The sequence below is a fragment of the Xiphophorus couchianus genome, chromosome 7 (genome assembly GCF_001444195.1).
Source record: "Xiphophorus couchianus chromosome 7, X_couchianus-1.0, whole genome shotgun sequence".
In the NCBI taxonomy this organism is placed as follows: Eukaryota; Metazoa; Chordata; class Actinopteri; order Cyprinodontiformes; family Poeciliidae; genus Xiphophorus; species Xiphophorus couchianus.
Window position 1 is genome coordinate 13,382,206 of NC_040234.1, and position 127,372 is coordinate 13,509,577.

The window sequence follows — 127,372 nt, forward strand, 5'->3', positions numbered from 1 at the left end:
ACCAGGGAGAGAGAAACTTTTCAGATTCCGCCCTAAGAGGGAATAAAAAGTACATTAAATGTTAAAATGGACACTATTTCTCAAACTAGATCAAAACTTTTTTTTAAATTTATTTAAATATTTTTGCGCATTAAAAAGAAGCGTTTTGCTTTATACAGAAATTCAGTGAAGTATCTGATGCAATTACATACTTTTTTACGGTTGTTGATATGCATAAGTATATCGATAAAGAAATAATTTGCAAAAATCCTACATCTAAATGTAAAACTATTCAATAAATTAGAGTGTAACAGTTATTCATTTCTTTTTTTGAATTTATTCATCTTGTACGTTTTTCCCCACTAAAATTAAACATTTGTAACACTTATGTTGTTTTTGAAAAACAAAACAAAAAAAGAAAAAAAAAACAAGACAAAACTTTTGCTTGTTTATTTTGTTGGACTATCGATAAAACTGATGCTAAATGCAATTGAGAATTCAAATTAAATATTTTAGAATATTGCAAACATGGGCAATGAAGTCCTCAGATGTACCAATAAAACAAGTGTTAAATAGGTATTGACTCTCCTTTTACTGATGAACTTTAATCTGGTTATCAGTAGGTCAGACACGGAAAGGAATCCTTTTTTTCCCCACAACGTGTAGATTTTTTCATTCAGAAATGTATCAAATCTAGCATTTCCTATTATTTTTGGATTGATAAATACACCAGTAATGAATTTCGAGTTTAATAAAGATCGCATTGCGGCAAACGCTTAAATGGAAGGATCATCTTGGAAAACCTTCGTTATAAATTGTCATTCAAAACTGTTACATTAATGAACAAAACTATTACATTTTTACCTCTTTCATTTGGTCAAAATAGGAATTTCTTGTCAAACTGGAAACTGGTATCAGTCAGGAAAATCAGTGCATCAGTCCTTTCTAGTGATAAAGACTGAGCATGTTTACTTCTTGTAAAATGTCACACAACTGTTTTTACTTTGTGTCTTATGTTTACGTTGGTATTATTTTATCTTTGATTTTTTTTTTTTTTTTGTAGATATTTTTTCCATGTATGTGCAAGTTTAAAATAAAGCCTAAACGGAGAAAGACACTATGAGCGTGTACGTGGCATTATAGTGACTTTTACGTCAACACATTTCCTCTGCCTTCTAGTGATAGCAGAGTGGATACCAAGGTAACCGCTGTAATCTGTGTGGGCGGGGTTATACCCGTAACTTCGCCCTCCTGAGAAACACTTGTAGTAACCAGCCCCGAACAAAATGTGCAAGGCGAGCAACAGGTCCGACCAGGAGGGATAAACAAGCAGTGGCTCTCACCTGTGGCGCGCCAAGGAAAAAAAATCCTGAAGTCCTGCGTGGGTCAGCCGCGGCGAGGCGAAGGTGTCAGGACCCCAACAGGCTGGACATCTGGAAATTCAGGTGAGAAACGTGATTGACCCCGACTGTGTTTGATTAAAGATCGACCTTTAACCAGGTGAGGGAAATCAGGGTTCACCTCGACATGAACGTCACACGCACACCCCCGCACATCCCTACACACACACACACACACACACACACACGTTTGTATCGTTATTAAAGTCGAGGTGTTGTGCAAATTTGAAGCAACAGTGTGCTTCTGAATCAGCACTTTCACCCAAAACTGAAGCGTCTATGTCTAAACATAGCAGCGCTTGTTTGGGTTGGTTATTCTCTGCTTTAACGAATTTTAACATGACAGCGAAATGTATAAAGTGGGGCTGCAAGACGCGGGTCCAGCCTTGGCGGCTGTGTGTTTTCATTGGTGCGGAGAAATGTAAAAAAATAATAAAATAACAGGAGGTGGGAAAGAGAAGAGACCTTTATCTTATGCCGCATCGGCAGACCTTTGAAACGACGCAGTACATTGTCGTGTCAGTGTTTTCATAAAAGCCCGGCTCCTGTACTTCTGCAAACTGTAAAGCAGTTTCACGTGGTGAGACTCACACTGTGAGAACATTGCGTTGGTGAATAAAAGGTTCAGAATAAGACAATCATCTTAAGTGCTGCAGTTCGAGTTATTACTCATCCTTGTTTCTATTTAAAGCCAGTCGCAGGTAGTTTTGCTCGTCAGGTCTTGTATCGGCTGTTAATTTTAATTGGCAACAGTGACTGTTCCAGTTCAAAACAACGAGACAAAAACGTAACAGAAATATGACAAATGAAAGGCAAAATAGGTGATTGCAAGGCAACATCTTCTGCACCAATTAACTTTACAAATATCTTATTTCAGGAAATGAAATCCTAACTCAATAAAATTAGAGAGTACTTAAAAAAACAACAACATCTCTTTCTCTAAATTGAGCTATTTGGCTACACATTACTTTTATCCTGGGTATCTTTAATAACTGCGCAATAATATTTCTTAAATGTTGTACATTTTCACTTACTCTAAAGACTCTTATTTTGGTTTGTATGGATGTTCTTGTTCCAACGTAATTTTTCCCCCAATTTGCTGCTGGTACATCTAAATTTCCACACCATGGGGAAAACTGGACTTCTTATTTGTTTTTCTTGGGTGAAAATCTCCCATAAACAGTTGGACTACAGTTTTGTTATCAGAAACTCTTAGAGTAAATAAAATGTAACTATTTCTTAGTTTACAAAAAGCCTCCAGGCATAACCCACATATTGTTCAAATCTGCACAGATGGATAAAACTTGCATCGCCTGGAAGTGGAGAGGACTTTACTTTCTCTTTGAGCTTTATGTAAATAATAATAATTTGCTCATCTTTAAATGAAAAGCAGTCTTCCACAGTCACTTTCTTTTATCATTAATTACAGATAGGATGTTTTGTAAAGCAATACTCACCTACATTCATCACATATTTTGAACTGGTTCAATTTGAAACCCTAGTTTTGAAGTGTTATTCCAAACCTAAACGGAGCATGACAGTCTGGAGCTATCCAACCTGTGTGGTTACTGAAAGAACGGTCTTCCACTGGTTTTCTAAACAATTTATCTGATATTCGTTTAGACTGCATTCCGACAATGTTTGGTTGCTTTAACGGGAGAAACTAGAGGTAGATTCATGAGACCTGACTAGACTGCAAAGACCCAGCTACTGTGTTGCATTCTTCTTTGATTGCACTTTTTCATGGTAGAGTATTTTAGATCATGCACAGCTGATCCTTCCAGAACCCACGCTTCCTTCGATCTATTTATTTTGTCTCTCTAACTTAATTTACTTAATATATTTTTGTTAATTTTTGTCCTATCTTGCTTCGTCAATGTGTTTCTTTGTGATTTGGGTCAAATGAGGAACCAAACACAGACGTTAGAAGTTAGTTTTTTTTCTTACTCATCGTGGTCTTTGTGTTTTATGTCAACATATAAAATGTAAATTAAAAAAATAAAAGAGATTTTTCTTTTCAGCTGAGAATGAGCAGGGAGGCTGCTGATATCCATTTTGTCTGTGAAGCTCTCGACAAGCCGCATGAGGAGAACGAGGAGGAGAAGGAGGTGACAGAAGATGAGGAGCCCAAAGCCTGCGGCGTGTGCGGCGATCTGGCGAAGGGTTACCACTTCAACGCTCTTACATGTGAAGGCTGTAAAGGCTTCTTTAGGTAAATTGTAGTTGGAATAATATCTGTGGAAATGATTCTAATTACACATTTTCTTCCTCATAGTTCAGGTTCTGGTAATTAAATGCTGCACTTAGACACTTTTGACATTGCAACATGATTAAAATGGTAACTGGATTCACAGTGAAGCAGCTGCTACTGTTGCCTTGCAGCAAGAAGGTTTTGGGTTCTAATCCTGATCAGTGTGCTTCCATATTGAATTAACATGTTTCCTCATCCACGGGTTATTTTGAGGTGTTCCAGCTTCATCCCTCCATCCAAACACATGCATCTGAGGGTTAGGTGCCTTCAAATGTGTGTGTGATTGTCAGTGAACCTCTTGACCTATTCATGGTGTCCCCCTTCTTTTGAGAAAACAGTCTTGCCCTAATAAAGACTTAAAAAGTTTCCATCTGTACAACTCCTACCATTCTTGAATTGTGATGCGAATGCTGCACAGAATCATCCACAAACGGCCCCTGGGTTGCATTTATGGCCCCTTCTGGTTGAAGCTCAAAAGAGCCAGAGTTCAAAAATCAGATAACATCAGCTGTGGAGTCAGGTCTCTTAGGGCATTGTTCAGAAACAGGTGGGCCATACACATGACTGCTGACCCCTCTTAATGCATCCTAGCTACAACTCATGCATTTTTTTATAGGCTGCTGTGATTGTTTTTCCTTTGGTAGACGGGCCTTTCAAGTTCATCCAGGGACAGTTGTTTTTCTTTAAGATTTTCCTCGATTGATGCTGCTGTTGTGCTACAGAAAGACGCTACTCCGTAGCAGGAATTTGTTGCTTTTGTTTCGCCTTTGTGGAATGAACTACTTTAAGGTACATCAGTGTGTTTCTCCATGTGTAGCTGCAGGAACTTCAAAAGATAGGGAGACTGCAAGCTGTTGCTGCTGCCACCTTTCAAAGTGCCCTTTAGAAGTTTTATTTGTTAGTAGGAATTATAGATTTTCAAAGCACTCATCAAAACTCAGGCACTTTAAAAGTCTATTTTAGTGGGTAAAATAAAATGAAGCATGTTTTTTATTATTGTTTTATCTCCGTAGATGTATGGCAACCACCTGGCTCAGGGAGGCCTCACAGTGGGGCATGTTGTTATCGTAATACCATCTTTTACTTTTCTTTATATGACTTTTGAGATTACAAAAATTAGAGTAAAGTTATTTTACGGCCCAGACATGTAACTATGACGGAACAGTCCATCCATCCATCCATCCATTTTCTGTTCACCCTTGTCCCTAATGGGGTCGGGAGGGTTGCTGGTGCCCATCTCCAGCTACGTTCCGGGCGAGAGGCGGGGTACACCCCGGACAGGTCGCCAGTCTGTCGCAGGGCAACACAGAGACATACAGGACAAACAACCATGCACACACACACTCACACCTAGGGAGAATTTAGAGAAACCAATTGACCTTACAGTCATGTTTTTGGACTGTGGGAGGAAGCCGGAGTACCCGGAGAGAACCCACGCATGCACAGGGAGAACATGCAAACTCCATGCAGAAAGACCCCGGCCGGGAACCGAACCCAGGACCTTCTTGCTGCAAGGCAACAGTGCTACCAACTGCGCCACTGTGCAGCCCCGGAACAGTCCAGTTTTGTGGAAATAATTGAGACTTATTTTCTCACTCAGAGCTAAAGATTATTGTTTATGGTGCTCATTATGTTGGAAGGCTGTTTCTAATTTGTGATTTTTTAAAAATCAATTTAGACGTGCCATAAACAGGTCAATGCAGCTCCGATGTCCGTTCCTGAATAAATGCATCATCACCAAAAACAACCGCCGCTCGTGTCAGGCCTGCCGTTTCAGAAAATGCCAGGCCATCGGGATGCGGAAAGACAGTGAGTAACATCTGGTTATAATATTTCTATTGGTTGGTTAACACTTTCTTTTAAACATTTTCTTTGTTTTTAAGTAAGAATACACTCATGGTAAAAAGATGTCAAACTCTCTTTCACATCTTGGCCTTTAGATATCAAGAGATTATCTTTAACATGACTTTGTCCTCATAAGGATGTAAAATTATTTAAATCTAGCATTAAGCATACAAAACCACAGCAGATTCTTATAGTTGTTTAATAAATCAAAAACTAAAATAGCAATGTTGTGAGGAAAATATAAGTACACAAGTTGTTCTCTCTCACATCAGTTTAGAGGAACTTTGTGCCACCCTCCTTCACCACATCATGCCCAACTGCTACTTTCAATCTGGTTGAAGTCTGGACTTTGACTAGGCCAGTGCAGCACCTTTGTTTCGTTTTCAGCCATTTCTTTTGAGATTTGCAGCTGTTTGTTCTCTTGATGAACCAGTTCAGGTCCAGCTGTAACTTGAACAGGACTGATGCCGTTACAGTTGACTCAAAAACATTGTGGTGTGAAGAAGAGAATATTGGCTGCAAAATGAGTCCAAATGATCATGTCTTCACCCTAGGATTGATCATTTCTTTGAGGTCTTTGTGCTTAATTTGACACTGTGCCTGATGGCAAAATAAAAATCTACCTTGACTCATATGATCTCTGTCTTTCCAAACAAAACAAACTATTCTAGCCTTTTTCTATCCCATTATTGCCTTCAACTGTTTTGGATTTTTTTTTTTTTCGTAATTTCTGTGGACCCAACATTGATCATCTTTCTCACTATTGAATAACGGACGTCCGATTGTCTGGAAGTGACTCTATACCCTTTCTAGGTTCGTAGACTATATTAATTGCATTTTATGGTCATTGCTGATGGTTTTCCTTCTTGATGTGCGGCTAACACACATCTTCAGACCTGAAGAAAAACTCCTGCTTTTACACCAGTAGTCATGTTCATTAGCAGTCTAAGTGCTTTAATTAGTCCAGCACACTCTGATTTATAGAAACAAATTAACGAAAATAAAAGGGCTAAGTAGTAAATTTTTTTTTTTTCTTTGAAGATCATGTTTTCATCTGTCTTGACTTGCGTTTGACGTTTTACTGGGATTTGTAAACCAAAGCACAAGTTGAACATTTCTGATATTGTTTCTTCACTTCGTGTGCGGATGTGCAGTGGTCATGTCGGAGGAAGCGGTCTTGGAGCGAAGAATCAGAATAAAGAAGAAAAAGATGTGCAACACGACCGCAGAGCTTTCGACCCAACAGGAACGGGTGGTTGAGGAGCTGCTCTGTGGCCTCCGCAGCACGTTTGACTCAACGTTTTCACGCTTCACCGGCTTTAGGGTGTGTGACTTGGCACAAGCGCGTAATATTGGTCATTGTTCTTGCTACTGTTTGAATTATCATTATTTTTTTACCAGCCCATGGACAGAGATGTGTTGACGGAGAACCAGCAGTCCAGACCCCAGACCAGCAGCCTGATGAAGAGCTGGTGTACAACTGAAGTACATGGAGATGATCCTTCAAAGTCCCCTTACCCTTGCTCCTTTTCCTCCGCCTCCTCCCCGTCTCTCTCTTCCTCTTCCACCCGCTCTTTCCTCCCCGGTTCCACTGAAAAAGGTGAGGACAACGTTGGAGACAAGAACAGCAGCGTTTACACTAACCTCCCGCATCTGGCTGACCTCACGACCTACATGATCCAGGACATCATCCGCTTTTCCAAAAGCCTCCAGGACTTCCGGTAAACAGGTCCATGTTCAGATAAAAATAAACGAGTTTACCAGAACGGTTTTCCAACACCTTGAACCAGAAATTATCAAGAAACTTTGATGTATTGAAAAATAGTTTGAAAATATCTTATTTGATATCTGCAGCACACGACAAATAACCTCTGTGTATTTCCCTGCCAAGTATGAGATTTCTTCTGTTTCGCCGCCTTTCCATGTAGTTCTGTGATGCTCTACACGTATTTCAGTAGTTGTAGATTTTAGTACCGCAAGTTATCCTTAAAACCTAAAAGGAGTTGCTAGCTTTTCAGCTTCTGGTCATAAGAAAGCCTCAGTGGCGTTTCCTCTTGTTCAAACATATAAAGCCAGATTTTAGCCAAAAGTAAACAGAAATGATCTCCTTATTGTTGAAGATGAACGTTTACCTTTTTATAATCTGAAGCACATGTGACCTCATAGATTAGGGCTCTGCCTGAGGGCTCAGAGGTCATGATCATCCTTCTGTGGTTTCAGTTTCTGTTTACACACAGGCATTTCATACGACTGCTTAAAGTTTCTCCTCAACATTCTTCTCTATAGATTGAATAGAGAGCATCTGCGAACATTGGTTGCAAGATTCTCACCTGATTCTGAATAGCATTCACGTCCAGACTTTTATTAGGACATTCTAACACATGAATCCAACCATTAAATTGTGCATCCGACTGGGTATATGGGATTGTTCTTCTGCTGGGTCCACCTTCAGGCCTTTGTGGCGTCTGACAAGAAATTCTTGGATTTAGCTCCATTTTTCTCCACCGTCAACTTTGACTTATTTGCTTGACTCAGCTGCAGCAATGTTTCCACCCCCCCATGCTGCCACCACGGTGTTTCCACCACAAAGCTTCATGTGAAAGATGGTATATTGAGGTCGATGTGCTAGTTTTCTGCCACATTCATGGGCTTATCTTCATACTACAAATTTTGCATTTAGGCCAAGAACATGCATTTTTCCTATGTTCTTATCAGAGAACCTTCTTGCATACATTTGCGGTGTCCTTCAAGGTTTTGCGGCAAACTCTAAATGAGACTTATTGTTCTTCCTACCACTGAACAGTCGTGTCTTGGTAGGTTTGCTCTGATTTTCAGATGATTTACTGAACAGAGAAAGTGGAAATGGTTGGAACTTTCTTTTTAAAAAAAAGATTAACATTTGAAAAGATTTAAAGTCTTCTTCATAAAATTCCAATAAATTATAGTAAGATGTCTGTTTGCAATGGAAGAAAATCTAGAAAAAGAAAACAAATCCAAGCGTGCAGAATATGTGTGCAAGACAAAACTTTAATTTTGACCCAAGGTTTCTGTTCCCGCCATGTTGCATAAAACATTTGTGAGAACCGAGGTTTGTGTTCATATCTCCTGCAGGTCACTAAGCATCGAGGACCAGATATCTCTACTGAAGGGAGCCACGTTTGAAATAATGCAGATTCGCTTCAACATGGTGTTCAACACTACGACGAGCAACTGGGAATGTGGCTGTATTACATACTGCATACACGACGCAATGCGAGGTGGGATCAAATAGTGCTTTAATTTGCTATATGACATGTTGTTCCTTCCAATCACCTCGGTTGCGAATATTTCCTGAATTTCCTCCTCTTATTTTGCAGTATGCGACATCTGCTGGTCAACGGCTAGTCAGGTTGGCTTCTAGATGATGTTATCTACCTGCTCCAGCAAACATGACTAAAATGAGTAATAATTTAAGCAAAAATAGCAAAGAATACGAACAGTTTGATGCTAACTGAAAAAAGTAGCTCGCAAAAAAAAAGAAAAAACGTTTTAGGAAACCACACTAAGTAATCAAACCAGTTCAAGACGTGTCAAAAGCTTCTGATTTTACAGAGGTGGCAGGTATGACACTACATTTTTACTTAATTACTCTTTGTGTCAAGTGAATGAGTCAACCAGAATATATTTTTTGTTTTGATCAGATAAGAGTACAGCTGGGGGAAATCTGTGTGGTGTTTGTGCTATTTTTTTCTTGCCTTTCAGCACTTTGCCATTGCATACAAAACCTGCAAAATGCTTGTGTGCTCATTAGTATCCTGCACGGTCTGTGTGACAACACAGACATGTGTGCACAAGCTCTGTCTGCTACGTTGTCTCTTGGTTGTGGAATATCTCGACTCCTGGAGAGGGAAGCTTCAGCAGAATGCAGTCAAACTGGACCCGCCGCTTTTGTGTTTGTGCCAAGTGGAGCTCATATTCACATCTTTTTGCACGCAAACGGTCTTGCAGTAGATGGTTGTTTGATATTCTCTGCTTTCTGGAGTCAAGAAAGATTGGGTGAGGGGAGGGATCTTTTTCCAGTTTGGACCCTGATTAAATAAGCAGGTTTAGACAACAATTGGATGATTGAACAGCTCAAAATGGCCTGAGCAGCTACAGTATTCTGCGGGTTTTTGAAGGAACAAGAACATCTGAATTTTAAGATTCTTAGAAAAAGATTAATTAATTGAGGCCAGTGGTCTCAAACTCCAGTCATTGAAGGCTGGAGTCTTGCAACTTTTAAATGTGTCCCTTGTTCTACACACTTGAATTAAATGGTGAAACTGCTTCACTAACATGCAGTTAAGCACGACAGAGCTCTGCTAATGAACTAATAATGGAGCCAGGTGTGGAGACGCACAGAGAATCCTAAATGTTGCAGGACACTGGCCACTGGGGATTTGTTGATTTGTACTGATATATGAGTTACTGTCTCTTGTATTGCTTTACAAAACTGAAAATCTAAAGGAAATTTAAAAAAAACAGTGTTGCAGAAATATACATTAATTGAAGCAAACCCAGGATTTTAAGGCAACTTAGAGGTGCTGATATGTGAATTGACCAAGTGGTAAACTTGGAGCATTGGTCACTGCTGCATATTAAAGACAAATGATTAAAAAAAACACACATTTCTTTTTTTTTTTCCATTAGACTTTACCTTTACTGCTTGTGAAGGCTGAGGTTATGTCTAATCACTGTGACATTTTTTGGATGAACTTTAAGTAACCATCAAGAAAATATCTCTTTAATGTGCCCATCACTCTGTTTGAATAACAGGAAATGATAAAACCGACACCACAAAGTACTTCTTTCAGTTGAATAAAAGCACAATGAAACTCGCTAATTTGTCTGCCTTTGGTAACTTCTACTGAATAAATTCAGATATTTCAGAAACATTAGAATTGAAAGATAAATCATTTTAAAATCCCTTCTAATGGACCTCAGAGATGATCTGATTTTTTTTCTCGATTTTGTCGTACTAAAACCAGATATCTTTGGCTGGATGCAACATTTCAAATGTGATGGCATCCTGCATGTTAATTCTTTTCTTGGTTCAACTCACCTGAGTCAAACGGCAGTCTCTGCAAAACATTTTGGCGTTTGGGAGGTATTTTGATTTTAAACCAGCTTTGCAACACAGTCTAAAAAAACAGAAGAAAATTATATCTTAAAAAAAAAACTTTCCTACAGAGCTTTACAGTAAAAAAAATTTAAAATGCTTTTGTTACTTTCTAGGGAATGTTTAGGGTTCTTATAATAGATAATATCGCTCTGAATAAAAAAAACATAAAGATTTTTTAAAACCGCATCATTTTATACATCTTGCCAAGGCATGGCAATGATTATTTTGTTTTTGCGTGATTATATTTCCATGTTTTCATGCAGTTCATGGTGAATCTGTGCCAGCTCGTGCATCTCGTTGTCGTTCAATGCCCTGTTTTTTTTTTTTCTCACGTCTCCCAGGGGGTTTCCAGCCGCTCCTGCTTGAGCCCCTCTTCAAATTTCACCACAATCTGCGCAAACTGGACCTGCAGGAGGAGGAGTACGCCCTCATCCAGGCCATATCACTGTTTTCTCCAGGTAGCGGCAGAACTTCCGCTCCAATCAATCATTAATGAGCCCTGTAAATATTTAAACCTTACAAACATCTATGTGCGCTTGCAGGCACATAGATGAACGTGAAACATATTTTTAGATTTTTCCATTAAAATTCAATCCACCAGATCGTCCTGGAGTGCAGCATCACGCCGCCATCGATAGAGTTCAAGAAAACTTGGCAGAAACTCTGAAAGCCTGGATCGACTGCAAGAAAAAAGGCCCAAAAAAACAGTGAGTGAAATCCCACGGTCAGCCCCTTCCGCTGTGGAACCTCTTCACATATTTGCGAACCTTTCGTCTGCAAACTTTTCCAGCCTGCTGTATCCCAAAATGATAGCCTGCCTCACGGAGATGAGGACGATGACGGAGGAGTACAGCAAGCAGATTCTGCAGATCCAAGACGTGCAGCCTGACACCATCTCTCCGCTCATCATGGAGGTGGTCAGTAAAAACCCCTGCAACAACATCTGAGGCCCAAAACTGGCCACTTCCAGCATTCAGCTGTTATTTAGCTGTTGGGGGTGGGGCGGGAACTGAACGTGCCCTTTAATTCGCTGCTATGTAAGGCACACAGGAAACTTGATGAAGCCATCTGCTTTTTGCACAATTTCAAAGCTTTTGCTGGGCAGAAGCGAGCTTTACAGACTCACTGATTTGTTGGTTTCAGGTGCTTTTGTTGTGGCATTTTGAGACAATATGAGTATTGATGTTTACGATGATTTTCACTGCACTCAGAACGGAGACTGCTCAGGAAGCCAAGGGAAACCTTCTTCTGAAAACATTTAAACCGTCTAGCTTGTTACCTCAGGTTGTGTTCAGTTTTGTGTTTGTTGTGCTATGTAAAACAGAAGTTTAACACTTATTGTAAATAGAACTGAATAGTAAAGGTGCTTTTTGAAATCTTTTATTATGTAGCCTGATTAAGATGCGTTAATTTATATTAAGGCTCAGAAACCCCTCAAAAATCAGGCTGTCTGGTAATATAAAATCAATCTGAAGGATTTCTTTCAGATGGAAAAAATAACACAATAAGATTGCTGTGCTTTTTTTTCCAGGACATTGATTTGTTTAAGCCACTATAAGACAATAAAGATGTCATTTAAAGGTTAATGAATAAATCAAAGAGAAGTAATAATCAGGACATAAATGAAACATCACACTGAGATTTGTTGACTAATTAAATTGGGGAAAGAAAGCAGAAAGCAAAAATGCCACACTGCTTCTACTCTACTGATGAAAAAGACAGACTTTAGGTAATGAGCTTTCAAAATATGATCTAAACTGATTAAAGAGTTAAAATTATCATGGGTTTATCTGGTTTTGAGTTCTAATGTCATGGTACTTTGATCTGCGTTGGATTCAAAATCAAAATGCTCTTAAAGGAAGTGGCGGCTCAACAATTCCTATGCAGAAGAAAAAATGGACACTTGTTCATCTATACACAATAGACAAACATAAACTAGATTAAGATGTAACCTCAAACATCTAATATAACCAAATCTCACAGATTGATCAGGCTTTATGTGTTCCAGGGTTCAGACGGTCTGAACACAGCACAGCTCAGGAACACACTTCTGGGTATGGAGCGATCAGGAGGTGCTGGTCAGCCAATCACAGGCAGAATCTGGGTTACAAAGACAACATATTTTCCTTTTAAAACAGAAAACAAAACATCCAGGGACAGAGTAAGTCTCAGCAACATCAACAAACTGTCATTTCAGACATTGTCTCATGAATTAGGCTTTGTGCACTTAACAAAAAATCTGCAGCAATAAATACATTAAGCTTGATAAATCACAAAATCTTTGTCTTTTACATTCACCAAGCGCCACTTTTTAATTAAAGCAGTTGTTTCCCTAAAATATGAAAACTCTTCTTTTAATTTACTCCATTATCCCGCATGAATTAACACTTATTTCAGTAAAGCACCCATGCAGAAAACAAAATCTAACTGCATGTTCTAAATGGGGGAAAATGTAGCGCCATCTGTTGGACAAATGTAAAAATACCTGGGGATGAAGAACCACAGCTGAATCCTACGAACCCCTTCTAAAAGCTTTCTTTCATACATCTTATGTCTCCTACTAAAAAATATGCTAATTTAGTCAAGTTCCACACAAGTCTGCAAGTTTTAATTGAATAGACAGGAGTCTGCTGTAAGAATATTGATTTATGCTGAGAAATATGAAATTAAGTATTAACATTAAAAATGCGATTTTCAATATTACAATTTTCATGTGCAAATTGTTTTAATGCAGCTTTATTTATTTAATCCTCCTGCAGTCTTATCTTAAGGGTCCCGTCAGACAATCAGTTCCCAAAGCCATGAAAAAGGAGAACCTTGTAAAAGCGCACATGGGGTCCTTGTGACCCCGCACAAAGTAAAAAAAAAACAACTCATGGGATCCAATTGACCCCATCTCCTTTTGCTGTAACCAGCGGGTAGGTTAAGGTATTAAAGTACGAAGAGAAAAATAATTTTGAAATTCAGGGATATTCAACACAACCAAAAAAATTTTATTAAAAGCAAAAAGGCACAAAATGTCTTTGGGATTTCTTCAGAGTTGAGGGACATTTATACAAAACCACTTGGTTTCTCCATGTATTGATTGATTTTTTTATGCGTCTTGGTATAAAGCTATGGAATTTGTTCATGCCTTCTCCTGGCTGATGCCTTTGCAAACCTATTTCAAATTCACTTAAACTTACTTTCTAGTTAATTAGACGTATGATATCTGAGGACAATGAAAAAACAATGACCAAGTCCTTTAACTCCATCAAAAGGTTCTTGAGTTAAGCAACATATTTTTGTGTTTCAGTTGAACTGTTCATGATATATCAGACATTAAAGGTTCCAGTTTCAAGCTTTCCGATCAGGTCGACTGTAGGTGGCAGCAAACCTTCTTGAATTAGGAATATAACATCTTTAGACTCTGAGATTACATTTATTTTTGCACTTAAATTATTGTCCTCTTCTGTTTCACATCAGTAGATATTTTTTCACATGAATGCAGCAACGGTTGTAGCCATACTTTCTGGAAGGGTTCTCCCGTAGCTGCCTTAAATGATCCTTATCGTAAAATAATTCAGATTATCCAGTTCATTTTACTGGTTGTGCCAGAAACACACAGCTAACACTAAAAGGAAAACCAGGCAGACAAATTCCTTGATCATTTCCAGGCTACCCTACTCTTTATTTGTTGCAAATTACAGTACCAGGGAACTATTCCTCGGAGCACGCAGAGGGAATATTTACAGAGGCGCAACATTTAGCATACCTTCACAGAAACAAAAGGAAAAATCAAAACAAAAAAACAATTCAGTCACAAACAGAGGCATTCAAGTAGTAGTACTGTTATACAGGATGTATTTGTTGTATTTTTTTCTTTTACTCTGTTTCTGTTTCTTTTACCCCAGTTAGCATATGACCAGTATATATGCTAGTATGACTTATTATACTAGTAGATATACTTTGTTTTCTGTTTTTGGTAACCATTTTGTTTTTATTGAACTGGGTGTCGAGGGTTGGGGTACAGTGGTCAAACCTTCTGTTGGAGGGAAGCAACACGTTCATGAATGCAAAATTACAGCAAGCAGGAGACGTGGGAGATAGGCTACATGACTCGACCCCCCCCCCCTTTAGGTGCTACTGAGTCCTACCCCAACCCTCCCTGTCTACGTTTCAAGATATGCAGCCCAGAGACAACAGAAATATCCAGACAGAGGGGAGGAGAAAAAGAACAGAGAGTTATTGCCTCTGAGGATGGCTCATCACAACTACGTCAACGTTCGGCTTTGGTAACAGAACCAACACTGTGAGCAATACTGAATCTCTACTGTAGTCTACATTTACAGTACGAGAGGCCTCCTGCTGCCTCATCAGTCCACGTGCGTGCCCGTGATAAAACATCTATCAAAATAAACATCAGTTCCCAAAGTCTATATTGTATCTTCAGCTGAGGGATGAGGTTGGGGGGGAACCTTACAATTAATGTCTGTATAATCCACAAAGTGTGCGATGAAGGACGGGGGCGAGGAGGAGGAGAAGGTGGAGGCTCGTGCGGCGGGACGTTTGACAGCACCGAGGGGGGGAATCACGACATTGAGGGACGGGGGTGATGGAGGAGACAAGGCGAAGGTGTATGAAAGCAAAGGCACTCCAAACTATAGTTACACTATACATGACTAGTTCTTGTTACAATAATACAGCTGTCATCTACTGTACTGTACAGGTAAGATTGAACATATGGCTGGATAAAGCTGATCATCGTCATCTAACAATATCCATAAACAATATCAGTTCAGCCCTGATTCTTTTTTTTTCTTCTTTTCTTTCCCAACTCTTTGTTTTCACTCATAAACAGTACATGGGTCAGCGTATATACATACCTTAAACACAACATGGGAAAAAAAAAAAAGTAATAATCGTAACATAAAAAACAAGATACAAGACGTACAAGTCAGAATTTTGGTAAGGAGCATTTATACTGTATATACAAATTGTTTTTTTGTTGTTTTTTTTCCTTTTCTATTTTTAATGTAGTGAGTGTTCTTGGTAAATAAACACATCTGGACAGTACCGAGCAGCTCTCTATGCACTGTGCTGCGGGGACGAACGGTGGTTAACACTTTAAGGAGCGCGCTCGCTGAAAAACGAAACAAAAAAAAAAAACACAAAAAACTGTGATCATCTGGAAGAGAGAGGCGGGATGCTGACAGGAGAACTGGTTTGTCGAGATGCTGCACCGTTGCAGCGTTACGGAGTCCAAGGCAAAAAGGAATAAAGCAGGTGCTCTAAATCCACCTACAGCCTTTAATACACGCAACACAGGAGAGGAGCGAAGCTGCTGCTGGACTCCAACGCTTCCAGCAAGAACAGGAGCAACAAACAAAACATCAACTTATCCAGATCCGTCTTTAGGCAGCTGCAAATATTGCCGCTACGCTGCCAGATATGAGCTCACCATAAATGATTTCTGAACCATTGTAGTTATTATACATTTATCTATATATACTTTTTATACAGAAAGAAAAGTATTATATAAACTGTGTGTATGCTCGTTTGTACTGTATGTATATATTATACAAGCACACAGGAAGCAGATACACATCACATCCGTCGTCGCACACCCCCCGCCTCACCAAATCGCTGCCCAGGAGTAGAAAAAAAAGAAAATTAAAATAAAAACGATGAGTAAAACAGGCTGCTAGAATTAAAAACCCCAGGCGAAAGAAATAAACCACCCGATCTGCAGAGCTTCTTCCAGCGGTCGTCATCATGCATCAACGTGTGCGAGAGGATGTGAGTGTGTCTGAGTGTGTGTAATACACGTGCATGAACCTCATGCCTTGTCTGCGGAGGTGAAAGGTCGTGGTGCCCCTCTCCGGTTGGTCCTTCTGTACTTGGGTCATGCACTACAGGAGGAACCAGAGGAGGAGGGGGTGGATGCAGAGATGTGGTATGATAACGAGGAAGGGGCAGTCAGGAGGCGATGAGGGGCAACAAAGGACTTTTTTTTCTTTTTTTTTTTTTTACAGATTGTCCTCTTATAAATGTTAGGAGGCTACCATCGAGTATACATGTTTAGTATACTTGTAGTCGGCAACGCATCTGCCCCTACGATTCCCTGTCAAAGGGAGCATAGGTGGGTGGAGGACAGTTCAGACAGCTGGGGGTCAGAGGTGGAGGTCAGGGTGGCTGGGTTCGTGTGGTCATGTCGCCGCTGAGCCCCGGGCCGCTGCAGCATCGCCACGCCGCCGCCAGGAGCAGAGCTGATCGCAGCTCACCCCCTGGCCGGGGGGGGCGCAATGGAGAGGGGGCTGTGGGCCGGGGGCTGAGGCCGGGGCGGGGCGCGAGTGGGGTCTGCAGGCTCAAGAGGTGGAGGTGGAGTTGGAGGCTGAGGCGGAGGCGGTGGTGGTGTTGGGACCTCGCTCCGTGCTGCTGCCATCTGTGGGCAGGGAGGAGGTTAGTGAATGTTAGGTGAGAGAAACTGATTAAAAGAAAGAAAAAAAAACTGTAGAAATTTGAGTTCGTTTTTTTCTATGCAAAAATGTTTCTTGGAAATAAAACGTATTGTTTTGAAACACCTGTCAGAGCTGAACATCTAATTCTGCTGCCGACTACTGCTTGGTGTCTCCTTATACTGATCACACACTATTGTGGGACGGCGTCCCATTCTTTATCCGTTATTTTTTGCAACTTGGTCAGAGTGGTTATGTTGAACTACACAAGTAGATCCTGTCCCACAGCATGATACTTCCTCCACCACAAGCTTTTGGGAGGTGGCAGAGAGGATTTGGCAAATGCCAAGTGGGGCACAAACCACATACTCAACTCTGCTAATCACCTACAAATTCATTTTCCTCACTAATGTGGGAAAATGAATAAATTGAAATAAACCAGCTTTCCAACAGCAAGAGATTTATTACCAAGAAGCATTATTACAACTACAAAGTAGCTGACAAACATTAACCTAATACTCTAATTGACCTTTTAATCACACGTTTTCTACCTATAATGAATCTATCAAAGTTTAACCTCTGCTCATCATGGCCTCGTTTAACCATAGTGTAATAATGTTAAAAAAATAAACAAGGTAGAAACTGACCAGTATGATTATAGTACATGAAAATTATAACTAATAATCAATTGTCAACCACAGTCTACACAAATCTACATAACTTAAAGGTGCATTTTAATAAATCATTGAAATTTTTATTTCAGTAGTTCAATAGAGAAAGGGAAGTGAGTGCTTCCAAGTTGATAATGGTGAAGAAAGTCTGCTGAAAGAAGTGCGGCTCTGACCTGTGGTGGCAGACGCGTTGGTTGGTGTCGAGGCGACAGCCTGGTTGCGGGCGTGGGCAGGGATGAGTATGGAGGCCAGAGAGGGATTACTAGATAGCTCTGAAAGATAATGAACAGACGTTATCAGGTCATGCTGCTGCACAGCTTCACTAAACCCTGCAGAGACACTCAGATCTGTCAAAAAATGAACATTTCCATGAGCTGTGCATGGAAACGCAGGATTAACTGGAGGAAAAGCTGAACGCGAAAGAATCAGGAAATAGGAAAACTTCCACAGAGGGAGGTGAGGTGTGCTCAATCCGAAGCAGATAAAGTAAAAACAGACAAACATGAGAATGGAATAAAACTATTTCAAAGGGTCGATTTTATTTCCTTATGTGACCAGCTTGTGTGTCTGGAGCGTACCCTGGGTGGTGAAGTTGAAGAGCGAGGGCTTCTCTCTGCCGTTGGGCAGCTTGATGTTGGGGTCACGCAGCTCATCAAAGAAGGAGTGAGCGCAGGCCTCCAGAGGGGTGAGGCGCGCAGTGGGCGTGTACTCCAGCAGGCGAGAGCAGAGGGCGATGGCCTCCGGAGGGGTCCGAGGCCGGAAGACCTGAACAGCGGTCAGAGACAGCATCAACGTGTTAAGATTGGTCGTTATCGCCATGCAGGTAGACGTCTGGACAGCTAAGGTACAACCAGGGGAATAATTGAAGTGTTTCTGTGATCTGGCACTTTGAGAGCAGTGAATTAAATGCAGCTGCAGAGAACGACCCCAACATGGTTCCCACACATCTATGGAGAAATTTATATTATTCTAATCAGTTTCTTACATCCAATTTAAAAATAAGTAAAATATAAATTCATGGTGAACTGTAGTGACGGATATTTCTACAGTACTACCACTTGTATGGGGAACCTGGAAACATCAAAAACTGGAATTAAGAAAGGAAAGAAGGAAGGAATGAAAGACAAGGAAAGAAAGGAAGAGAAGAAGGAAAGCAAGGATAGCAGGAGCTAAAGACAGAAGGACATAAGGAAAGGAAGGGCAGACAGAAAAAAATATATATTTCCGTTCTCTTATTTTCTTTTTCCTTTATTATCCAGGCTTGGGAAAATACTAAAAACATTCTATGTTTTTCCAGACTGCGTAGGATCCCTGCAGAACAGAAAGGCCAGTGGCTGCCTGTTGATTGGAGGCTAAATTTATAAAGTAAAAGCTTTGTGTGAGGAATGGAAATAATGTCAACCCACTCCTTACAGCCTCATACTTACTGTCTGTGTCTGACTGTACAAGATAAAAGTAAAGAGTCGCTCCTTAACCACAACCTGCAGAAATACTGATAGAAGCCAGCTGTGTAAAAGGGTTGCTGATACAACTTTGCCCACACAACTATTTTCTTCCCCAACCTGATGGTAATGGTTGTTAATAATAATAATAATAACAACAACAAGTTTCAGTTTTAGCTTAATGAGTGTTTTCTTGTTCTGCCGTTCAAATGTTTTTTCATAAAAATTATTGTGAAAATCATATTTTTCAGTTAACATGAAATACTACACAGTGCATACAGTCCTGAATGATCCCGTATTTCTTTACATTTTGGGACCAGGGTTTTTAATCAGATTTGCTTAGCATCTTTAAAAGTCGTCTATCTAAATATTAGACACAATTTCAGTTCATTGTTTTCCAAATACTTGTATCTGACCATTTTCAGAAACAATTGTTTTCAAGTTTAATAAGCTTCCTGACTTTGACCTTTCGGTTTCTCACAGATTTAATGCACAAGTTTCTTTTTAAGATCCCAAACTGATCCAGGCTCAACATTTCACATTTTCTCCATTAAAATAAAATTATCCCTCTGGGTCAAAGCCAAGGTATTATTAGCTACACCCTTGAGAAACATTTATGTCTTTATGTCGCTGTCTTATGTATTAATGGTCTTAATCTCTGGATAGCATGTTCTTCAATGAAACATGCTAAAATAATAAATAAAAAGAAAAAAGTCATCACTTATAATTTAACAAATAAAGTTCACCGTCTTACCTTTCGATTTACATTTACTTAGCTCATGTCAGCTTAACATTTCCTGTTTTGTAGTAAACATTTCTTTCGGGAATATGATGTTATAACCATAAACCTCTATCTAAATGTCTTCATTCAAAATAGTTCTTAAATTCAACATAGTTATTGATCTTTATTGTACATGTTTTATCATTTTGTCTTACGTAATGATGACCTTATGTGAATTAAAATTGGAACCAGCAAATAATTTAAAAATTTGTTATGTATACTAAATGTTAGCCTTCAAAATCTGTGGTTTTTACCAAAGAGCCTTATAATTTACATGGTATGCTACATTTATGCTATGTTTTTTTTTCTTCACACATTTATTATACATATGTGGCAATAGAGTAAAACTTGGGATTTGTACATTTTATATATAAGCAATGTGTAAATCACTCTGCTTCATTCTTTGTTCTTTCAATTCAGATTAATCTTTTGGGAAATGGAATGGGGAAAATAACCTAGAAACTAAAATATTTTCTGATACTTTCTTTTTTCTTGTCGGTATTTCTCCAGGACCAAATACAAAACTTTTCCAAATTTTCAAATTTAAGGCCAAGCAGGAAGCAGTATTCAGTCTGAACAGTATCTGAAAGCCATTAAACAATCTGCAAGAACAAGATCTGATGGAGGAACCGAAAGATCCATTATCATTTCGCTGAACATCGACTATGTAAGAGGTTTTCAGTAGAGAACACATTATTGGTCATAAATACTATTTTACATTTGTCAAATTGTTCTACTTGATCTTCGCCATAGATTGGACAAAAAGGTGTCATGCGTCTTGAAAAATAAAAACCATTTCCATGAAAATGGTCAGGAACTGTTCTGAAACGAGAGAAAAATCAGCAAAGCTCAGAAAAACTTAAAAAGACGTTTAGAAAGTCTGAAGAAAGATTTGTAACATTTAAAAGACAGTTTATCTCACTTGATCTAATATACCAAGGCATTAGAGATGACTCAAGTCCTTTTGCATATTACACTCAGCTTATACAAATACTGTACTTATGTTACCAAACACAGGCAAAGGTGAGCAAGAAAACAACAGAGCAGGCTTAATATAAAAACACAACATTCACCGACCACTTCATTAGGTACACCTGTTTAATTGCTTTTTAACACAAACAGCAATTTAGTCAGTCACATGGTAGAATCTCAGAACATTCAGACGTTCAAAGGGATTTAGGTGACTTTGAATGTGCCATGGTTGTTGGTGTGAATATCTGATCTGCTGGGACTTTCATGCGGAAACTTTTATGGTTTGTAGAGAAGGGTTCTATTTTTTTTTTTTTTTTTTTTTAAATCGGAAAACTAATTGAAATATTACCCAAATAATCACTTGTTACAAGCAGATGGGCTACAGCAGCAGAGGACAAACTCCTGCTGCCCCTCTTGCCAGCTAAAGAAAACTGAGGTTACGTTGCACAAAAGCAAACCAAGACTGGACGATCACATGTTGGAAAAACTTAGCCTGTTTCCTGACTCACACATTCAACTGCAGAAATTGGAGTGAGCTACAGGAAAGTATGTATAAATCCTGGTATGTATCAGGGGGTCAGACTGCTGGTGGAGTGATGGTGTGATTGATATTTCCTCGAGTACTTTAGTACTAAACAAGCACAATTTACACACCTATACCAGGTTAATGCTCCATGATATAAACCTCGTACCATCTCAAACTGGCTTCTTGATTTTGACAATGAGTTCACTGTACTCCAATAGTCTTTAGAGTCACCCATTACATCGTCGTTGTAACGGGAGATTTGCATAATGAAGAAATCTGCACCGAAGGGAAAAGGATGAATCCAGAACTAGCCAGGTGCACCTAATAAAGTGGCCGGTAGATTAACATGTCACACAGTCTGATGCATGATGATGTTCAACATGCAATGACAAAAAAAGAAACACAAAAGCAGTAAACCAAAACCTACATTTAAAAAAAATGAGTTTTGTGAATGCGAACAGATAAAAAAGGAGCTCTTAAATCAGCATGCGGCTCCGGTGGATGGATGTTAGATGATGGGATGGCAGAACAAAAGCGGTGGGATGTGGCAGCAGAAAAACGTAGAAGTAAAAGTGCTGCTGTACCTGCTGACTCACCTTAGTCCAAGGGTGGGCCTTGATCTGGGGGAATTTGAACTCAGTGTAGTTGGGGTTCATTTCGCGGATCTGTTCTCGGGTTGGAGTACCGAGAACCTGGAAAGAAACAGCAAAGAGTTGTTAACCTCAACAGCATTTAGTCCTGAAATCCAAGTCCCACTTGCTCAAACACAGTGAGCTCAGCACGGCCGGCTGATTCTCACCTTAATGATTTCCACAAGCTGATCCACCCCACTGTCTCCAGGGAAGATTGGCTGTCCTAACAGCAGCTCTGCCAGGACGCAGCCAGCTGACCACACATCTGCAGGAGTTAGAGAGAGAGAGGAGGGGTCAATAATAAGAAAAACACACACACAGCCAGATCCCTAAGACTGGCTGGATCAGCTGGGGTGGGCGTACCTATGCTGGAGGTGTAGTCAGTGGCACCAAAGATGAGCTCTGGGGCCCGGTAGTAGCGAGAGCAGATGTAGGACACGTTGGGCTCTCCACGGACCAGCTGCTTCGCGCTGCACACACAATAAAAGCACATCATGGTCAGAATCACCACCCACTTCTGCCAAAAGAGAGGAACGTGAAACCAATGTGATCAGAGTATATTTATAGGCACAGGGGCTAAACTGGGATTTGATGTGTGAAGAGGGGCTGAGAGATTTTTGCAAAGGGAGCAGAGCCCTCAGCAGACATGACGAAATAAGTGAAACAAGCCGACACATCCGTTCCCTAAAGACAGAAAGATAATCCTGCTGTAGGTTCTTAATGCCCAGATCTTTATAGAAAAACTACAGCTTTTAACAAAAAAAAAAACTCTTAGATGTTTCAAGAGCTAAACTCAAAATGAGATTAATAAGTCAATTTTCTGGTCATTTGTGAGGTTTTCTGAGCCATTCAGACTTTCTGGTGTCCAAGTGGACACAAGCTTAAAGGCAAACTGATTGCCAGGGTTTTATGCTAAAGAGGAGAATTATGACAATTATGACAACCAGATAGTTTGTGGTTGCTTTCTAAACCAGTAAAGCAACCACAGACCATCACACCATCACCACGCTGTATGCAGAGTTTTCTTCTGAAATGCTGTTAGTTTTACACCAGATGTAAAAAGGTCCACTTCTGCTCTGCAACTGTATTTCTAAAACATATTGCTTAAAAGAAGAGTTTTTTTGATGAGTTTGGGTCAGCAAGGGTTTCACCACAGATTACATTTTTGCTCTCTCTCTTTGTTTCTAGTTAAATCATGAACACTGATTTTAATAGATAAGTTAGGCCTGCAGTGGCCTCCTCCTGGACAAATCACAAATTTGCTCTTGAAGTAATTTTGGTGAGAAGGTTCCCCACTGTTTCATACAGTATTTTCTCCATATGTTAATAAAGGCTCTTACTGCAGATTTGATGGCATCCCAAAGCTTCAGAAACAACATTTTAACACATTTCAGGCTGATGGATGTTGGTCTCTTTTATCTGTTCTTAATTCGTTTAGTCAAGGACATGAAGGTTTATGTTTTTGATATGTTTAAACATGCTTCATGTTGTCAAATGGGTTTTCTGTAAGTTATTTCTTTAAGTGACTTCATAATTGATGATTAATTGCATTTAATTCATGGGTCAACAAGGCGACCAATTACTTATTCAAGCTGGGAATCCTTTTTTATCATTTGAAAACTGCACTTTATGTGTTCTCTGGTTAACTGATGACCCGAAACATTTAATTGTGACAAAACAGTAGAAACAGGAGCTATTTAGAGATCTCTTCATAGATTTAGTAAACATTTAAATTCTGAACTAAAACAATAAGTTAATTTCTTTTATAATTAATATGTGAAACACAACCCGTTTTAGATATTGCTTGGAGAAATTGAGATGTTTGTATTATGGAAATTGTAAAGGAAACAACTAGTTTCCATACTCTACTTTGTTTTTAACATAATTATTCAGGTCTGGGATAAAGACCCCCCACTTCTCCAGGCACACCACTCATACCCAGCTTGACAGCTAAATTGTAACTAATGTGTTTTCGTCTAATGACTTTATTACCATTTAGTCAGTAGCTTTTCTTTTCTTTCCATCTTCACCCTTTGTGTTTGCACAGGTACAGAATATCATTTACATCTTGATTTGCTAAATTTTCACACAGCACTTTGGTGCAGCTTGCGCCTGTTAACAAAATGCTTTTTAAATTAAATTGACACTGACAATTCAATCAGCCCAACAGAGCTGTGCTCAGTATGTACTTACACAGAGCAAGTCGGCACTGTGTGCTCAGCTGAGTGACAACAGCATTGTTGATTAGAGCAGCATGCTGCACCCATCGACCCCCCACTTCACACATAAATGCCAATATGGCTCTGTGACTGCCTCCATTGCTGACTCAGTGGCACATAACAGGCAGATCAATTCACTGCCTCTGTAGTTTAACAAATGAGGCAGATGTGCAGCAATCAAGTCTAGCCTGAAAGTATTGTTAAAAGATATTTGTTGACACATAGCAACATTGGAGCACTGCTTACCTTTGGTTGAGACAAAAATAAGCAGAGTTTCATTGTTTTTCCTACAGCTTAGTCTACTCTGTTTCAGACCTGTTAATTCAGTGGACGCGCTGATTAACCTGCATCCATGTTAACAGCATGACTGCGTCTCACCTGCCAAAGTCGCAGAGCTTGAGAACAGCCGTCTCTGGGTCGAGCAGCAGATTCTGGGGCTTAATGTCCCGATGGCAGATCCCAAACGAATGGATGTAAGCCAGGCTCCTGAACAGCTGGTACATGTACAACTACGCAGGGAAGAAGACACACAGACGGGTCACAACTGCAGAACAAGCAGCCACCTGACATTACAAGTTTTATAGCAGGTAAAAAATAACGCACACAGGGATGTTATTTCAGTCCGGTCAAACACAGGATGTTTTATTATCCCGTCATGCTGTCTTTTTAAAGGAACACTGTTAACTGTGCCTTGCAGAGATAAAACAACACGAGTTTCATCAATTGCAAAGTTGCAGTTGCAGTCAATATCAATCAACTAATTTTGAATGAAAGAAAATGTGGACATTTACTAGCTTAAATAGAAAAAAACTGAATAAAAAGTTTAAAAAAATAAAGACAAGATAGATCTATTTTTGCTAATTTTGCTATATTTATTATAAAGTTGTGATCTTAGCAATATTTTCTGTTACACAAATCATTTTGAACCAATGCAGAAATAAAACACATAAATGATGGTACACAGGAAAAGTACCTACAAATGATTTAAAGGCTTGACTCTAACAACACAATGTTGCACTTATTTCCTGTATTTTATCTATTTGTTGCATTTTTAACCAACAGGTGTTCTTAGGGAAGTATTGCTTTGTTTATACAGTATATGCTAATTAAGAAATCAGCTGGTAACCTGGTCTAGAGAAAAACAAATATGTTTTTATTTTTAGCTTACTAGAAAAATACACACAGCTGCACAGCTGTGTCTTATACAAAGTCGAACGGTCATTCAAGTGAATCATAGAATTTTAGGCCAAATCATATGTTTTATATTTAAAGCTCTTAATCTCAAAGTATCTCTTAAATGGAGATAGATTAAAAATTGCTGCAAGACCAATCACTCTGGCCTGAAACAAAAAACAGAATCCACTAAGATTCAAATATGAACATAGCAGTAAAAGAAAATTGATTCAAAAGAGTAAATGATTGTTAAAGAATTATCAAATAGGAAAGGAAAAAGTCAGAAAAAAATCCAACTCTGGTTTAAGATCTCCTCTTCAGTGTCTCTGAAAACCAACAACGTCTGCCTCTTCCTGCCATAATGGTAATAAAATCCCAGACTCAGTTATATTTACCTTGACATAAACCATTGGCAGCGTCTGTTTGGCTCGGCTGTAGTGTCTGGCCACTCTGTAGACGGTCTCAGGAACGTAGTCCAAAACCAGATTCAAATACACCTCGTCTTTCTGTTGAAGAGAAGAAAAAACAAGGACACTCGAGTTAAAACTCACAATCAGAAAAATCAAACAAACATTAAATATGTATATCAATAATATAAAATCATAACCAGGCTCATCTCAGTTGCCTGTTAAATTTTTCAGTGCGTTATCCATATCTTTTGCCTTTTGCAAGCCGATAAAACAGATTTTCATATCCTAAAAGAGAATCCATTGCATCTCCCTGGAGGACAGAAACCAGAGTCATGAGTCACAACGGCCTGAGCTGCACCAGCAGCCACAGGCAGTGACATCATTTCCTTGTTTCCTGGTTAGAATGAAGCAAGTCTTGGAGGGCAGAAGGTTCTCCACCCAGTTATTGTAACACTTCCTTTTTCCTCTGAGTACAACATCAGCTGCTCAAAACCGAGCCATCGGAGCATTAATGGAGACTAATAAATAAAAACTACAAATCATGATTCAGGAATGGAACAGTTGGAGACGGGACAGCAGAGGTCTCCATTTTCCTACTTACTGTCTAATGCTGAAACACTGAAATCATGACTGTAACAATTCCTTTGAGGTCGGAAACAACGTCAGATTTCATCCCTTCATAGCTTAAGTGACTCAATTTGACTCGTAATGCTTTTGTGACGCTTAATGTTTATTGTGGGTAAGGATCTACATTTCAAGACAAAATATTGCAGAAATTAGCTAAAAAAAAATATTACATCAACTGAAAACCAATGCAATTTGTGCAGCCCCTCTTAGAGTAATCTGCTTTAGCTGATGCATTTCTGCCACCTTGTGGTAGAAGTAAGACATTGCGGCTAGCATGTGAAACCAGACTTCTCATTACCAACGCTCTCTGGATGGAAACAATATTTACAGACAAGAGAGACATAGGGACATAAACATAAGATGATTTTATTTACTGGAATTACACTAGAATAAGTATTCGAAACTTTGGCAATCTCCCATCCCTTATCTAGGCATTAGGAAGTCAAATTAAAGTTTGACTTCCTAAATTTAGCTCTGTGCTTTAAAGATAACTTTCAGAGGCTAATGTTTTAGGTTAGTTGATGGAAAAGTTTTTAACTTGACTGTAAGAGTTAAACCTCAGATGAGCAGGTGGCATCACACACATGGATGAAAAGTGTGCACCAACCAACATAGTCGCCTTCACAGTTATTTTATTGGGAACATCATCGTAAAGGTTAAGAAAAATATTAGCTGGGAACAATCTGTATGTTTGAGTACATCCACATATTAATAAATCCCAAATTATTCTATATTTTAAAGTGAATTCTGGAAACAGCTGATTTTATAAATAATTTTAATCGTAAATTACACTATTTTAATGAGTATTTGGGTCAGAAATCAACATTTGAACCAGTTTGACTACCGAGCTGCAAGACATTATACAGTCAGGTGATCTTAGTAACATGTCTAGCGGTCACAAAATTCATAAGGTAAAAAAAAGCTACAGAAAAACAACCTGTAGGAACCTATAGCAGAGATGCTAACGTGATCTACATAGCTCAAAGAAATCTAACACTACTATCTCTGTACTGGACACACATTTCTCCCCTCTCTGATTACTACATAGAGCTCTGGGTTAAATAGACAGTAAATGAAATGAGATGAAGAGCCCAAGAACTCAGAGACAAGACAACCTGTAGATTAACATTTTTCTACAATTATGTTCACACTTTGGCAGTCAGCGCTTCCCTTTCCCAGCCATACATGCACGTCTGCAGCCATTCCCTCCATTGATAAAATTTGTGACGACTGGGGAGCCTGTTCCGCCTCCTGCTAGCGCCATCATTGCTATATTTAGCCTAGCAACAGCAATGACTCACTTCCTGCCTCACTGCAAAGCCACTTCCTTGGCTTCTTCCCAGAGGGATTACAATGCAAAGCCCTGATTGGCTCCTTGTTAACTCCCAGCTAAATAATAAGGCATCTGATTTTGGGGAGAAAAATGCCCGCAGTCACCTGAACAACTGGGAAAGCTTTTTTATCAATATTAATCTCCAGCTATACTTTACTAAAGGCTGGTTATGACTTATACTACATGTTGCGCAGAGCTTATTTCAGAATGTGTGGTTGTGCTTCATGTCATATGGACACATTGGATAAATCAGTTCTCAGGAAGCATATGGGAATCCATATGATAAGGAAAATGAGCACAGCAGTACATGTTAATGAGATCATAAGGACAGGCAGAAGGAAGGACGATGAGTGAGTCTCCACTTTGTCACACACTAATGAATATGCTTCCAATGTCGCACTGTGTCTAAGAATATATCACTAAACATGAGCAGAGGACACAGTTTGTCTCGCACTGCCGTTTACTTGCCTAAGTTAATCTTGTGCCAACTCTACCAGTTTGCTAGACCTCGATTAACCAGAGGCAGTGCTGCTCATTCACATTCTGCTAAACATATGGGTTTCTGGAATAAGAGCTGAGAAAGAGCTGTGGTCTTCAGAAAGCCACAAACAGATTAATCACATCTACTGTGACATGTAGGAGTTATGTGATGTGACCGGAGGACATAAGAACAGTAGCATGGTAATAATGGTGGCTCAGGGTCTGGCAATCGGAAGGTTGAAAATTCCCCCCAAGTGTCAATATTTACAGTTCAGCTCAAATGAGTTAAGCTTGATAAATTTGGGTTTAAAGTAATTTTTACCAACATGCCCAACCAGAGTTCTGACTTAAATTAAATAAAGAAACAGTTTGAGGCGTTAAAGATTAGCGTGATGGCAAGGAAGTCTCCCTACTTAGAGCATATGGCCAAAGATAAATAGTTACAATTCTAGAATAAACATGCAAAAATCTGGACAGTGATTATAAAAGTGTTTGGTTGCAAAGACGTTTCCAAAAATTGCTATGAAGGTTCAAATAAATAACTGACATTATTTTTAAAGAAAGTCAATAAAAAAAATTTTTTTCTCTTCATAGACATTACCACTGACCCAGCTCTACTGATCCCAGAGATTTTAACATTGGCACATAGCTGACCCGTTTTCCTACATTTCTCTCCTAGAAAAATCCAGTAAAAGAGCAATGGCTACCATTAACCCGTTACTCTTTCCATTTTCATAGAATGTACTCCTGGATGAAAGAGTCGCAGTTTTATGTGTCGGCTCTCTTCTTCTTGACTGTATGTTTTACATTTGGAATCTGTTATATGATTGGATTGAATTAACTACGTTTTTCTGTGTATATATTTGACCTCTATTACTTAAAATGCCTTAAGATTACATTTATTGTAGATAAATTAACTGTGTCAATTTGGTCAGACCAGCTTCCAGTGAGGGTTGAACTCCCACAGGTATGTTAATAACCTTTATAAACTGAATTTCTGGGTACAGTCAGGTGTTGAGGGGATCCATTTTGGTGGTTTCAGGGTCAAGTCTCTGTTTTTTGCAAATTATGTGGTTCTGTTCGCATCATCAGATTATGAAAACCAGCACCTCCTAATCCAAGACAGTGGTCTTAAACAGGAAAAGGGTAGATAGAGCACCTTCTCTGGTGGAGCAGATTCAGGATCTCAGGGTCTTGTTCACGAATGAGTGGAAAAAATGAAGGGGAGATTGATAAGCAGATTGGTGCAGTGTGTGCAAAAATCATTGTATATCTAAATATGCCCAGGGTATGAATAATTTCACACCTTCTTCCTTTATCATAGACCTCTGCATGCACCATCAACTGATGCATTCTAGTCAACAATATCCTAATGAAACATTTTTTCCTTAATGTTTTTTATGTTTATCTTACTTGACTTGATAAATGTAACTAATATTCTGTAGATATATTTTCTAGGTGACAGATGTTCTAATCTGATGTGTAATAAGCCCATTACTACCATGACTCAGTCTCTTTGTGACTCAGTTTGAGTTTAGTCCTTTCAATAAACATATTTATCTAATACACTGCTCCATCCTGATGAGCTAAAAATACTTTCATGGCTCATAATTCTATCCAAAAATGTGAACAGTTATTCTAAACAGGCCGACAAAATAAGCTTTTACTAGTTGTGGGCAACACGATGATAATACATAGGGAAGGATTAGAATGTGCCGACGATCTGCCAAAGCAGCGAGACTGTAAGATAGTTTATAAGGGGCACTGAATGTTTAACGCTCTTGTTCAAATTAATCAATTTTACTTTCCTTGTGAGGTAGGGATTAAACGGTTACTGGTTTGAGATGTTTGGTCTGATTGTCCATGAAATAGAGCATTCAGATGTTTCTCTTCGGAGATGAGCAGAAGGCAGAAGAAGCATGGCAGGGCTATTTCAAACACCAAAAAGCAAGAGTTTAATGTTTAAAATTTTTGTACCAGTATATCCCCATTATCTCACCAGAGTGCCCTTTACCCAAGTGATCATTGTTGTTTACCTCTCAATACAGGTATTATAAAAATCTGATCGCTTGTACTTGAAACATGATGCGAAAATATTTTTATTATGCACTTTTGCACATGAGAGAGTTGAGATGTGTGATTGTGAGCTGCTCTGCACTCTTAGCTACACTGCAATGATTACTTTGAGGCAAATAACGATAAGGGTAACTGTTCCACTCGAATGCCGCATTAAAACTTCGTATTCTCAAGAGGTAAAAGTCAAGCAACTATTTGCTTACAGCCCACGCTATTTGGAACAGCGGCCTTCATTTTAAATAGTCTTATACAACAGGTTAAAGGGTAAAAGCTGAAGCACACCGTATGCTCCGGGCCTGCCACATGTCAGTAATTGCACAAGACTACCTGTCCACATAATGACAGCTGTGGCAGCTGTAGTTGCGTGTCTGACAGCTGCCTCCCTGAAAGATGCATCCAGTGTGAACTCTCACTCCATGATTCAGGGTCTTCTTATTAAAGACCCTTCCATCCATCAGCCTGTCTGTAACTTTCCATCCATCGTCTAAGCACTGACTTTACCTTTCGCCTCCTTCACGAGCCCTCCCTTCTTTATCCCCGCTCACTCTAGGCTCTATGGGTGGTAAATCCTCATACCAACAACTTGGTGCACGTCTCCATAATTAGCCAAGTGACACGATGAGAGAGGTTAGAAGGGGGCAGGGGGAATAAATGAGCAGGAAAAGCAACACGGTAGAATTCAATGTAAGCACAAATTTTATGGATGTGATGATGAAATCAATTTGAGATAAAAAAATTTAAAAAAAGGTTTATTTTAAGTGTTACATGGAGAGCAGCCGTTTGTTTTTGGTAGTCTAACAGTCTCTGCAAATAAATTATTAGCCATGTATTCCCAGAGGTCACTGAGCACATGAGGTAAGAGGAAGCACTGAGGTGGAGCTTAAAGAATAGAGGGGACAGCTTGAGTAAATCTATAATTAACCAACAACCCCTGATCTTGCAAAGTTATGCCTCCTCACCCCATCCCCACCCAAACATCTCAGTCAGCTTTCTTTATACCAAAACTCAATTCAAACCTACGACCCCATAATCCTTTCCTTTAACTTTGGTAGGTGTGCTGCAGAGAGCATTCCAGGCTGCGATGTCATGGGTATAGTCCCCACAGCGTGTATGCCAAATCCATGTGTGTCTATATTTGACACGCAGACCTCGGCGGGCCTGTTTGTCAACCAGCTGAATGACACCTTCCAGCCTCTCAGTCTCCAGGAGACCCCCCACAGGTCGACAGAAATAGAAAGCGAGACAAAGAGGTGACTTTCCTGTCCTGATGGACGCGATCTACTGTTGGATTTGTCAAACGCACTGCCAGTCAGACACACAACAATTCTAATTGACATAGAGAAAGTAATCAACTAAAAGCTTCAACATCTGGTGATAATTTTCTTGAAAATTATCACCAGAAGATAAAAGGACAGTTTTTGACATTTTTTTAAAGCACAGATAAATAGAAGCATAGCAAATCCACTTATCACACTATTTGCATTAAGACTAATAATATTCACAGTTTGTTTTTAGCATATAGACATAAAAATATTGCTAGTTGGCAAATACATTGTTTAATACAATATCTTCTAAAAGCATTAATACTCTAAATTTTTCCCATTTTGTCACTTCTCTCTAAGTTGCCTAGTGACATGTGTGTGCATCTGTGAGGATTTGAGAGGGCAGCTGGGTGAATGAGGTCAACATGACTAGAAAAGGCCCTTCTCCTCCCTGAGCGGTGCATCTCTGCAGCTTCTCCAGAGTTATCATGGATCACTTGGCTGTTTTTCCAATCAAAGCTATCCTTGTTGAGCCAGTCTGTCTAGATGAGCGGCTATGTTTTGGAATGTTTGTGGTTGTGCCATGCTCTTTCCGTTTTCAGACGGTTCATTAAGCAGTACTTAACGTCCTCCCTGGCCTGTCTGCTTTGGTCAATTCAAACCTCAATTCATGATGCAGACTGTCCAATAATGTTGTCTGACAAACCTCAGAGTCGCTCACAGAACAGGTGGATTCACACTAAGATTAAATGAAATAAAGTAAACTTTTATTTAATAGAAAACTACTATAGACAACTGGTTGTTCTGCACGTCATTTAGAGTTGTATGAGTAAAGGGGGCTGAATACATAACTTATGGCAGTTTCAGAGTTTTATTTGTCAAATATTGTGAAAACCACGTCTCCCTTTTCTTCCACTTCAGAGAAAATAATCCACCACAAAAAGTACCAATAAAATACACTGCGGTCTGTTGTAACGTGGCTGAATGGCATCAGGTTTTAGGGGTGTATATACTTCTGCAAATCACTGAATGTTAAAGATGTGTCCCATTTCTAAAAGAACCCATTTTGAAGTAAACAAATGGAAAAATTATATCACAAAGTATATTTTAGTGGACCCCTCGTATTCTTTGAGGTTTGGGAACACAGTCACCTGCAAGTAGCCAAAATCCACAAACCCTTGAGATCCCCTCTATAGATGCTTATAAATGCTAGTTTTAATAGTTCAAACACAAACTATACTTTAATGCACACTAAGAAGAACAGAACAGTTTTTCTTATTTCACCTCTAGGACCTGCAGACAATTAGAAAATAATTTAGTCATATTCCACATAAAAATCCAAGAGTACTGAACGAGCCATGAATAGGAGGGTGTTCACTGGATAGCTAATGATAACAGAATAAAACGACAAGTAGAGGAGATGCTTTTCAATGTCCTGAAATCTTCAGAAAGAAATATATTAAAACCAATTATGGCAAACTCCTTGATTCCTCAAAGAAAAAGCATGCACATGAGTTGCATAGCATGAGTTATGTTCGCCAACACCTCTGACAGCTACAGGAGGCTAGAAGTGCTTCCCCTTTATGGATCCAACAGATATATTAAACCAGCTTCTTCAACCAGATGAATGGGAGCTGAAATGTTCATCTCTGACTGACCTTGTCTCCACTGGAGTAGAAGAAGTAGCGCAAGCGGACAATGTTGCAGTGGTCCAACTTCCTCATGATCTGCAGCTCACGATTCTGAGAATAAGAAATAAAACTGTTATAATGATGACCAATCAGCATGAAGTATCAGGAATGTTACTTTAATATGTTTTTGAGAAGGTCTGCAGTTTTCAGTTAAACCAGAAATACTCATTAATAATTTCTTTTATGGATAATTACACAACACAGAGATGGAGCTCTTATATGCCATTGCAGTAGAGTTGAGGTATATAAGCACGACCTTTATGAAAAACTATAAGCCCACAAAATACAACATGAGAGAAATGTGCTTAAAGTCAACAATAATGGCATACAATGGTAATTGGTTAGCACCGAAGAAAATTCTGAGGAAAAGTGCTTCAACAAAGAGAAGCCACTGGATTCAAAATGTAATCACTGGATGATTGGGGTATCCCCACAGAAAGTAACTGTACACTCAGAGAATTTCCAAGTGAGGACAAGAACTCAAAATAATAGAAAAAGATCCAACAGCTCCATTGCAGATCAAACTTTCTGCACAAATCTCCATTTTCCTCTCCTCCCTCCTCCCTTTAATCTCAGGGCTTTGTGGTGGCTTGATCTAAAGTGCTTGTATAACCTTTGCAGGCTGAGAACCCCAGTGCGGAAAAAAACACAAATGCAAGGTGGTCGGATTCAGAGAAAACAACCCGAAGACCACACGAGGAAGCTTAAAGCATGAACGAGGTCAGAATCCAGCCGGTTGCATAAAAATCCAGCTTTGATGTCGGAGTTGTATGCAATGGAGCATGTGGCCAGCTGGTTGCTGGGAGACACATAATAATATCTGAAACTTTATTGATAGTAGTCTTGTATACATGTGAGATTTTGATTCCAACAACAATCTCTACTGGATTTAAATAACTAAAAGGGTTTTCTGTGTGTTTGTGTTGTAAAGCGTCATAGGACATTTTCACTCATGAATAGAAGAAACAAACATGGCGTCATTTCATCAGTATTACATGGATGACTAAATGAGGAAATATCTGCGTCCAGACCTAAAGCAAAAATTGTTTAAATATAGGGTAGGGAGAAATTGACTTTATGGAAATTTATCACAATATTTTGTGGCACTGTTGTGATAATAAAAATTATTGAAAAAAAATAAAATAGTTACTTATTTTTTAGGTAACTGAATGGTTGTGATGGAACGTAACAGCATTCATAGTGCCACCGACAAATACTGTTCTTGAAAAACATTCCCATTTGAAATAGGCTTCATTATAACATTTACCTAAAGAAGTGTGATTTATATCACTAAACTGCACATATTAAATGCATTTAAAATTTTTACTGATATTTATTCATGCTCTTGTGAAACAGTGAAGAAAATAGTAAAATAACATTTCTGATGATACTGTCAGCTTTGGGGTTTATAAACATCATTAATTAGAATTTATTGAGACAACGATAAATAAAAATTCTCATCATAATTTTTTGTTTTTTACGATAAACAATATGATAAGTCACTAATTATAAATACGGTTCTTACTGATTTTTATGTCAAAATCTTCCAGAAAAAAATTCCATTTCTCTCAAGGTAGGATGAACAAATGGATATACCAATGGAAGGATGGACAGATTAAAAAAGGAATTAAGTCTTGAAATAGAAATATTTCTATTGTTTTATTTTTCCATACTAATCCAGACTCAGGACACATTTCATCAAAATCCATAGGTTTCCAGACTGCATAAGAACTCTGCATTTAATCAGAATAAATGAAAAACAAATCGAGTTTCAGGTTAGTGCTAAATCAGTGACGAGATATCAAAGATGCTGTTTCAAATCAGGATTGGAGCTGTTTTATGTCAGTTTTCCCTTAAAAACTAACTTAAATATAAAGGAAAATGTAAAATAAGACCATATTTTATAATGGTCTTCTTTGTGTCAGCAGCAAAGCATTGAAGAGCATACCATAGCTCAGCAGCCTTGTATAGATAATATTCTCAGTCACTTACAAGCAGACGTAAATTGTCTATAACCCCCTCCATCCCGCCTCCTGTCTTTCTGACTATGACCAACCCACTCAGAACCCCCCACTACTTCCACCACGTCATGACATCACTGCACGTAGGTCACAGACCCAGACATCAAACTATTGTGCACTGCAGCCAACGCCCTCGTCTTATTGCACTGGACTGTCCCGGGTGTGTCTTTGTCTGTGTGTGTGTGTATGTGTGCGTGCATTATGTGCGGAGGGTGATGGTAGCATATGGAGGGGGAGCAGGCAGACTGTTGAGTAAAGCCCAGCTCAGCTCTTGTTGTACTGCAGTCCGTCCTGCTGACCCGTCGTCCACCAGAGTCTCAGCAGCGCAGACACAGAGTGGCACAAATGGGAGACAAAGCCGGTGGAAACTGGAGGGGGGAAAAAAAGCCCTAATTGCAGGCTGCAAAGGGGTGCTACAGCTGAGCACTTCATGATGCTGATGGGACAAAACCACATCTAGCAGACTGAGCACATAGACCCAAAGCTTACCACCTACACAAACACATACTTCAATTTCCTCTTCTGCTTAAGGATTAAACTGAATACAGCCACAGAATAACTTGAGGGCACCATTTTTTAATACTGTGACTAAAACCCTAGGCATTTCATTTGGTGGTTATAAAGCATCCCACATATTCATCCATCTTTATTTAAATCTACATACCGGTATTTTTCTGAAGCCCCCAAAAGAGGCAGCTAATGCATTTATTGTCACAGCATTATGCTAAGAGTTGAATTAATTAAACAGTTTTCTATCAATGAGACAGATGGATCAATACCATCTATGGTATGTGACAGATTTTCATTGGCAGGTTCTGGATTTCTTAATCCACTAATGCAATGGCTGATAATAATAACAATAATAAAAAAATAGACAATTTAATTTCAATTTTATGTTTAAATTTATTAAACTGCGGTTTAGAGACATTTAACCCCAATCGTATTAATTTAACTATCAATTGTTTCTATGTTCTCTTTCTCCTTCCAGGTTAATCTGAAAGTTTTATAATCCAATTTAAGTAAATAATGGCCGCTTATGGTAGGACGGTTGGAAAAAAATATCTTCAGTGCTGCTCCAATATCTTCTTGTAATACAGTTGAATCAGCTGAATAAAAATCTGTATCAGTGTTACAAACAAACAGCCTCTGATCTCCTGCTTAAATTTAAAAGGAGAGAAAAACCTCTTAAAAAGCAGAGTGCTGCACTTTGCATCATATCAAAGTAAAAGTAATGGATATTAATGCATTTCCTGGGAAACTATTTTATGTCTGTTGCACATTAATGAACATTTGTGTTTCCATTAAGAATTTACAGCAGCCCCAAAATAACTTGCAGCTTCTGCCCTCGGTGTGATGAAGAAATGTATCTACAGCCAGGCTCAGAAATGCAATTTTTCCTCATTTCAAACAATTGCATCAAGGGTTTGATGAGGCATTGATCAGATTTCCTGAACTTCAGCTGACCTGGGAGCTAACAGCAAGTGCCATTGTTCATTAATGTTGCCAAAGACTAGCTGCCACCATTGATGCTCCAGCTCTTAGTGAGCATTCTGATGTGAGCATCCATTTTCCAATAGGCTGATATGCGATCCCTCAAATGGGAATAGGAGATAGAGCCTATCCCATAATGCACCACAAGCAGACTGTAACCCCCACCAGAACCGTCTCACACTTTGTCTCATCAGCTTCACCCTAATGCAGATCCTACTCATGTGATTACTTCAGCTTTGTTCGCACGTACAGGGGGAAAAAAATAACCTTTTTACTCTCGCACCACAACCAAAAACAAATTATCAATGAGAAAAAAATAAAACGTGGGAAGAAACACTTCTATAAGATTAATCTGAAGATGATGGGTTCTGTTTGTATGTGAAACTTGGTGTGCACACTATTGCATATGCTTGACAGTCATGTGAAGAGTCTTAGCTCTCATTTGCCTCATATTTCCTCACCAGCTGTTGGCGAGGAGGATCGGGCTGACTAAGTAAAAGGAAAGTTGGTTTCAGAGAGCCAGGAGGGGCGGAGGGCTGATGCAGAGGGTCTGCTTAACATAGCAGACCCTATACGATACAACAGCGTGTGATCTTCAGCTGATCACTGGCCTGTTTCAAGTAGCAATCCACTAACCACAGGCTCACAGAGAGCAGTATATGACTTCATCACAGCCAGTATGCAGAGTCACAAGGAGTGTGCGTGCGTCTCTGAGAAGCGCTGTGAATTCAGCAGCAGATGGTCGACCTCCATATCATTAAGTGACATCATTCTTCTTGTTTGGTTTCAGAGTGTGCTGCACTCGCACAAACCCTCAGAAAGGTTAAAAATAGGCCACAGCTCCGCGGAGGAGTTTAGCTGAACCGGTTGGGTTAAAGCGCTATAGGATACAGCTAAATTTTAACAGCTACTGAGCTGCAGGCTGGAAAACTACAGACAGAGCAGTGAGCGCAGATCTACACTGAGGAGCCGAACAGCAAAAAAAGCACCAAAGAAATATTCTATGTCCATGGTAAAATCAATAAATTCAATGTTTTTGTAAAATTTCTAATTGTTTCCAGTGGTGTCGTTCTGTTACGTTAAGGTGCAAACTGTTCTGGTAAAACACATTATAGGACAAAATGTGCTTCCTTTGAACACTTTAAAAACAAAGATGACTCCCTCAGTTCTTTCCACCACATATTTACTGGCAACTGCTGTTTTCAGTCACATTTTATTGTTAAAATTATCCCATCTAAAAAGAAGTTTAAAACTGTTGACTCACTTATTTAGGTATTTTCAAGGTTTCAAGCAGTTGGTCAGTTGCATCATACAGAGTTCTCTATCTTTATTTTTTTTTAAAACACCCAAATTTTAATTATTACATCTTCTAAATGGGGATTGAGAGCTTCTGTTAACATCCCTCTAAAACAGATTCAAAATTGGATTCAAGTTTGGGCTTTGACTAAACCATTTTAAAACATGAATGTCCTTTTATCTAAACTAATCATTTGTGGCTGCGGTGGTGTGTTTAGGATCGTTTTTAAAGATGAAGACAAACCTCCACCTTAGTCTCTACTTTTTTTGTAGCTTCTAACAGGTTTTCTTCAAGTTTCATCAATCATCTAACTCTTCATTGCTTCTAACTAGTTTCATTATAACTGCTGAAGAAAATCCGTCAGGCTCCTGAACAAATAAATATTAAAAAGTTCATGTTTGTTAGAGAGAGAAAAAAATCTCCTGGCAATTCTAAACACACTTCAAGTAAAAGAATACACTCCTTTGACACACATAAGCAATTGTGTTGAAAGCACAATGTTTTCTTTGTTGTTTTCTCTGGTTTTGGTGTTTTTTAAATCTCCCTTCAAGTGTAAAAGATCTGCATATTCACATTTACTCAGCTACATCCATTAACACGGCAAATGTTTGTGTTGGACATGTTGTGTAAGATGGAAATAAAACGTCATGACTAAAGTTAAACCCGAGAGGATGTTTGCACATCCTGCTTTCCTTTGCCTTTTTGTGTACACATTTTTCATGCATGTCTCACCTTAAATCTCTTATCTTGTAGGACCTTCTTTATTGCCACTAGTTCCCCAGAGTCGCAGAGTTTTGCTTGGTAGACGACGCCAAAGGATCCGTTGCCGATAACCTTCGTGTCTGTGTAGCTGACCTCCTGTGGCCTGTCGGGGCCTTGGCCAGGAGTGGCCACAACTGTCGTTACCTTGCTGCCATCTTTGTCTCCTACAGAACGGCACAAAGAGACATGCGGGAGTTTATGACAAAGTGGTGAAGCTTTTACAGAGAGCAAGGAAAGAATATGACAGCTTAAATATGAGAGATAAAATGAAAAACAAAAAAGATTTATTTTAAACAGATTCTGTGACAAAACCTTATGTTACACAAGAACTAAATCTTTGAGAATAACATCAGTGTTCATGAAGAGCCACTGGACGTTGTTGACCTATTTTAATATTGGACAATCTGCAGAGCCCTTTTTCATATCAGTGATGCATGATTTGCTGGTTGCCATCACACATTCTCTCTAGTACTTTTATTACTCAAGACGCCAAAACTGTAAAGAACATTGTTTGGCTATTTAAAACACATAGTAAGCTACATTTCTAAATTTTCCATTACATTTTCTGATGTTTTCCATCATTTCACAACAATTCCTAATAAATTTATAATAACCACCACTCATTTTCTGATCGTTTCTGATTAATTCAGGCAGTGTATGGTATTTTTCAGAGCTGAGCCATATTATTGCTAAAGAGAAAAAAAACACAATTCCTTACATTGTTATGTGTGTAAGGAACAGGTAGAAAACCAAATGACAAGAGACAAACAAGTAGCATGGATGAAGAAGTCAGCACAGGAAAACTTGAAAAATAAGCGGATGTTGAGGAAATCCTGGATCCTGGAGCTGTTACAGGTTATATCAGCTGTTGTTATGGTTACAGCTCCAGAAGAGGACAGTGACAGGTCTGAAAGTAATGAACCTAACGATGGTGATGTAGGCTGAGATCCTCGATCCACTATAATATCAACATTATGAAGTTGGAGGGCTAGTGTAGCTCAGAGTACACATTAGGGCTGCACAAAATGGCTGAAAACTTATCACAAGATAAGCGTTTCATATCAGACAATATGGATAATTATTGATTAGTTTTTTGTTTTAAATATCTGAAATACTGCCAAACTGGTGGCGTGAAATTTCCAGTTTTATCCACAGTTTTCACACCACGCCTTTGTTTTTTTTTGTGTTTTTTTTTCTAAGCAGTTATGAGGCACGGTGGCAAAACCTGAAACTGCTGCTATGCAAGTTACTCAACAAGTTGTTGCTAGGTAACCAAAGAGTGAGTGAGTTAGTTGATGCCTCCAACCTTGCTTAGCTTCCTGTGAGAGGTTGAGTAGCTAAAGTCTTTCCTCTGCCTACATTTCCCAAAATGCTGTGAGGTTCTGGATGGGAGTTTAGTGAATATTGATAAATATTCTACTAGATGTATTATCTATTGATTTTGATCACGTGTCTATCGCGATCGATCGATCGATCGCGATAGACACGTGATCAATCGATCGATAGATAGATAGAGCTTTATGGTAACTTCCTACAGTTTCAGGTGTAATGTGACGTAACATATTGGTAAATAAAAGTGGTATGATGTCACACTTGTATCTTTGCTGTATCTATACTGTACTGTTTAAAGTACAGTATAAAAATCTGCAAATGTCAGAGGTCTCTACAACAGCCACTGTTAAATAAAGACAAATTTAGAGGAGTACATTCTCCAATAAGTTTTAAAAATGTCCTGCCTCAGACACTACCAGGCCTTCTAGTTTGGTAGCTTTAAAGTTTTCACAAAGACTGTAAAGTCAATAAAAAAATACCAGGAATCCAGGTCCGTCATTCCAGATTTCACACGAACTTTGACCAGCTACCTTGTGAGTACAGAGTACAGTTAATATCTGACTGGTGATGGAATGGATCAGCCATAAGGCTCATTAGCTTGAAATACGACACTGACCTCTGACATTACAGGCATGCCTCACAAATATTTCACCCGACTGTTTTCTGCTGGAAAGAAAACAGCATCAAACTTAAGTAGTCGCCATTAGACATTAGAATACTCCAAGTTTGTCTTTAACACTTAAATAGCAAAACTGAGATGAGAACTGGAACATAAAGTCAGCAGCTTAAATTCTTTACAGATCTGAGTCTTATAAGAGATGCTTTAATTCTGAAGAGACCCGTTTAACTTCAGAATTACCTGAGAGATCTGGAAACATTCAGGTGCTCTTGGATGTTTGTCTTTCTCTGCCAAATCAAACCTATGGAAAAAGCATCCAGTGGGATGCATGACTCTCTAGTCATTTAAGTTTCCACTCAAAAATAATGAGTCATTCCACTGATGGAAGAAAGTAAAAGTATTGATGGCAGTTCATACCGGCAGATAAAGGGAGGATGGACTGATCAGGATGCTAACTGAAGCATCCACAGAAGAAATCAAAGAGGAACAAATATTAAATGAGGAAAGTCTTTTATTGGACATAAAGCAAATATTGGGAGAGGACAGACAAACACGTGGACTGGTAGAGTCAAACTGAAATAGATTCACCATATTAAAACCTTTACACCCTTTGTCCGCTAAAGACGGTAGCCACAGAACAAAGTTTACTAGTAGGTGTGAAGCAGTGGGCAGCACAAGCAGTGATTCATTAAAACTAATGACGTTGGTGTCACTAACAAGCGTTGTGATTTGTGCTAACAGCATGTGGTCATGGGATGTGAGCACCTTGATTGTGCCTCATTTAGAAAGGGGAGAAAAAAAATCTGGGGGTTTTCCCCTCATTTGTTCACAGCACACAGCTGACTGACAGCTTACAGGAACAGATGGCAGGGAGGCTGGCTACTCTTATGCTCTTTATAACCAAAGGAAACTCTGCATTATATATCTGAAAAAACAGCAGGAGAAATACAATTTAAGAATTTTTGTGCTTTTCAAAAATGACTCCATAAAACTGTGGGATTGCATTAAACTTTAAACAGGCAAATGCTGAAGTTACAATCATAGTCCTCTTCTATGTCTCACCACAAAGACCCAATCAGAAACTCCTATTACACTCATCCATTTTGCGTAATTGTGTGATTTGTTGGAGATTAGTCTATCAGTGCCAAGGCCCACTTGAAGTCCCACCCCCACCTACATATAGGGCTGGTACTGAACACGCAGACAATTCAGAAACCTCTTTTCACTACAAGCAGATTCAACTTGTTTTCTCTAATTGAATATAAAAACTTTTAAATTTCAAACATTTGCTATTTATGGTGTGTGTAGTAACATTATGATGAGGTTATATTTGTAAAAGATTGTGCCATTTTCCATCTTAAATTTGGCAGAGAAAGCATAGAACTAAAAAGGAAAATTGAGGAGTTCCCAACATTTTATTGGTCATTGGTCTCTGGCCTCCAGCTCCTGACGAAAGCGGTTCTTTACTCAGGCCCAGCCAAGAGATAACACCAGTTTCTCTGTCAGCGGTTACGGCGGTGGAAACAGAACTAGCACTACACAGACACTAGCCCCAGTTTTGGGCTAGTGGGAAAACCCTCCTTCTGCGCTATGGGGTTGGATTTGAGGTTCACAATACATTTTTACAGAAATTACTATCATACAGAAGAGTGGACAGATGTCAAAAGACAAAATGTATTTTTTGTTAAGATCCAAGATACAGTATACACAAACTGGGAATACCTCATTTGATATTCCTGATCCACAGGGGCATCATATCTTGAACAAGTGTTGCTAGGAAGCAGCAAAACAAGCATAAATCTGGCATTAGAAGATAAATGGCCCTTTAAAAGGCCAGTTCAGAGGTTTCTCTCCATCTGCCTCCCACAGCTTTCCCTCACAGCAGCAGAGCTGAGGGCTAAAGTCCACATTAGCTGGCAGTTAAAAGCACATTTATCCACTAGTGGGTTCCAGTACATGCTGCCTCACACCTGCAGTCTTTGGAAGGACTGAAATTTAACCCCGAAATTACCACAAAGGATTCGACCACCGCCGCAGCACATGTTCAGTCCTCTCTTACTCATCTTGCATTGGAAAAAGATTGCTTTAAACAAAATCTATTTCACACGCACATAAAAATCTACAATTAAATGTATTACTTCAAAGTAGTGATTATTTATTCCTGATAGTTTTAGTCAATCAAATTGATTCTTTTACCTCAAATATTCTCAGAATATGTTCAAATTTAAAGAAAGAGAAAAAAAAAAAATCAAAATTTTTACTGAGACTGTAAGAATTGTGGATGTTTACTGGTCTTATCAATCACCCTCACTGGCTGGCTGGGGTAATTTTCCAAGAGGGTTATTGATTCTGACACAAACAGGGCCTGCATGGGCAGACTTGCAAATGAGAAAGCAAACACCAAACAATCTTGTCACATGCGTGTTTTCCTGTTTATGTGTGTGGGTTTGTTTTTGCCAAGGTCTGAGCAGTCAGGACATAAAGTCTCAGCGAATGTGACTAAAAATCAAAGTGTGAGAGAATAAAAAAGATGAAAGGAGGTCAGAAAGACTTCGCTCTCTAGAAAGGAGCCTACAGAGAGTAACTGAAGGCAGATTTTGGAAGAACAGGAGAGTTAGTGTGCGTAAGAGGAAGAAAAAAAAAAAACTGCCTACGTATTCCAGCAGGGCCATTTCTATGACGCCTCTGCACTTCCTCAAACCGTGAGAAATGTCTGCCGACTCACACACACACACAGACAACTATGTAGAGCTCACAGTATGATCACACACTGGTGCCAACCAGGGATGACCATGCAATATGACCGCATTTTTCAATAGCTCATTTTCTGCTTTGGCTTCAATGACTGACTGGAAGCCTCGATTATGCAACAATAAGAAGAAAAAAAAGCCTGGAATTACTTTTCCATAACCACTAAATGAAGGATTAGCGCCTCACTACTTCTACTAAATTAAATCTCCATTCTGTCAAAGCAAGATACAGTTTTAATCTAGTAATGTTTTCACCAGAAAACTAAATGCAAACATCCTAAAATAAAAATAAGTTTCCACAACCCTGAACTTGAAGTATTGCTGCAATCATGTTATAAGAGAAGAAAAAGAAATTCTAAAATATAATTTCATCTACATAAGCCCTACAGTTCAGCTGCAAAGTCTAACAACAGGGACGGTCTGTGCAATTTCAAACCGGATCCATCAATAGTCAATTGAGGTCACCAGGCTAGCCGAGACCACAGCTGGAATCGGCTGACACAGGAACAGCCGAGCCGCTAAGTTGAGAGACAAAATTAAAGCAGGGTGTCATTCAAAGGCACCTCTAGTGTCACAGATAGAAGCGATGCAAGCTTTCTTCTATTGACCTGAGCCTGTATATACAGGAGGAAAGTTTCAATCCAATCACAGGTATTGGTTGAGATCAGATCGAGGCGTTCCGCCATCGATCCGTCCCGAGGGTCAGAGCAGAGCGTACGATGTTCCTGATTCATGTTGATTACAACAAACATGACACGATGTAGCTGAAGAGAAAATGATCAATCAGGAAGTTGGTTGGTCTAAAATTAAAGCATTTCTAAAGGTGACAGTAGCAGAACTCCATTAAATGCATCCATTAGATACATGTGAGGTCAGAAGGCTTGAGATTTAATATTTAAAACATTTTATTGTGATTTAATTATACAAAAAATAAAGTTGTGCATATTTTTGAAGTTGGATTAAAAATTATACTTGTATAAAAATACTACCAAACCAGGAGGCTTTCCATTTGTAGGCACCTCATCTTATTCCAAAACCCCAAATTGAAATTCAAGGCAACCAAGTACATCATTAACCCAAAGAGCAGCCAAAAAAGCCAATAGCAACTCTGGAGGAGCTGCTGAGATCCACAGCTCAAGTGGGAAAATCTCCTGGTCAAACAACTATTAGTTGCTTATTCTGAGCTTTACAAAATAATGATATGAAGAAAAATTTACAATCTATTTTGGGCTTAAGAGAACCCAAAATACAAATTTCTGGCTTCCCTGCAAAACACTATATGATGCTTTACTGGGAAGCGTATCAGTAAATGATACAATGGAAGGAGCCATTGTGGAAAAACCCCAATAGAGGCTGCATAGACAGGACTATGGGAAGAGGTTCACATTTCAGCTGGACATCTCTAAACATAGACCCAGACCTACAATGGAAGCATTTATATTGAAGCATAGTCATGTGCTATAATGGCCTACTTAAAGTCCTAACCCAAAACCCAATCCTAGATTCAGAATCAGTGAAAAGACTTCAAAGTTGATGTTCAAGAAAATCCCCATCCAATCTGGCTCAGCTTCAGAAATTCTGCAAAGAAACGGAGAACAGACGTGCAGCTGCAGCTAATTTCAAACAAAGCTTATTTTAAAAAATGCAGTCTCTCAAATTTGGTACAATACTGCACAAAAAGGGATTCCTCAGAGGCTCTGAATTTTAATCATTGTTCCATAATACTAAGCGTCAGTCCTCACTGAATAGATTTGTTATTAGATCAAACAATACTGCTTTCAAAAGAGTTTCCTGGGTCTCAAGCATCAGTATATGTCAAGAAAATATACAAGAAATGTTTGAAATGGCTGAGCAAAGGGTCCACATTATGCAAAGCCAAGGATATAAAGTGTGATGATGTTAAAGAAAACTGTTTAACGAGAAAGTTATTCTCATTCCTTAGAAGTGTACCAAGCTGTATTTAGCTCATGTAGTATTTTTTAAACTATAATGGTAAAAGTGTGAAGTAAATGCAAATATGGGACTCAGATATAGCTGAATACTATGTTAAATTATTTAATCAGTTTTAAGTAGAGCTACACAAAAAAAATAATAATAATCACAACTGATAAGAATCTGGTCAGATAAGTGTTTGGATGATAAAAAAAATAAAAAATTACATTTGGGTTTTTTTTTTTAAAATAAAAATTATGTAAATAGTACAGTACTAAATATTTACAAAACGCCAGATAAGTGCCAAAATCGGAAGTAAAAATAAGACAGAAATATTCTATTAAAACCCAGATTAAATATCTAACTTTATTAAATAAAATAAGAGTTTAAACCCAAACCAAATAGTCACAAGAAAACATAAATCAATATCATTCAACGGTACATTTCTGTGGAAATTATGCAACAAATAGAGTAAAGAATAGTCTCGTGCAGTTACTGTTGAAGCTCTACAAGGTAATCTGAGCGTAATCCTTCTGAACTGTTAAAAAAAATCCACATGGTTTTAACTCCCCAAACCTTTGCTCTGGGTTCATATGATTTGTGCCACATACGCCATAAACTGTCAATTCATTTGTACAATGCCAATAGATATTATATTGAAGTTAAGATAATCCTACCATTAACCTTAAAGGCAAAATCAGGGGTAAATGAGTGTGACAAGGCAAGAGATCTTTCATTTATTAAACCAAGCAGATGCTCGATAAAATGAAATAACGAGGGACAATTTTGTGGGGGGGTGTTGTGCAAATATCTAATAAAAAGCATTCATTTCATAAATGAAATGATAAAAAGCTAAACAAAAATCAAAGTACACAAATAATTTGACTGAGATGCATGTCCCTTCTGCCTGGCTTTCTAGTTACTAAAGCATTCATCGTCCACTTTCAAGGCACTGGATGATGCCGAGACTTTCCCACTTGACGTATCGGACTTCAAACCTTTAGCTCTCAAGTGGGTGATGATTTACACGCCTGAATAACAGCACGAGCAGACGTGTCTAAACACCATGTTGACACGTGGAGGCAATCACGTCCCGCTGCCGGTGTCCACCTGATGAGACGATTCACTGCATTTCTGAAATGTCCAGTAACAGGAATGTCAGTTCTGACACAAAGCAAACACGGCCAGGCCGTATCGAGATGGAGACAGGGGGTTTTGACAAGACATGACGTGGATGCATAGATTTTAGATATCACAGCAATGCACAGCCACCGAGCTGCACCGAGCTTAACTTGGTCAAGCCAGTTTTTTTAGTCTATTTTCTTGTCTGACGGTAACAGTTCTCGTCTTGCCTGTGAGCCCTGCTGTTTCAATCAGAATCAAAGAGTATAATTAGTTAATTTTGTTCTCATTATCACTAGCAAAATGCATGAGGGGGACAGCAAAGGCGAGGAGGGAAGAGGGAGAGCGCTGCAGCTTTGAAATGCTAAACAGGCCTCTCATTGTTCTTGGCCAGCTGCTTTAGCCCCCAAAAACAAAAACCTACGCGTGCCCCTGTGAATGTATGCACACATGCATGTGTACGTCTCCATCTGCCCGAGAAGGTTAGGGGGGCAACAGCATTCTCTCCGTGATTATACACACATGCTACAGCTGCTTTAGATCATCAGCCAAAGTATTCACACAAAAGCATACATGTGTAGTGTGTGCAGTGTGTGCACATGCAGCAGCATGGTGGAGGTCAGGGTAACAGACATGAGCTAAATGCATCTAGTCAAATGATACACTCTGCTATCGTGCAACTCTGAAGGAGTTTAAGAAAACAAGAAATATTAAAACAGCATTATAAGTTTCTTTTGGCCACTTGTTACTCAGCACTTACAGAAATATTATTTATATTGATAAACGACTTATTGATGTCTTAAATAAAATGAATCCAAGCACTAAATATGGACGTTCTGTGCACAGCAGGAAACATGAAAGCGTAGCATCTTGCTAACGAGAGGCAAGTAGGTGAGATTCCTCATCTAACCCTAATGATGTCTCTTTGCACTTTTATCAATACTATGTGTCATAAAGCATTCACACTATTGAGCAGTGAAAAGACCATGAGTCAGCAGAAAAATACAGCAGAAACTCTTCAAGACAGCTAACTACCTGCTCCTGTCACGAACCATCGAGCCTGCTTTAGCTGTCTAATCTGGTTTAGTGGTTAGTTATTCTGCATCTTCAGTTTATTTATTTTACTGCCACCACTGCTGGTGAGAAGATTCAGTTTTAAGACGTCAATAGCAGTTGCGGGAAATTACATTTATTTTTGCAACTTTGGAACAGAATGTTGATTTTGCTTGACTTTTCTACTACCAATTCTTCAGACCAGAGAAGGGAACTATGCAATATAAGCTCACAAACATGGACAAGAGTTTAACTAATAAAAACAATATAATTTGAAAGATCTCATTATTAGCATTGGAGTATGGCTTCTACTGCATGTGATAGAATGTAGAGTAATTCAAAGAACCAATGAGGAGAGATTGTTCAACTTTAGAGATGCACTAATCTGGCTTTTACAAGTCATTATTCATTTTCAGTTTTCTTCAGAAGTCTGGAATACAGATTCCAAATTTGGTCATTTATGGGGTTTTTCATAAGGGATATGAAAATACTGAGGTTTTACCATATGCTTATAAAAAAAATCCACTAGAAAGAAAATATAATCTACGGCAATAGCATTTACTTAGTGATATCAAAATATATTTAATATCACAAGTATAAAACTGTTATACATACAAATGTAAAACATTGTTAATTGAGCTTTACACAACACAATGCAGTAAAGGAATATTTAAAAAATAAATTCTGGAAAATACCTTCATCTTCTGCATGGTACATTTATCCTGAAATAAATGCCTTATAACTACAGCTTATACATAAAAGTCTCAGCACAAATTACTTTGTAAAGGACAGAGATAAAACTAAAGGTTAACTGAGTGGTAGCCAGTTTGGCTTTCATTGGGAGATGCACTGAGTGACCAGAAAAACAGTACATTCAGAAATCACCATAAACTTCCACAAACCTTAACGATAAATAATGACTGACTGGGAAAAATGCAACCATTGATTCTTTATTTCAGCATCCATTGTGTGTTTGCCATTCTGACATTGTGGCGTGTCCCAGGAGGAATTACTGCACTGAAACTCTGAGGTGACCCTCAACCTAACCTTCAGGCCAGATTCTACTAACATACATCCTGATCACATCTCAGCTGCAAGGCACCTTTAACCTTCCCTAACAGACTCGTTTTCATCATAATGCATTCCTAAATGAGGAAAAACAAAGCAGGGGCGGTTTTATTTAACATTGCAGATGTCACCATCACAGTTAGATTGATGTCAACAGTCTGGTGTGTGACACACACTCATTTTACATGATATATTATCCATACCCTTAGCACTAAACCGTTCCTCTGGCCCATTGCCCTCAACTTAGGCATAAATGGGACACTCTTTTACAAAGCTGACCCATCATCACTCAATAAGAGCATGACATTTAACGTGCCTGGTTATCAATCAATAAGATAATATGTTTTATGCTTCTTAAAGAAAGAGGGATTCATTACAGAATAAATACTATAACAAGCAAATAAATTTGAATCTATTTAAAATACCTCTAGGATTCTTGATTATGTATATTAAGAATAATAAAAAAAATTTTTTAAAACATTCTTTATGTTTAATCGTTTCAAAATAGTGAACCGAGTACACAAACCTTTAAATCTTCCCTAATGTATGTGATGATGGGAAGACAGGCTGTGTCAAAATCATCTGTTTACTACATTTATTTCAAGATGCGTCATTAAAACAAAATATGTTTTTGTCCTTATCACAACATATTTTAAAATGGAAACATTACATTATTTTTGAACCACTAAAAAGAAATTAAAAAAAACTGAAATATCTAGCGTGCAAGAGTTATAAATGAATGCGAGCAGAAAACGTAACAATTCTTCCTCAGAGTGTGTGCAGCCCTCCATCTCCTCAGTACTACTTCATTTGTCTGGTATATAGAACAACATGCTGGACAGCTCCCCGCCTCCCCTGCTGCTCATGCTGGGCAGCCTTCTTGTCTGAGGGCCTCATACAAGTAGCTGCTGTTCCAGCATGGCGCTGTCCAGGTGCTTTACACTAGCGAGTGCAGTGTTCCCTCAAAATCATGTTGAAATTTGCTTTGTGGGCTGCAGTATCAAACATTTTCAATAATAATAAAATAATAATAAAAATAATGCAACATATAAAAAATATGTATTGTTTTACATATAAAGCAACATGGCTGGGCTCATCAAATGGATTTGGTCAAAAGAATGTTGTTCAGATTTTTCTGAAAAGTAGAACATTTTAAACGAACTATGCTTGTTTTCACGTCTCTTATTTTAAAAAAATTAAAAAATCAACCAATAAGATGTGTGATTGCAAACTTAATTACCTTGTGCACAATCCATATTATACAAAAAATTAGAAAGCTATAACTTGAAATAGAATGCTACAGTAATAAACATGACAATTTGACTTAATATGGTACTATTACAAATCAACTGAGGGAAAGTTAGGTTTATTACTTAAAAGGGGAAAATCATTAATCACAGATCATTGCTGTTGATGGATATCTATACTCATAAGAGAAATTACTTTGCAATATCAGCTTTTAAAACGCAGTCATCACCTTAATTTTTAAACTATGCACAAGATCTTGGTATCATTTAAATTGCACTCAATGCTGCTTCAGACGAAATTGGTTTTATCGTACAGCTCCTCTGCTTGCATACTTGTTTCCAGCACTTTTCAGGGAGAAGCACCATCAACATTCCTTACAGCCAAATTTTCACCATTACTCATGCTTAAATAGGTGAAAGGTGAAGCAGGGGTGTAGTTCAGCATGTAAAAAATTTGCTCCAGTCAACAATGTCCATCGTTTCAGATGTGCTGTATAATTTTAGAAGCAAACTACCAAATCATACACGCCTTTTTTAAATGCATTAGTACCCAGACAGAAGCGGGTAGGTGGATTTATTTTTGAGATTTCTGACACACACCAAATTAGATCAAAGCGCTGTGTCTGGATGACCACTGCCAGCCTGACAACCCATGGCAGGTAGGGCTTCATCTCCGCGGCCATGAATCTGATTACTCTGTGTCTAGTCGTCGAGGCTGCTAATTTTTAAACAGGCCCACAGAACCCAGTAAACCTGGATGTTCAGAGACAGAGTCAGTTTCGCTCGAGTCAACTATGGGCGTACCTTCCGCTCTGCTCAGACACTTGCGTAATACAGACCGGCCCTACCGCTTTAACTCTGTGTAGAAAGGAATTCCGCTATATGCTGTAATCTAAATTCAGACATTTATTGTACCGGATCTCCGGTAGTAGGAAAGGGCTTGGTTGATTTTTTTTTTTTTTTCATCCTGGGTTGGTGCCAAACCAACGCTTCACTCTCCGGTGGCCCAGCCCAACCCTGCCCCGGTGCGGCCTGCTGCACTGACCGGCCCCCGGTCAGCAGCAGTGTGCGCCGCTGAGCGACATCCAGGCTAAGCTACTCTGTGCTAGTATGACACTTGGACATGTAGAAAAAAGGAGAGACAGAGAAGGTAGCCCACACCGGGGCCTGTGGTGCATACAGGGGGGAGAAAAGCAGCTCTAGGATTACATTAAGGTGTACTCACGGCTGACTTTCATGCTGCCGAAAGCAGAGGGCTGCGGCACTGGCTTGCAGCTCTCGGCGAAGGATGTGGTCCTGGGCCGACCCGACATGATCCGATCCCTTTAATTCTTTCGACTTGCTAAACGGCAGGGTTGATCGAGTCGCCGAACCTTCTCATCCAAAAAAAAAAAAAAAAAGGGGTTGACAGTAAATTAATATCTGTGAGTCTCGGAATAGGGGCACAGGCAGAAAGAGAGCCCGTTAGCACAGTTTTATAATCACAAAATAAAACTGTCCAATCTTTCCCACCGACGGTCAATCAGAGCATCATTTCCCTCCTTTATAGTCCAGCTTTTCTTTCAACGGGCCTCATAAGTAAGACACGTCTCCGACTGAAATAGTCATGAATCTGGCCTCTCCCCGTGGCCCCGTGTTCGATAAAAAGTCCTTTTCGGGGTGATTTCCACAAAAGTGAACAACGGTCAGCTCCGGTTGTCGGTCCAGAATCAAAACGAGCCGTTTGCTTGCCAATTCAGGGACACATGCAGCTCCTCTTCATATCCCGATGTGGAGCCTCAGCGATCCGGCTGCCATGGCGGCTCCCTCACTATACCAGAGCCTGAAGATCTTCTAACGGAAAACCTGTCCGTCGCCGCAGTCTTTATGCGGCTAATTTACACACTTTACGCTGGTGCTAGCTCCGGCCTCACGGTCGTCAAACTTCGGCGTCTGTACCTCGCCCCTGAAGCGGTGAGCCTCTCAGAAAATGATGGTCTTAAGATACAGAATGCGACGATACCGAATGTCTTTTTTTTTACTCCTTCCCCATAGGTTTCAGGCTCGCAGTCTTTGTCGCTGCGTATTCTACGTACGCAAATTTCGTAAAGAAACGCATGTCAAAGAAAGGAGTTCAAGCTGTGAACGTAGCTCGTAACGCTGAATACGAAAACCGTGAACGCGCACACGCTGGATCTGGGGTGGTGAGTTTAGCCAATCAGAGACAGTATCCTTCAGAAATGGGTGTCAACCGCGTGCCTGTGGTCCAATAGCAATGTCGGTCTTGAACACCACATGGCATAATTTGCTCGCTGCCCTCCCTCAAGACTTCAAAGGCTTTTTCCAGTGCCATGACGGGGACAATGGGCGGGGATTTACACAAGATTGATGACCTTTTCGACCAATGGAGCTTGAAAACCAGGCTGTCAGTTCAAAATCCCCCCCAGCTGTCACAGAGCACCGGTGGTCATGCAGCACTGTTGCTATGTTAGTCACAAAATCCTATCCTCTACCTTTCATGGGCAACTTTTTTTTTAAACGTCCTCTTGACTCCTCCAATTAATTGTTGCCATATTGCCGATACACATGTGTGTATGAATACCGGTACATTAACACTTATTTTACGCTTATTTGCAGCGGTTTCATAGTTGTATTGTACAAATCACTATGTGTTTGCTAGAACTTAATGTTCTGATGATCATATACCATCATGATTTTTATCATAATGGTGATTATTTTTATCAACATAATTATTGTATGTTATTTTACATATTCTACAGGAATATGTAATATCCTTTACAACATAAAATACAACCCACAATGTGTCATAAAATCATAATAGTCCTTAACTTTTCAGTATTATTTATTTATGTTTCTTATCTAATTAATCTTACTGTGCTTTGGTATTTTTCATGGACATTTTTCATTAGCTGGATGTGATGATTAGTGGTTATTTAACAGTTCCCAATCAAATGATTGCAGAGCACTGCACAGACTTGCTCTTTGTATTAATAACATAATAAATTATAGTTATTATGGTAGGACAGGTAATGAAAGATAATCATTTAGTTTTTTCCCTTTTACCTTGAATATTCAGTAGAAAAGCTTAAACATTAATAAATGCTTTTTTTCTAATTTTCTTTTGTCCATTAAATCTAAATTTATTTTTAGAGATTGTAGCTTTTAAAATGATTGTTTAAACAATGTAATAATTATAAATTTAATCTTGTGAGTAGAGCACAATATCTGAGAAATATTTTAATTGCTTGATGCGAGTATGGCACATCTCAAAGAGAATGCAAATCACTACTCCTAAAAGGAGAATCTTTCCTTTTTGCTGACGTTAGTGTGTCGGTAGTCTATCTTTTGTGTGATCTATTTATACTTTGTTGTGTCATATATCAAAGGGAATTTCTCCGAGGCTGTCCTTCAATGATTCGTGCACAGCAAGATTTTAAATACAGGCAGCTGGGCAGAAGTAATGAAGGAAACTGCTTTGTCTTCATAGCAACCCATCCCCTGGCAGCACAAGGGGAAAAAGTCACAGAGGAACATAGATAAACAATAGTGAAAGCAAAACCAGTGCTCAGAAGACAAAATCTAATAAGAAAGAAAAGAATAAATATTGTGCAAGAGTGCAGCCTTCGAACATTTTTTTTAGATACAGACTTTGACATTTTTCATTTTATTTAAGGTGTTTAATTTGACTGAGCCATTAGTGCATAGGCATATGTCTTAATCTAAAACATCATAGTTCTGGTTGTGTGTTTAGAAAGTCATTGTCCTGCAATATGGTAGTTCTTATCTGCACTCTCAAGATTTTTTTGCAGCCATTAAAAGGTTCTCTTCTAGGATTGTCTTGTATTTAGCTTCATCCATCTGACCACCAACTCTAATTTTTAATAGCTTTGTTGTCCAGAGTCAAGAAAGCACCATACAGCATAATGCTGCCACCACCACAAGATGTAAAGATAATGTGCGGTATTGATTTTCATCAGACCCATTTATGCATGTAAGTCAAAAAGTTCAAATTACACCAGAGCGCCTTCTTCCACATGTTTGTCCCCCAGTGGATTCTAGTGAACTGCAAGCAGGAGGTCTCATAGTTTCCTTGCAGACATTATACAGATTCTTCCACCTGAGTTGTGGATCTGTGCTGCTACCCCAGAGTTATCATGGCCCTATTGTGGCTGTGGAGGATCATAATATCCCCAAGTTTAATGCAGAAAATAAAAAGGTTATTGTTTATGGCCCAAAAATACAAGATTAGAAATCAAGATTCAACTAGACTCAATTACAGTAATATTAACAGCAGGCAATAAACCCAGATATTGTTATGGATTCAAACCTCAATTTTAATATCCGAAATAAAGACCAAATAAAATCAGCCCAATCCCTTCTTAAAAGGTAACAGATTCTATTATTTTAATGGCTTAAATGTACTGGTTTCTGGAGGGGAGAAAAAGTATCTCCAGCTGCTGCAGCTCATCTGACACCCAGCAGCCACAATCATCTCCAGAATCAGTTCACTGCCACAAAAGACTGTTCGTAAAAAGATCAAATTTTAAAATTGCGTCATTGGTCTTGAGTGATCTCAGAGGTTCTTGTTAGGTGATTCATCAGCACTCAGACACCTGCTTATTCAATGATTTTAGGGCCCAAACTAAACAATGGGAGGCAGTATTTAGTTTCTACGCTCCTCAGCTGTGGAATAAATTCCCTGAAAACCTGAAAACCTGAAACCTTCAGGAACTGTTGGCAGCTTTAAATCAGGACTGAAGACGTTTCCTTTACCGCAACTTCCCATCAAGATCAAATACAATTTTAGGCATTATGTGTCTCATATTTGTGCATTTTTTTATTTCAAAATTATAAAATAATAACTATGAGAAGTTTGAACTTGTTTTAAGACTTTTCAAGTTTTTTGTCCTCAGCAGTCACACAATTACTGTACACTGAAAAGTTCACTTTGTGATTCTGCCTGCTGTGATTGGACCATTGATATAGAGAAAACACTTTTTTTTATATTAAAGATTTATAAATAAATATTAAAAGAAATTCAGTGTTTATACAAACAGTAAATGAATGTGCATCTGTAACCATCTATAAAATTCTATTAATTTTGCACCTTTTTATGCTTGTTCTAATGACGTCACGTTTAAAAAAATAACTTAAAGGTAATTAATAATATTATCAAAACATCAGCATTTTTGGCCAAAACACTTTCATAGATCTAAAATTCTTATGAGCAAACAAACAGAATTCAACAATAATGCTTTCTTCATATAAAAATGGAAAAACAAAGCATTTCTTACGGAAATTAGAGCTACATTATCTCCAAGTATAAAAGTTCATCATTAAACACAATAATAATTGATCTGGCGCTTTAAGAGTCAGTATGCTGTGCTGTGAATAAAAGTATTTACTCCCCCAGGCGTGATGTGGTGGCGTAGGGGATAGAGCAACCCACGTTTGGAGGCCTCAAGTCCTCGATGTGGCCGTCACGGGTTCGATTCCCGGACCCGGCGATATTTGCCGCATGTCTTCCGCCTTTCCTGTCAGTCTACTTTCATATAAGGGACACTAGAGCCCACAAAAGACCCCCTGGAGGGGAGAAGAAAACAAAAGTATTTACTCTCTTAAATATATATTCTACTTTTTTTGTTTGTTTGTTTTTACACTTAAATGTTTCAGATCATCAAACAAAGTTTAATAACTCACAGAGAGCCTAACTAAATTGAACTTTCAATGGTTTTGATTAAGGCAAAAATAAATAAATACATAAATATTGTACCCAAAATAACATATCCTTATTAATGTAATTTACTGCTTCATTAAACCATGAGAAACTTTGATTAACCAGATTATATGATTCAGTTTTGTTAGTCACACCCAGGCCTGATTGGTGTCAGACCTGTAAAATAATGAAATAATTCAAATAGAACCAGTCTGACAGGATATATTAAGAAACACAATATCTTCATTTAAAGACTTTTTAAAGAAGATGAAAAACAAAGCTCCTGTCTATTATCTGTCTGGAAAGGCTTACAACTTAGACTTTGGGACTCCAGCAATTGAAGCTGAACAGAACCTTTTGGAAGGTGTGGTTCCAGTTACATGTGGTGTACATCATAGCAACAGCCAAACATGGCCATGGTTTGATGTTATGGTTCTTTGCTGCTTTGGGACTTGGATGACTTGCCATAATTGAATAAAATTCTGTACCTAAATGAGGATGTCTGGGCGTGAATTTCTGACACTAAACTCAAAAGTTATCCCCCCACTGCAAGCAAAAGTTCAAGTTTCCCAGTGGTCTAGTCAATATCTGAACTTAAGTCTTATTGAGATTGTGCAAAGAGGCTTTAAACTGGCTGCTCATGTTTGAAAACCCTAGAATGAGGCTGATCAAAACTACTCTGCAAAAAAAGTGGTATAAATTCCTTCACAGTGATGAAAAAGACCCAATCTCAGATTTAGCAAACATTTTATGCCTGTTGCTGCTGCAAAGGTTAGCTATGGAACTAGTAGGTAGGTTTAGGGAGAAATGAACCTTTCTCATATGGCAAGATTGTTGCTGGTAGTTTGTTTCCTTTAATAAATAAAATTATTATGTGAAAAATGCATTTTGTGTTTATTCTAGCGTTAAAATGTGTTTAATTATCTGAAACTTTTCAGTGAAACAAACAAACAAAAATGTATGAGAAAGCAAATAATTCTTCACAGTACTCAAAGTTCAAGTGGTGGAAATAATTAAATAACATAAAGTGCAGTAAACATTTTGTCATACTAAAGTAGGTTTGAGGTCATCTTTAAACACAACGGGCCGCGGGGGGCGACAGAGGTTGGTGTAATCCTCGTACTCGCTGTCAGACGAGTCTGAGGAGCTGTCTGAGGACAGAAAGGTGCCCCGCTGCAGGCAGGAATCACAGTAAGGACGATGGTAGTAGCAGTAATCTGTGGAGCTGCTAGAGTCTGAATCCCAATATCCACTCGAGTCTCTGATGCATCGATGGCGTTGCTTGCCGCTGTCGTCTTCTCCCACATCGTGCTCAGGTGAACAGTTCTGTGTAGCACAACGCCAGAGTGGGCAGTTGTGAGAGCGCGAAGCATGTCTTTGACAGTTTTTCACCTCCTCTTCTTCCTCTTTATCACCCTCTTTCTCCTCTATTGACTTGTCTAAATCAGTGACGCTACAATCAGCACGAAAATGTGTCTCATCTGGATTTTGGTGTTCACTGGTGTCCCTTTTCAGTTCACAAATGGGAACATCTGAGCCTGTGTAGAAGCAGGAAGAGGACAAAGCTCTCCTGGAGGGGTGGAAAGGAGGCCGACGTTTTCTCATCGAGTATGGAGAGATGCTGGGGTATTGGAAGAGAGAATGAGAGGAGCAGAGGGACAGAGGGGACAACGTGCTCAGTTTCGGTTGAGATGACGTCTTAGACGCCTGACCTGGAAATCGAAGCGCTGTCTCCATGACTGCATCCATGCTCAGCTCCTGGATGATCTCTTGCAGCTTCTCGCTGCTGACGAAGCCAGTCAATTTGGGATTTGGTCCCACATGCGTTGGCAGGCCACCGTGACTGGCAAATTGTTCAACTTGAGAGGGATTCAGTCTTCTGTGGTTTTGAAGAGAGGTGACAAAATGAACAGCCTCCTCCGCTGTCCTTCCTGGAAATGTGGGGGACAGAGGTTGCTTGACATTCTCTCTCACTGTGGATTCAGCTTTCTGTCTAGTTGCAGAGTTGGGGACATCTTTCCGGCTTCCACTCAGGATGTCATCAGTAAAGGGGGAAGAAGCAGGATTGAGGTTCACTGAGTTTTGAATGGAAGGTATCCGGAGTGTATTTGAGGGATCGTGAGGCAGAGTGAGATTATGAGAGGCCAGAGGAGGCAAAAGTCTGGATTTTGTGTCTCTCTGAGATAAACAGGAAGAGGAGCTTCCTTCAGACTGAAGCTCGGTGGTCTGGGTAGAGGAGGAGTTGAAATAAGCAGCAGAGGAATCAACGTCCTGGTCCCCTAGGGGCTGACTTGCTGTCATGAGCCTCAGGAGTTTATCCTTGGCGTTGTTTACCTGCTCTTGAAGACTGTCAATAGCAGCATTCTTCTGAAAAGTGAAAAGAAAAAGCAGAAGTTTAAATATTTGAAAACAAAAATGATAGATATTATCACTTAACTGGATTGTGAAACCTTCCACAACTTGTTGAGATTTTAGTGTTTGCCTCATGTTCCCGTCAGGGGACATGATGGCACAGGGTAAATAATGGTGTTCGTGAAACTAAAATCCTAACACCTGTCCTTGGTGTACTGTCTTTAATTTCATGCTTGCAGTGAGGCATCAGTGAGCCATGGCGCTGCCTTTACAGCAATTTCCATAAATCATAACATGTTTTGTTAGTACAGGTTGTAAAATACAGTGTAGAAAATACACAATCTCACCCTTTACAATAATGTTCACACTGATATGGAGAACATTATTGGAGCAGCTTGGTGTCCATCTGGGAGAATTACACTATTCGACATTCAAATCAAGTTTATGAGGCAGGAGAGTTCTTCTGTCAGTTTTGGTCCCAGTTGTAAAGAAATGCTTAACAAGTTAGATCAAAAGATAGAGAATGCATGCTAACATTAGCCTAGCACTTCATCAAACTGCTCCATATGAAAACATTGTCAGGAGGAGGAAGATACAAATTTATTAAAGACAGATAAATTGTAAATGGTCTGTACTTATAGCACTTTATTAAATCCAGAGTACACTACGTTCAATAGTCACAGGACAAAATCCTGTAACCTGTGGGTAGGAGGGTGGGTACCTTTCTACCCACCGTTGCTCAGAAAGTGGCTCAGAAGGTGGCTACCTTCTGAACCATAGCTCCAGATAAATAAAATCGCTTACCATAGCTTTTTTAAACTTAAACACTGAATCGGCATTCTGAAAGTCATTGTTAACTGGGTTAAAAGGGACACAAGTGCCCACGGTGACCTCTGACTACTGCACAAACCGGCAACAATGGGCTCATGAGAGTCAGATCTGGTCTACATTTTCAGAGTGGCAATAGTAAATTTTGCCTCATTAAAATATTCAATTAATGCTATTTGACACACAAAATCATGTCTTAATATGTAACAACTTATTAAGTTTAGAAGAGTTTTAACTCAGGATGATTAAGAGATGTTTGAACTTGTGTACAAGCTAAACATAGAGCTTAGAGAGGATGAAACGATGCAATACTTGCTACGGTTATAAATTATGCTTTTACTGGCCTGGATGACCATGAATTTTAAATGTTCTTGCCCTAAAAAGGAAGCTGCATTCTGATCAAGTCACCAAGGTAAAGAGAATTGTGATTTACAGAAGTAGACACACTGAGGCAAGTTATAGCTTGAAGAAACCGTCTGCATTAAGCAGCTAATCAAAAACCCTCAACAGCTTTTAATTGCATCAATATCAATATATTTTGTCTTCAAATAATGATATCATCTAATTCCTCTGGCTCATCTTCTAGGGGCCATCCTCTTGTCCTAATATGGTCATAGCTGGTTCCACAAAGTAAAAGACAAAGACAGCCATTTAGAAACCAACTGGTTACATAACGACATTCATTTCTGTCGGACTGCTCATCCATGAACAGTCCTACACTCTTGACAAACTCTAATAAACAAGACAATGCAAATGTTCCCAAACAATTTTCATCCTTTTAACCAAGGGAGAAGTTTGGACGACTGGAACTCACATGCACTGAAATATTGAAATACATATATAAAGAATATAACCTCTGTTTAAATGAACCACTTTGTGTATAAAAAACATTACATTACCTCATTCAAGAGCTTCTTCATTGAGCTGTTCTCCCCCAGCAGGAAGTAGATCTCATCCTGGCTGTAGACAGATGGCTGACTCTTACTGGGGCTGCTGAAATATTTGGCCATCTGACTCTGGTTGTTCTGATCCTCCTCAAACTGTCGCCACTGGGTCAGCTGCAAGAAGACAGGTTTGATATTTAGGAGTTTTATGTGTGCTACACGGATTCCCAGCAACATATAAACCTCTCGGAAGAGAAATAAATCCTTTCAGGAATATCTCTATGAGGTGTGCTTTAGGCCCTGCGACAGACTGGCGACCTGTCCGGGGTGTACCCCGCCTCTCGCCCGGAACGTAGCTGGAGATGGGCACCAGCAGCCCTCCCGACCCCATTAGGGACAAGGGTGACCAGAAAATGGATGGATGGAGGTGTGCTTTAGAGCACTGCTCATTGTTGAACTATTTCTTTTCCTCTCGCTGCAGATGCATTCCTTTATGTTAACATAAACCCGTTGTTAGACTCTCAGAGTCGTAAACCTGTTTGCAGCCTACAAAGTTTTGACTCATTATGAGGACTTCTTTGTGAGTCATCTTCTCCTGACAGACACCGAAACCTCATCCATCAGTACAACAAGAACATGTCAGGTTTATTGGATTTACCCTAAACCTTCCTATACACACACTGTCATCTGTCCATCTGTTACAGTTTCTCTTTGTGGGATGGATTTCCTCATGACAGATCTTAAAAGAAAAAACTCCTCATATTTTGGGATATAAGGAAAAGATAATGAAAGTGTAATCAACATTACAGACAACATGACTTTATCTCATGTTTTTGTTTAAACTAATTACAATCTCAGCTAATATTTAGTCGTTATAGTCAGGGATCTGTTAGGTTTTGTCTCTGACCTGTGGCACAAACAGCATGCAGTTAGTGGCCAGTGTGCAGATGAAGATGGCTCCAGCTACAATGCTGTAGACCAGGTTGGGCCAGGTGTGTAGGAAGAAGAACACAGGGAAGGCCACAGCAGAGGAAAAGGTGACCAGAGTGACGGCCGTAATGATGGTGGGAGACTGGTTGACTGGAGGATGGCTGACATTGCTGGTGAGTCCAGCCAGGTATGTGCCATAAAGGAGGAGGCAACCCTTGATAAAGAAGAGCAGAAGTCATTATTTTCAAATGTTACTGTTTTACTAAATTTACTCTTTTGTTATGCTTTTTTTTTGTTCACTTTTCTTTTTTTAGTATTTATTTAGATTTAGATTTAAACTTCCTGGAATCACAATTACTTTACATAAGATTTTATTGATCCCATATTGGTGAAATTCACTTGTCAAAAGTTTTCTTGTGTACTGGATGGGGAAATTCAAAATCCCATCATGGTAATTTTGACATTCTTTTATCTTGTTGTACGTCAGTCACTGGGAACCTGTTTTTATTCATTGGTGAGCTTTTTATTCTAGAAATAATGATGCAAATTAGCTGCTAATTTGACAGCTGAAGCCTCATTTGCATATCTGAAAGCAACATTTCAGAAAATAATTTTACTCAGGGATTTGAGCAACTTTCAAGATAATTAGTTCAGAGTTTTAAAAACGTGTTTTCAGTGCAAAGATACCACACGCTATACTTTTGGTAAACATATGTAAAAAGCCTTAAAATGAATTCCTTTTTAATTGCACTGGCAGAAACTGCATTTTAATTAAAACGGTAATCTTTTTTTCCACATAATCACTATGCCAAGCTTTTGAATACATTATAATTTCAATGGATGTCATTATTTTACTAAACTATTGTCTGCCACATGACTTCCAGTTTTGGATCGACACAAACATGACACAAAAGACAATTTATATTTGTCACTCTTTAAAACAGTAAAGAAAAGACAACATGCCATTCAAGTTCAGCAAGTGGGCATTAATCTTCAAAGTTCAGGAAAGTAGCTGCTTATCTATGTGTGCTACAGTCAGAGTAAAAATTACATAGTAAGTATAAAACATCTGGAAGATTGCCACTATGAACAATGAGTAGGACTGTAATGGGGGTAAATTTTTCATTTTGAGATTATGCCACTGTACTGTAGTTAAACATAAATTTGCACATTATTCCCAGAGATACCAGTGACTGTGGAGGGAGCTGTATCAACATTTCCAGTTTAGCTTTGGTCTTGGACATATTCACTTTATTTCTAAATCTCTGCTTGTTTGTTTTCTCTAAACTGGAAAACCATTCTTGGAAAAATAAATTGCATAAAATATGTCACTATCAAAAAACATTAAATGTAGTGAGTCAGTGGTGTTGTTACAAGCATAAATGAAATTGCTGAAGCTTACTTTCTGAACAGCAATGATGATGAGCCAAATATTTGAGTATTCTGAGGAGCAAGAGTCCAGCTGTGACAAAGAGTAGGAGGTGTCTCTCTCAGTCGCCTACATGAATGGAAACCAAATATTACATCAAAGTTGACACGTCGCCACACAAAAAAATCTACCTTTTGTGTACCCTGTTTTATCAAAAAAGCATCTAAAAGAACAAAAGATTCAGACTCAATCATGACTCAGTAATATATTGCATATGATCATCTTCAGAAATCTACCAAACAAATCAATGCATAGCTTACTAACTATTCTCACCTTGGCAACAGCTCTGACAGATCGTGAGCATCTCACCGGGTCTGTGAGATTCCAGGTAGTGAGAATCAGAATCTCCAGTAGAATCAGTAGAACTACCATGCCAATCAGCTGGATGTCTCGAATGATCTGAGACGGAAAAAGACGCAGTGATAAAGATGAACTCTTTACACCTTCCATCTTTACACCATCCACACACAGAAACTTGATCTGGAGATAAGCCTACATCATAAAAAGAGCTCAGAGTAATTGCACACCAAGGCTAATTTAGTAAATACTCTATCTAAATTTGACGGTATTCAATTATTCAGAGCAATGTGCAGCCATGCATTACTGTTGTCAGGTTGAATTACTCAAAAATACTTCATTAATTACTAAAGAAACAAAATACGTGAACGTCCGTTAAAATGGTTTATGTGACGCAGAGCTTTTATGTGGAAGGCCCAGAGATCTACTGCAACGAGCTGGAGAGTGTTGCTGGGAAGACGAATGTCTGCTTTCTCCTTTAGACCTTTTACCCTACAACCCAGTCTTAGATAAGCAAAAGCCAAAGAATGGATGGATAAAATTTTTTTAAACGGATTTGTTCAGAATATATGTCATATTAAGGGAAATAATTTGAAATAAATTATGAATATGTTTTTTATCTAAATCACAGAAATCTGGGATTTTACATTTTGAATCTGGGAATGTAGTGTTTTCAATAAAAGGACAGTGGATAACAGCCAAAAAGCTGCTTTATTATAACCACTTTGCATCTCAGTGTACCATGAGGTGACATGAGATTACATACTAAGACAGTCAATTTATATATTAAATTACTTTGAGGTTCGTGTTATTGTAACAGTATGTTCTCAATTCAAACTACAGTGATACAAACGAAAAAGACAAGAATGTGCATGTCAACGAGATGAGCACAAGGAAACCAGAAGAGCCTGCCTACCACTCTCTTGTCGGGAACTCGCTGAGTGAAAACTCTGTAAAGCCTCCAGGTCTTTCCCAAAATTGGCCCAAAGACCAGGGTGCTTCCAATGCAAAGTATCCACATCCGGGCCTGGAGGAGGGAAAACCACAAGGATCACCTTAAAATTTACCTCCAACAGTATAAAACTGCAGCTACAAGGATTTAGATACTTACTTGAAGCAACGTAATAGAAACGTCAGCTTGTTTATGAGCTTGCTCATCAATTGCAAATAGAAAGCCGCTAATATATGTGAGGACACTTCCAAAGAGAGTCAGAACGTTTAGGTTGGGACTGGACATCTTCACTATCCTGATGGAACAACACAAGCAGACTCCTTTAACATGCCAGTATACAGTTGCTTGATGAATTTGTAGTTAATTGCTAGCATTTAACTACATTACATTATTCAACATAATTTCGTGGAGGGATCCACGAAATTACTAAATACACTTTTCACTCTACCTGTTGCTTTTGAAGCGCAGGGTGAAAACCAGAAAGCAGAACGCCAACAGGATGCCAGACGATAGCATCGTCCAGACAACCGCTCTGAGCGCAGGAGAGAGGAAACGCCTTGGGACCTCTGCTGCCAACTACACACACAGACATGGACATTTATTCCCCATAAAGTTCCAGCCCCTTCTGGTACCTCTGTGGAAAAGATAATTAATCCTACAAGTGCTCCAGAGTCCAGGTTTCTTCAAATCCCAAATGTAAAAATTATAACCAAGCACAAATTCATAAGGCAGAATTTTATTGCAGGGAAAAAAAGCATCAAGCATTACAAAACAGATGTGGAACTATTACTACTACTATTATTAATCAGTAATAAAGTTTGCTGAAAGATCTGAAAGCATCATAAAAGATAGTACATAGTGAAAATTTAGATATTCAAAGGCAGGATAAGGAGAGGTGCTGAATTGACCCCACTGTGATTCCTTCGCGGGTTGAAGTAGGGGAAAAGTCTCTCACTGAAAGTGTATCCAGTGTACGTGTAGATATGAGAGTGAGAGTCTGAGTTGTAAAATGAAACCTGCCCCACTTCCATGTCCACGTACACCAGGACTGCCTGGGGCTTTTCCACCAGTGGCAGTCTAACAGGAGGACTGCTGAGTGCCCAGTAACTCTCATCCTCCCTCATTCCCAGAGTCCAGTAGCCTCTTTCAGGGTTCAGCAGATTCCCTCCTTTTCTATTGACCGACTCGAGTCCCACTCCAATATCCCGCTCTGTCTTCCCTTTCACCTGAACCTCATAGGAGAACCTCCCGAAGCAGAAGCCCTCCTTCCCCAAGACACTAACACAAGGGTAAAATCTTGCTGGATTGTCAGGGAGGTTCACAGCCACATCGCTGTGATAGACCTGCTTCCGGTTTTCTGAAAGAACGAGTTTGGGGTGAGCTGTGTCTGGATCCAGCGTCACATCCACAGCGTAGGCTTTTACCCGCTCAAATTCAACCTTGCAAAGCCTCTTTACCTCTGCCTTGATGGTTTCCTCAAGCTGTGATTCTGCTCTCCTGAGTGCCCTTCTCACTGTTCCCACATAGACTGCACTTTCTACCCAAATCCCAGACCAGTCTTTGATGGGCAGCTTAGTGGAGAAAGCCGGAAAGCTCTGGAGAAGGTAGAGATCATCATTTGTCTGTGAGAGCAGCTCCAAATCAGTGCTCCTGTTTGTCAGCTGATTAATCTCTTGCTCAAGATCCAATGTCATCTCACTAGCCCTGCTTTCGACACACCTCTGCTTTGCTAAGATAGCCTCAGCCACGTCAGCTTGGACTGTCTTAACAACTTGAAGCAGTTTGTTGAAGACCAGAAAACTCTCTTCAACCTCTTTTTCAGTGTTTCTTTTGCTAAACTCAACAGCTTGACCGATCTCACACGTTTTCTCTAGCCTACTGTGGATGTCTTCTTGCACTTCCATGTTCATACTTCTGATCTGATCTCTCCTGTCTTGGCTTTCATGCTTTATAGGAGCCATACGATGTGCCTTGTGGTCATCCTCAACACAGACCTGGCACACGTACATCTGGTCTGTGTGGCAGAACAGGTTCAGGAGGCTCTCGTGTTTCTTACACAATCTGTCTCGCATGTTCATAATTGGGTTGATCAGGGTGTGTTTCTTGAGGGTGCCTAGAACGTGGTGGGGCTCCAGATGTGTCTGGCAAAATGAAGCCAAACATTCCAGACAGGTTTTAAAAGCTTTCACCCGTTTACCTATACACACATCACAAGCAACTTCCCCCTTGTGGCCTGACATGTCCATACTTCTGAGCTTGTCTTTGTACTTCATTTCCCCATGGTCTTTAAATTGAGCAGCCAGCTCGGATATGAAGGTGTTGACTTTGAGGTCAGGCCTCTTGTACAGCTTGTGTTTACACATGGGGCATTGCGGCGGATTGGTACTCTGCCAGTATCTCTGGATGCAGTCACGACAGAAGTTGTGCCCGCACGGAGTGGAGACTGGCTGGTTAAACACATCCAGACAGATGGGGCAAAGGAGATGCTCCTTGGACAGAATGCTGGCGGCTGTAGCCATATCTGGGAACACATCCAGAAAGAAGAAAACAGGTGGGACATTATGGAATACGTTGCCTCAGCTTCTTTTATTTTTGGCTTTCCACTATTTTACAAGGCATGAAAACACTTGTGTCCTAGTTAGCCATGAACAGTAACAAATGCACGGTGTTATGTTTCATTACACTGTGTCACATGCTATCAGGGTAGTTTGTATGTTAGCCAGGATCAGCTAGCAATATTAGTGAGGCATTCTATGGAGAATGCAATAAAAAACTAAAACAGAACATTTGGTTCAAACTTTTGGCTTACTTTAAGGTAATTAATTGCACAAGTTAACATCATGAAGCATGAAAAGATTTGTAAGATATAGCTTACCTTGCTGTTTTTGGTCCTTTGAAGAGAGAAAGACTTGACTTGTGTTCTTTGTCAAAGTGTTTCTGATGCTGTATCTTTTATTTCAGAAGTCTGTTTACAGTATCACCCGTCCGGCTTCTGCTGTTGGTCTGTCCTCCCGCTTCTCTTAAAGGTATCGGGGACAGAGGGGATTCTAAACATAGCTTCAGTACATGCCCATTACCTTTCTCGATTTCAGCTGTCTCCATCAACTGGAATGGTATCATAGTTCAAACAAGCAAATCCGGTGCATTTAAAGGAGATATGGGGAAGCATAAAGTTATTAGGACTGCATCTATATAAAATATAACCTATCTTTGACCCTATCTTTAGCATAGATAGAGTCAAATGGTTGTCATGTAGTCTCGTGACCTCTCGAGTCTAGATGCCATGTCTTGTTGCAGTTCTCCAACAATGAGCTATGGAGATTTTAATTTTTTTCTTACCTCCCTTATGTTGCTCAATGCGTCCTAGAACTCTAAGAATAATCCGACCCACCATTTGTAAAAACTCAAAACAGTGACTCAGCATATTTGAGATTTTTAAGGCCAATAGGAGGTTGTGCAGAATGTTCAGCATAGCTTCTATTTCCTCCATTTTTGTCACATACAAATAACGTTAAGCTACTTTTTTGACTTTGGGGCAGCCCAACTATATGAGGACCACCCACTAGAGCTGTTATTCAATTGTAATGGAAAACCAACCGTAGATTTGAGCCGAGTCAAGGTGATAGTGGAAAATAGACATGTCTTTCCTAGTTTGTAGATTTGCCTGGAGAGCTGGGTTTTGGTTCTACATCCTATTTTATGTTTTCCCTCCAAATACATAATTAAAAAATGTAAAATTTATTTTTGTGCAATCTCCATTACAGAATTATACTACCACCATAAAAGATGAGTTTATTTTATGTCTTCTTACACATCATTACCAGGATGCCAGTTGTTGATGGCTCTATGAACACCAGTATTATGTAGCTATTTATATTTACTCTATGCTGTGGAATTGCAATTAAAAAATAAAGTAAAATTCTTATCAGCTTTTGTTAATTCCACTGTTTATCATTGTTGATTGACATGCAGAATAGTTGCCATGATAACTAGAGAAATTGAAGACATTTCCAAGTTATGTGCAATCATCTAAAACACTGAGCCAAATCATTTAAAACAACAAAACAGTGTCTGAAAACGAATGTGCAACAATAAATCTTTACAACACGGCCACAAGCCTGGAAATCTGGCATCCTGAGTTGTGTCAAGCTCCAAACACAGGACCCAAAGGCTGTCAGACATGGGAATAAAAATTAGTGCCAAAAGTGCATCAAGTGGATTATAATATGTGTAAAAATATGCATGTGGCTGGCACTTAAACATACAGCAGTGCCAAATAACTAATTCACTTGAAGCAGTTATCTAAGATACAGTGCCCAAAGTTATTTATTTGTATGCCTGATTTTTTTTTTTAACTTAAGATGAATAAATCCTTTAATTGTCATCACACTAAAGCAACGCTAGCGTGCATTCATATTCATCAGTCAAGAAATAGTGACAACAATATATCGTGGGAGATTATAATGAGGGAACTGCAGCATCCGTCTCCACTACAACCATTGCAAATATCAAGAGTTTTAAATAGAAATCTGTAGAATTGTCCTCGCAAATGGGAAATAGATCATCACTGGGTCTCTCAAACACACAGACTGGTTGTCACCTACAGTCTCAGCACCAGGCAGACAACTCAGATTGTGTGCATACATATACTGTGTAAATAAATTGAGAGCAGAGAGACAGTAGAAGATGTAGGTCAAGAGAAAGATTACCGAGTTTAGGATGCATAGTCTCCGTAGGATGTCCTGGCCTTCCTGCCTGCTGAGTCCAGCCTGGATGAGGCAATGTGGGGAATCACACACAGAGCTGCAGTTCAGCTCAGGCTCCATGACTGGCCCCAGTCTGTCCACCATCACAAACACATTCTGTGGGACAATCAAACAAAGCAGCTCATAAGGTCACGCTTGGGAAATAAACAATGGACCTTATAACTGATATACAAGAAATAAAGCAGTAAATGCACTTAAAATGCTTAAATTAGGTTTGGTGCTTCAATTGTTCAGTTTCATTTAAATTGTGTTACTTGAGTTGCAATCATATAAGAATATGCCACAAAGGATCAGCAGTTGCAAGACCTGGGTGCACCACAGTGTGGTGCTATGACAAAAACAAGAAGGAGGTGGAGGAAGCAGATAATTTTGAATTGCGCTGGTGGTAGAAAACAACCTCAGATAAACAGAGAAGCCTTTGAGTTTCTGTTTGACCTCATTGTTTCACTCTGTCATCATAGAAATGACCTGGTATACAGTCAGCTTTTAATTATGTCGACATATTCTGCAGTCAGCTCAGCTGTTTAGTTCGAGAGTCTGAGACTGACTTTACAGGAACAAAAATTGTCAGTGCTGCCACGGGCGTTTTGGGGCTTTTTTTATGAGGCTTCACTTAGGTTGCTCTGACATGCTGGAGATTGGAAAATGAGGCACATCTGATACTCTGAGCTGAACCTAGACTTGAGTATGATGATTGTAATTGCAGATGTGACTCAGCCGCATGATGCCAGGGTGGGTTAAAATCGCTTTTATTGATACATATTGGCAGACAGGTGTGTGTGTTTTTATGTGAGCAGTGTGAAATCAGACACAGCACGTCTCATTCATAACTGTAGGAGACGTGCTCATACTGGCAATGACTAACACTGCCAGAATGGCCGCGGATGTGCTGAGTATTTGGACATTCAGAAAAACATGGAATCAATTATTCAAAATGAAAAGATCCAAAGTGAAAAAACTCAACAAAGCAGCTCTTCTCGTTTGGGAAATGTATGAAGTTCCTGCTCATGTCCTGTCATCACTTTCCAAGTATAGATCACAGCCCAGTTTCTTCCCGCAGGAAAAGCCAGCGGAGTAAGGCATTTCCTCTAGCTTTTCAAACCCTCTAACTGAAACGCTGTTGTTTTTAACTTGGAAAAGAGCCCACCACCGTACAGGTGTCAGCAAGATCTACCCAACATCCAACTTTGGGTGTGGGACAGCAGGAGGGGGTCAATGTGTGAGCAGAACAAACAGTTAGTGACTTCAAATTATCTTCCGTTTTTCTGGACATGTTTTGACAGTTCACAAAAGTCATGAGGAGTGTCTTCTAAAGTCCTGAAGGCTAAACCGCAAGTAATACCTGAGCTACCTGTGTAAGTGTGAGTGTGCGTGGGATGGGCCTATATCCTGTGTAAAGTTTAGCTTGCACCCAGCTACTTTATCTTTAACGTAACGACTTATTGCGAAGGGCATAAAAGACAAATATTATCATATTATTGAGGTAGAAAACACACAATTCTTAAACGCATGGAACTAAACTAAATTACTAATGGCCATGTAATTGTCTTTTTCAAGTAGATAAATAATTTTAAAATGCTTCCATCTCACACAGAAAAAGCCTTTCCAGTAATGCCCTCAAAAGCAGATGTGCTATTCTTTAATTGATAGTGGCATAGAATATGTCACCCAACTGTTTCTCGTGGTAAACATGACACAAATTGTTTTTGCAACAAAAAAGGAAAAAATGCTTCTTAGTGGGAAAAATTCAAATGGATGTGTGGTGGCTCACTGGCAATACATAAAAGATACAGTTAGCAAATTTGCTACAAAGACAATTGGATTTCTGTGGAAGTAAACAGATGAAGAGGAAAGACTTCCCCTCACTCAACCAAAGACGGTCTCTATGTCATAGGAGTATGAGTTGATTTAAATTTGATTTTAAGGAAAGCAACAATTTAAACCTGAGGGAAAACAAACACAACATAGTTCAGATGCCAACAGCAAAAGCAGGGACTAAACAGCCAGACCACTGAGGAGACTGTAGTTATTGTAAGAAAATGTTTTTTTCTTGAAAAGAAAATGCCTTCTTTCATCATAGCTTTCTCGAGTGACATGAGACATGCGATACTAGCTGAAACCTCAAATGTAAATTATGGGCTAATTGTATGCGGGAAAGTGTCACTTAAACAACTGATGCCTTGCAGCATCTCAGCCTGAGGTCTTTCTGTATGGAGTTTGCATGTTTGCTTTGTAAGACCTGTCCAGAGTGCACCCTGCCTCTTGCATAATGACTGCTAGAGGTAAGCACCCTCCCCCTTGCAACCCACCAAAAATAAATGGAGATGGACAATGGATGACTGGTGACAACTATTTAGAGCAATGGAACTGTTGGTGAGAACCAAAGCTGAAATTGTGTCTACTTGAACCCTGCATTTCATTGTGTCCTGAAATGTGTTTCTGAATCCAAGGGTGGGATGCTGGTTTGTTAGATCTCCACATTATAGCACTGAGACAACTTTACTCCTGATTTCCTCACTGGATAAATCTCTGTATAAATTTCCATTTATGAACTTAAATTCAAGCTGGGGACTTTGCTGTCACTACTTACTTCTTACGTGGCCATGCTATGTGCTAAGCTTCATATTTCAAATGTATTGTCATCAATGTTCAGAAACCTTTCGCTTTAATCTCAAAAACAGGAAAAAAACCCCCAAAAACTTTAACTACCGGTACAATCCAAATTGAAAAAGAAAAGTAAAACTGACGGTATGTGCACTTACAGGCTTTCCTAGCAGGCCGCAAGTCTTCGGAACGCTTTTAGGGATGTCTATTAAAGTTTCTTCAAAGTTAATAAAAAAAATAGGAATAAAGAGATTTATTATCCTATCAAACATTAAGAAAAGATTAGAGCTGCAACTGCCAGGTCTAGGCCCGATTCAGGGGAAAAAATTGAAACATTCTTTCTGAGTCAGTAATCCGTTTATAAGTTTATTCTTTAATCTGAGTTAGAATGCAATTACAGGCAGTCACAAAAAAGAGCTCTTTGGATCTTGTGCACAACACACGCAGAGGATATTAAAGTGTGTTTTAAGCAACTACTCATTTGTCGTAAATTCACCTGACTGTGTTACGCATGAAGTCTATGCGGCGGCGTCGGGTCTGAATGAGACCTCAAGAAATGCAAACCGTATAGGTTAATTAAAACATCTCCCAGAAAAACAAATTGTTGAATCCATTTTAATTGTATTTGTTGCGGATTTTAGAAGTGATCCCCAAATGCGGATTAACCTGTGTTTAAGCGAGCCTCTTTTTTTTTTTTTGGGTTGAAAGAGATCTTTACGCACTGCTTTACGCACGCCGGACTACTTCAAATCCGTTGTAAAGCCGCTGATTTAAAACCCGAAGATAAATTAGAATTAAAAAAAAAAAAAAAAAACAACATTGCTACGCATGATTTTAGGAAATTAAAGTTCCAAACCTCGGGCTTCAGTGAAAGAGGACTCCATTGCGACGTCTTGCCTCAAATTCCATCGTTTACGTCTCCAAAAACTTGTGAAAAAAGATACAAATAAACACAAATAAAAGTGATCCAGCATCGCTACATGGTTTCCAAGGCTGCAGACTTGATATGATCCCCTATACTTGACCTCGCCGTCAAAACTGTCAGCCTGAGGATCCTGTCACTCAGGAAAAATGCTCAGCAGACTGCAGGAGTTTCCATTTGAGCATGACGGGAGGGAGGAAGGGAGAGAGGGCGGCAAGGGTGTGTGTGTCAGGAGAGGAGGTAACTTTTCCCTCTCTCTCCAAAAAAAAAAAACAAAACAAAACGCTCCAGGCACTCAGAGTGTGATGAGACCGTGCAGTGCGGGAGGGGATGTCGCAAATTCCTCTGGGGACTCTGTTTGGCATTTGGGACACGCTGGGCGGCACATCATCTGGGCACCAACGCAAACAAACAGGCTGCTTGTTTAAATGGAAACACAAATTATAACTGACCTGTTGTTTAAAAGCAGGCGTTACTGATTCTCCGAGCAAAAATAATGTTTCTGCAGGCTGACAAATCACATCAGCGCATGAGTTGCTTGCTAATGCGCAAACGCAGATATTCGCAAATTTGTTCCGCCAAGCTAGAAGAGGTATAAAGTTGTTATTAAGACGTCACAGAGATTTACTGTGGGAGCCTTCACACACACACACTGTCATTCCTAATGAGGGAGTGCCACCGCTGACAGCTGTGAAGAGAGGAAACGGAAGATATGCCCGGATTATGATCCACAAAAGAGGACAATATGTGGATTTTCACTCAGACACTCATCAGTCAACTTTCACTGACTTCTAATGTCTCCCTGCAGTGTTTACCAGTGGGATGTTCTTTTTTCAGTTTAGACAAGCATTCAGATGTTTTTCTTTTTCTCCCAACACCATAACAGTTGTGTTATTTAACATTGAGTATAAAGTTTTAAAATGAACCTATAGCACATATCCGGAGGCATGAAGCAAGTTGATAAACCTGCTTTTCAAAATCACGCATGTGTTCCCTATAGAGTTGATGGAAGTGTCTGTAAAATCTCACATCAGCTGCACTGTGTAGAGGAGAATTAAATTAAGAGCATTTAATCTTGGGGACAAACTAGCTGACTGCAAAATCTTTGGCAAATCCTCACTGCCAAGCTCCATCTCCGTCCAGATTTGTCAGTAAGACTACAACCAAAAAGTCACACATTATGACGTTTTTCATCACTGTTCTTTTATCAACAATGACTTAAACATTTCTGATCGACCATCTTCAAAAACAAACATTTTGATAGGTTAGATGACCCATTAAAAGAGGCCAGAGTTGTCATTAATTGTCAATGCTTTACTGGGGAGTTACAAATTAGCAAAAGATAGGGACTTAACCTCCTGCAGGATAAAGTTACTTCGCTACACCAATCAGGCAAAAAATAAAACAACAAAAAAACATGTTTGAGGCATCACTGATCAGACCACAGACAACAGTGGAGATGTTGCAAATCCAGTCTCTGAATACATCAGAGGTGTCTCCAACTGAAAACGCGTGTGCAGGTATCACCGATCAGACCCTTGGACTCCGGGTTGGAGACACGGGCCGTGCCATCTTTGCCAGTGAGACTTGAGCAGGAGCTGAAGGCGTAGTAGTGGGGGAGGTTGCTGTGACTGGAGCAGATCCGCAGGATGAATTGAATTTGGCTCCCGAGACACTGGTGGAGACCAAAAGAGTGGCAGCAGGTGATTGAGAAAACCAAATAACACTAAGTGCAAGAAACTATGAAGAAAGAGACAAGAAGCTAGAAAACTGGACAAGCACAGTTTGAACTCCTAAAAATATAAAAGGAGACAAAGGAGTACTGAAACAGGAGCGACAGCAAACATGAAGAAAATAAAACACAGAATAAAAGGGGAACAACTACAAAGGAGTGACTCAGTAACTATGACTATAAAAAAAACTAAACAAAACCTTAAATGGGACTTAAGCAAGAACACAGGTACAGAAATCACAAAGTCCTTAAAAACATGACTAAAAGGCAGAGGAGGGGCCAACCCAATATTAAGCTATCTAGCTGCATTTGGCTTAAATTACTGCAATTAGGTTTTAAATGATTTTTTTTAAAACTAACTAACCAACTAAGTGAGCTATATTTAGGTAAAAAGCTAAGTAGCTATCTACCTTTAGCTTTCATTTATTTTACCCCTGCATCATCTAGCAGCTCTGTTACACGCTAAGCTTGGCTATCATTCTCAGGTTTCATTTGCGATCAGGTTCAGTTAGACGACAGCAGCAGGAGGCGGACAGCAGTTTCACTCAGATTACTGCGGTCTTAAATATTTTAACTAAGGACAAGGAGCTGCTACTCAGACGGCACAAGTCAAAACACAGAAGCTGCCCGAGGAGGATGAAACAGGACATATGTAGCTCTACTGAGGTTACCAGAGATCAATCAAACATTTAGACTTTATAATTACCAAATAGAGGTGTCAGTAACAGTCTCTTGTTTCACTGGACAACTGGGTTGTGCACACGTGTCAGCTGGAGGTAAACCTAACAAAAATATGCAACAAAGCTTTGAGGCTCATCGCATGCTGTTTCCTGTTGGGCCACTCCTGGTGGGCTGCACCTCTGCTTCCTGGCATGGAAGCATCTGCAGTTGTAGTTTACCACCTGACCACAGTGCCAGTGAGTCCCACCTCTCTGTGGTGTTTGACTTTGTGTGGGTGGATAAGGGCATTGTTCTGTACATGTCATGAGACACTGAACCCTTTGAGTTCAACGTTGGTTGTTTTTCTGGCATGCCCAGGTTTGTTCACCCTGCCTTTTACAACCTCTTACATTGTAAAATCTCACAGGCTGCATTAAATTATATATATATGCTTCAAGTAATTGATTTACTTACGTAACGTTGCATTATCTTACCCCCCCAAAAATATAATATGTAAATCTGAATTTAAGAATATGTTTTAGAAGGATTAAAATTGACTATTGTTATAGAAAATTGCTTTTCTTTTCAGTGATGCTAATTTGGATTTGCAGACTGACTCAGCAGATTTGGATGGTTACTTGATAACAAAGCAATTTTCCAAAATTTTCAGATTAATTGCTTTGAAACTCCAGTCCTTAAGGGCTGGTGTCCTGCAACTTTTAGAGCTGTCTCTTCTTCAGCACACCTGAGACAAATAATCAGGTAATTAGAGGGAGTCTGAGTCTGCATAATTCTGCCATTTGATTGGGTTATGTTGGACCAGGGACACATCTAACAGTTGCAGAACACCGGCCCTTAAGAACTGGAGTTGCAGACGTCTGGCAAACCATATTAGCGATAGTTTGCGAAACCAAAATAGAATAGAAGTTTACTTTAGCTAGTTCACTTTAAACATTTTAATTTCTTTTCTCTGATCAAGACTTTATGCTACAGTTAATACAATGCTCATGTTCATTTCTTAATGTTAACGTGTGGCATAGTGTTAGAGATGGAAGCGGAGGAACATAAAAATGGGGCACCAAGGAGAGAACATAAACACCAGATCCTCTAGATTTACCCAGAAATGGTTTCTAAATAGTTTCCTGTCACTAATTCTCTAAAGGCTGTTTTTGTTTACCTTGTGTGTACAGATACTGCGGCTCCTTCAATCTACATCATGTTATTTACATTGACCATTTTTTTCTTTGTATTTGTTGAGCATCTTTAAGTATTTTTGCATATTTGCTAATATTTCTGGTTATTGCTACGGGTAGTATTTTATTGTTAAATGTTACTCAAATTTAAATCGCTCTATCAAAGTCAATAGTTGATGCATCCGGTTGAAGCTAAAATAATGTAATGAAATCAGTAACGGTGAGATAAATTTGCTATTTTACCATAATATAAGAGCGTAATGAGATAGCAGATGCAGATAGACTGCAGACTGGGATTTGAACCTGGACTTTCTTGCTGCAAGGTGTCAGTGCTATAAATTTCACCTTCATCATCAACATCTAAGTTTGCACATTGTAAACAGAGACTGTGTATGTAAAATTATCCCTCTTACACTCAATTCATCAGCCCTCATAATTAAATTAAAATCACTTTTTGCAAGAAATACATTCTCACACAGAGAAAAACATCCAACTTTTAACTTCAGCTTCCAAAAAGAGCACACACAAGAAAAACCACCTGAGCCACATGTATTACAACTCTTACTGTTAACTCATGATATACTTCCATATTTCCAGCCTTGCTGTGCTTATAATATTCCTCTTGTTGCCCCTTGAAAGAGAAGGCCGGCAGGCATCACAGATCCTCCCCCATGCTTACCAGTAGCCTTTTGGAAAACTCAATCTTGGTGTAATCTAACTAAAGAACACAGTCCCAGTAAAAGCCCCACCATCAGTGAAAAGCACCACTGTATTGGGAAAATGACCAAATCCTCTACTTTTCCCAAAGTGTAGACCATCTTTATTATAAATCAGTGCCAGAAATAATAAATAAATAGTTTATACATTATAAATTCTGTTGTTATTGTCTATCTCTGTTAAAGCTCTTTCACAGGCAGAGTGAAGATGTACACAAAAACAGCGACATGAATGCTCCACATATAGACAAGAATATACATATTAAACTGTGTCTTTTTTTCCTGGTTGCTGTTTCACCCCATACTCCACCTCCTCCTCCCAGTTTGGGGTGTAGAGTTTCTCCCTGAAGGATTAGCAGAATAACTTTAAGGACAAGGCCTGATTGTTGTCAGGGTGTCTGCAGTGTGTGGCTGTCGTATGTAGTGAGCTTGAATTTGAAGCTAGTCATGTGTGAGGTCTGGCAGGCATGTCAACGGACACTGACTAAGTGAGCTAATAAGAGCTGGTATGCCTCTGACTTAGGCTGATAAGAGGATTACAGTATCAGTACATCAAAGAATTTCCCTGCAGCTCTCTGATCACCTGAAATACTGTATATATTGGTGCCGTCAAGGTCAAGACAGGTCACACCCACCAGGCATGTAGAGAGTATTAAGCAGTTTCCAAATTCTTGGTATTTAAAGGTACAGTAAATATCTATGTGCCTCCTGACAGATTTCTTCACTTTTTGAAGACTGCTGATTTTCTAATTAGTTTCTAATAAATAAAATAAATAATAAATAAACAGATAAATACAACCTGACTTAATAATAAATGCAGTTTTCAAACGATGATTTAGCTTAATACTGAAAAACCTTTCCAAAACAATCTGCTATGTGAAAAATTACTGCTCTCCTAAACATATTAACTGACTGACAGCAGTGGCTTTCACATATTGTTGAATTATGAATATTGAGGCACATGCCGTCTGCAGTGCCACAGGTCATCCTCTGTGTTACCATAGAGCTCTTGTCGTAATTTTTGTAGGCCGTCCACTCCCTGGAAGGTTTACCACTGTTTTACGTTTTCTCCATTTCTGCATAACTGGCTCTTACTGTGGTTTGTAGAAATGGCTTTGCAACTCTCCACAAACTGAGATATAATCATCTCTGTTCCTCATTTGTTCCTGAATTGTTTCATATTGAGGCGGGGTGTGCTACTCTTTCAGATCTTTTTACCTACTTCATATTGTCAGACAGGTTCCATTTAAGTAATTTCCTGAATCTTCAAGTTTGGCAATCATCATTTCTGGTTGTGGCTTATTAATAAAGTAAAAAATTAGATTAATCAAAGTAAATTTATAATTTAATACAAAATACAACTTTGGTACTTACTAAAGTTATACACAAGTGTTTAAAAAAAATCAAAAAGAGAACAAATCCGGAAGGGGGCAAATACTTTTTGACAGCGTTTGACAAGTTCCAGGTTCCCAGCTGGATGATAATATATTATTTAATTTACTAAGTGACAGCAGCAGAAGGTGAAAAGACTTTCTTTGCTTGCACACCGTAGCATTTCATCTTGACTCACATGTCAGGTTGCACTTGTAGCAGAGTCTTCTTGTTTAACATACAAACCAAGCCAAGTGGACAGAGAAGGATTCACAGTGATGTCCATGGTGGGGAAAGTTACTTTGGTGCCTGATTTTTCTGAGGATAAGAAGAAACACAGTAGAACACAAGAACCCAGCTGTGATTTGACTAAAGACCATTGAAAACAAGTAGAACGCTCCAACCATTATGCATTTTTACCACTAACACTAAAAAGAAACTGTGAAATAAAAAGAAAATTAAATGAAAGCAGAGTATAGGGACAGATAAGGGAAAAAGCACTCAAAGAAAAGGAAACAAATGAGTTTCTGGTTCGTGGCAGGAAATCTGAAGGGATTAATGGACTGTGTGAGGTAGAACAAGCGTGTTCTTGAGTCTTATTAGTTCTGGGTTAATGAAAAGGTCAGACTGCAGACTGAACTTCATTTACAAATGAAATCACTTCAGCCAAGATGTGGTGGAACTCATGCAAAATACACAATCAAACAAACATCCCAGAGTTTGTGTGTCTGCAGAGAAGAATGAGCTCGCTTCTGCACATCTAATTAGAATCTGGGGAGTTTGGAGGCTTCATTAAAACATCCAACTGTGTTGACAGCAGGACTTTTACTGTTGGTGGGTGATGTTGCATTGCAGGCTGGAGATTAGTGTGAAAAAAGCTTGCAAAACTAGTTGTTACTCAGGTTAAGTGAATACCTTGAGCAAGTTTTCAGACACTGTGAGATTTTTCCCGTCAGAAACCACTTAGTTCTGACATGTGGAAACCTGGCAGACAACTGAAGTGTGAATCATGTCAAAGGTCTTATTGGGTCTTTGTTGGAGTTTGTTTTTTCTGTCTTGTCAAAGACAGTCAAAAGATTATTTTACACACCATTTAAGATGATTAACACTCCTTAAATTGGTTCACATTCTGTCAATCAATGTCCTTCAGAAGTAACACGAGGAATATTAATGCTAAAGAACATTAGCGGACAAACATCAGCACCAATGACAGCAGGTCAGCAATCAAGTAGTGAAGATGTTCAAAGCAGGGCGAGGGTTTTCAACAATATCCCAAGCTTTGTACATCTTACAGAGTATTTCTCAATCTGTCATTTGAAATGGAAAGAGTAACTATAACACTGCCAAGAAATAGTCAGTCACCTAAACTGTTTGGAAGGTATTAGCAGCCAGGAACTGTGTGGCCTTTATTGAAGATAAGTTGGTGAATATCCTCATTTGTTTTAAATGAAGGAAACTAGGCTCATCTTGTTATCTTAAGACATTTCATCTCTAATTCTAAAGATTTTGATAGTTCCTTTTAATTTAAATTTTGGATATTAAGCAGAACACATTTGGTTTAAACCAAATACTGCATTAAAGATAAGGAACCTAAGACTATCTGTGAAGCACAAGGGTGGAAGTGTGGTGGTTTGGGGATTTGCTGCAGCTGGACTCATGTCTATTGCGTATAAGAGGTTTTCTAAGAAAAATGTGAAACCATCAGTAAATAAAATTAAGCTGGTGCAGAACTGGACCCCACAACGTGACAAAATAAAAACATGGCATAATGGAAACTAAGAAATGCAAAGTTCCCGGCCTAGTTAAAAGCTAGATCCTAGACTCAATTCAGGAGAGACTTCATACAAAAAATTCCTCAAGGCTGAAAGTGAGAAATAAAGCCAACTTGAGACTGGTTATTCCAGTCTAATGGAGTGGGACCAGTGACTAAAAGGCAGGATGACCTTTTCTTCCAGTTGAAAACTTTGTTTATATCTTTTAAATTGCTCAAAACAAAGTTAATTTCTAATGTTTAATGCAATTAAATCAGATTTTTTTTGTAAATCCAAACACTTTAAACATTAGAATATGATCTTTAAGATTCTGAATATCCATCCATCCATTTTCTATACACCCTTGTCCCTTAGTCCCAGCTATCGCTAGCTGGAGATAGCAGCCTATCTCCAGCTAACAATAGCTGGAGATAGGCTGCTATCTCCAGCTAACGTTCCAGGCGAGAAGCGGGATACACCCTGGACAGGTCGCCAGTCTGTTGCCGAGATTCTGAATATTAAAAATGAATTTTGTACTACATTTTATCACAATTGTAAAGCATTACACCAAGATTGGGTTCCATTAATCGGTTGGTAGTTTTGAGGTCCTGAAACCTTTCATATCATAATCTTACAAGTACATTTTCCTAATTTCTTTTAAGAAAACACAATGTGCTGTACATGAATGTGAGATAATGAAAGAAGTCCAAAATAAAAAGCGGGTAAATTTTGAGAAAGCATGTGATAAGATATTTGAAAAGAAACCATTTGGCTTAATCATCTACAGAAAGTGACAAGAACATAAATCTGATTAATTATAATCTTGAAACTGCAAATTTAACATATTTTCCACATTTCACAGGATGCAGATTAATATAGTCACAGTCAGACTGAATCAAAATCCATTAGCAACATAAGGCAATAAATTGTTTTATTCCTTTCTGCTCACTTACATCATGTTAGGAGTAAACCCACATACACTCCATAGGTCAATAGATTCTGAAGGACATTTAAATTGTGATAGTTTGACATTACAAAATGCTTTTATAAAAGCTCATTTTGTTATGAAATTTTGTTTTCACTGGTTCATGTTCATAATACCTCTTAATATTAGGTCCATCACATTTTAGGGTGACTATGTAGTCACAGCTTTTATATCTTGGATTACTTGTTAGAAATCAGCATTAATAAGGCACATTATTAAAATGTTGGTGCGGTTGTAACATAGTTCTTCTGTTTTGTTCTTTATTAAAAGAATAATAATAAAAAGAAAGCGTGTGAGATAAAAATATTTCTCAACACAAAGCTTTTAGAAAAAAATTGTAAACAGAAGACCATCATCTGACATAAGACGAAAACAATGAGATGTGTCTGAATGTGTCGAACAAGAGAAAGCCAACCGCCCTGAATGCACATGAAGGCTGAAACCCTTCAATAGCTATTGTTTCCGTGCTCACATAGTTTTCCCTGGTCCACCCCACATCCACTTCCTGTAAGTAAGCCTGTACAAGCACACTACTGTACAACTGTGTTAATATAATAAAACTAAGCCTCTGTGCTTCCAAAACATGGTGTATGAAAAGATCGCATTGCTAAAAAAAAAATTGCTACAGAGCTTAATAACAGGTAGGACACCATTAGGTTTATAAAGGTCATCTTCCATACTTTAGTGCCAGAACTTGGTAAATACTTCCTGACCGCACATGTTGATCATTTGGTCAGAGAAATGGAGATCAACTGCAGCTACTACAAGAAAAGATTCAGATCCATTCTTCAAATAAAAATTGTGACACATTTACTAAAACAGTTGAAGTGTTGCAACAAATTCAGTCCTTCAGTCTTTATAGTCCAAAGAGAAATGTTAGCGCCCCCCTGTGTTCAAACACAGGAAAATAGGTTCATGAGGTTGGGACCCGGAGCCCAAACCTTTCTTTTAGTCAAATATTAATCTGGTGAGATGAAACAGACCAAATCCAAAAATTGAAGCTTCTATCTTCCCAGTCTCAGGAATGACTCTCTAATATCCTGTGCGTATAAGCAGCTGAATGTAAAACCTTTACTGTGTGTGTGTGTGTGTGTGGAGAGGGTTGATGGGTGTATGTGCGGCAAAGTTTGAGGCAAGCTCTGCGTTTCCTTTAGTATTCTCCTGCTGGGAATTAACCCAGCAGGACCCTTTGGAGGCGGTCTGCAGGGACGCTGTTCTCCTCCTCAGACTCTGCGTCGCTCTGAGGGTTGGAGCTGCAGGGAGAAGTGCACTCCGGGGAGCACAGGTAGTGCATGAGGGGCAGCCGGTACTTCCCACAGAAGTCAACGAATTTGATCTGTCGCACGCATGAATCAAAGTAAACACCTGGGGAGAGACAACAGCAAAGTCAAATATACGACGCTCTAGAGTACATAGTGCATCATCGCTCTGCAGTTCAGGGTTCCCGTTCTCTCTTTAATTTTTAGAGTTGATGTTTTTTTTCTGCAGTTTTTAGAATATTCTAGACATTTGAGTACAAAATATTAACCTTCATTTGTTGGAATTGTCGTTGCGTGTCATCTGTAAGCAAAAGAAATCGTAAAACAAACTGATGCTGAAATTGGCTTCAATAACTTCTCAGGATTTGTTCATAAAAATGTGTACATTTGTAGCTAAAGTCCTTCAAATAGCAGTTTAAATGCTTCCTTTGGCATTTTAGATCCAGGTCAAGAATCCCAGGTTCAGTTCGACCTCAATTTAACGATACGAGTCCAAATCTGTGAAAACTGTCTGCCATTTTTTTTAATTAGTGAGCATTCAGTGAGTCCAAGTCAGGACTACTGATGAGTAGAATATTAATTTCTGATGAGGCAAATTAAAGATGGTAATTAAAAAAATAGAGATTTGTAGCATTTACTAAATTCATTAACTATTATTAGGTTGTTGCTCTTTAGAAAATGGGAGAGGGAAATGTTTGGAAAACCAAATACTTTTCTGATTCTGATACAAAATATTAAAAGAATCATCATACCAGCACATTTGGGATTGGGGCACTTGCTGGCAAGGTCCAAGTAGAGCACCAGGTTGGAAGGCATGTCATATGGAAAGTAGGGAATATTTCTGCTTTTAATGGTACGTCCTGCTAGCTCTAGAAGCGAAGGAGGGTCATAAATCATCTCTTTGACAAAGCGCACCACAAGGGGATTGCCTCTAAGACTGAGCTCCTGCAGGTGCACCAGGCTGAGGATCTCTCTAGGCAGGTAGGTGAGCAGGTTGTTGTGGAGACTTAAAGATCGTAGAGAGTGGAGCCTGGAAAAACAAAGGCGGCATGAAATCTCATTTTCAAAGTTTAACCACTGGAACAGCTGTATATATCAGATAAAGCATTTCTTAAGCATAGATTAGGTGGAAGCTGTTAAGATGGTAATACCTGGCGAGCTGCGGAGGGACACTTTGGATGCGGTTGTCACATAGCACCAGGTAGGTGAGGTAGGGCAGGTGTGCCAGTTCAGGAGGAATGTCTGAGATGAGGTTTCCTCCCAAATACAACATCTCCAAACTAAAAACGATACATGAATAACAGAGCACTTAGTACTGAAGGGAGAAAACATTTTTTTTGTCTTAAAGCACGTGTTTATGGTGTCCAACTCAGAGCAACAGTTCTTTAGATCATCATCTTCAGTTTTTAAAAGTACAAAATAATCAAACTCAGACAAAACTATCTTCATTGTTTAAAAAAGAGAAGTGTGGAAGATGGGTTTATCAGTCAGCTTATTTTAAAGATACCCATCATGAGTTTTTTTTTTTTGGTAAGAAGCTTAGAATAAAAAATTTTCACTATTAAAAGTCAAGTTGGCGTTAAATTTAGCCGGCATTAACAATCCACAAGGGGGAGCCAAAGATGCATGAATCTATATTTCAAGGATATTCATGGATGATGTCTCCTTTTTACCTGTTTGCCTGAAAGCTAGCCTGTTTGCAGGCTGGCTTTCTAAATAAAGTTAGAAAGATAAATGATAGGAAGTCGCAGAAAGAGAAACATTTTTCAACATCACAACTCATTCATTATTATGAGGAAGACATGTGGGGTAATATCAGCAGAAATATAGCAGATCTGTTTTGACTTCATTGGCAATAAGGTTAATTATCCTTTTTTTTTTTTTTTTTTTTTTTTTACCTTTCCACCATCTTTCCCAAACTGCTCTCAAATCAGCCAGGAGTACACACATTTATAGCATTAGTAAGAACTAACTTTCTGGATGTTGTTTTGTTATCATTAGTAATCTTGACTTTGTGCTCCTGACCACAAATTAAATCTGGCTCTACTATGTCTGCATACAGCTGTAATAATTGTCCGTTTGTGTTAAATATGACATGATCTGATAAGTTATTGGCGGCATAGAATACAAGGTGGTGTAATTAGGAGAAACATGGTGAGAACTATGGATGACTAGTCAGCAAAAGTAAATGGCCAGACCATCTGCCTGCTGAAACTGATGACACAGCATGTGCTAGTGAGGAGGCCATTATGCTGTCCTGGTGGCAGAGCAGCGAAAAACCCCACTTCTGTGACGGGAAAGGAAATATTCAGGGTCCGCTTGCTGCCCAAATCAATGCACATAAATGAATTATCCCATTAAGTTCGACACCAGTTGGATTTGATGCAGTTTAACTTGGGACATAACAACAGACTGCTTGAAAATCTTCAGAAGCTAAAACCACCTTTACAGCATAATTTTTTACCACAGAGATGGGAGTTTCATCAATAATCCATACAGAGCTCTACATATACTTCAAAATATCTAACATTTGTTTTCCACACATAATTACAAAGAAAGTTATAGTTCATACATAAATGTCTCCTCTGCAGCATTTTGAAACTGCTTCCAAAAACGTGGCCTACAGTAACAGCAAAGGCTGAAGGAAGCCTGCTGTAGTTTTCTTTGTAAGTTTGCTTCTGATACAACATACAACGGAAAACTCGGCCATATTTTTTTGATTTGGAGAAGGCTGGTCTCAACTAGAGACTGGCCAGCTGGAAACAAAAAGGATTTTCAAAAATCGGATGTTTTGACAGAGCTGCTACAGCAAGAAAAGTGCTCAAATGTAGCTGATTTTTGTTCCGCTGAGGTGTTTAAGCATAAGTTAAGTCAGAGAAATCTGACAGTTGATAGTTATTTAGCTTTCACCCTCTAATAAAACAAGCTCAAAATTTTAGAGTTAAAGGTCCACATCCTCCTGAAACAGATTAATGTTTACAGTTAATGCTAATAGCACTTTGTGTTAACTCTGAAAAACCACAATGTTGGTCTGTATAAGATGTTTATACAGACCAACACACCTATTGTATCTTGAAGACAATGGCATGGCTAAGATAAGAGGTTGACTCTTTATCCTCCACGTGTCTGATAAAATAGTTTGGAGGTTTAATCTTTGTTCTGGTGTTGGGTCACTCTGACATTTTGTCAAATCAACAGGATAAGATAGAAACCATCTCATGACCGACTGATATCAAAAATCAAGCATAAAATCCATCAATCATCTATACCCACTAATCTTCACAGGGTCACTGGCGCCCATCTCCAGAGGTCATTGGGCGAGAGGCTGGGTGCACCCTAGACGGCTCGCCAGTCCATCACAGGGCAAAGCTTCAAATGTTTTGGGGATTCCTTGTTGTTCTGACCACCAGTTTTTCTTCTATGTGAAACTGTGATCTACAAATAAGCTTCTGTAGTACTTTAAGCAGGTTTTCTGTTTTCTTACATTTTCTGCTACTAATCAGTGTTCTCCCGTCCCTCCCACCTGGTACTATAAATGAGTTTTACATCTGAGTTGTCAGGTAGGTTACTGGCACAGTACACTAATACTGAATGTATCAGTCAATCATCAGGATTACAAGTGAAATATAAAACCTATAATTACTGCATCAGGACACAGACATGGTTAATTTAGACTAACCAACACCGAAACCAAATTGATTTATGAATCAATACTGAGGAAAACAAAACATGAACTCAGGCCTGCATAGGTTCAGCACCAGGACAGTTTATAATGGGGTTATGCAGCCTGTGGCTCTTTGGATCATAGGCTGCACACATTCTGACCTTTCTAAGTCAAAAGGAAGATGACTAGAACAAGAGCCACACCATTTTAACTTCTCGTAAAACTAAAAAGGACTTAGGACAAGGACACAACAAACATGATGAGCTATATTACTTGCGGAGACGCAAGTAAAATAGCAGATGTTACCAGTCATTGTGAACTGGAACATCATCGAACTACCCTATATCAAAGCTTCACTTAAGAGAAGGCAAAGATAATTACAATTTTCAACTGCAACTGTCTTAACACATTAAGATTCATAGGTTGTATAATTTGCAGAGGTTCAAAACCTACTCCAGGCCTTTAAAATTGTAATTCCATAATTTTATTTTTGTCTCAATTTCTTTTGTTTTTCTTTATATAATTGATTTACTTATTTCAAATATGGGGCTCATTCACTCCATCTTCTAGTGCCGCCTTGGGCATCTGCCAGTGCAGGTCATATCAAAAACTGTCTCTGCAACATGCAATATTGCATTCACTGATAACCGTGTGACTGCTATCAGTTGATGGCACCAGATTAAGTAGGTCAAACCAACTCGTGAAGCACCAGGCCCAGTGTGAGGAAAGTGGGTTTACAACACTTTAAATGACAGCTTATAATTGGTGACTCAAAGCATGTGCAGCAAATAGCAACTTTGACATTATGCTGACTGTAAAAAAAAGAAACTTCAGCAAGACACATTCAACTACTTTTGTGTACCAAAACACAGCATATGATAGATAAGTGAATAGTTCAAAATGTTTCTCTGTGCAGTCAACATATTTACGTTAAATTGAAGAAAAAAAATTCTCAAATGGTAAAGTGTATCCACTTAAATTACTTATGTTAAATTACCAACCCTGGTTTTAATTTGTTGACTTTCACAGTAGTTTAGATCTGAAATCTCTGCCCGTCTTTAAAATGTGACTTAAGGAAAGTTCTGATGAAGATATTTTGACAGTGAAGCAGCGAGTTCTTTCTGATGGCTGATGTAAATCAACAGAGTTGGGGAGGTGGCTAAACTCTGCGACCCCAACACAGGCAATTGTACCATGCATGAATGGAACCTCTTCTCCCTTAGCGAGAACCCATCCCACCAGCAAAGTCATTTGCAGGAGTTAAAAAAAAGGAAGCCACTATTATCTTATAACCAAATTTATCAGCCTACCATCTTTTTAAGTGTTGGCGATTAGTCTTGACAGGACAACCTTCACTGTTTTCCTTTAAAAAGACTATCTTTTGATAGCACAATGCTGCTGTATTAACACAATGATGTATGAAAACTGCTTCTTTTGTGTTATAGTCCTTTATATTTATTTAGCTAAACACCAGATGTTATTGTTAGAGAAAAAAGCTTATACAATCCCTTTCTTTTCAGAAAAGCATTCAAATATGTTGTCGTTGTGCTAGTTTCAAAGCAGCATTGGGTTTCAGAGCTAAATTATTAAAAACCATTATAATAAGGGTCTCCTTATTAGCTGCATGTTTATATAGATGTGCTAAATGTTGCCTTTTAGTGTTGGGTATGGTACGTAAACAATTTTACAGGGCTGAGAGAGGCTTTACATGCTCCGTTTAAACACAGAAGCTTATGTTTTGCTGAACAAGTGAACTTTACTTCACTCATTATTTAGATATACAGTATGTGCTAATAAATAGAATCTCCTTTGATATTCTCCTTACAATTTGTGTAAAGCAAGTATGAGTTAAAATTGATATACCAGCCAAACAGCTGAAAGGAACTTTTTGTTCACAATGATTTCTTCAGAAGCAGAACAGACACAGAGTTTTGGGATGCATTTAATGCAGGGGACTCCAACCTCAGCCCTAGACCTAATGATCTACCGTGAAGTTTGACAAAGGCCTGGTAATTACAAAATTCATATGATCCAGGGTTCCATCTAAAACCTGCAGGGAAGTAGAACCTCGAGGACAAGAGTTGGAGACCTCTGATTGAATGGATGATCAGGTTTTATATTCATTGATAGGCATCATTTGCATTGATGTTACCCCTGAACTGCTGAGAAAAGAAAATAAGGGCATAGTATTAGGGGTGAGAAGAGCTGCAGAAGTCCATAACTTCAGTGCATAAGTAAAAAAAAACCCATCAAATGCCATACTGTTGTCTACGAAATATAAAAACTTGACATTAATTGTAAAAATGTGTTCTACGTAATAATTTTTTGTACAAAGCTGATCTTACTTCCAAACATTTGCCCCATTATGTGGGTATGTGTGTATAAAGAATTCAAATACTTTAATTTTGCTGATTAATTTAAATATTCCAGATGTATGACTTTAACAACTTTTAAAGCACGACTGACCAAAAACCACATCAAGTTCATTTGCATTTTTTGCATATAAAACAAAAGGATTTCTAGTAGGTCAATCTGACTTAAACTAATCACAATCTCTGCATTTTGGGAAGAAACCAGAGTATGAACAGCTCAAATACAGGCTGCAGTACGGCGACACTGCCATCTGATCGATTGAATTTACAAAAAAAAAAAGCTTACATAAACTAGTACCTTGTAAAGCAAACAAAAATGTTACAGCGAGCCGTCTCCTTTGGTTGACCAACCCGCGTCGTTACCTACCTGGTTAAATATTCTATCTCTGCAGGAATACTTTTCAGCCTGTTTCCGCCGATAGAAAGCGACTGCAGGCGCAACAGTTTGGTACACTGGAGCGGGATCTCCTGGAAGCGGTTCCCACTAAAGTTCAACACTTCCAACTGCAGAGAGCCGAACTCCTTTGGCAGAGAGAACTCGTCCAAGCGGTTGTTCTTGGCTAAGAGGGTCTTAAGCTTGGCGAGTCTGGTGATGCCCTCACAGATGGTCGTCAGCCCGTTGTTGCTAATGTCCAAAAGCTCCAGGTTGTAGAATAGGCTGACCGACGAGGGCAGCGCGTATAGTCGGTTGTAGTTTAGGAAGAGCTGCCTGGTGTCCCTCTGTCTATCCTCGCTGACATTGTTAACGTTGAAAGTATTTAAACTCAGACGTGAAAAGTCAAGCACACAGTCTCTCGTTGCTGCTGCTGCTCCTTCTTGACTCTCCATTTTGGTTATTTACTTATTTTCACCGTGGCGCGCTTCTTCCTAAACTCGTCCCTCAAAACTGGAGTTGGCTCCTAAAGTTTTGTACTTTTAAAAAAACATCCCTGACTAAACATGTGCTACTCGTTTGACACAACTAGCTTCTGTAGCCAACATTTAGCTACTCTGCTACAATACTGCCTTTCATTCACCGAGGTTTTACTTCCACGTTTTGCGATTGGTTGATTACTGACATAAGCCCCACCCACTAAAGCGCTGGTTGGTTACTATTCTTGACTGTCACATTGTAAAAGTCATAGAGAAGTTTTATACATTTACCAGATTTACTGCTCAATTTTGATAAATCACAGCCACGTAAAATCACGCCAGGGTGTGTTACAACGGTGAAGAGGTTTTTAGGGGTTGTAACAGTGGAACCATGCTATTTGATGATCCTGCATGCCTGGGGGGCAAACCCTACTGTCATTATGCAACTCTTCTTGCATAATGACTGTAGGATCATTATGCAAACGTCTTATACTCGTTTCTGCAGACGAGAAACGAGTATAAGATAATTTAGTCCAAATTAAGTCGTAATATTATCACAGAAAAGAAAAAAAGAAAGTTTATCAGCATCACATATACACATACTCTTTATGTGCATACAGATAGAGTAAATAGTAGTAAAAAAAAAAGGGAGGGGGGACAATTTCTCAAGAACAAATGTGTAACATCTGTTTTGCTTTGCTCAAAGTTTGACTACTACTTTTAAACTTTCTGAACACATAACATAAAAAGCCAAACCTCATATTAAAATAATTTTATGCACCTTTTCTGTTGTACAGGGTGCTGATATTGCATCACATATAGTGGTTGTTAAGTTTTAGAAATAGAATACATCATTTCCAGCCTGACTTAAAAAGAAAGAATAATCAGCATCACTCATTTCATGAAGAAGTTCAGATAGAAGACCTTTTGACTTTTTACAGAAGTCATTGCTTATTTTATTGGACTATCGGTCAAGTTTCTTAACTGCCACTCTGGACTGAGTAAAAAGAGGAAGTCATGGAGCAATAGGTTGATGACCCCTGGTTTAGGTGATTATCATGTTTTGGTGTATTTGCATACTCTTATTTTCAGATAATGCCTTAACAGTGCTTTATGTGACAAATTAGACTTCTGAAGGCAATTGGTTGTGGTCACAAGGTCTACTTTTTGGGGTTAAATAGAAATGTATGCCTCAGATTTTGTGTTGTGCTCCAAGTCATGTATGTCTGCACCAAAGAATCCTGTAAAAGAGTGAAATTTGTGGTTCTAACATGAAAAAGTTTAAAGGGTATGGATACTTGTGTAACGTACACTATCAGCTACTCATTTAATTCGAGCAGTATTTATTATTTTTCCTTTATTTCACAGAGTCTATAACAATAAACTCTTGGCAGGTAGAAGAGCTCAAAACAAACAGAGAAAATAGTGTTGTGGTGTAAGGGCTTTATTGGCATACATTCCTTACAGTCTGCACTTTTTGTGGAATAGAAAGATGTAGCTCACACCTAATAATGCAACATTCACACAATCATTTATCAGACAGAGTTACAAAGCAGTGGTTTACTGCTAAACTTAAGCAGCGCCCACTCTCATTCTTTTTAGAGGCTGATACTGTTTGCAGGTCTAAGGCACTCGTGTATTGGTCGACACCTCAATTTAGATACAAATGAACACATAAAATAAGACCAACTACTCCAAGGTCACAACACACACACACTCACACACGCATACATTTTATTTGCACCCAGATAACTAGTACGTCTATGCTACTTCAGCTGAGGCTAGTCCTTCTGTTAGTGATTTTGAAAGCACAGGTATAGTGTTGTTGCTGGGTCCAGAGTAACGTTTTACCTGGATAACTTTGTACATCGTTCATCAAAACACTTCTTCACGGCTTTGGTTTCAGTTCTCACCATGTAACACTCAGATCAGGTCTCCTTGAGGTGCAGCTCGTCGCAAAAAAAGACAGACAGTTAGGGAAAAGTTCAAGCAACAACAACAACAAAAACAAACTTGTCCAAGCATCACATGGTAATAAAGGGTGGATTTCAACCCACACAAGCCAATAACACATTGTACACAGAAACATTTTTTTTTTTGCTGAAAAACTATAATGAAAGCATAAAGTTACACATACAGTATTTCTGCTTTTTAGTAAACTAAGGGAAGATTGGAGGAAAGAAAGAAGTACAATGGTTGTAGCGGTGGCCACAGTGGCAGTTCTACGGCAATAAAATAGCAAGTAGCTTTACCTTCTTAAAAACTCTCAAACCAGATACTCTCATTTCAACAAGTTTAAGTTTCTACCTTTACCACCTTCAATAGCACAAACATATAAATCCCAAAACAGCTGCAACTTCTTTCTTTTGTAGTAAATGTAAAAAGTATATAAAGATAGTAATAAAAAAAAAGCCCTAGTTTAGGGGCAAAGTAATACAATCGAACGTAACAGCACTGAGCAAAAGGCGATCCGTTTCCATTCAGAATGCCCTTGAAACAAACAGATAGAGCAAACACTTAAACACTGCAAAAATAATGAATAATTAACATATAAGGGAAACATAAAACTAGGATAAAACTTGTTTGCCAGGGAAGTCAAGTATTAAAGAAGTGTGATGGCGCGCATCCTCTTCTTTTTTAAGTGTCCTCACTCAGACCTCTTTTGTGCTGGCCTTCATCTTCTCAACCGTTTCCTGCATTTAAAGACAAAAATAACGAGAGAGACAAAAACAGACAATGAAACAAAAATTGAGGTGAGTAGATCTGTGAAGACACCCAAGAAAGCTTCAATTTATTCTTTCATAATGCAGTTTTTATCCATTCATTGTGGGCATGGATGTCATAATAAATTTGGGTCTTAATTGTTAGATTTTTAGGTAGGATGGTGGGGTCATTAGGACACCGTTAGGACACTTAATTGTGTCCAATTTGAAAATATTTTACAGTCCCTTTTGATTAAAAGGGGTTCTGTAGGTTTTTGGAGCAGCTAATCTGGTCAGTCACACAACTCTGGTTTGGAGAAGACACGAGCTATTTGCAATATCAAACTTTCTTTGACATCTAAATAAACAAAAGGTAACGTTTGCTATTTAGTAAATTTAGTCCAACTGTTAAAACTTGAAATTATGAAACAGAACAAGGTTTCATTGGTATCAGTAAAAAAAAAAAAAAAAGAGGTCACACAAAGACAAACCTGACTCTGTCAAGGCTCTAGGGCATTTACCACGGCTCTACAACTTTTTGGAAACATGATTATGTTTGAAAGGTGAGCTTAGAGTCCCTCTGTCAAAAATGATTCCCTCACAATGACATCTGTGTGCTGTGGCCTTGCAAACTGTTCCTCTGTGGGGTACAGAGCACACAACCCAGCTGACTCAGCAAAAGCTTCCAGCCAGACCCCTGGAGGCACCTTTTGAGAATCATAAGCTCATTTACACATGCAAGTAAGCATACACACTACCAACCCAGCTGAATGACATTACATAGTGTTTTGCTATAAAGGAATTAGTTTAGTGTAGTTTGTATAGATTGTTACATCAGAACATGTGACACAGGAGAATAAGAAAGGCTAGGGATGATTTTTATCTGCTGTCTGTTATCTGTTTCATACATATGACCCAGTTTTATTGCTCTAATTGAGGTAACATCACTTTTTCCCAAGTGTTTGATTTATCTTGATATGCCTGTGGTGATAAAGCTACAGATAGTGAGATTCACTGTGTCAGGGTCACATTAAAGCTTACATGAACTAAATCCTTAATCTATTGTTTCGTGCCAGTGAAGGGTTTGGACTCCAATGTTCTTTGTCCAGAAACACACCAAGTTCAGAGTTCACAGAAGGAATATTTGCAATCAATCAATCAATCAACCAATCAAAGTTTATTTGTATAGCACATTTCAGCAGCAAGGCATTTCAAAGTGCTTTACATCATATCAAACACAATGCAACATAGAATCAACAATCAAAACACGACATTAAGTCAGGTTCCATCAATAAATTTGTAATTGATTACGTTTCAAATACAATCCTAAACAGGTGGGTTTTTAGTCGAGCTTGCATCCATAAAAGGTTTACCTGTTGCACACTTTTAGTTTGATTCTGTGAGCAGCTGTTATTTGAAGGACAGTCAAAACAACATTGTGTGAACTAATTTTTGTGTGGGGATAATTTTGTCCCAGAAACGACTTATAATTTTGATAAACTTGTCACTCATCTAGGTTATCAAAGAGCGATTTCCACACTAGAGATACAAACCTGGTGTTTGTTGAGCTCAGCCACGCGGAGGTTCCACTCCTCCTCTGTCATTTCTGCTTCAGCATCTGCTGACTCACCCACTGCCGCCTGTTTGTCTGGACAGATAAAAGAGAAAAGGTCAAGAGGCATGTGTTAGGTAAAGCGGATACCTCGAATTGCTCCAACGATTCTTAGCAGTAGATCAGATCATTACCACCACAGGTCATCGCAGTGCAGACCCAGTTGCCGCACGCGCAGACGCAGCGGTTGCATTCAACCTGGGTCTCTGCCCCGTCCTCGTATGTCTCGTCCTCCAGGGCGCATTCTGCAAAAATGCATGGAATGATGAGCCAAGAGTACAGATTGTGAACGGCTGCAGAGGGACAGCAAAAAGGCATTGCAGATATCAGCTTTGACAAACATGGCTTGTCAGCATGTTAGGATGCCATGTCATCTCGCAACTTCACTGCAAACTCGAGTTTTAGCTTAGTCATGAATGGTCAGCAGATTTGGCGGCTAATTACGCAGGCCATAAAGTTTTGTGAAATGATTATGATAGGAAATAAAACAAAAGCAGATTCAAAAACCTACAGAACTCCTTTCACCAGTGTGAGCGTGTGCGGAAGCTGGAGTTTTAAAATGCTTGTCAGCGAGCCAAAATATGTTTGTGTGCGTTTGCCCTTGGATCTGAGGTAGCCAAAGGGATCAGTGCTCCATGCTGACTGGCTGACAGAGTAATGCCTCCACTTCCTTTGAACTTTATCCCAGATACATCCGCACCAGACGACTGACTGAGCAGACGGCATTCCAGATTCTTAAGGAAAAGAAAACACGGACTGGAGAGCTCATTTTCAGAGTTATTTTTGGAATCTTCGAGGATTCAGTGTAGCTTTATTGTTTCTTTGTTGTTTTTTTTTAAAAGAATCTCTTTCAGCTCACTCTTCTCTGGTGGGCTGAAACCGGGCTTCAGACAGTTGAGGAACTCATCAAAGTTCAGCTTCCAGTCAGCGTTCTCATCCGAGAGCTCAATGAGGGCGTCGATGCAAAGGCTCCTATATGAGAAACAAACAAACATGCAGATATTAACATAAGATTAGCTTTCACAGGCACATAACAACATGTGCATGTTGTTATGTGCATGTTTTGGAGTTATACTCCTGCTGGAAGATTAGGCTTGTTTGCTTTATTTATCTTCCCTTTGTTTCTGACTAACACAGTTGTTCCAGCAGTTCATGGCGGGCTTAAAGAAGCTTTCTGCAGCTGTGTTTCCCAGCCTTGTACTGTCTATGTTTTGTGAGCATTGCAGCCAATGTTATTGTTATGCAACCTAATCAATCAAACCCAGTGAAGTTTGTAGTAATAGGACAAAATGTGAAACAGTTTAAGAGGAATACATCATGCTGCAAGGCACTTTAGATGAGAAGGCTTTTATTGAGCAGGGTACAGATGCTGACGCCTTAGTAAGTGACTACATGTGGCCTTCAGTGCTGTTCGCTCTGGTTCTGACAGGTTTCATCAAGCTTTCTCAAAATAGTACCACAGCAAACATAATCCAGCTCAGAGTACCACTATGAGAGCGGATATTTGGCAACACCTGGAAAAAAGAAGTGTTGTTTCTGCCAACCCGACCTCACCGTACAGACTTATGTAAGCATGAGAATCAACAAACGCCCACTGACCTGAGCAGCTTGTTGCTCTCCTGGTCCGCGTAGGACTGCAGCTCTCCAACCGACTCATTGTGCTGGATGAATTTGAGCAGCTCAGAGGAGTCAAGCTGAGAATCGCCATTGTCGTATGACTGCAGAAACAGGGATGAATATAATGAATATAACAGATGAACAATTAAGAGCTATATGTGTCCTGGAGCAACCTGGGATAAACCATTATGCATCCATTTCTGAACATTTTTAGGCACTCATGCTGTAATTCTGATTTGAAGTGAACATGTAGCCCATGAAAGCAGGTGCCTTATGTAAAGCATGTCTCTTTTCATTTTCTTAAAGATGAGTGGGTTGAGGCTTTTTCTGAATAATACCAATTACTTGAATAAAATGGGATCTTTGCACCAAAATATTGTCTGCCAACAGAGAAGCTTTTGCTTTACTGTTTCTGCAGGGCAACATAGCCACAAAATAAACATCAAAAATCTGATATTTTCATACACTGTCATGAAAACGTGTGATCTTCCGTTTCTTACTGTCCCAAATGAAATACAACTGAATCTTTCCTGCTTTGGGTTAGTCAGTATTATCAAAATCATTTCTATTAATTAAATTTTGCAAGTAAGTAGTTTGCATACACAAAGATTACTATGCCTTTAAACAATTCGGAAAAGTCCAGATGATGATCATGGCTTTTGAAGCCACTGACAGATTAGCATAAGAATGTCCAGTTCCATCAAAGGTTCTGTGAGGCAGAAATGAATTTATTTCATTAAGAAATGTCAATATCAATACTCGGATAAAAGAAAAAGGCACAGTGAAACAAGTCCTGCCTTGACATGGGCTGAAAAGCTCCTCTGTAATAAATAAGGCTTTACTCCAAAAGCATCATACAAAGTCAGACTACATTTTGCAAATGCACTCAGGGTCAAATTCTTCAGTTCTGGAGTCTGTCTGGTGAAGATGAAACAGTGACCATTTTTACATTTGAAGAAAAAAGTGGGACGTTTTGTTAGCCTTTGAATCTCAACCAAACAGTGGAGCACAGGGATGGAAGCATTTTGTTTTAGGAGTATTTGCTGCAGGAGGGACTGGAGAACTTCACAAAATAGGTAGCATCATGAGGAAACTACAGTGACAGAAGGATATCAAAATCATGTACCCAAGTCAAACAATTTAAATTAAAACCTACCAAATACAAGGAAGATGTATGGAAAATTATGAATTGCAGTCAGTTAAAGTCTTTGATTCATTTTTTTGTAAGCCTAACAGATAAAACCAAAAAAAGTGTAATTTTTGAAAGTTTAATGTCAGATCACAATAGATGTATATCTAATTATACTATTGATGTAAATATCAGTTATTAATTCAGTTCAACATTTTACAAAAATGGCACTGAAACTCATTTTTCACCAGTCACTGACCGTTAAAACAATTAAAGCAACCAAATTTTAAAAGACTTACCCAATCCAGATAAGAGTATAAATCCTTTTTGTTTTTAACAAACTGTTCCAAGAGAAAACTACTCTTAAGCTTTAATGTAATTTAAGTCAGTCAATTAAGAGGCGGGAGGAGTAGTGGGGGGGGGGACCTCCTCTGCAGAGCAGACGTCCTCATTAAACTGAATTATAACCAGTGCTCATGTTTGAAAGGTCTGTAACAAAAAATAATTAGATCCAGTCTGACTCGGCAATCTGATTCAATCTGGGAGGTTGGAGCAAGGCAAATATTACGGCTGGGTATGAGAGACGCTTGAACAAAGAGTAAGATCAGTGATGTGCACAAAAAATCCCACCTTGAAGTATTTGAGGAGGATTTCAGAGAAGTTGGATCCCTTGGCAAACCAGCCGTCAGGGACGACTTCAGTCTGCAGCCACTGGATAACACGACCCCTCAGCTCATTGCGGTCAGCAGCGTAGCACACCACTGCAGCAGAGGAAGCATTTCCAAAGGTCATAAGGTTTAATATCCATCTGAATAATAAATGCTATCTTGAAAGCATTTCCCCAGTTGACTTCTGTCCCACTCCATTAAACTTTAAACTAAAGGAATTGCATTTTACATAAGAGGTAAAACTAAAATGAAGACCTTCTGTGAAATACTGTGTAGACTTAAAAAAAAAAAATTTAAAAATCACACGGCTACAAAAAATATTCCTGATTTTTGCAGAAAATCTGCAGAAAACTTTCAGATAAGGATGTGTAAAAAGCTTTCAAATTAACAAATGTTATATTACAGTAACATAATCGCACACAACTGTTTTGAGGATGAATATGCAGTGTCTTATTTTATGTTAAGTACTTTTATTTGATTGTCATTATTTTGTTTTGTAGAAATCAGTTTTTACTTGGACAATAAAAGTTTTTTTTTGCTATTTCTTTTATCACAAAAGGAAAATTTTGTTCATCATGATTGTTTTGAAAAAACAATAGGAATGGGGGAACAATGGGGGAAAATACTTTTTATGGGCATTGTATAAAGGTTTTTTTTTATGTTTTTACCAGGGAAGCCAATAAGTATGCAGTGTTCTGGGTGCATACAAATACCAACTCACCTGGGCTGGCAGCTGCTTGGCCTGTTTTCTTTTCTAAATATTGGAAAAAAAACAGAAATAAACCACAAAATGTAAAGCAACATTGATGGAGAAGAACTTTGTTGCAGCTGAACAATGAGCAATGAACCATTAAGGTTTAGGGGGGCCTCCTGAGTGACACAATGATCTTGAGAACCTACTTTGAATCGTCTGGCTCTGGTCAAAGTTCAAGTCTGCAATAAAATAATGACGCCGTCGTGTGAGAAGCGAAAAGTTCACTTAAGATAAGATGCTGTGGATTAATGCGTTAATAGTAGAGTTGAGGCGTGACCCAGTGCAGCACTGTGTGGTAGCGTTTTATGTTTCACTACGAACTTATTCACCCCACATTATCAGGGCGAAGGATATGAGCCAGCTCAGAGGTCACACATGCTTCTCACCTCATTTACCATGTGAACAATTATCTGCAACTGCAGCATATTCAAAGTCTGCTGAAGAGTCTCTTGCCACCCTGACTATCATCTAACAAATATATGTAGCATCATATATTAGGCGCACAGTTGTAAAAACGTGGACTTTCTTTTCCTGCTGTCACTGACTTATTTGAAGTCATGGATGTATCAGAAAGCATTGACATTAAAGAGCCTAAAGACTGTGTTTCATTTCTTATTGCAAGACAATATGTCACCTACCCTAAAAAGAACTTTTTAAAAATCATTTTTAGATATTTGTTTCTTTTGACGCAGAAATGAGGTGAGCATAGCAACACGTTTGAACTACAAATGAAACAATTAAAATACCAGAAATTGATTAGTGATCAGGAGATCAAAACCTGAAAATCTATTTTAAAAGTCTGATAAATATTAGGGGCAGACACTAATAAATACTGATTCCTTTGAATAGAAACAGCTTTGTACGTGTTATTCATAGCTCCAGGGAATCATTTCTAGAAATTTAATGAGAAAACAACTAATTGAGCTTCTGCTTTGCGCTGTTTACCCCGACAATGTCCATCATGAGCCACTTGGATCTTCAGGCCGCTCAGACAAGCATCTCTGTGGAGCTCGCAGTGATTCCTGTAGGTCTTACCATTGCTGCCACACACTGACCTCTTATGGGGCTTGCAGCTCTGCAAAGTGAGACATGAAGATATAAATAAAAGCCAAGCAAAATTTTAAAAAAAAGATTAAGCTAGTATTTCGACTGTGCTTGCACATGGACGATTAACTCAAGCCGAGAGGCGGCGTTTACCTCAATGCAGAGGCAGCTGGGTTCCCCCTTTTCGTTGACTGCGCACTCTCTGCCGGCCCCGCAGAACACATTGGCACAAACTTTGCCCTTGCTCTGCAGCTCCTGCATGAGAAGCACAGGAGCGGACACTTTAGAAATGCATTCTGCTTTTGCACACTGGGTGGTGCTGTTGCGTGTGTAGGAAGATGTAACCGTGCCAACGGCATTCAAACAAGATTAACGAGCATATTTTGCATTTGGGGAATAAAACACAATGTCTTGTTTGGAGTGAGAGAGTGCTTTCACTTTGCTTTACAGGCTATCTGAGGGTAAACAACCTTTAAGAAGTCCATGATAGAGCAATCCTATACATAGGATGCCTTGCTAAAGTAGTACAGTGTTCAGTATTTTAAAAATCCTTTCATTGTACAGATGTTCTCTACTTTGCGATGGTCTGTTGCATTAAATTCCTGATAAAATGCAGTGACGTTTGTGCTTGTAACAAGACAAAATGTATAAATTTCTAGGGGTGTGATTATTTCTGCCAGGCTCTGTAAAATTGTTCTGTTTTTGTGAAAATAATACTAAAACACAAAAGGATTAGAACAGAGATCATTTGTATGGAACACATTCACTCATGTGCTCTAGGGTTTTCACTTGCATGAAGTTGTTCTCATTTTCTCATGTTTATTCCTTTCATTTGTTGTTTAAAGTCTTTGTTTCTGAACATTGCCAGCAGGCTAAAGAAATGAGGTCACCTCTGCTGCAGACCAGCCAATCACAAGATGCCATGCGGAGCCTCCAGAACTGTTTGTTGACCCCCGCTACCTCCTTCTCAGTGCGTCTTTGTATATTTGTGGGAGTATTTAAGCTTACTTGTTTTTGTGTGTGTGCGTGTGTGAGGGTGTGTTTATGTAGGGTGTTTCCACATCTGGAGTCTGAGCTGTGTTTTCCCATACTGTGTGAAATCCTTTCTGCTCTGTTTGTCTCCAGACTCCACTCCCATTCCCTCCTTCCCCACTTCTCCTCCCTAAGCGGCTGTTTCCTGAACGAACGAAGCAGAAAACTTGATGCTCTGATGACACGTGAGCTGGATCCCAAGTTTCCATAACTGAGAGTTTATGACAGCCTAGTTTGGTATGTAGGACTGAAAAAAAGGGTAGATTGTTGTCTCAGAGCAGCAAACGCTCTAATGATAAATGTAGACGGATGGATTCAGAGGCTGGAGGGGGGTTGAAGCATCACCCTTTACCTTAAAACTGATGAGAGGATTTCCTCATTTCCTTGTGCAGTTCACACACACAAACGTGCACTCATAAGATGAGGTCATGGAAAATCTTCAAAGCGATTTACGAGCCCCTAAGCATATTGAACTATTGAGTTTGTTCAACACAGATGGGCTGGAGGCCTGTTGAAACCTGTGGAAACACTCACAGGTCATGAATAATGGAGGAACTCCTTGGATGAAACTGCTACAAACGTAGATGTGTGTCTGCCAGCCGGTTCCTCTCTGAGCAGAAGATCCCTGACATTTAGCTAATGAACATGGAGGCTTTTGATTATTCAAGTGGGTTGTTGCCATAGTGAAGACATGTGCAGGCTCTTGTTGGGGAGATTTTACAGAGCAGACCACCAGGCAGCCCTGTTGATATGATGGCAAAGTGTGATTACAGCAAAAATAGTTGAGTTTATGACTGACACAAGTCTCTAGACGGCAAAGAACAAAAATGACTGCAATCCCACCTTCTCTGAACAAGGAAAGGTGGCCACAAATCTTGCCTGACCATTTAGATTTCACTGTGCATACAAGAACAAGGACATGGAGTTCTTTATATCCACTATTGGATTCGTGATAGTCTTAGTTTTGAGGGTGTATTTGAATGGTAATATTAAACCCTATGAACATTTACATACTCTTAAACATCTGTTATACAGTAAACATGGTGTTTATCAATAACGCCCTGGGTTTAAATCCTGACTGGCCTTTCTGCAGTGTGCATGTTCTCCCTGTACCGGCATGGGTTTCCCCCGTGGTACTCCAACTTCCTCCCACAGTTCAAAAATCATGTTAGGTCAACTGTGTGAATGCCTGTTAGTCTTGTTTGTTCCTTCCTGTCATGCCCTAGTGACCCAGGGAGTACTTTGCCTTTCATCTGAACAGTTCCCTAGCAGGAATAAAAACATTATTTATGTGTAAATATTATTTTTTATCAGCAAGTTTAGTGATTATAGTAAAAAAAATACTACAAATTTAAGTCTAAACGTTGTATCATCACAGAGTACAGCAACAATGAGGGACATATAGCTCTACACACAAAAGCTCTAGTCACAAAAAATACTTTTAATAAAATTATCTATCAACAAGGTGTTAATCTTACTACTGTATGCTATGTGCTGAATTTGCTAGTTTTCTTATTTTCTTAAATCAAGATAAAATATCTAAAGGTTATTTTATTCTGATTATACCTCAAAAAACAAAGCTTGAACTTTGAACAACTTCATCTTTTAATTTTAGACTAGAAAAACTTATTTTAGACCCAGAGTAATTCCTGAGACATTCGGAATAATTTTTTTTAGATCATATATTTATTTCAACCCAAAAACCAGGACCACAACGCAGACACATCGTTCCTAGCCTTATTTATCACTGTCACATATGTCAAGCTCATTTTATAGCTATCACACTTCACTGTTAAAAGCTTCATTTTACCAATGTCTCAGAATTTCCTGAGCAAATGAAACTCTAAGTTTGTCTTGGTAGCTGTATAATTATATAATTATCTCAAGATATTAAACTAGCTAGAATTTATTTTAACCCAGAAATTATAACTGTGATGCTGGAAGATGGATTAAGTAAAAAAAACATCCATTACAAGCCTTCTTCTGCTATAAATCATCCCCGACTGACAGCAATACTGCATGATGAAACTGGCTGCAACACAATGACGGCTGATTTTTGCACCAGAATCACAAGTGCCATTTAAAAAGACGCTTTCCTCTTAAAATAACAACACAGTCAGCTCATGGTGTGGAGAATCATCACGTTCAAATGTATGACACGATGCACAGTCGTGCTTCGGTTTATCAGGCATGTCCAATTTTCAAACTATGCTATACTTTAAAATAAGAACAAAAAAATGAAAAGCAAATAAGTGGTTGTTCAAAGATACACTTTGGACTACCTTTGAGCAAACTCCAGTTGGCAAAGCTACGAGCTGCATGAATGTTGGCACCAACTAAACTCCCAGCTAATAACCGTTTGCTGCACTAGTGATACTTTTTAAGGAGCAGAAAGACAAACAGGTAAATATAAGCTCTTGAAAAGAAGTAAAATTTATGAGTATTTATATTTTTCATCAAGGCTATGTTCCAAACTAACAATAACAAATGATGCAGATACACTTATTCTAACTGTTTAAATTAGCATAGAGTTTTAGCACAAGTAGGGACTTTCTTAGTTTTTGCAATATTGGTATTAAATTAATCAGAGTGCTTGCAGAGAAGTATGTGGTTTCACACAGTGGGGAATAAATAATAAATAACTACCTACTTCACCTACAGACAGTGGAGCCTACACTCTTCTCCTACCCCCTTGCACAGAGGCAAATACTTATAAAAAGTACTAAAAAATGACGAATGTAGGGGAAAATCTATTAGTGCAAATGTGACAAAGATTTTCCATAAACATTATTTTGTAAGATAATGCTGAAAGCATTAACTCAATCATCAGCAGAGCAGACAGTGCAAAGAAAGCATAGAGTCGCCACCAAGACAGTTCTAACCACAGGGACTCTCCTACTTCACTCAGTAAATCATGTTCTCCTCCCATTTAATGTTGATCATAAAGATTGTTGCTCAGTGGATCATAAAAACAATAAAATGAGTTCTTCATAAAGCAAACCCCCTTGTGCTAATTACTGACTGTACACATAAAGTGCATTGCTTATTTTTCTCAATTCTGCCACTTTTTAGTGTAAGCAGCAGGAAACTATTTAAAGGCTCTAAGTAGATTAAAATATAAAAAAGTTTTTTTTTATACCCAGTGAAACTCCCCAAGAGTGTTTCAAAATGAGACAAGGGAGGAGAATAAGTGAGCTGGAAAAAAAGAAATGGAAGCTGTGATGGGAATATCAATTTGAGTTCTGCCCATATATGAATCCTAGGAAGACTTGAGTAAAATATCCTGCTCTGCTGATGAAGATGGAGGCAGTGAAACATAAAAGAATAAAAAAATGTGGGCACTGCCACATTTGTGAGAAAGCCTTTCATGTGTTCTAATATTTTTAGACATAAGTACACAAGACAGAGTTACGGTGCAGATTGGTCGTGGGTGCATGTTTTGTGCATGCATGTGTGTCTGAAGGCAGCCGATCAATGTTTCTGTCCTGAGGAAGTCACTCTACAAATGCCACAAATTCAGTCCCACAATGCACCCTGCCTATCATTAGCACAGAAAACATTGACCTTGCGACTGTAAGCATCCGGCAGTTCCAGCAAACATGATAATGATAAAATAAGCTTATTAAATGCTGAGAGTAGCTTTTACGTTGATAATGGAGAGACTCATTTAATCAACTTAAACAGTTTTCTTTTGGCTTTGCCAGCTTACTGTAATTTAACAAAAAATCACTGCAACAGAAATTCAGCTTGTTCCTTTTGCACACAGTTTAGTAAAGCACCCACATCAGTTTAACTATTAAAACACTAATTTTCCTTTCATTTTATAGAAAACCTGAGAGTGGTGTGTCCTTTGGGAAAATAAACCAAAATGATATATGGTTTTTTAAATCTAAAAAAAGTGGTAAACATTTGTATTCAGTTCCATTAAACAGGTACTCCTAAATAAAAGATAGCTCAAACAAAATGCGTTGAAATTGCTCTGTGTGTGGCAGAAAATCATCACCCTGAAAACTGCATTTGTGTGGCAAAACATGGTGGTGGTATCATCATGCTGTGAAGATATTCTTCAGAAGGGACAGAGTTAATGGCAGTTTGGATGGAGCTAAATATAATCAACAGGCAACATTAAACATACAGCAATTAATGCAATCAAATTATTAGGACCAAAGCATTTTTATGGATTTGAATGGTCCAGTCAAAACCCAGATCCAAATCTGTTGAGAATTCCTCAAGTGCAGTTCTGACCCTTGTTGGGTCAGCTGACTATAAAACATGACAGACTCTGACCATGCAAACCAAATAGCTCTAATTATCCTCCTGCTAAAAGGGCATATGTACAGGTGTTAAACAGTCCATTGTAATGCAGTGGACTATAAGAAGATTAGAGAAAATTACTTCAAATTAAATCAGTCGTCAGACTGGGTTTGAAATATCTCAAGGTGACACAAAGTTATGCAGTGTATTATGGAAACATCCAGCAGTGTTGACTCTCTCTCATACCCCAGGAGATCAGGCATGAAAAGACCAAAAATAATGAAAAGGAGAAAATGGCAAAATGAGCAGCATACAACCCACTAACCTGCCCAGAACTTTAGTGTTTTGGGGCTATTTCACATTGTGCCTGTTTTTTCAAGCTATCACTTTTTAAAATTTTGTGGTTTGGGATTTTTTCATACCCGACCCTTTTTGTTAAAAAAAAAAAAAAAAAGAGAACTTTTTGTGATGTTCTGTACTGATCATGCATCAAATCATACCTGCCAGAAAAAGACTTTGCACATTCTTGACATAAAGTAATTTTATATATTCTGCTTTACTGAAACATGGTGAAATGGCTAATAAAAATTATCTACCAGGAACTGTGAACTTGCTGGGCTTAGTCATTGTTGATTTTAAATTGCCCTAAAGGAGATCAGAACTAAACAAGTGAAAATATGATGTGATACAAAATGATAGGTCAACATAAAATTATATTTACTTCTACAAGAGGCTTGAATAACTTTAAAGATTATTAATCCCTGATTAATGAAGATTAATTATTTAATAACTAATAATTACACTAAACCTTAAAATAATAAACTTCCAAGAAAAACAAATATGCAATGGTTAAGTACATGGGTACAAAATGAAGCATTAACTTGTGAAGGGACTCAATGCTTTTACTGCATGTATTTTTTCAAAAATAAGAGATTATGTCTATCACAGCTAAAATGAATAATTTTAGCACAAAGGAAATTAATTTCTGATTTGGACAGGAATAAACATGCAACCTGGAGTTTCCCAACTATACAGTCAATTTAAAAAGAAAGTGACCTCTTTGCTGGGTTTTAATGTAAAAATGATCTGGTTTTAACCAAATTCTTACGGTATCTAAATCTAGGCTCAAGTGTGAAACACCACACACTTCATATTCCACTGAGTCATAATTCAATAAATAAAAATGAAACCAAAGTGTAATGTCTGCAAAAAACCACACACATACTAGAAACCTAAAAACCATAAGCCTATACTTGTATTTTTTAAACCACGTTTTTAACAGTGTTTTTTTTAACCATGTTTAAAAAAAACTGAAGTGAAAAACGAGACAAATAAAATGAAAAAAGAGATTAACTCAGGCAAGAGTTGGAAGAATGAGAACATTGGGTGGGGGTTGCATTCCTGAGCAATGTTTTGCCTCAACTGATGTCCAACACCGTTCGTCTTGATCCAAAAACTTCTCCGAATCTGGGTCAGATGCTGAGGAAATGCCCCCGCTCTCCCCCTCTCCAACATTTCCCGTTATTCCCCTTCAGCTCTGAGCAATCCAACCGCTCGACAGCTTTATGAGACGTTTGCTCACGGTAACAGAGAAAAGAACATTTTAGGGTTAAGCTTGAGCATTAAGACCTCCTTCTCACTTCTCCTTAAGCAGAATTTACCAGAAGTGAAATAGAGCACATCCAGAAAAAAAATATCTTACTTCACACCCTCTGAACTACATTCCAGTTTTCTCCTTTAAGGAATTTATGCGAGTTGTGGCCTAATCCATCACACATGGGAGAAACATGACAAGCTTATCATCCGCTCTAGTTAGTAGTTATTACAGAAAGATGTGGCTCAATAATTTACACCCCCACCCTCCCAAACGCTCAGGACCTGAATCTAATCAACTTTATCTGCACTTGACTCACTTTTTCTGTACCACGGAGCCACTTGAGAACCGACGTACAGTGAAAATCTTTAATCAAACCCCAAAATGACAGAATCCACTGGCACGCTTCCCATGGGATCAAACTCCTGGTGAGCGTTTGTTGGCTTAAACGACAACTGATTGGCAGTTTATAGCAGAAAAGACAGGGTATGTCCTTGAATTAATGAGGTCAAAAACTTGAGGGCATTGCATGATCTCAGCGGGGGATCTCTGCCTTTCTCTCTCGGGTGCGCAAGGTTTCAGATTGAGCCAGCAGAAACAAAAGGATGACCGATTTACACTCCTTCAGTCTTCTTGGTTCTTTCTTCGGTGTGAAAGGAATGCACCAACGGACAGGATGATGTCACCTCAGTCTGCAGTCTGTTATTTTACACCCACCCAAGTCCTGGCCTTTTTTTGTCAGAGCCTAAACCTGGTGACTGAACCTCGAAAGAAACTGAAACAAGAATTGAGAAAAAGAACCATAACGTAGCAAAACTGGAAACAAAGACAGGCTAAACAAAGCGGGAAATAAGTCATAGTCTGGGCCGAGCTACATCTGCAAGCAGTTAAAACGTCACCAGGACATAAGAAAGAGCCCTACCCCCAGCCCTGTTCACCCTCCTGTTCGTCAGCTGTCCCTTCTTTCCATATATGCTGTATTTCACCCAAAAAACCTACATCTCTCTTTCTTTCACCAGCCGACCAACTGTTTCTGTCTCTGCTTTGTCCCCCTCCAACCTCAATGGACTTCTGCTCTGGTCGGAGCCTTTTTACGCTACGAGGAAGGTGAAGTGAGGGTTATGGGAAGGGAGGGCTTAGGCTCAGACTGCAACCAGAGGAATGAACAGACTGTCTACCCTCCTCTCTGAGGCCAATACAGGGGCTAATGGCTAGAACATGTCTGTAATGGGAAAAGACCTGGCTTACAGGCTGCAGGGTGGATTTAAAAGTTGTGTTGGCCTGCGAGGATGAATCATATCACACATTCACTGGCTCTAATATCCACAGCAATTTATTGCCAGTTTTCAAAATCCAGTTTTTATAACCAGGAAATACAGACTTCCAAAGTAAAACAGGGTTCAGTGTTTTTAAAGCAAATGATTATAAGAAACATTTATCTTAAACTAGTGCTAGCTTTAGTAGTACAGCTAGCGTTACTAAAATACTGTATATATGCATATCCTAGATCTACGATGTAGATCTGAGGTCAGCAACTTCTTGAGTGCAACTTTTGGATGGATCCCACACACCTGAATCAAAAGGCTGAGATATCTCCTTAGTAGTCAGCAAATTTTTGCAAAGTCTTGATCATTAACTATTCATTTGATTTAGGTGTGTTACCACTCACTACTTTTGTGGAGAGTGGTACTGCCCCAAAAGTTTCAGGGCAGTGACACTCGAGGACTAATTCTAGGACTAAAGTTGCAGAACCCTGAGGAAGCACCTTACCTTAACTCTGAGATTTACAGAATACTGAATATTTACAAATTCAGCACATTTCACGGCAGACAAGAGTTAAAGGTTCTTAAGTTTAAAGAAAGCCTTCCTGTTATCTGTTGTTTCGCTCTCTCACACTAAGTGAATGAAATGTCTCAATGTCTCACAAGTAGGTAGTGGAGATATATTATTCAATTTCAAATTTGTCTCCAAATTATCTAAAAGAGTAATCAGAAATTTATTTTTCAATAAAATGTCTCTGCTTTGGAAACATGCTCTTATTTTGAAATTATTTTTGTTGTATGTTTGTCAAATTATACCCTGATGTCACAGTGATTGTGTCATTTTTTTAGTTTGTAGATACACCATTCCCCCTCTGTGAAGCAGGACTCAAGTCAAACTTTCTTCAGGATTGACTCAAAATACACAATCAGCTGGTCCTCTAACCTCTCCAGAACCCAGTTTGATGGGATCTCAAGCATCCCTGAGAGTTCAGCCTAATCCCACAAACAGCACGCCCCAAAGCATCTGCTCAGAATGTCACAGTAGCCACACAACCTATCAGTGCTGCTTTGTTAAACAAGGACAGGGGGAAGGGATTCTACTTTGTCCTGTGTACACAGAAACTAAAGTAATTAAAATGCTTGACATTTTAGTGTGAAAAGAAAAATACTTGCAGTCAGCATTGTTGGCAGATAGCACACAATGCATAAGCCTGAGCAAATGAAAAATTAACATCTCCCTGCAGCTCCTCAGCATTGTTCTACAGAAGAGAGGTTAAAAAACTGTGACTATTACTAACATTGTGCGATGTCATTAGGATTACACAGCTTACATAAAAGGTCTAAAACAGCTCAAATTTTTCACACTATTGGAAAAAAATACTGATTTTTCCAAACATCACTACTACAACCATATCTTAGTGCTTTGGTGGGAGTAACTTTAACATTAATAATGCATCAAAATACAAAAGAACATCTTGAGCACGGCCACAGATAATCCCAACACAAAAGTAGCGCATGCTTTTTGTGGCCACTTCCTTTGGCTGTTATGTTTTTCAGCAAGTTTAAAGTTTAATATTGGCAGCATCAGCAGGAAGGTAGAGGAGACCCTCGCTCTTTAGTGGATTGTAAAGCAGAACACATTCGACTGCACATGGAAGGCAAGCCTCTGTGCTATTGTTGTTTGCCGCAGGCTACTTGGACTTTAATGAAAACGTTTTCAAAAATGTGCTTTGAAGATTAAAATTTTAAATAAAATGATAGTTATTTTAGAATTCATATTAATAAAAATAACAGTATTATGTTTGATACAAGACTTTGTGTGTGAGAATGAAATTTAAAGAGGAAGATGATGTGGTTTCATGTGGTTGACTAACACAATGTAGCACATATTTGTAAAAAGAAAGAAAAAGGATGCAAAGTTTTTTTTTAAAAACTATGCATCCTTTTTGTATCAATATTCTGGGTATTTTGATACCCAGATATCTTTTTTACTGGGATATCCTGAAATAAAGTCCAGTTCAATAAACTGCCTTGAGAAGACTCTATTTACTAATTATTAAATAGAGTTAAATAAATAGATAACACTCTATTTACTAATTATTAAATCTCTGGGTGCAGGTGCTCTACACCAAAGATTTTGTCCAACATGCAAAACCATTGTGTGATAGCAATTAAAAACTGAACATGATCTTGAATACACCATCCAACTGTGTTTACGGTGATGGCAGCATCATGCGTTGGGGTTGCTTTTCTGCAGCAGGAACAGAATAACTGGTCAGAAGTTCAGGGAAGATGGATGCAGCTACGTACAGCGCAGTCAAAGAAGAAAGCTTGTTTGAATCTACTAAAGACTTGAGGCAGGACCACAACTCTAAACATGCAGCCAGAACTACAATTAAATGGTTTATATTAAAGTATATTGATGTGGCACTATATGGCCTAGGCAAAGTACAAACTAAAATACAATTGAGAACATTGATGTTACCTCTGATCTGACTGATCTTGAGCTATTTTGCAAAGAAGAAAAGGGTAAATGTTTAGTGTTAAGAAGTGCAAAACTGGTAGAAACTGGCAGCTCTAATTACAATAGAGCTGTTCTACAAAATATTGACTTAGAGGATTTAATATGGATGCTCGTCAAACATTTCTGATTTTTTCTTGTAAAACCAGAACAGGCCTATGTAAACTGAACTTAAAAATCACACATGACTACCGTAATTATGTCCCTTCTGGATTATATTTAAAGGTGTCAAAGTAAAGGTGACTGCATATTTTTTATTTGTGAAAAATGTGAAAACCACATATCCTTTTATTCCATTTCACAATTCTGCCCTACTTTGGCCTGGCCTGTCATGTAAAAATCCCACTAAAACAGTAAAGTGTATGGTTGTAGTGTCAAAAAAAATTATCAATTCAAGAGTTTTGGTTTCTTTTCAAGACACTGAATATATAATGACCCAATAACTGTAAATAGCTACTAAGAGGTTCAGAACACTATCACAAAGTGGAAAAAGAAATTTAAAAATTAAAGAATTTTAAATTTTAAAGACATTTAATGTCTTTTTTTCTCTAACTCAGATTTTTTGTAATATTGCTCATGTTAGCTGAGTTTCTTCAGCTCACCATCCTATATCAATATATATTGAATGCGTCTTAGCTGGCCCTGTTTTTATCTCTCCAGCATATTTATTGTGCTTTTCTTACTCATTCCGGCATTGATGTAGTCTGTCATTTGACTGCATATGTATATTTGTGATTGTGTTAATTTCTGAGCAAAGCTCCAGTGAGTACAGAGTGCACATAATGATAAGACACCAGTACAGCTGGTAAGCTAAATAAGGACTCGTTTCAAGTCAAGCCAAGAAGAGGAGAACAGATATTGCAGGGGCCGACACAAAGCACCAACCCACCTTTTTTCCTCTTCACACAGCCGACCCTTACCTCACTCCCTTTCTCCCCCCGTGATAATTGCCTGACAATGGCTCCGTCTCCTCTCTGTTTTACATCAGGCTATCTCACCGGCTGCCCTGCACAATCCCTGCTCGGGATCCATGACCGACTGTTGAGCTCCAGTAATTAGAGCAGGCTGTTACAGGGAGAGGACACAGCGTCCCTCTAATGCTCATGTTCTGTCCACCTGGGCAGATATTTTTAGCCCACCTTGAATGAGCAAGAATAAGCGTCAACATGTAAGCAATGTTGGGTCCCCATACCAGGAGCCACAACTCAATTAGGCCTGCTAAAAAGCAGGCCTAATTGCTCTCCACTATAACAGTCAGTTTCTATTCTTTGTCCTTGTTGATGGCAGTGGAGAGTGGAGAATGTGCGCTTTCCTTATTGGGCATACTTCCTGCTGAAATAATTTTTTTATTTTTTCACTCCAGAGCGCCGATAACAAAATTAACCACTGCGTCATTCCACCCCAGTTTCCTTCCACCCAACACAATCACACTGCATGCCATAAAAACAGTAATCCAAACATTTCTCTCCCTCTACTTATGCGCGAGTATGTGCGCTCACACGTCCCCCGAGGCTGCAAACTCTTATGACTTTCCCTTTCCCTGCATCTCACCTCCTTTACATATCAGACTCCCGGTGTGCTTTAGTAAAACATCAACATTTTATCCATGAGATGCATATCTCTCTTCCAGCCTGCAGACAAAAACACACACACACACGCCTACAGAGAGCTTTGCATGAGGCCCGACCCTGGCCCCCCATCCACGCTGCATTTCTGAACAGCTTATCTTCAAAAGCAGCAATTTCTCACCTCCAGAAGCAAACAGCCATTCTCCTTGATAACAAATGAAGAGGTTGTGTCCTCAGTTGAATAGCCTATGCTCATGGCAGTAAATAAAAACATCAGTCAATGCAAAGAAAATTGTGTTTCCATCCATTATTCAAGACTCTGTTTTTTTTTCTACTTCACATTCTGGAAATGTAACACCTATAACCTATAACATCCTGAAAACACACCCCCGCCCCTCGTATGCTTTATTCAGAGGGGACTTTGCTCCAACTTGCTGATCTCTTTCGGACAACACTCTGGTATGTCAGTTCTAGCTATTCCCACGGCAGTCAACAGGCCATATATTATCAAGGTAATTACCTCTGCAGAATGGATGCCTTTCTAATACCTCCCCCATTTGCTACATTCAGTACAGCCGGCTACATGCTCCGTCTCCTCCGTGCCATACCTCACAGGTCTCAAGCATGGATCCAATAAAGACAAACAGAGCCGCATTCAGCAGCCCAGCCGGCAAGAGACAGAAGAAGCAGTAGAAGGTCAGGAGGGAGGGCAACCATGCCAGCAATGGAAGGTCAGGAGGGAGGGCAACCATGCCAGGCGTTGAGCAAGACGCCTGGCATGGTTGCAGCATGGAGTCACTAATTGCCATTTGCATGAATCTATAAAAGTAGACTATAGCAACTACTGCAAGAAGCTGAAATGTCTACGCTCTAATTAGGTAAATGTTGGGAAATGATTCCTTCTTCCTGTAACTGTGCATTTTAGCCAGGTGTTAAAACAGCTGTGTGCTTCGATGGTATCACCATCAAGTGCCGACTGGACGGTGTGTATTTGTACTTCTTTAAGGAATGTGTTGGAAAAACACAGCTCATTTTTGTGTTAAGAGTTTGGTAACAAGATCCACACTGTTTGCATCCAAATTTGATAAGTGAGAAGAACCAGAATCAGAAAACTCTATTATCTAATAGATTGTTTACTTTTTTCATGGGAAGCTAGAACTAAGCTGCAAAGGAATCATCAACCAAGATGTAGGTTCTGGCTTTCGGGAAGTTTAGAGAGATGAGATGCCGGCAACATCTGTTGATACTTATGACTTTGGCGAAGGAAATGTAAGCTGTTATTATGGGTCCAGAAAATTAAGGTGGGTTCTTTATCTTGACTTCCTGTTATGACACTGTGTCAACAAACCAAAGCGGCAAAAGTCGATGGCAAAGGCATTGAAAAAAATTCAACAATGGCTGCACAATATGAGGACATCAAGTGTTATTCAATAATGTAAGTGAAAGTTCTGATGACAATAGGACATTTGGATCACCACATACTGTACAGACTCTGCCTGAAATCCACCAGAGGGTTCATTTAGGAGCTGTAGCCCATTTTGAAAATCCCACACAGGGATGCTATCATTTCAGTGGAGACGTCTCATTCGACAGCAGTGGTAAAAAGGTTGAACCTCCCTCTGCTGTGCCCTGGATGTCTGGAGAGAACCACTACGCTGGAAGGCAATTTATCTTCTGAATATTTGTCTCATTTTCTCTGCAACTCACTTTGTCTTATTTCGTCAATATCTAGTATGTAAACAAACTTAGCAAGCAGAATTTCTACATGATTTTCAAATCAAGCTTCAAGACTTTTAATTGTTTCCCCAGAGGTTTCAATACATTATGAGATCATTTTTACAGCATCAATAAAATACTATAATTGATTGGATAGATAGATGGATGGAACACCTGTAAATATTCTTGAAACAATCACTTGGGACACATACACCCAACTTCCAGGAAATGTTAGTTGCTCGATTTTAGTTGCTCATTTTTGCACTGCAACACTTTAAAAAAGATTTATTTTTTGCCCATTGCAATTCCACTTCCTAGCACTGATGCTGCAGTTCTTATTTGCTCTCTAGACTGTACCGAAAAGTGAATGTTTTTATTTCATCAGAAAAGAACGTACGTTTAAAGAAATAAACAAAAAAGTATAGGATTACTCCAAATAAGCACATTTTAAAATAAATTTTCAAAAATAGCACTTCTGACAACCAAGTGACTGTTTTTCAGGAGGCTACAGCACTTTTTCAGATCACAAGGACAGATTTGGCTGCATGAATGGTAGCAAAATGCACAAACAGTAAAAGTGTGAAAACAATAAGCTGTTATTAAGCTATCATTTTAAAACCCCAGTTGCCAAACTACTAACAGCACAACTGCTAATATCTTAATGTTTATTGCCATTGTGAAAAAGATATTTATTATTAAAGGAATGCTGACAACAATTAAGTCTAATTGGTTATGTTTGCAAACCCAAAATACTATTTTATTAATTGCATAGATTTGCTGTTTAAACTATCCTTCTGCTGTTGGATCCTTGAGATCATCAACGGTGTGCTTATGTTTCAAAATATGATTGAATGCTATTATTACCTATTGCTTACGTTACTCTAGTGGTGAAGTATCTATTTTAATATTGGGTACGTTTCAAAGGTTCTGACTTTATACACTGACTAACTTATAGCTACAAATAATAATTAAATTGTAACCATTTTTAATTGTGGTTATTATAATCACAATAAATCCCACAATCCTTGTGATAAAAAAGTAAGCAATTATCACTGTTCCGTAATGTAGTCTCCATGAGCAGATAGCCTAACCAGTGAACTTGTTAAGCTTGTGAAGTTCAACAAAAGCGGATATTGCTCTGCAGAAAAAAGCAGGTTTACTTGAAAGATACGATAAAATTAGTGTTTAAGTAAATCTTACAGATAATATAATTCTAGCCCTAATGATCCAGCAAGTACATTACCCATGTCTGTTTCAATTAAAAGCAATTACAAATAATATATGTATGTATTTTTCTGTGTGTAAATACAGTAATACTTTACTTATTATCTTACCAATACCAATACTCATCCTGATCCTCTTCTCATTGGAACTATACCCATCCTGTTTCTCATGTGGTCCCATCAGGCCTCCTAACAGTACATTACCTCTGTGTGTTTACGCAAAGGTTCTACGACTTGGCGCCTCTGTGTGATACCCAGCAGGTGAGTTTTCTCACAGCTCATTAACATGAAATACATGCTGTTTGGCATGCTAGGACAACACAGTGCTAGTGTGCCCCCAGAACAGCTGGCGGCTGGTTTCACAGCAAAACATCCTACGATATTGATAAAGAAGCCCAAGATGCCATTAAGCCAGCAGTCCATCCTTCGATCCTTTTATAGAGCTGAATGCTGTCACTTTCCTGGTCTCATAGAGGCTTTTTCAGAGATGGTTGTTCGACAGCTGACCATAGGAGGAGTGTGTCTCACAGCCAAAACAAGAAGGACCCCCCCACCCCTACCTCCCCCCCAGCACAATTATCAGTATGCCTGTAATGCCCCCAGTAATAATTTAGCTAAACCATTAGAGATTGATCAAAGTTGTGGTTTTATTGCCCCTGATAGTTGAATTAGTTGAATTAAATCTCAACTAATATGCTGTAATAGTTGGACACGTTCCAACCTTTTCCAGATGTGTGGACAAAGCCCGGATGTCTTACTTCATGGACCGTCACAAAGTGGCCAGACCAAACTTATAAGTCTCATTTTAAATATTAAAAAGTTAACATTCTAAAACTCACCTCTGCTTTACAGAGAGCCACGGCCAGCAGAAGGAGCACAGCGACGCTTCTCCACATCTGGAAGCAAAAGAAGAAAGTGAGGTTTGGTTTGGTGGATGAGAGAAACGGTACAACGAACGCGTATTCAGCCCTCCACCCCGTTTTCCAGAGCGAAAAAACTTGAGTAAAATCTTTGTTCCCCTACCGTTTCGGTCAAACAACACACCCAGGAAGAAAAAGCGGTGCTGGTCGGAATATTTTATCCGGATAGAGTCGAGCTGGAGATCCGCGGTTCGAAGAAATTTGAGGAGAGCCGAGGAATTCCTGTCCGTCCGTCCGTCTCCTCCTCCTCTCTCTCCGCTGCGGCCAATGGGAACACCCGGAGCCCTCCGAGGAGGCTAGCAGAGAAAACTGAGGAGGGGGAGGCATCAGAGAAACTGTGGGCTCACTGGCGAATGCGTGGGTATTGTTCTCTGACTAATTTGGCCTGAATTAAGATGCGCCTTGTTTCTATTTCAATACTTCGATGCAGATTGTTAAGGAAAAGAGAGGAGGAATCAATATTAAATGGGTACCAAAAAGCAGCTGAGTGAAAAAATAAAAATAAAACTATTTCGACGGATCAAAAGTTTGCTGAATCTCACAGAAATACTTCTCTGGTAGGGAGATGTTTCTGATTTACAACCCATTTTACTTTTACGCAAATATAGTTCCAATTAAACCAGCCCAATAGATTTCCAACCTATTTAATTTTAATGCAAACATGGTTCCAATTAAGCCAACCCAATAGACATAAAAAGCAAGGCAGACTCATAATAGCGTAACACTGACAGGCTCGGATTTTGGTAAGGGCAAAATGGCGCATTGCCCAAAGGGTCCTGTGGGCAACAAGGAGCCTAAGGGGGAAATATATCAGTCAGCTACACTCAACAAATTTTCTGTGGCTTATATGTCAGATCAGTGGGGGAAAGTATTGTATGACAGTTATGCAGTTCATTGCAGCTGGCTAATGAAGCTGCAGAATTTAAAAATAGATTCAGATTTAGCTTAAATGCTGATTTCTGTCACAAATGGGGTGTTGTGATGTACTTTGTGTTTTCAATCATTTCCTTGTTTATGTTATACAGGTCTTGCCTTATTCTGTGAAGTTCTCTGTATTCAATGGTGTTTCCATATGCCGTAGGTTTCCTTTGTTCATTTTTGTTCTCTGCTCCTTTTACATTTGATTTTCTTAGTTCGTTGCCAGGCCTTCTCTTTTAATTTGAAGACCAGTTGAGAGCCTTTTGTCATGGTGAGTGTTCTTAAGTGGGCCCAAGTGCAGAGCGATTTTGAATGCTTATTGAAAAATGAAGAGAAAAGCAAACTTACAAAAATACGGGAAGCCAGAGTTGAACAAAAATAAACCATAACAAAAAGCTAGCCAGGAGACACAAGGAGAATGCAGTGAACCAGGGAAGTGATGGAGGGAACCAGCAAGGAGTGACTGAGAAAGAGATACTTAAGTACTGGGAGGTTGATTGCTGAAACAATGGACCCCAGCTAATTAGGTAAATAATTGCAGGTGTGAGGGGAGAGAGCAGAAAGCAGCCTGCTCTCTCCTAGTCTGCTCCCAGGGAGAGAGAAAGTAGCACAAGGGGACTAGGGACTAAGAAATTAAACAGTAAAACAAACATAATTAAACTAGAGTAAAAATAATGGGACAAAAGAAATAAGCAAACTAGAATCACTAAAGAAGGACTGAACTAAAGAACAAGACTTGTTTAACCCAAATAAGAAACAAACACACAAAACAATAATGAAACTAAGGTGTCTGAAACTACAAAACAGTCTATGATACCAGGATCCTAATACGTTTTTGCTTTTATTGTGAAAATTAGTCCCAGCTGGCACTCACTGAGAGCGTCTGTAATCAGAACTGTGACTATAATAATAATAATAATAATAATAATAATAATAATAATAATAATAATGGAGGAAGTGGGTTGCGGAAATTCAAATGATTGACCTCGGTTTCCTTTTTGTCTTCGTCTCACAGCTGTTCCACATCTGGTATATCACCATTTTCCACACTTAGTTTCTCCTTTTACTTCCTCAACTTCCTCAACCCCCTGCATCATTTTGCAAGTTTTCATTATTATCTCTATTAAGGCACTCAAACTTCAATTTAATGCCTTAAAGTTCAAAGTCTGACATACAGAATGTGTTATTTTAAGTGAATCAGAGCTTGTTAAAAATATAAATAGCTATGAAAATGTATGTATTTAATTTAATTATTAAATGTCCTTATTTTACTTGGTCATTTTTAATGAAAAAGTTGCTGATTTTATTTGTGAGTGGAGTGGATGTAGGTTTGAGTTTGGTTGTGTGGGGGTTGGAAGAGGAAGCAGAGACTGCATGCAAGAATGACTGCTGTAAGCTTTTCATAATTCTTTGTACATTTCAATGTGATTTTACATGATGGACAGAGAAGTGAAAGGAAAAGGATTGTTTTCAACTTCTTGTCACAAATGAAAATGGGAAAGTATGCATATATATTTAGATTCTTGTGCTCTGATATCTTTCAAATCCACTGCAACTAACGTCCTCCAATAGACAAAGAGCTCACCTGTGTGTGCGATTTAATCTCTGCATAAATACAGCTACCAGAAAAAAGCCTGTTTTAGTTTTAATTTAAAAGTACGGAGCTGCTAAAAATAACTCCCATGACTCTAAGTGAAACCACATGCTTTGGTCAGATGAGGCCAAGTCTGACCTTTTCTACAACAAGCACACACCAACTTATATTAAAGCAATGAAAATCTATATTACTATTCAGGTTTTCTTATCTTTGTCAGAGCTTTCTGATACTGCTGGGAATGTTCAATAAAAAAAAACTTCAAATTATACATTATGCAGATTAAGAAGAAATGTTATAATGCAAATCCTGCATGAATACCTCATACACTATGTCAACATAACAAAACCAGAACCAACGCTCACATTAAGATGGGAAAAACCAACAATAATCATTTTTAATAAAATTTAACACTTTGTCTACCGCAATATCCAAACGTTTGTCTTTCACATGGTCAGCTTGACTTTTTGAAAGATATTTTTATACATTTCTTTTAAACTTTCTTGAATAGAAATGCCTTTAATTTAGCTGAAGCTCACATTTATCCCCTTGAATTAAAATCCGCAGTGTCAGGTGACTCTGATTTCTGGTTTTAGTGTTTGTAGATCCTTCTTTCTTCTAAATATATCTGTATAGCACTTACAGATGCTAAACAGATATCTATATAGCATCTAATGCTACAGATAGCATTCTTCTTCTTCTTTCAGCTTTAAACAGGCTGCCACATCGTTAATCTCTGAGGCAGCAAGTGTGCTCTTCTGCCATCATATTTCAGTTAGATTTCTTTATAGCCATAAAAAAATATGAGTAAAATTACTTTTTTTTAAAATCTCATAAACTAGAAGATTCATTCTCAGAGCTTCAAAGCCTGATTTCATCATTTCAGGGTTACACACCACCACTGGTGATCATGCTCCAAAATGAGTAATTAGAGTAATTAGGAAGAACGTCCAAGGCAGAGAACGCAGCGGCACACTAAAGTTTGAATATAAAAAAGAAAATGAATTATTTTTTAAACCGCAAGCCATCAATTGCAGTATGACCTCATCCCCTCTCAGTTATTTTACACCCCAAGGCCTTTTCCATTTGTATGCACAATGTGTGTTCAGGGTGAATAATGATAAACCAATTCTCTTTTGTTATCTGAAGTTAGTTTCGTGCTCTCACGCTCATATTATTGTTGATGGTTATTCAAATTTTTCTCCATACTGTCTCTCTCAATCATTGACCTTTTGTTTGCTTCTCTGCTTTGTTGCCATACAGGCAGCTGTGAGAAAAGGTTTCATTTCTAACTTTTATGCTTGCCTTCAGGAGTTGCCACATTAACGTTCAAGACTGAATTTAAGCATCAAGGCAAGACAGATAAGCTAAATGTATCATCATGGTAAGAAATTCAATTATGGAGTTTTTCTTGTCTTTAAGAAAAGGCTTTTTTACTGTGTATCTAGGCACAGAACCTGAATCTACTGTAATTCTGAAATGGAGTACCACTGCAAATCCAAATCTAATATAACAGATAAACGTCATGATCCGTGAGTGTTTGGGTTTTATTTAGGGTTGGTCTTTTTCATGTTTTATGTTGTAAAGTCAGCTGTAATTTTCACATTTGTAATTTAAAAACTAAAGTAATGACAGCTGTCCAATTTCTTTCTTAAAATTCTGATAAAAGTTAAATTTTCATACATTCTATTACTTAGTCAAATTAAAGTCATGTTCTGTTTCCTGTTTCATAGGAAACAAAACAACATATTTTATGCCTTTTTTAATTGTGCTTTCACAGGAATAGAAATGCCACCACGTTGTGTCTCTGAGTACTGACTTTTTCTTTTTGAGCTTCCTGCCTTTGTGAGGCAAATGTTTACTTAGAACCTGTAGCGATCAAGCATTTTTGCCTCTCAGTAAACTGCATCACTTGTCATTGTTACATTTAGATAATTTTAGAGTTTGCTAAAGTCTAAATCATTTAGATGATAAAATCCCAGAACTGAAAGTTTTTTTTTACATTATCAGTTTGTACCTACAACTATAAATTTACTCTTCTTTCCTTGTTCAGGATAGATAATAGCTTGGTTTCCCAATCTAAAATCTGCCCTCATTTTCTGAATTGAGATCATGCTGACTACTGTCCACTGATAGGATACTCATTATAGTGACGGCAATGATGGCAGTCAAAGTCATTATACTGTAGACTTTGTATGTGACCTTATGGAATGTATTTTAGGATTCTGAGTTTGTGCTTAGTTCTGTTTTCTTGGTTTACCTTCCGTAATGTCTTAATTTTTAAGTTAACCATTGTTTCTTTGTTGACGTTTACTTCCTGTTTCATTGTCACCTCACTGCTTTTCAGTTTCTAATCAGCTTAATATAATGTTTGCACTATGATGTGTTTATCTTCTTTGGTTTGTACAGTTCCTGTTTTCTCAGTGCGTCTTGACTTCACAACCTTACTGAGTTACCTCAGGCGGTCAGTAATTTTGAAGTTAAAGTTTTCTCATCTTTGTGGCTAACTCAAAACTCACGGAACTCACAAAACGCACATCAGATACAGTGTCATGCAAAGGAATTGATACAACTTGAGTTTCCTACATTTTCTTATGTTACAAACTCAAACGTTAATGTTCTTTATTGGGATTTTATATGATAGTCCAACTCAGGGAAGACATGTTTGTGCATGAATATTACACTTGCACATTTCTTAGAATATGCCTCTACTATTTATTTTTAGACTAAGTTTTTCCGTGGTATATTTGATTTTATATTTTGATTTCACTATTTATTTATTCTATGGTGTGTTTTTATGTCTCTTTGCTTTCGTTTGCCTGTCACTGAACTGTTGGTACAATTGGATTTACCAACAGAGAGATTCTATTTCTCATCAAAACATTTTCATATTCATTTTCAACCATTCCTTATTCATTTATCCAGTATTAGTTGTGGAGCATTTATAAAGACCTTATATTAGATCCAGTTGTTCCTGCTGTTTTTCTTTGGAAGACCCCCTGCCTTTGTTCTCCCAAATCTATAAAATGTGAATAGATTAATTTAAAATGAACACAGCAAGGCAGGATGGCAGAATTCATACAAAAATATGATAGCAAACACAACTACAATAAAACAGAAAGTCCACTTTTGTTTAAATGTATGGTTTTTGCACCAGGACATAATAATTACTCCATTAAAGCCACAGTTTGTGCAGTTGGATGATTTTGCAGCGACCAGTTCAAGGAATCTACGCAACAGAGAAGAGAGAGTCTCAGCTCATAGTTGCTCCACAGTCCTCTCCTTGAACTTTACACTTGGCCTGTCTTGCCCTAACTTTCCTGTCATCAACATCTGTTTCCACACCTTCTGCATGCACAGAAAAGTGTTGCACTAAGATGAGCTCTCTCACACACTGTTTACCTCTGCACTCTACCTCAGATTTATACAATTCATACTAATTCATACACTAATATGAATAAAAGACTTTAATAATTTATTTTTATCTCTGTTTTGCTTTTTGTAAATAAAGTACAGATTTGACCTGATTTGATGTGTGGAAAAGAGAAATATTTCTATACGTGAGACCTTATCACATGCTGTGTTAGATGCTCAAAGTTTGGAAAATTGTTTTCTAGCCTCATCATGATTTAAACTTTTCCACTTGTCTGCTGTGAAACTTTGCTAAGATAAAAACCACAAACAGGACTCTGTCAATTAGATTATTATACAGGCTGATTTTATTTAAGCACACCAGAATAGAGGGACTGGATTCAAATGTATGGCAATGTTTTCAGTTTGTTGGGTTTTTTGAACACCATGTTGTCAATGTATTATTTTTTCTTCCATTCATTTGAGTCTAAAACATTAAATCATGATGAGGTACAGAAAATTGTTATTATGTGACCAAATAGGAAAACATTAATTAGGCACCTTATATAGCATAACTGTTCTTTAATGTCTGTTTATTAGACTAAAAACCAATTTTCTGCACAGATTATGAGTTATCATAGATTTGTGACTTTTTTCGGTTTGCTGCATGATTTCTTTATTTACCTTTGTGTTTAATCTTTCTCCTGACAGTCCCTTCAGCCTGCTGTGTTTCTTTTAACCATTCCTTATCACGGTTGAAAGTAATGGTTATGTTCCATTTAACCGTGCTCACATGTGAGAAGTCACGCAGAAGCATGTCTTCTCACATGTGCAAAACCTCATGTGATTTCACACCACATTCTCATTTCTGTCTGAACTTCCTGCCTTTGTGATGTGTGAAGAAGGTTTGCTTGAGACCTTCAGTCATCAAACACTTCTTCCACGTCAAACAACACTTTCACCACTAGACGTTTGTAAACCTGGTGCATAACGATTGCTGATCTGTTTCACCTGACAATAGAGTGGCTTTCCTGAACCCTGTGCTGTACAGAAAACTCTGTATTTCCAGGTTTTGCTAGACTGAAATTAAATGTTGTATTTATTGTTCCTACGGAGTTGATTATGATTTCCATGATTTCTGATGAGCTGTGGTTTCTTTTTTTATAGCCTTTTTTAAGATCTCAAAATCACTCACCTACTATAAAATCTCATCTAAGCAAGAAGACAACTTGTAGTTGTGGTTTACAGAAATGTGTTAGACACAACGGCTCCTCTTGGTATCTTTAACACCTTACAAATGTTTTTAAACCTCTTGTACTTTTCCATGTTTTAGCATATCCAAAAAAAATTTACTTTGACAATTACTTTGAAACACTTTTTGAATTTTCCACATTTACTCTCTTTCTGTCAGCATCCCATAACCTGGTTTGGTGATGTTTGTCCTCTGTGCTCTGCAAAAGTTTCTTGAACATGATTGTTAAGTTGTCCACAGTCACCTTCTGGACACCTCACACATTTTCTGTCAGATTTATTTCTGAAAAATAAAATTCCTCTGCGTCTTCAGCTTCCTAGCAGACACCTGAATGTTTTGGGTCAAAACTGAAAGTTTAGATTTGATCCAAGTACATCAGATGGTTTAAAACTCAGAAATATTGTAACTGTGCTTATATGTTTATGCATTTCTTAGATACTTTATCCAAAGCAGCTTTTATAACAATGCAGTTAAAGCTGAAATAGGGAGTTCTGAGAAAACCATGGACTTAGCCAGAGGAGCTTGATTTTGATCAAAGATGGTGTGTTTCATATTCTTCTGACAGGCCATATGAAAGCTAACTATAAGGTGATTCTGAAGACTAAAATATACATGCAAATTTGGAAATTAATAACTGTGACCAAAATAATCAGCCTACTGAGGAAAGAAAAGTAGCACATTGGGCTAAAAATATGTTGTGGTTAATTTGTGCTTCTTTAGATTTCTTTCTGTCTCTGTGTCTTTGCCCTTTGCACCGGCATGGGTTGGTTTCTTCCGGACCTGTAACCTTTCTCCCATAAACTTCAACCTTGGTAGCACATAACTAGTACAAGGCCTCAGCAAAAAACAATCCACCCTGTGTTCTAATCGGATTGGACACTCAGATCAGCCTCTCTTTGTGGGCTTTACATTGTTAACGTGTTTTTCAGACCAAATTAGCTGCATGACGGATAATTCTCTGGATGACATGGTCGTGAAAATAGCAACACGATAATTAATGCAACAGCATCTGTGTTCCCAGCCTACAGAAACTGAATTTTTTTTTGTCCCAGTTACCGCAACCTCTTATGACGAATAAGGATTAAACCTGCAAACAAGGTTTTCTTGTTTGCAAGACAAAAAATGATTAAAGTTTCCTTGTAGTTTTTGCCAGCAAACATACACAGTCTCACAAAAATGCAAAACTGGCACTGAAACAAAACAAGGCAATCAAGACATGTTCAGCCCATTACTGTTTAGGCTCCTTTTACTGATTTAAATTCATGCACAGAGGACATATGTATGTGGGAGCAGACCGTGCAGTGTTCACCACACACAACAGAGGTAGAGTAGCTGCTCTGATGTCTCTGTGTGTTCTGCCAGGGGCTTTCTAACATACATCTCAAATATTCACAAACGTCCATCAATGCCTGTGAGGGTCAGAGACGAGATGCAGCCACTAAGACTTTCCCATACACACACAGTTTTGCAATCAATTTATATGTATCTATATATATAATCTGAGATCTACCGAGTAATTCAGAGAGAAGTTGTGTGTGTGCCTGGATTGTGGTTGCAATGAGGCCCCCATAATGTTAAGCCAATAACAAGGAGTTTGAAGTAATACATATGCATAATATAAGGTAGTTGATTGTGCATTCAGATGATGAAAACATAGTTGTGTTTACATCAAAGTATGAAAATTTTTGTGGTTGAACGTTGAGGCTTGAGGCTTCCTCTGGTAGGATCATGTGTGCAGGAGAGCCCTGCAGTAGAAGATAATAGGATTAAGGCTCCTCGTTCAAAGTGTAACATGCATAATATTTCTCTGCCTGCTGGATATGATAAATTCAAAAAACTTCAAAGACAGAGGAGGAGAGATAATAGATGCAATCAAATCAGCTAAACACTGCTACTTATTAGTTGACTTTTTTCTGCCATAATGGCAACAAACAGGATTATTCACATGTTTTTGAGTAGGAACCAACTATTCAGTGATCTTATCTGGGCTTCTGCACCTCCTGAATGCTCTCAACCAGGATCTCAGTCTGTAAACAGTTCCAATAAACAGAATAGGCATAAAATAAATAAGTGTGGGAGGAGAACTTGGTGCAAACTCACACATGTGTCACATCAGACATCTGCAGAGAGATAGGTCTTCTTAGTCAACACACACACTCAAGAGCAGACTTTGAAACACGTTTTCTGTTTGTCAAAGACAAGCAACCCGCTAATGCTTACCATCACCCTTTAAATAGAGTGATATTGGTTATCAAAATCATACTCATAACTTAGTAAAATAATTTAAGCATTAAATTTTCTATTGAATTAACTGCACTCATGAAGAAGAGAGTGTCACAACAGGAAACCTCCTAATAATTCAAGTTCTACAAGTTTGTAAAAGATTTACTGAGACCATGACTAATAGTCTGTTAGTCATTCATGAAGAGAAGCAAGAAGAAAACTATTTTTGAAAGAAAGCCATATTTGCAGTTTGCTATAAGTAATGTAGGAGGCACTGCAAATATGTGGAAGAAGGTGATTAGATCAGAAGGCACTAAATTGTAAAGTTCTGACCTACAAGTATGGGTGTATATGTTGTTTGTTATTGTGGTTTCTTCCATAGTTTTTTTCTCTCTCTCTCTCTCTCTGCAGGTCTAGAGGCAGACTTCTATCACAGACTTATGTTCTCTCTATGCTTCTCTGATCTGCGCCTTTCCCTTTAAGCATTTTATCCACCTTTCTTCTCCCTCTTTCTCTCCTTTTTTCATCTCTGTGTATATTATATTTGAAATAAACCTACCTGTGTAAGCCTTTGATGAAAAAGTAAGACACATGGTAAAATTGTTGTTACCGTTTTATTAAACCACGTTTGGTCACATTACCTCAACCTGTTCCTCTTTACATTTCATTTTTCAAATGGAAATCTCATTGCTGAGGACTGTAACTTACCACAACTTTCTATGTTGAGAATTGCACAATGCTACAAAGAGTTCTAATGGAAACCTGATGTGTATTGCAAATGTTTAGTGGATGACTTTTGACACAAACCCGTGCAACACACGCAAGTTTCCTTTTAGTGTTCTTTGACATTTTCTGTGGGTTTTTTGCGTGACAGTTTGTGTGGGCAATGAGTAATATCCTGAATAGAAGCCACAGACACTGTTTCTAGTATCTGTCGTTTAACCCATATTATAGCACTAAATCTTTACTAGATTATTGTGCACAATAAAGTTATTACAAGATTACAAAAGACATACCGGTGATTGAAACTGACCTTTACATTTTATCGTCAGGCTTCTTAAATACCATCTCCTTCATGGTTACACATTTTTTAAAACATTGAAAATACAGCTGGGGGAATCAGCACATATCAAATTCAGCAGTCACTGCCAGAATTACATCACCTGTAGGTTAGTAATTTCTTAAATCATTCCTTTAATTTTAACAGGTTTGGTTCGCATTTAGACTATGAAAAAGTGCAAATTGAAGTCAAGTCATGAAAACCTCACATCTTCAGAATAAACCAGTTTTTATTCTGGACCATTGTATTGATCATACAATGGCAACATCTCAGCATCCAGCTTTCATCTTGCTGTGAGGTGCCGGTGGTTTGTTTAGGTGGTTATCTTCAGATTTGTAGATCCTTTCAGAGCAGCTAACAAGATAGTCCTTATAATGTTCTGCATGTGTGCTCTAATCTCAGTCAAGATGTTTATAACTGCTTCGTACGGGTAACGGCATATTTTGTTGTGAGGGGAACAAGACCAGTCGGCAAAGTAAGCATCTAGGAAGAATACCGTCCATCCAGACAATCAGTTGTTGTCTGGATGGACAAACCATTGCATGGTTGTAGGGAATCTGGTGCCTATTTTCAGTCAAAGGTGGCAACGGCAACGGCAGACTGAAACCAGGGGAAACTTTTAATATGAACTGTGATAAAAGGTCAATGAAGTTAAAAATTCAGGATGATCTCAAAGTGATTTATCTGGACAAATAACTACATCCATGAAGTAAAAATCCCAACAGTTTGAGTCACTTATGCTTATGGTTTAAGAAAATAGAGTCTTTGAAGAAAGGTTTGGCACCAAGTTCATTTCTCAACACAAATACAGTTTTAAATATTCTGGCTTAATGTTCTCCCAGTCTCAACAGGAGATGATGTTTCTCATTCTTGCCACATTAAATCAAGTAGAGAATCCATTGGCTTTGCTTGGAAGTCTAGGAATAGTGCTTAAACTGCTTGAAGGATACTCTGTGAAGGAGAAAAGTGTTAAAATATCCACTTATCCAATATAAGCAGCTTCTTTGTTCTGTTGTAGTGCAATTTCAAAATGCAGATAACATTTACACTTCAGCCACAAGCATTTTTTTTCAAGAGGAGAATATTCCAACATTTCTTTTAAGAATCTTACACAGAGAATATATATTAGGGTTTAGTTAATTGCCAGGTGCAGTGTAATTAAACCTCACACACATTGATACATTATTGAAACTATTTTATATTTCTTATCTGTTCTTGAATCTCCTAAGCTTGGGGAAACTGTTGTTTTTTATTTCTTTTAACCTACTACTTTATGTAGTCAAACATGTACTACTTCAGTAATGTTTTTATTACTCTTAATGTCTGACAGTAATTAGGCCTGAATGTGGCAACCGAAGCTGAACTCAGCTTTAACAAAAATTAGTTGCAACACTTGTTAAACTTGCAGTAGGTAAATTATTTAAATATTTACATACTTGTTGAAAGTTTCACAACATGTAACATGAGAGAGGTCTGTTAAAAAGAATTGAGCTCCTTGGCCTTCTCCCTGTGATCTTACTGCCATGTGCAATACACTGTTAGGTCAGAAAGAACCAGTCAGAGCCAGTATCACGATCTTAGCACTGTCAAACATGCTAGTGTAAGTGCTGCTTAAGATTTACAAGCTTTGTTAATGGTGCAGAAACAACTTACCATTACAGGAAAACTGTCTTTGATGGCCATGTTTACCAACCTGCACCTTCATAGAAAGTTCCACTTTGAGGAAGGAGACGAAGGTAAACAGAGAACAAGGGGCAGGGTGTGAGCAGCGTGTATATGAGCATGACTGACAGTGCCAAGCCACTTCTCCTTTGTGGAAATGGCAGCAGGACCACAGGGAGAAGGCATTTGTTTCACAGATTACGTGTCTCATTTGACACTGTCATGACAAATGTAAAAAAATAAAAATAAAAAACATACTTTTTTTAAATGTAAGTTACCCCCTGCACCTTTAAGGATTTAATATTTGTCATCACATATGAACATGTTGGTTTGGATAATGTTTTTCCCTGCATTTTGTATTTGATTGGGCTATCTGTGTTTGATGTAAATACTCTTTGTACAGAAAAACTCTCTCTTGACACATAGGCAACCAGTTTCTCCATGTGGAATGCCTGAAATACACATTACTCAGGCGCATACCAGTCATCTGTCAAAAAGGAAAACAACTTCTTCATACAACAATGATTAACCAAATCCCTGATTCACCCCCAAAACACCAGGTGCAAATTTACCCCGATGGGCATCCCCAGGCTGGTCATAGTGAGTCCATGCAGGATGAAAACATGTGGGAACCCATTCTGTCATCTTCTGCTGGATTTACACAAAGATGTACGTATTTTGGCCATCAGTGCTATTAAATGTTTAGCATGAAGTCTTGTCAAACCAATTTAAAAGTAGCAAAATATGTGAAAATATCATAAAGAAGATCAGTCGTTGGTGCAATCAGTTCATCTGTTCAGTCAACAGATCAAAAGAGAAAAACAATTTGAAAATGTTTCCATCTGCGTGTTTGTTTGTCCCTCCTGCCTATTATAAAGTGTGCCAGTGAACGTCAAATGATTCAGAGATTAAACTATTGTGGTCAGATGATTGTCCTCTTTGGCTTGACCTCAGCCTGTCATGTTTAGAGAAAGTTGAAATGTTGCATACAAGCTGAGATTAGACATTATGATGTGGAACAGTTTCAGCTGTAAGAAAATAGGACATACTTGATCCTTATTGAAACATCTTGGAGAATAATTCAAAACAGGCAATAGACTGGCTGATGAAGACTTATACAAAGGTCCTGGCATTTTTGTAGACATCAATCCCACAGAAAATTTATGGATGCTGTAAAAACTTTGACTTATTCAGTGACTGTCAAGAAACATAAAGGATTTAAAGTTAAAGGAGGGGGGCTAAATCTGTCCTAGTTAGCAACTAGAGATAGTTTCTTACTGCTTGTGCTTTCCAATAAAGAGTTATCCACCTAATGTCTACTTTGGTAAGGGAACAAATGCTTATTTAACTCGGCGACAACACTGTTTGTTTATGTCTTTGTATGTCAGCAATTTTATCAAATCATCAAGGAATGAAATGA

The 127,372-nt window shown here is 38.7% G+C and overlaps 6 protein-coding genes across 9 annotated transcripts; 1 reads left to right on the forward strand and 5 right to left on the reverse strand.

Annotated features, from left to right (window-relative positions):
• Positions 1-1,272: 1,272 nt before the first annotated feature.
• On the forward strand, positions 1,273-12,163 carry nr1i2 (nuclear receptor subfamily 1, group I, member 2). Of its 2 annotated transcripts, none has more exons than XM_028022248.1 (9): positions 1,273-1,424; positions 3,401-3,591; positions 5,309-5,439; positions 6,630-6,799; positions 6,877-7,196; positions 8,587-8,732; positions 10,957-11,073; positions 11,217-11,322; positions 11,406-12,163. In XM_028022248.1, exons 2-9 carry the CDS (start codon positions 3,407-3,409, stop codon positions 11,560-11,562), a joined length of 1,332 nt encoding a protein of 443 aa, XP_027878049.1. In that variant the 5' UTR covers positions 1,273-1,424; positions 3,401-3,406; the 3' UTR covers positions 11,563-12,163. The 2 variants fall into 2 exon arrangements, with proteins under 2 accessions (XP_027878049.1, XP_027878050.1); XM_028022249.1 differs by lacking the exon at positions 11,406-12,163 and adding an exon at positions 8,832-8,863 and having other exon boundaries at positions 11,217-11,301.
• A 2,094-nt stretch (positions 12,164-14,257) lies between these two features.
• On the reverse strand, positions 14,258-52,112 carry gsk3ba (glycogen synthase kinase 3 beta, genome duplicate a). 2 transcript variants are annotated; one of them, XM_028022250.1, is made up of 11 exons: positions 51,267-52,112; positions 38,889-39,082; positions 33,315-33,398; positions 25,864-25,974; positions 24,674-24,804; positions 22,440-22,546; positions 22,244-22,341; positions 22,029-22,136; positions 18,302-18,488; positions 17,897-17,995; positions 14,258-17,039 (listed from the first exon to the last, which is right to left on the reverse strand). In XM_028022250.1, exons 1-11 carry the CDS (start codon positions 51,352-51,354, stop codon positions 16,963-16,965), a joined length of 1,284 nt encoding a protein of 427 aa, XP_027878051.1. In that variant the 5' UTR covers positions 51,355-52,112; the 3' UTR covers positions 14,258-16,962. The 2 variants fall into 2 exon arrangements, with proteins under 2 accessions (XP_027878051.1, XP_027878052.1); XM_028022251.1 differs by having other exon boundaries at positions 22,041-22,136; positions 51,267-52,111.
• Positions 52,113-55,675: 3,563 nt separating this feature from the next.
• gpr156 (G protein-coupled receptor 156) lies at positions 55,676-71,923 on the reverse strand. Its single transcript, XM_028024122.1, has 10 exons — positions 71,656-71,923; positions 68,139-68,291; positions 63,878-64,005; positions 63,589-63,724; positions 63,394-63,504; positions 62,454-62,579; positions 62,154-62,249; positions 60,729-60,965; positions 59,837-59,995; positions 55,676-58,124 (listed from the first exon to the last, which is right to left on the reverse strand). The coding sequence occupies exons 2-10, from the start codon at positions 68,277-68,279 to the stop codon at positions 56,802-56,804; spliced, it is 2,457 nt and encodes an 818-aa protein (XP_027879923.1). The 5' UTR covers positions 68,280-68,291; positions 71,656-71,923; the 3' UTR covers positions 55,676-56,801.
• On the reverse strand, positions 64,150-68,117 carry LOC114148685 (E3 ubiquitin-protein ligase TRIM69-like). The gene is made up of 2 exons (XM_028024123.1): positions 66,305-68,117; positions 64,150-65,950 (listed from the first exon to the last, which is right to left on the reverse strand). Exon 2 carries the CDS (start codon positions 65,946-65,948, stop codon positions 64,296-64,298), a length of 1,653 nt encoding a protein of 550 aa, XP_027879924.1. The 5' UTR covers positions 65,949-65,950; positions 66,305-68,117; the 3' UTR covers positions 64,150-64,295.
• An 8,135-nt stretch (positions 71,924-80,058) lies between the features above and the next one.
• Positions 80,059-88,462, reverse strand: lrrc58b (leucine rich repeat containing 58b). Of its 2 annotated transcripts, XM_028024302.1 has the most exons (5): positions 87,792-88,462; positions 82,540-82,668; positions 82,141-82,418; positions 81,658-81,689; positions 80,059-81,494 (listed from the first exon to the last, which is right to left on the reverse strand). In XM_028024302.1, the coding sequence occupies exons 1-5, from the start codon at positions 88,250-88,252 to the stop codon at positions 81,201-81,203; spliced, it is 1,194 nt and encodes a 397-aa protein (XP_027880103.1). In that variant the 5' UTR covers positions 88,253-88,462; the 3' UTR covers positions 80,059-81,200. The 2 variants fall into 2 exon arrangements, with proteins under 2 accessions (XP_027880103.1, XP_027880104.1); XM_028024303.1 differs by lacking the exon at positions 81,658-81,689 and having other exon boundaries at positions 87,792-88,459.
• A 1,240-nt stretch (positions 88,463-89,702) lies between these two features.
• On the reverse strand, positions 89,703-114,178 carry fstl1b (follistatin-like 1b). The gene is made up of 11 exons (XM_028023230.1): positions 113,996-114,178; positions 113,812-113,868; positions 97,956-98,057; positions 97,704-97,833; positions 96,726-96,758; positions 95,967-96,097; positions 94,190-94,308; positions 93,450-93,562; positions 92,725-92,835; positions 92,532-92,626; positions 89,703-90,969 (listed from the first exon to the last, which is right to left on the reverse strand). The coding sequence occupies exons 2-11, from the start codon at positions 113,866-113,868 to the stop codon at positions 90,928-90,930; spliced, it is 933 nt and encodes a 310-aa protein (XP_027879031.1). The 5' UTR covers positions 113,996-114,178; the 3' UTR covers positions 89,703-90,927.
• Positions 114,179-127,372: the final 13,194 nt, after the last annotated feature.

Excerpts from the sequence above, each read along its gene's own strand:
- gsk3ba (XM_028022250.1), bottom strand. The coding sequence starts at position 51,354 with ATGTCGGGTCGGCCCAGGACCACATCCTTCGCCGAGAGCTGCAAGCCA. Across the intron at positions 39,083-51,266 it reads CGGCAGCATGAAAGTCAGCC|GAGACAAAGATGGCAGCAAG; the intron begins GTGAGTACACCT and ends GCCGTTCTGTAG. Across the intron at positions 17,040-17,896 it reads CAACGCGTCTGCCACCACAG|ATGGCAGCAGCACGGAGCGA; the intron begins GTCAGAGCCGCA and ends CCCTGCCCACAG.
- fstl1b (XM_028023230.1), bottom strand. The coding sequence starts at position 113,868 with ATGTGGAGAAGCGTCGCTGTGCTCCTTCTGCTGGCCGTGGCTCTCTGT. Across the intron at positions 97,834-97,955 it reads CCAGCTGCCTCTGCATTGAG|AGCTGCAAGCCCCATAAGAG; the intron begins GTAAACGCCGCC and ends CTCACTTTGCAG. Across the intron at positions 93,563-94,189 it reads GAGAGCAACAAGCTGCTCAG|GAGCCTTTGCATCGACGCCC; the intron begins GTCAGTGGGCGT and ends TTTCTCATATAG.
- gpr156 (XM_028024122.1), bottom strand. The coding sequence starts at position 68,279 with ATGGTGGACAGACTGGGGCCAGTCATGGAGCCTGAGCTGAACTGCAGC. Across the intron at positions 62,580-63,393 it reads GAGTTCCCGACAAGAGAGTG|ATCATTCGAGACATCCAGCT; the intron begins GTAGGCAGGCTC and ends TTTCCGTCTCAG. Across the intron at positions 60,966-62,153 it reads TCATCATTGCTGTTCAGAAA|GGTTGCCTCCTCCTTTATGG; the intron begins GTAAGCTTCAGC and ends TTCTTTATCAAG.
- nr1i2 (XM_028022248.1), top strand. The coding sequence starts at position 3,407 with ATGAGCAGGGAGGCTGCTGATATCCATTTTGTCTGTGAAGCTCTCGAC. Across the intron at positions 5,440-6,629 it reads CATCGGGATGCGGAAAGACA|TGGTCATGTCGGAGGAAGCG; the intron begins GTGAGTAACATC and ends GCGGATGTGCAG. Across the intron at positions 8,733-10,956 it reads CATACACGACGCAATGCGAG|GGGGTTTCCAGCCGCTCCTG; the intron begins GTGGGATCAAAT and ends CACGTCTCCCAG.
- LOC114148685 (XM_028024123.1), bottom strand. The coding sequence starts at position 65,948 with ATGGCTACAGCCGCCAGCATTCTGTCCAAGGAGCATCTCCTTTGCCCC.
- lrrc58b (XM_028024302.1), bottom strand. The coding sequence starts at position 88,252 with ATGGAGAGTCAAGAAGGAGCAGCAGCAGCAACGAGAGACTGTGTGCTT. Across the intron at positions 82,669-87,791 it reads GAGATAGAATATTTAACCAG|TTTGGAGATGTTGTATTTGG; the intron begins GTAGGTAACGAC and ends TATCGTTTTTAG. Across the intron at positions 82,419-82,539 it reads GTCCCTCCGCAGCTCGCCAG|GCTCCACTCTCTACGATCTT; the intron begins GTATTACCATCT and ends TTGTTTTTCCAG.